Here is a 144,179-nt window from a genome sequence, read left to right on the forward strand (position 1 = left end):
AGGGAGAGAGACTGAGAGAAAGAGAAACAGAGACAGAGAGAAACAAAGAGAAAGAGATTGAGACAGAAAGAGAAACAGGGAGAAAGAGAGAGACTGAGAGACAGAGACAAAGAGAGAGAGAAAGGAAAGGAGGAAGGGAGATAGACAGATAGAAACAGAGACAGAGAAGGAGAAACAGAGAAACAGAAAAGGAAAGACAGAGAGAGATCAAGGGAAACGCAGAGAGAAAAACAGATTCAAAGAGAGAGAGAGAGAGATTGAAAGAGACAGAGAGCGAGCATGAGCTTGCATATATTTAGTACTTACTATATGATGTGCCAAGCAGATTTTTAAGCACTAGAAGATGCAAGACAGCCCCCATGTTTTAGAACATATAACAGGGGAAGACAGTGTATAAAGAGGTGGCAGAAAAACGGGGAGCAACTATGGCAAGGAGGCTCCAGTTAGCAGTGTGGTGGACTTGTTTCTAAAAAGATAAGGCTGACCTATGAAGTTTCCAGAGTAATTCATTCTCTTCAGCAAACAGTGTAGTTTTAAATAATGGTAAAAATTTAAAATGGAGTTTGTTTTTAATCAGGTTATCTGAGCATAGTTGTAGGCAAAGAGGAAAGAGAAACTGAAAATGAGGGAGGGGAATTGTTGGAAAATAGCAGTGTTAGGATCTAGAAATCCAGGTCCCCCAAATATCTCAGTAAAGATCTAAAAAGTCACCACAAGATAGAATGACAAAGAAAATCAAAATCAAATCAACTCCAAAGATGATCATCCAGTCCAGGGCTTCTGAATAAAGACTGGTAGAATCCTGCAGAAGCTCTGAGGGAAAACAAAGCAGACTGGGTAGAAGGCAAAGCGTGCAAGCATCAGGAACCCAGAGCCGGAGACAGACCCAGACCAGTGCCCAGCACAGGAGACAAGGCCAGATCATACAAAGCTAGACTGGGGCCTGGGCAGTCCTCAGGAAGCCCAGCCAGAGCTTTAGGAGAAGACAGGGCTGGAGCAGCTCCAGGGGGCACAGGGAGCTCCTAGACATTGTGGCACCCACAAAGCCCAAAGCCAAGTCACAGCAAGAGCTATAGCAGGAGAAGGAGCAAGACAGCACTTGGGAAGCCAAGCCTCTGAGTGCTTTTAGGAGGCCTTCCATCTCCATCACCAGCAACAACTGGAAAGGGTCTGTCAGGCTCACAGCAAAGAAAGCAATAGAAAAGGGCTCAAGGTCAAAGGCCAAGAAGAGCCAGGAAGAAAATGAGCCCAAACCCAGGAATTCCTGGAGGAAGTGGGGTCTAGCCATTCCACCTGGGACCAAGCCAAGCCTGCCTACCCCATCCAGGAGTATAGAAAACAGTAGCATCTGACCCCCAAACCAAATGCCAATCCAGAAACCAAAGCTGGGGAGATGAGAGAACAAATAATGCTGAACAAAAGAGAGAAATACTCTAGATTTAGAAAAGCCTTGAGGGAAATCCCAGAAGAAAGAAAGTACAAATAGAGCCTCAGAGGAAACAACGTCCTGGCCACAAAGATGAGAGTAACCCAAATTGTCAATCTCTTCTTATCCACTGGCTCCTTCCCTTCCACTTAAAAACATGCTCATCTCCCCCATCCTAAAACACACAAAAACAAAAACCTAGTTCCTATAATCCCCAGTAGTTACTGTCCTAGATCTCTCTTCCCATTCTCAGACACAATCCTAGAAAAAGCCTTCTACAGCTGATGCTGATGCTGACTCTCCTAAATCCTATGCATTCCAACTTCTAGCATAACTAAAAGTGTTCCCTCTACAATTACCCATGATCCATTGACTGCCAAACATACTGGCTTATTCTCAGTCCTCATCCCTGGACCTTTCTGTAGCCTTTGATATTATTGTCTACATTCTCTTCCATTATCCTGTTTACTGCCTGGGTTTCATGACCCTTGTCTTCCTGCTCCTTCCTCTCCTTTGCTCCTTTATCATCTACATGTTCACTAACTGTGGAGTTACCCCAAGGCTCTGTCCTGGGACCTCCTCTCTTCTTACTCTATACTCTCTACTTTGTTGACCTCCTCAGCTCCCATGGATTCAAATATCATCTTTATACTGATGACTACCAGATCTAAATATACAGTCCTAAACTATGATCCCACATTTCAAACCAGATGTTCCATAGACAGATCTAAGTCAACATAAGCAAAACAGAACCTGGTATGCCCTCCCCTCAGAAAAAGAAAAAAGGAAAGGAAAGGAAAGGAAAGGAAAGGAAAGGAAAGGAAAGGAAAGGAAAGGAAAGGAAAGGAAAGGAAAGGAAAGGAAAGGAAAGGAAAGGAAAGGAAAGGAAAGGAAAGGAAAGGAAAGGAAAGGAAAGGAAAGGAAAGGAAAGGAAAGGAAAGGAAAGGAAAGGAAAGGAAAGGAAAGGAAAGGAAAGGAAAGGAAAGGAAAGGAAAGGAAAGGAAAGGAAAGGAAAGGAAAGGAAAGGAGGGAGGAAAGAAAACAGAAAGTTAGAAAGAAAGACAGAAAGAGAGAGAGAGAGAGAAAGAAAGAAAGAAAGAAAGAAAGAAAGAAAGAAAGAAAGAAAGAAAGAAAGAAAGAAAGAAAGAAAGAAAGAAAGGAAGGAAGGAAGGAAGGAAGGAAGGAAGGAAGAAAGGAAGAAAGAAAGAAAAGGAAAGATTCCTTTCCCAAACTACCCTATTACTGTTCAGGCCATTTCTAATCAGTGTCAAGATCTTCTCCTTTCCATCTCCATGACATCTCTCATCTCTGTCCCCTTCTCTGTACTCACATAATTACCACTGTAGTTTAGACCCTTACAACTTCTCTTTTGGTCTATTGAAATATCCTCCTATTTGGATTCCCAACCTATCCCTTTTCTTTTCTTTCCTTTTTTAGATAAGCTAACTGATTTATTTATCTACACACAATTAGTAAGTAATAAAGAAGGAGTTTGAAGAAAGTATTTCAAATGCTAAATCTGGGCCTCTACTCACTTCCTATGATGCCTCTTTTTTCCATAAGAGTATTTTATTATTTTCCAGTTACATGTAGAGACAGTTTTCAACATTTGTTTTTATAAGATTTGTAGTTTCAATTTTTTCTCCCTCCCTCCCCTCCCTTCCCTCCCTCCCCCCTCCCCAAGACAGCAAGTAATCTGATATAGGTTATATATGTACAATCATATTAAACATATTTCTGCATTAATCATGCTGTGAAAGAAGAATCAGAGCAAAAAGGAAAAACCACAAAAAAGAAAAACAACAAAAACAAAAACAATAGAAATAGTATGGTTCAATATACATCTAGATTCCACAGTTCTTTTTTTTCTGCATTTGGGGAGCATTTTCTATCATGAGTCCATTGGAACTATCTTGGACCACTGTATTGCTGAGAAGAATCAAGTCTATCACAGTTGATCAACACATAATGTTGTTGATACTGTGTACACTGTTCTCCTGTTTCTGATCATCTCACTCAGCATCAATTCATCTAAGTCTTTCCAGATTTCTCTGAAACCTTCCTGCATATTGTTTCTTACTGCACAATAGTATTCCATTGCATTCACATACCACAATTTGTTTAGCCATTCCCCAATAGAAGAGCAACCCCTCACTTTCTAATTCCTTGCCACCACAAAAAGAGCAGCTATAAATATTTTTCTACATATGGGTCATTTTCCATTTTTTATGATCTCTTTGGGAAAAAGACCTAATAGTGATATTGTGGGGTCAAAGGGTATGTACAGCTTTATATCCCTTTGGGCATAATTCCAAATTGCTCTCCATAATGGTTGGCTCAGTTCACAGCTCCACCAACAATGCATTAGTGTTCCAATTTTTCCACGGCTTCTCCAACATTTATTGTTTTCCTTTTTTGTCATATTAGCCAATCTGATAACTGTCAGGTGGTACCTCAGACCAACCTATCCCTTTTCAAAACTATTATCCATATAGCTATAGATCTTCCAGTGAGATTTTCCTCCATCTCCCCCTGAAATAATAATAAACTCCAATGGCTCATTATTATTCCTAGGACAAAATATAAAGTTCTTTGTCATTTAAATCACTTTGTGACCTTCTACGTTTCTGGTCTTTTTACACATTTTTCCCTGCTACTTATTCGAAGATCTAGATATAGTGTACTTCTTGACTGTCCATACAAAACACCCCATCTCCTGTCTCCATGCCTTCAAAATGACTACCCTCCCATGCCTGCAATGCATTGCTTCCTCATTTGCACCTGTCAAAATGCCTTGTTTTCTTCAAGACGAAGATGAAGAAAAACTTTCTACAGGAAGCCTTTCCTGATCCTCCCTACTGCTCAAACCACTTAGAATTTATTCTGTATGTTATTCCCTTTTCAGCAATTTTCACTTGTTGAAAGAGCAAGCACAAAAACAAATATGAGACTCACATATATAAAGATAGTATATTTATTCAGAGCCAAAAAAAAAAATCCTCATTGTCTTGTTTGCAAAATGTTCATTTGCATAAAAGCAATAGAACAACTTTAAAGTTAAAAGCTAATGAGTTTAGAGCAACTTTGTGGTTTGGGAGTCAGAGAGAGGGGGAAGAATCCATTGCCTGGTTATGGCCCAGCTAGCAAAGATGAGGAATTGGTGAGTATACTAGGTAATTATCATAAGTTTGTCATTGAAGGGAACCAGCCCTCAAACAGGAAAGTTTAGTTAAAGAAAAGACCTCAGAGCCCAGTATAAAAAAATGCCATATTTCTCTTTACTATATTATTTGTTTTCTGGAAGAGTTGGTTGGCAGAAAAAGACTTTATGCTTCTCTGAATTCCTACTTTCTGCCCAGGAAACACAAACCCCTTGGAGCCAAAGAAAGGGAATAGAAGTGGAAAAACTTCAGTAATAAGGGTCTTTACTATTTCTGAAATATTATAGCACTATTTTTTCTTTGTAGCTTCATTCTCCAACAGCAAAGCAGTCTAGCAATGGAGCTGCTCAGTGTAAAGTAGCATAGTTGATCCTTATAATAGAACAGCAGAGTCACCCAATCAATACAGACACCCCATTGGTCAGCAAGATTTGTGAAGACAGTCCCTGAGAGAGAGAAATGACTGTAGCTCCATGAGTGTATTCCCCTACACATTTGCTTCAATACCACAGTTCTCTAACCTTGTGCTTACTTTCTCTACAGATGCCTGTCTGTACAGTAAGTCCTAAAAGTCTTATCAAAGCTTTAAGCTCCAATAGCTTTTTAAACTATCAATGAAGCTTAAAACTCTACTAAGACTTTTGGGATACCTAGCATTTGAGGGAGAATATATTCTAGACTTATAGGAAGAATATTGTGTAATTACTGTTCTTTCTTTGGTCTTAGAATAAGAGAGTTTGCCTTCATTAAGAATTAATGGGATCTGTGGAGACAAGACTGCAGATTAAGGGCAGCCACCCAACTGAACTCTCCCAACATTCCTCACCAAACAACTTTAAAAATAATGCCTCAAATGAAATTTTGGAGCAGCAGAGACAACAAAAGCTAAGGGTGAGACATTTTTTTCCAGCCTAAGAAAACTTAAGAGGTCAGCACAAGTCTGTGATCCCAGGGTGAAGGTCCATCCTGAGCCCACACACAATGGCAATAACAGCAGCTGTAATAGCACCAGCGGCTTCAGGAGCTCTGAGCCCAGAGATAGTAAAGGTGTCAGACAACTGCTCAGAAAGAAATTACAAGAGACCTTTTGCTCACATTGGGTCCAGCTGGTTATGATTGGCAACCCTGTTGACCATACACAATTCTGGGTCACAGTTCCAGGGCAGAGAGGAGTGCTGGGGGTCAGTCACATGGAAGCAAGAGGCCTGGTCACACTTCCAGGACCAAAAGGAACACTGGCACTTGCTCTGAAAGTGAACAAGGGCCCTTCCTGAGAAAATACCACAGCAGAGACCAGAATAGCTGTGATCATACATCTCCCAGAATCAAATCACCTTAGAAGCAACAAAAAATTGCAGACTCCCAGAACTAGCTCTGAAAATAGTAGCATGAAAAAGAGCCTGAAGCTTGGGAGAATGTCCCCCTACTTCCAGGTGAGCTGAGCCCAACTTTAACATAAAGTTCAAATTCAAGAAAGAGGCTTTGGAAATGAGCAAACAAAAAAAATGACCATAAAAAGTTACTACAGTGGCAGAAATGATCAAGACATCATCTCAGAAGAAGATAACAGTGTGAAAACACCTACCCAAAAAAGCCTCAAAGAAAAATGCTAATTGGACCCAAACTCAACAAGAATTCCTGGGAGATTCAAAGAAAGAGATGAGTGGTAGAAGAAGAACTGAGAAAAGATGCAAGAAAATTAGAAAAAGGGAATTAACAGTTTGTTTAAAAAGAGGCAAAGAAAATTGAAGAAAATAACACCTTAAAAACAGAATAGATGAAATATTAAAAGACACACAAAAATCCATTGAAGAGAACTCCTTAGAAAGTAGAATAGGTTGGGGGCAGCTAGGTGGCGCAGTGGATAAAGCACCGGCCCTAGATTCAGGAGGACGTGCGTTCAAATATGGCCTTAGACAGTTGACACTTACTAGCTGTGTGACCCTGGGAAAGTCACTTATCCCTCATTGCCCTGCAAAAAAAAAAAAGAAAGAAAGAAAGAAAGGAAGAGAGAAAGGAAGAGAGAAAGAAAGAAAGAAAGAAAGAAAGAAAGAAAGAAAGAAAGAAAGAAAGAAAGAAAGAAAGAAAGAAAGAAAGAAAGAAAGAAAAAAAGAAAGAAAGAAAGGAAGGAAGGAAGGAAGAGAGAAAGGAAGAGAGAAAGAAAGAAAGAAAGAAAGAAAGAAAGAAAGAAAGAAAGAAAGAAAGAAAGGAAAGAAGGAAGGAAGGAAGGAAGGAAGGAAGGAAGGAAGGAAGGAAGGAAGGAAGGAAGGAAGGAAGGAAGAAAGAAAGAAAGGAAGAAAGAAAGAAAGAAAGAAGAAAAAGAAAAAGAAAAAATAAAGTAGAATTGGTCAAATGGGAAAAGTGGTTCAAAAGCTTACTGAAGAAAATAATTCCTTAAAAATTAGAATTGAGCAAGTGGAAGCTAATGATTCCATGAAATATCAAGAAACAGCAAAACAAAGTCAAAATAATGGAGAAAAATAGAAAATGTATACCTCATTGAAAAATAATTGACCTGGAAAGGTAAAGATCAAGGAAAGATCATTTTAAAATTATTGGACTACCTGAAATCTATGATCCAGGAAAGGCTCTAGACATCATCTTTCAAGAAATGATCAAAGGAAACTACCCTGATATTGTAGAAACAGAGGAACAAATTGAAATTGAAAGAATTCACTGATCACCTCCTGAAAGAGATCCCAAAATTAAAATTCTAAGAAATATGATTGTCAAAGAGCTCCCAAGTGAAAGAGAAAATACTATTGTGCTATAACAAATGATGATCAGGATGCTTCAAGAACAACCTATGAAGACTTATATGAACTGATTCAAAGTGAAGTGAGAAGAACCAGGAGATCATTGTGCATAATAGCAGCAATGCTGTAATGATGATCAACTTTGAAAGACTTGGCCACTCTAACCAAGACAGTGAACCAAGAGAATTCTAAAGGACTCATGATAAAAAATGCTATCCACTTCCACTGAGAAAACTGATGAATTCTGAGTGCAAATTGAATTATAATTTTCTCACTTTCTCTCTTCCTTCCTTCCTTTATTTCTTTCTTTTTACTATATGGCTAATATAGAAATATGTTTTGTATGACTTCACATGTATAATTGATATTATATTGTTTGCCTTCTCAGTGGGTAGGTGAGGCTATGGGAGGAAGAGAGAGAGAATGTGGAATTCAATATTAAAAAGAAAAGATTGCTAAAAATAAATAAATAATGAGTTAAAAAGAAAACACCAGCTGTGTGATCCTGGGATAGTCAACCTCTATTTGCCTAAGTTTTTTCATTTGTAAAATGGGAATAATAATAGCACCTATCCCCTAGGGTTATGAAAATCAAATTATACAATATTGTAAAGCAAGTTGTAAACCTTAAACTTTAAAGGGAATGCATTTGGGACTCAAAATTTAAAAAGAATGTTTGTGGCCTTTGGGAAAGAAGAAGGAAGGGGTTTGTTAAGTGGATCTTTGTTCATAGAAGTGGAAGATGTATACAAATTTTGTCATAATGAATCTAGCATTTCATTATCTAATCTAGCAAAACACTTTATAGATATTGTCTCATCTGATCCTCATCATAACCTTGTGACATGAATACTATTATTATCATCCTGATTTACTGATGAAGAAACTGATGCCAGGAGAGGTTATGTGGCTTACCCAGCATCGTACAGCTAGTAAATAAGTGGGGCAGGTCTTCCTGATTCCAAGATCTGCAGTTTCTCTCCACTGTGCCACCTAGCTATGCCTTGTCATCCCAGTACCCTCAAAAATGTATGATTAGAAAGAGGAACAGTTTCCATTGTGTCTGCTTCTAAACTGATCTCCTTTTGGAAAAACATAGATCATTGTAATAGAAATGCATTATCTTGGGAAGAAAATGGGTAAATTTCATTGTAATATTCTCTGTGTAGAAATTTATCCTCTTAGAACCAAAAAAAAATATCCATCATGTATTTTTCAGGAAATTAATAACTCCCATCAATCTTTTTCTTCTCAAGTTACAGGCTTTATTTCTCCACTGGAATAAAATTTATGTTCATCCTACTGTCCACTTTAGAAACTAAAAACAGAATTTTAAATAAAATTAATATAATAAAGCTTTAAAGAGTGAGCAGTCTGTTAATTATCCCCAGTTAAAGTGGTCTCTTCAGTATTAACACACCCAGATGTTTTGACAATGACACCAGAAGTTTGTATCCATTTAAAAAATGAAAAATGGGATTTTTGATGGAAAAAAAGAGGCCCTTAGACTTTATTTTCTGAATGAAAAACTCCGGTAAAATGCAAAACATGCTGATAAAAGGACTGTGAGCTAACCTAACATTGCAAAAATTCATCCATATAGGTTTCTAGTAGGTCCCCACTTTCTATTGACCAAGGGCTGTTCACTTTAGCCTAACACTCAACCTGCTCCACAATTTTGCCCTAGGGTTAGTTTCTGGTCCTATCTCCTATTACTCACTTTTACAAACTCTAATACTCCACAGAATTTCAGAATTTGAGTTGGAAAGGAATTCAATAGTTCCTTAGCCCAATCCAGATCCAAAAGAAATTTCTACAATTAACACATGAGAAAAATGGTCATCTAGTCACCATGTGAAGTTTCAATGAGGGGGACTCTTCACCATCCAAAACAGCCCATTAGTGGTGCCATGGAGAGAGCACTGGGCTTGGAATCATCTTCCTGAGTTCAAATCCAGCCCCAGACATTTACTAGCTGTGTGACCTGAGGCTAACTAGCTGTGTAACCCTGTTTGCCTCCATTTCCTCCTCTATAAAATAAGGTGGAGAAGGAAATAGCAAACCACTCCAGAATTCTTACCAATAAAACCCCAAATGGGATCATGGATATTTGGATACTACTGAAATGACAGATTGATGATCAGATAAGAATTTTTTTTTTTTACATCAAGACCAAATTGTTCTCTTTGCAATCGCAGCTGGTTATTTTTGATCCTGCCCTTCAGGGACAAAGAGAACAAGAATAAACTTAATCCCTCCTCCACATGACAACCCTTTAAATACTTGAAGATATCTCCTATGATGCCCTCCTCCCTTACTCAGTCTTCTCTTCTCCAGACTAATCACATCCATTTGCATGACATTGAATCAAGGTCCTTCACCAATCTCTTTGCCATCCCTTAAAAACTCTTCCATTTATCAATGTTCATGCTTCTTAAACCCTGATGTCCAGGACTAAACATATTACTCCAAATGTCCGACCAGCACAGAGTACAGGGGGACCATAACCTCCAAATTCCCAGAAGATAGGCTTCTCTTAATGTAGTCTAAGATCATATAAGTCTCTGGTCTTGCTTCTGCAAAACCTGTTCCCCATGCCTGAAACACATGCACACCCTCTTCATTTCCACCTCTTGGATTCTTTAGCTCTTTTCCAGGCTCTCTTCATTTTTCTGATCCCCTCTGGGTCTCAACACACTCTATCTCCTTTTACCCTGAAATGACTCTCCATTTACTTTGATCATAATTTGTATTTGCTTCCCTCCCTTTATGAGTGAATGAATAAAGCATTTATCAAATGCAAAACATTGGGCTAGAGCACTGGAGATACAAATAGAAAAGGAAGACAGTCCCTGCTCTCAAGGAATCTATATTCAAATCGGGGAGATACCACACAAGGAAGGTTTCAGTTGCAAATCAGATCAAAAGGGTCCACGATTCTTAGATTCAACAGCAAAGCCAATGGTCATACCTCTTCCTTGATGGAATTTCCAGTGATTAAAAAATTCTATCAGTTTCTGATGTTGAACCAGTTGAAAATGCCCAAGAAATTAGGGGAAAGAATTTTGTTTTCTGGGTCTCTAGCAGCTATAACTCTGACATTTGGCACTTGTCTCTCACCTCTCCCTCAGGATGCCTTGGCTCATCAGTTAGAGTGACTTGTCTGCCCTGTGTGTGGCCATTGGTGAGGTTAGCTGGCCCCTTCTCTACAGGAGTTGCTTCTCCTAGTGATATCTATGAGGGCTGGTCTGGAAGCAAGGGCTGATGGTCCAGGAAGATGCTGTCAACTCCTAGAGCTCTTATACATCTCTATCTGCCTGTGGTAGTAGTTGGTCAGTAGTTGTTTTTGATAGTGATGAGCAAGGTAAGTCCCTTCTTTGCAATGATTTCTCCCTCAGTTATGGCTCTGGGCAGTTGGACTGGAAGCAGGTCTGCTGTTAGGTGTTGTTGGTTTTTTTATTTTGTTGGTTAGTTTTTTGTTTTTCTTTTTGCTACTCCCAAGACTCTGGAGTTCAGGGTTCTGGACTATCCCTGTCATGTTCTGAGGGGAGATGATGTTCAAGGGGATGGTGGTGGTGGTTTGATTTGCTTGACCCACACTGCCTTCTTTCTCTCCCTCAGAATGTCTTGCTATTTCAGTTATTTTAAAGTAAATTCAATAGAATGTGCATTTCCTAAGGATGGGTTCTGTTTCATTTTGGGGGGCTGTATCCAAAGTGCCTAGCACAGTACGAATCACAAAATGGGTACTTACCAAGTGTTCACTGAATTGAACTGTTCTTTAATGAACAAAATCATAGATTAATAATGATTTTTTCATTGCCCAAGAGATGATCTGCAGATGCTTGACAACTATTAAAAAATGTTCCTACCTAAGATTCCCAATTCATGGTGCTTCAATCTCTAGAGGATTTATAGTGAATAATTAAATACCCACTTGTCTAAAGTGAAACTGGAATGTTACTTTTTCTTAAATTAAGAAATGGTTTCAGGGGCGGCTAGGTGGCACAGTGGATAGAGCACCGGCCCTGGAGTCAGGAGTACCTGAGATCAAATCTGGCCTCAGACACTTAACACTTACTAGGTGTGTGACCCTGAGCAAGTCACTTAACCCCAATTGCCTCACTAAAAAAAAAAAAAGGAAAAGAAAAAAGAAATGGTTTCATAAATGTGACCATAGGCTTTGTTGGTTGGCATAGAGTACAGCATTCATTCATTATTTCATTCCTTTCTAGCAGGGATTGAGGGTACTAAGCCCATTCCCTGTTCTTACTTCTAGGCATACATTTTGAACCACATTAAGTCCTGAAAATTTGGGCCTCTAAAGAGATTGGGGATCTTTTTTCTCACTCTTTGGCTCATTAAGTCCACCATAATGCCTGAGGGATGTTTTTTGGTTTTTTTGGTTTTTTTAGTGAGGCAAGTGGGGTTAAGTAACTTGCCCAGGGTCACACAGCTAGTAAGTGTTAAGTGTCTGAGGCCAGATTTGATCTCAGGTACTCCTGACTCCAGGGCCGGTGCTCTATCCACTGTGCCACCTAGCCACCCCTGAGGGATGTTTTTAATCATAGTAAATGTGACTATGGTTCGAGCTTAAGGGTTCCCCAAAAGTAGGGAAGCAAAAGAGCCACTCAATGCACAATAAACAGGTATGGGAGAGGTAATTTTTTTCCCTATACACAAAGAAATGCTAACCATAGATGAATCAAGCACATTTTAACAAAACAATGAACAAACACTGCTAGCTGTTTCCTGGTCTCAACCAGGAATCTCACCTTTATGCATTTGGGCAATCCATCTCACAGGCATAGAAGGCATTACTTCCTTATCTCCCCCTTATTAAAAATTATTTTTTTTTCCTTCAAGGTCCTAGTTAATGTCTCCTCCTCCACTGAGACTTCCCTGATTCCTCTGCACATATCCCAGATGAAAGTGGAGCATCTCAGTTCAAGGAAATCTCGTTTCTCTCTCATTTGATCCATCTTGAATAACCTCATCACTGTACATGTCATTTGTCTACTCAAATACCCCAGATAGACAGACATTAAGCAACCTGGGGCTAGAAATCATGTCTTGCCCACTTGTGGATCCTCAGTTTATGGTACAATGTATTCTACACAGTAAACACCTGATAAATGTTTAATGAATGGAATTAGGAGGAGCCGGATCAGTGCTGTGCTTTTAGGAAGGTCAGTCTGGCAAAATAGTGAAAAGTATGTAAGGGTGAAAAAGACTAGGGATGAGTAGGCCAGTTGGGAGAGTAATACAGGTATTAGTGGTTCAATTGTTCATTCTAAAAACATTGATTAAACACTTACCATTTGCCAGAGATTTCATAGGTTCCAGGAATATAAGGACAAGAACAAAATGTGTAATCTCAAGGAACTTTCATTCTATCACAGAAAAGAAAAACATGTAGGCATACAAGTAAATGCAAAATATAGACAACATAAATACAGGGTAATTTTTAAGAGGGTAGGCACTGGCAACTGGGAAAATCATAGGATCTTAGAGCTAGAAAGGACCTTGGAGCACCTAAGCCAACTCCCTCATTTTACTGATGAGTAAACTGAGTCACAGAAAGGTTAAATGACTTGTCCAAGGTCACACAGGTTCAGAAACATTTTGGAACCAGGATATATGGATGTGACAGAAGGAAAATGGTTAGGACTAGATACTAAACACTTAGAATACTCTATATACTTATATCAATACCACAAAGATCCATGGCAATGGTGTGCTGGCAAATGTCTAACAACTGGCTCTGTGTGGGGTAGGATTTTAAACAGAAAATCCTTTTAAGTTAAATATGCATTAACATTTTTTTCCATTTCTTATTTAAATCAAGAGAATCAAAAAAAAACAATAGACCAAAACCTGATTTGTAATGTTTGATGATTTCCAAGGTATAAAGGCTCACATTAGAAGTTTAACAATCAGTTTTCATGAGCTGTTTCAGCCAGGTGTCTGCACACCCTTAACTATTACTATTTCCACCAATATATGTTACAACACTGCTATTTTTACCACATAACATCATAGTATCATAGATTCAAAGCTATAAGGGACCTTAGAAGCCAGCTGGTCCAGCCAAAATAAGTAATTCAGACCTCGAAAGGCTAAAGGATCATGTCACAACTGTTTTTTAAGAGAGAACTTAGAGATTATCTGGTTCAACCTTCATTTTATAAAAAAGAAATGGGTCACAGAGAAGTGAATAAACAAACAATAAAATAAATGAACAAATGAATAAAATACAAAGTAAATAGCAGAGCCTGACTTTGAACCGAGGTCCCCTGACTCCACATCTCACATTTCTACCATGGGCTATTCATATAATCTTAGAGCATTATTGGGAGCTGTAAAATTCATCACCCTTAAGCCATCCTCATGTTGAGTCTTTTTGACTTGAGACTGACTGGCAACTTATGAGGGTGATAGTCGGATAGGACCTACTAGAAACTGTGTTTTACTGTCAAAGCCTTCATGAATACAAGGTCACCTCTGTGCCACAATGATGTCTTCTTCCCTGTTCAGACAGTCCCTATCAGAGATGTTGTGCTAAGTATTCAGTATCTCCTTTTAGGAAAGACGTTGACAAGCTAGAGTAAATCCATGGTAGGATAAAGAGAGTGGTGAAAGGTATGAGGACCATCCCATATGAGGATTGGCTGGTTGATGAAACATTGCATATTCAACCTGGAAAAGGTTGACTTATGTAGTCATTCATTTAACACTCTATTCCAAAAAAATTATGAAGGGACTGCTGTGTGCAGATCATTGTAGTAGGCACTGAAATAGGAGTTAAATGACATGGTCCCTGCCTTCATGGAGCTTACAATCAATCAGTCTATTAACAAACATTTATCAAGTAGCTACTATGTTCCAGACACTGAATTAAGTGCTGGGGATACAAAGAGGCAAAAAGCCCCTACCCTTAAGGAGTTTACAATCCAATATATGCATGTTTTCAACTATTTAAAGAGATATAATGTGAAAGGATAGGATTTACACTGCATACTCCCCAAAGCAGAAACAGAGACAATGACTAGAAGCTAAATTTCAACTTATAGGGAAGGATTTCCTGACAAGTTGTACTGATGGTAGAATGAGTTTCCTTGAGAGGTTACCCTAACATTGGGAACATTCAAGCAGAGACTTGATGATTACTTGTAAGAAAAGCTATAAAGGGGATTCCAGCACTATGTTTAAATTGGACTATATGTTCATACACAGTGGCCACACCCTGGTAAAACCATCTAGCAGATGGGCTAAACTAGGTTGAAGGTAACTGACAGTCCTCACACCCATTGCTGAGTTATCAGGGTGTCTACCTCAAGCATGTGAGGACTTTCCCTGGTGGAATGAATAGATGAGAATAATTTATTCTAGCATCCATGAAGGCTGCTGAAGCAGATTATGTGGAGTACTTAGAGTATAATCAAACATTGGACATGCCAAAGTCATACAGTGCATCCCTGACCATTGCCAGTCATCCTGACTTTTGTCTTGCCACTGCACTTTCATGGCTGGAAGAGAGAATGAGGTTGACAACTTTTGTGCAACTCTGCTTCACTTAAATCTAATTAATGAGAAAGTCAAGACATCACCCCAGGATGTCATTGGTCCTCTTCAAAAATGAAAGATAAACAACAACTGATGTCCACTGAAGTCCTATTCCATCTCCAAGATTCTATAATCCTCTTAAAAGGGATAAACTGATTTAAACCAGAGTTCACAAACCTAGAAAAGACCTACAGTAAATTATCTAACCTCCATCTAAATTCTGACTCTATCAATTCTACTTCTCCTTTGAATTTACTCAGTTGTATATATGCTGTTTTCTCCAGTAGATGGTAAGCTCCTTGAGAGTAGGCACTATCTTTTCTGTTGTTTTATCCTTAGTGCTGATCATAGTACCTGGTACCAGGCATTTAATAAATACGTGTCCATTTTTTTTAATTGGCAGAAGCATCTGAGGTGGGCATTGGTGAAGGACTCTGAAGATAGTAAAAAGTAAAATTAATATCCCAGAATTATTTTAAAGCTATAAAGGACATTTGAGAGCAACAAGTCCAAATGGCTCATTTTGGATACAAGTAAACAGATCCAGAGAGTCTAAATAATTTGCCTGGGGCTTAGTAACAGCAAGTGTTAGAGCTTAGGTCTCCAGACACCTAATCTTGAGGGTTTTTTCCACTGCATCAAGCTGTATCTTTTATTGAATGGCTCATGAATTGTAGCTTTGATCAATGTTCCTGCTGAATATGAGAATTATATGCATTGATAAATATTTTAAAAGAATTCTGTGAATTCCAATTTCAAGTAATGGGGAAGTGTACTCATTGACAAAAAGTAAATTTGAACAAATACACATATTTTATTTAGTATTCTATTTCCTGGACTCCACATAAAAGATTGTGATATTTCCAAAACTATTTCTTCAAATAAGGCTTTTAAAAATATGTGTCATTCTTATCTTTCTTGCAATGATATCATTCGGCATATTGTATGTTCTAAATTACTTACTAAAAATTAATCTCTATTGTCCATTTCTTTTCTCTCACCAGTACATAAATGAAGATATTAGCATTGAGATAATAAACATCTTATCTCATTTTTCTTGGGATTTGATCAAATTATACTACCAATTATTTATTCACTTGATCAAGATGATCTTAAAAGCAAAATAAAAAGGGGGAAGGTTAAAAAAAAAAACCTTTGACAAGATATTCTAATATCAGTTATTTGTGGGTATTAGAGCCAGCTCAAACTGGCTCACAAGAGCTGATTTCTCTAAAATTTTCAGTCTGCAAACCACATGAGTAAGGGCTTGACGTATTGTTTTGTTGATTGTCTAGACATAAGAAAGTAATGGGGAAAAGTATTAATAATACAGTTTCAACTTAAAAGCATGTTATGAACATTTTCCCCCCCGAGAGTCAGTTGTAAAGCATTTACCTACTGGTAAATACCCCTGGAAAGCACCCTTAGAAAACATCTTCGTGTTAGCAAATCACAAAAGTGACCCAAATGGGGGCATGAAGAGTCAGATACAACTGAGCAACAAACAAAACAAAAATCACAGAAGCACAGGATTCAAGAATTGGAAGGAACCTTCTTGTCCATCAAGGAGCCCAAGGACTGATAATGAAGCACGCCACTTCTTATTGAGGAGTGGTGTATATAAGTGTAGAACATGGCATTTCTTTCTAGACTTGGCTAATGTGTTTGATGTATGAAGGTCTGGATTGTGTGTATAGGGCAGGAAGGTGTAGAGGAATCATTGAGAAGTGACAGTGATACAAAAAAGAAAACATTAAAATATTTCAAAAGAAGAAAAAGAAAATGTGTTGTTATACTTTGTTTACATGCTATATATTACCTCATTTGATCCTCACCATATTGTGCTAACTGTGCTATCCCCATGCTGTTTTACAGATAAGGAAACTGAGGTTCAGAATTAGGGTTTGAAGCAGGATTTGACACAGTGGAGAGAACACTGGAACTCGAGTCAGGAACAGCCAAGTTCAAGTCTGACCTGAGGTATCTGCTAACAAAATGCCCCTGTGAAAGTCACTTAACCTCTGTCTGCCTCAATTTTCTCCACTCTGCTGGCAAGGCTTGTGGTAAAGATCAAAAGAGATAATATGTGTAAAGATCTTAGTACAGCACTTGGCTCATCGTAAGCACTTAATAAAAGCTCATTCTCTTTCCTTCCCCCCCACCCCTACCCCATGCCTCCCTCCATTAAGGACCTCCATCCACTTTGCCAGGCTTTTCCAATGACGATCCTTCCTTTTCTTCTGAACAAACCTGATTCCCTTAAGTTCCCAATCATGGGGAATGAGGAGGGAGGGGATGGGAGCTGAGAATCTCCTTCAGGATAAGTAGGAGGTAGTGGTGGTGTTGTTGTTTTTTATAAAGTTTTAACAAAAAAAGGGCTTGGCCTCCAAGATGGCAGCGACAGCTTGATGAAAGTCAGCACTCTCCCAGAAAATTAGAAAAGAAAACGCCATGCCCCTTGCTGCCTAGAGACATACCAGCCTAGATAGATTGATTCCCACAATATTTAGCTCCCAGGGTTGTGGTAAGGATTGCATGAGATAATGTATGTAAAGTGTTAGGAAGTGTCAATTATTATTATGCTGATTGACAGCTTCTCATCAGCTGACTATGATCTTTCAAATTCTCTCTGCCCTAAGTTTAAATGTCTATGCAATTATATTGGCAGATGGTTTAAATATTTTATAAGGATGAGATAGAAGACAAGGGGGAAAAAAGTGACAGTATCCTGTCACTGGGATGAATTTTTGACAATTTAATCCTGTGTCACATATCTATTCATCTGTGTCAAGTGGATTGGGTTCTTGTAAACAGAAGTTGCCATGGAGAACTGTGTTCTTAATTGTTCTGAGTCAGGCTGGTCCAGGATTGAAACAAAAGCAGTCACTCATACATATGCCAGCTGACCATGAATGAAAGAGGCTTTTACTTCACTCTAGCCTGGAAGGGATATTGAGTGAGAAAACAGTGCTGGTTTAGATAAACATGGTTCCCCTTCTCTCCACCTGTATGGTCAGTGGGTGTGTTCTTGACTCACATGACAGTGAGTTTGTCTAGTCCAAAGGACATTGGCTTCTCTTGGGTTGGCCATATTCTATGAAGAAGTCATGGCAACCACTCCAGCCTCCTTAAGCCAATCAAGTCTAAGGGTTACCTCCCTGGACTTTGGAGGGGAAACTAACATAACTGAGGTATAGGGCTTCGTGAGAAATCTCTCCTACCACATAAATATGAGAAATTTATTTCAGTAAAAAATGGAAACTGCTTAAAGGAAGGAAGTCCACTTTCAGGTTTCAAACTATTTCCCCTGATAACACCAAAGCCTATTTTGACTTACATTCTCACAGCATTTTTTGTTTTGTTTTGTTTTAAACTGGATATGTGATTTCCTGGGTATAGGAAGCTCCTACTGAGGAATTTCCCATTCCAGTGTAGAGCAGCACCTTTTCTGCAACTTATCATCCTGGAAAGTTGTATGAGGCCATAAAGAAGTGAATAATTGGTTTTTCTGGGGTTACACAGGCAATATGGTATAGAGGAAGAATTTTTACACAGCTCTTCCTGATGCCCCAGCCAGCTCTCTGTGTGTGGTGCCACACTCCTTGAGATATTGTTCTCTGAACATAAAATAAGGGGAGAGTTCCATTTTAGAAAAATCATTAATATTATGATTGTGACCTCAAAAGTCATTTACAAACATTTCTTCCTCCTTTCCTTTCCTTTCCTTTCCTTTCCTTTCCTTTCCTTTCCTTTCCTTTCCTTTCCTTTCCTTTCCTTTCCTTTCCTTTCCTTTCCTTTCCTTTCCTTTCCTTTCCTTTCCTTTCCTTTCCTTTCCTTTCCTTTCCTTTCCTTTCCTTCCCTTCCTTTCACTTCCCTTCCCTCTCTCCTCCTCCTCTCTATACATTTATTTTCCTTCCTCATTCCCTCTTTTTTCTCCCTTCTTTCCTTCCTTTATACCTGCTACTACTTCCCTTGTCTTCTTTCTTCCCTCTTCTTCTCCCTCCCTTCCTTCTTTCCTCCTTCTTTCCTCCAGCTCCCCTTCCCTCTCTCTCTCCCCCTTTCTTCCCTATTTATATAGTAACCATCCCTCCATTGCTCCCTACTTCCTTCCTTCCTTCCTTCCTTCCTTCCTTCCTTCCTTCCTTCCTTCCTGCCTTCCTTCCTTCCTTCCTTCCTTCCTTCCTTCCTCCCTCTCTCCCTTCTTCCCTTGCCTCCTTTTTTTCAAATTCAATTGAACAGTCATGTATTAGTCCCCTATCCGATTCCAGGTACTGTGCTGGCATATAAAGATAAAAACAAAGCGGCTCCAATTCTTAGGAACTTTACATTCTAGTGGGGAGTGGGGGGGGGGGTTGCAGCATGTAGACACATAAATCAATACAAAATATAATGATAGGACTAATATGCCATTGGGAAGGGAATGTAGGTTGGCACCTTCTCTACATCATACCATATTTCCTAGAGCACTGAGAGATTAAGTGATTTGTTCATACAGCCAGTATATAACAGGCACAGAACACAAATCCAAGTAAACTTGGCTTCAAGGCAGATCATTATCCACTCCAGCATCAAGCCTCTAGCATGATCCAATGATTCTACTCTGCAAAAAAAAAAAAAAAAAAAGCATAAGATTTGGAGCCAGGGTCTTCCTGGCTGTAAAAGAAATTAGTTCTCCATCTATTATACTACATAATCTATAAAACATATACTGAAGAAATACAAAGCAATCAGGGAGTGATGGGCCCAGCAGGATTCACTACCAACTGAGGGATACAGAAAAGGCATCATGTAGGAGACAGCTCTGAAGCTGAAACTTGAAAGGCCTTATTTATTGTTAAATTGTTTCAGGCATGTCTGACTTCTATGATCCATTGGACAACCATCCAAGGTGTTTTCTTGGCAAAAATAATGGATTAGTTTGCCATTTCCTTCTCTACCTCATTTGACTGATAAAGAACTGAGGCAAACAGAGATTAAGTGACTTGAGCAAAATTACACAACTAGGAAGTTTCTAAGGCTGGATTTAACCTCAGGTCTTCCTTACTCCAAGACCAGTGCTCTATCCACTGTGCCACCTAGCTGCTCAACCTGAAGAACCTAAAAAGCATGCATGAGGAAGGAGAGTATTTCAGGCATGTGATACAAGGAGGAAGGAAGTGGAATACCATGTATGGAAAACAGCAAATAGGTCAGGTTGGTGAAACTCATCTGGAACATTTAAAACCAGAGCTCTGACTTCAAATTAAGTGCCTTGGGAGGTGGTGGGGTGGGGGATGTGAGGGAAGATTTCCTTTCTGATGTGATTTAAGTAAATAATACCTACTCTTCTCTTCACTGACATTTGGGGCACACTACTACTCAATTTTTCCCATCTGAAAGACTTTAAAGTTGTCACCACATTTCAGAAATATTAATACAGAAGAAAGCATAGTGGATTGTGTGTCCAGAGCACAAAGGCAAGAAAGGTCCCAAGGACATCTGCATGTTTGTAATCAGCAAGCTGGTCAATTACTATTAAACTTCATCTGCTCAGTTTTTTCGTTCCTATATCTGAGTTTATTTGAATATATTTTATCTGTTTTACAAATTCAAACAACATTGTATACAAGAATCAAGGACTTCTTTTCTTTAACTCTGTAGAATAGACATTGTAGCCTCTTCCAAGGCTTCCCCCAGGGAGAACCCTGTGTCTTCTTGCAGAACAAAAGGGCAATTCTAGGGAAAGAAAGCAATTCTTGTTGTCTTTGGGCATACGTTGGAAGTTGGGAATGGGAATGAATAGATGGAGAGATCTTAGAACCAAGATAGTTCATTCATACTCAAACAGATATAAGAAAACTACTTTAAAAAACAAAAATGCACCCAAATATCATTTTCTATGAAGAGGAAAAATAAAATGAAGACAATTTGATATTCAGTCATGGCCTATTCTGAATCCTGCTGTCTTTTTCATTTACTCTATCCAGTGATATACGGTGTTTGTATTTATTTGTTTTGGGGGCAGACTATTATGGGATAGGACTATCCCATGGAATCCTCTGATGGCACAGTGGTTTAAATCTCATTGAATTTAAATAAGATCATATTTTAAGCCATTCAGTTCCAACTAGGGTTTTTAAATAAGAATATTGATTTAGACATTGCTTCTTATCACATGGTTTATGTGCCATCTAAATTGATGCATGTAGAATTAATTTAACATGTAGAATTGGAATAAAAGAGCATATGTTTGATTGAACATGTAGGATCATATGTTTAGAGCTGGAAAAGATGTGTGTGACTTTGGGCAAGGTCCACACCATTTTCACTGAAGCATTTTCAACAGGTGGGACATTGGCATTTCTGATTTGTTTCAAGGTGTCTTTCCTTTTTGTGTTATCAGAACGCTTGTCTTCCATGTTAAATTGATTATCATAAGGCTTAGAGACAGCTAGATGCTGCAGTGTATCAGGAGGACTAAGTTCTATGAGTTCAAATCTGGTCTCAGAAATTTACTAGCTGTGTGCCCCTGGTCAAGTCACTTAACCACCTTCCCCCCCCCATCCCCCACACCCATCACAATGACCAATGAACCAGCCATAAACTTCTGCCTGAATGTGTCCTTGGGTCTACAGTCTTCCAACACAGGAAGTTGAGCCTTGGCTTCATGCTTAGGGGAAATGTCTTTTCCTTTTACACATAAAACTGACTCTCCTTTCTCATTTGCCAAGCTTTGACTGATCATTAAATTTCATCTGTTTTAAGCTGTTCCTCCTCCTCAGACAGTGGCCTGCAGAATAATTCTCAGGTACTATATTCTACTACCAGAGTTTCAGGATTTTTTTGAATGATCAAATGGATCTGAAAATTCATGAAGCACTTTCCTGATTGGTTTCCCCTTTCTTAACCTTGCAATCAATCACTTTGCAGTTCTCCAAAATTTCATATCTTTTTCAATGTTCATGTATAAATATGTCTACATGGTACATATATGCACCAAGGAAAGGATGCATATACATGTATTATTTCTAAGGATAGACTATATGTACATGTCCATGTATAGATATACATATAGAGAGAGATATATAGAGAGAGACAGAGACAGAGACAGACAGAATTAGCTTTTGAGACACTCTTTGTATATTCTAAGGATAGTATATACATAAACTATATACATATACTATTCATAGTCTTTCACTCTGTGTCTCTTTCTAATACCAGGAGGCCCTTATAGGTCTCCATATACATAAAACAACATGCTGCAATCAAGTCTGCTCCCATTTTTCAAGAGATTACTCTATGATGACCAGTAATGTTAGCAGAAACCCTAAGCATTCAATATTATGCAAAAATAACATAACGAAGCAATGTTATATACCATGAAAGCTCCTAATCTAAACAATAAAGAAGATAGGTCAAGTAGTGGTGATGCGACAGTTAAAAATCATTGCATTCATATGCTAGCAAATGGTGAATATCTAGGCAACAGCATACAATAAATCAAAATCAATTGCACATGCACATAATCTCATCAAAACATGCATAATGTGTTAGTCGCATCAACAAAAAAGCATTCTGCATTCACAATTGCTCCATGACTGCAACAGATTGATTATAGAAGAAAGACTTGTCACTAGCAGAATAAAACATAACAAGACCAAATAAATTTAAAAGGCAGAATTTTTTTCAGATTGGGAACATAAAAAATTTCTATGAATAAATTTTTTTTAATGAAAAAGCCTTTCAAAAGAAAGCAATACTAAGCAAGATAGACTAATATTCTGTTCAAAATAGAGAAAATAGATTAAAATTTTAAAGGAGGGGCATTGAAATATTTCAGTAAAATGTTTTTAATCTCCATAAGAGACAGAAAATGACTTTTACAAAGCAATTCAGAAAATGAACTTTTATATATATATATATATGTGTGTGTATGTATGTGTATGTGTGTATGTATGTATATATGTATATACATACATACAAATATAAATATATGTATACATGTATGCATATATATACATATGTATATAATTCATCTACCATCAAAGACAGATGCCAACATACCCATACAACTGAGGTTATGTTACACTAGACCCATCATTATATATATATATATATATATATCTGCCTTTGATGCTAGATGAATTCTAACATCAAGTAAGACTTGTAGCAGTTTCAAACTAATTGACTGAGCGCAGCAATAAGAAAGCCCCACAACCTTGATAACCCCAGTAGCTGTGACATCAATACTGCATCCTTCACATGGAATGGGCTTTTCTTCACTTCACTTTTACTTATGGGTCTCTCTGAATAGTCTAAGGGATAATGCAGATTTATACGTAGTCTTTCTGTGTATCTCTGTGTTTCTGTGTCTCTCAGTGTGTCTCTGTTTCTCTGTCTCTCTGTTTCTCTCTGTCTCTCCATTTCTCTCCCTCTCTCTCTCTCTCTCTCTCTCTCTCTCTCCCCCAGGACCTGTCACTTCTCCCCTAGCTTTCTCTAAAAGGGGAAACATTTCTTGTCTCTGAGGGGGAAAAAAAAGGTTCTCCATTTCCCAGACTTAACACCATACCCAAAATAACCACATTAGCTTGTATAGAAGGCTACCCGATTTATCCCAAAATTAAAATACCATTGAAATGGAAAGGTTGGCAGGAAAACAAAAGCTTAGACATTGTTAAGTTTTGACCAGAAGCAGAGAATGGACAATAATTGGTTTGTCTTTTCTTTACCCATTCTCACATTGGACAGGAGAACCAAAAAATAATTCACCTGACAATTTGGGGCTAAGTTCCCTTTAAATACAAAAGGGAAAACAAAAAGCCTCAACTATGCCCAGCAGTCCAGTCTCACTGTAAAGGAATAGTCCATTTGCTGAATGAAAATGTTATAACATTTATATCGCTTTTATTGGCTATTCTAAAGCTGTGACTCAGTTCTTCATTCATGGGTTATTCACATAATGAAAATAAAATAAAATAGATCCAAGTGTCATGAGAGCATAAGTATTTTGTGTTCATATTAGACATACCTATACATACAACTCTTCACTATATAAATCATGTCACTAAGATAATAATGTCAAAAATAATTTAAATAAGTGGCATCCTTCAAGGAGACATTTGATGTTCCTATGACTCTGCCTAATCTTAAACCTATCTCCTAAACAGAAGAGAATATCACTTCCAAGGTAAAGAGGGAGCTCTATGGAAACATCTTATTAATCACTTTATGTGAATGGATGATTTCAGCTTACATGGCTCCACTAGAAAATATGCTGATTAGCTTATCCATTTAGAGAATACTCCTCTATTGATATCAAAATATCTTTTGGATACAATAAGTATAAAATTATTTACATAAGTATATGCACACATATGTACACATATGCATTGTAGATATGTATGTATGTGGGGTATGGAAGTGGATATGGATATGAATGTAGATGTAGATAGATATAGAGATAGAGATAGAGATAGAGATAGAGATAGAGATAGAGATAGAGATAGAGATAGAGATAGAGATAGAGATAGAGATAGAGATAGAGATAGAGATAGAGATAGAGAAAAATATACTGAAGGCTCCAAGTTTGCAACTAAAAATCAAATCAAACTACTGGACTTGGGGCTATAAATGCAAATAAATTCCTTGGTTTCTTCTTTTCCTAGAAGACCCATCTGGTTAAGTCTTTACTTGCCTTTATTGCCTTTCTCTTCATTCATAGATTTCTGAAGTCCTTCTTCCTCCAAGGTAACTTCCTTAACTATACTCATTCATGACTTCTGAATTCCTGTTACAATTGCATGTACTACTCATTTGGCACTTAGCATATGCTATGTTGTGCTGATAGTCATCTTTTTCATATATGTATTTTTGGGGCAAGTCACTTCCCCTTTCTGAACTTCTTTTCTCTCTAAAATGAAGGAGTTGAACAAGACAGCCTCTGGGTTTCCACCAACTTCTAAATCTATGATCCCATGATTCTCACACTTTACATTTCCTCACCTATTCTCTGTCACCAAGATTTAAGTGGTGAAATATTATAGAAAAATCATAAGTATGCAAGACATGCAATCCTGAGTCAGATCCATGGTCAGAACCCAGACAATTCAACCAGTCTAACCTTTACTAACAACAGCACAAAAGGGCATTTTGTAAGATTACATGATAGTTGGTCTTCTGTGATGTTCAGTTCAGTTTAAATAAATCCAATTTTTCCAAACAGCATTGATTAAGTACATATTCTATGCCTGGCACTGTGCTCATCACTGGGGATTCAGACAAAACAAAAAATAATCCCTGTACTCAAAGAGCTCCTATTCTACTGACTTAAAAAAGAGTATAGATGCATCTTTTCTTTAACTCATTAATCTATGTATTTTGAACTACTTCTTGGGTATACATTCATATGATTTTTCTTGTCCAATATTTCTATTTTATTCCAGTTATTTATGAATTCAAAATAAACCTTCATGGTATTAGATGTTATAATTTATTATTTATTTTAAATTTTTTTTGATGTTATAATTTTTTAAGTTCTTGTTGTGAGTTTGCTCTTGTACTGAAATTATTACAATGGTTACATAGGACAAAACTTTGGTGTTTTAGGAAACCATTTTATTTTTGTAGCCTTTATTGGTATTAGGGGCTAAAGAGAAGAATAGTTAGTTTTGGTTTTGTTTTGTTTCATTTTGTTTTGTTTTGTTTTTTCCCCAAAAAAGTAAGAAAAGTCTGAAATATTAGTGTATGCATGTGTTTCTCCTCTCATAATCCTTAGTCTCTCAGTTATGGAAAAGCAAAAATAAAAATATTTTATTTCCCATCAACCCTAACTACCAATTGTACCAATGGCTACATTTCCATGGAAATTTATTAATGTTCTACTTTTGAGAATGCATTTTAAATGAAAAAGTAAGTTTATTCTCCTGCTATACTTTCCAAATTTAAATTTTATTAGTACTCTTATTTTCTTGACCACATGAGCCATCATAGGATCTCCCAGGTGAAGAGAAACAAGTTAAACAGAACCATTTGTTTTTAAGATTAAATGCAGAACAAAGAAATGTTCTGTAGTTATCAGATGGTTACAAACAGAAGCTATCTAGAATTCAAAGCCCATATTACCGAGATAAATATGTTTCTAATTTATAGACTTCCCCTTCCCCTACCATGAGTTAAGTTTGAATTCTCATTTCTTAGGAAGCAGAATGCTTCAGCCAAATGTTTCCACATTGGAAACATGATACAGATGTATAGTTAAGCCAAGTCTGGAAACCACTTCTTAGCTAAAGACTAATGTAGTATTGTATCCATTGGGAACATGGAGAAAGGTTTAAACATTTGGCCAGGATTGATTACTAATTTACTTTGGTCATTCTACTCCCTCCAATTGAAACCAAAACAATCCAACGAGCATTTGTCCTGCCCACTAGGTGCAAGGAATTATGCTCAGCACCGGAGATATGGAGATAAAATTAAAGCAAGGCCTGCTTTCAAGGAGCTTACACTTAGCTTTTAACATTCAATCTTTATCTCATCTCCCCAACTTTTTATCTGATGGGGAGAAAAAGTATGACATAAAAAATAAAGTTCTGTTATGCTTTCCCGCAATATGTCTCAACTGACTCAGAAGAGAGAAGCCAAGAAAAGTTGGGCTTAGCATTCCCAGAACACTGCCAAATTTCTAATTCACTTTAGTCATATTCATTAGGTAAATGGAAGCCTGATGTAGTGAATAAAGGGTTGGTCTTACAGTCAGGAAGATAGGGGTTTAAGTTTTGCCTCTATCATATACTGACTACATGACCATGGGCGAGGCATTCAAGACCCTGAGACCTTAATTGGCTGAACAGTTTTGGTAGAAGGTTTTTCCCCACCAGAAGTTCCCCATATAAAGGAAATCAAAGATCAAAAATTTTATTTGGTTTCTCCTTCAGAAGTTTTGTGATTTAGGCTCTTATTGTACAATCTTCCTGCTGGTTCTGGTATTCTCAGAGAAGATATTGAGGAAATCACCTCCTAAAGTGTAAGCATCACCTGGACCCAAGGACTCCTGACCTCTTGAAGCCACGAGTTTGCCACCAAAGCTAAAAACATCCATCTCTCACTATTGCTGTACATGACTCTGCACATGTAGGTGGCACAATGGTTAGAACACTGGCCCTGGAGTCAGGGGGACCCTGGGCATTTATTTAACCCCAATTTCCTCAAAACATACAGGGCCATCTCCACTGGACACAGATGGCTCTGGGTGGAGAATGAGGCTGGTAACTTTGCATAGTCCTCTCTCACTTAAATCCAATTCACTGTAAGTCATGACATCACCCTGATGGCATAGTCATCTTCGAGAACAACAATAACAACATGGCCTGGGTAAGGAAACACAGAAGAGGTAGCCAGGACTTGGAAGTTCAATCTAAGGCTCACATAGGCAAGTACTTGTTCTATATGCAGTAGCCTGAGTGCAGATGTCATGGGCTTTGCCCTGTTACATATACACATACACATATACACACATACATATATACATATGTGTGTGCATACACACGTATAGTTAGATATTTGTTGACCTAATTCTGTTTTCCTCACTTCTCATCACTTAGTGTATACTAGAAGATACATTTTCTTGTCCTTAGCATAGATTTTCTTCTTGAACATTTTGGTTTTTTTCCTTTTCTCTTACACCATAACCAGGAGTATATTCTTTACATACAAAGTCATCATTTCACTCATTGCTTGTTCTTTTGAGATTAATTGTCTCATTACTCCAGAGTGTTTTGTCTTTGCATCTCAGCACTTAATATAACACCTGGCACATAGTGGGTGGCTAATAAATACCTGTTGAAGTAAATGAAAAAGAATAGAATGGAAATGTTTAGTGGAGCTTTTTTAAAAGCTTTACCATGTGTCATATTGTTCTTACACAGTAATCCCAACTGCCTTCTTGGGGCTGTCTTTGCAAAGGCAGGCTTGCCTGGCAAGTAATGGAAAAATTACAAGTGAACAAAAGAAGGTGTGGTTCTAAGAGAAGCACAGAGCCTGAAGACAACTACCTGAAAACACCTTTCTCTCATTCTTGGGACATAATCAATTTAATGATTTATATGCATTGAATCACAGGCTTAATTTATCTGTTGTTTTACCGACTCTGGGGCTTATACAAAGAATGCAAGGTAGGCAGAATTTAGTTAGGGATGTTCACCCTGACAAATGACATTTAACATTAGTTGCAAATTATTATCACATTTACTATAATTATATATAATTATTGTTATTATCACCCATGACTGTCCAGGGCTAGAGACAGAGCTGCCATATCTTCCTAAGAATCTGAACTATGTTCAGATATTTCAGACCCAGTTTCAAGGAATAAATTTGCCATGAAAGGGGGTCTAATGGAAGGGTGGGGTGCAAGGTTGGTTCCTTTGAGTATATTATTCCTCTGGAGAATGCAAAGAAGCTAGTAGATGTCTGGATATCTTTAGAGTCTTAAGCACTATGCCTGGTAATATTCTTAAAGGCAAGAAAGTCTCAAAGGTTCCTAAAATTAAAGGTGCTCTAGCACAATCCTCTCATTTTACAGAGAAGTAAATTGAGATCCGTGGAGCTGAAGTGACTTACCTAAATCATAGAAGTAGCAAAATTAAAATCAAAGTCTGGCTCTTAATCCAACATTCATTCCACCTCAATATGTGTCCTTCCACATAGGGTAGGTTCTGAATTCGACAAGTTGCTATAGATTTTATTTAGGTATACTTGAGTGCTACTGTATCTCTGAGATAAATCCAACATGGTCAAAGTATACAATTTTGGGAACATATAAATGTTTTCTTTCTGCTCTGTTTCCAAATTTCAAATTTTTATATTTTTATTCATTAGTGATGTTGGCCTATAGTTATCTTTCTTTGCTTTAACTCCCTTGTTTAGGATCATGACAGTTTCATAAAAGAGGCTTGATGAGTTATTATAGTCCCCAATGTTTGAGAATAATTTGTTTATGACAGGTATTAATTATCTTTTAAATGCTTGATGGAATTCACCTGTGAATCTGTCTAGTTCATAACCTCCGTAGTTCCCATTAGCAATGCCTTTATGGCCTGTTCAGTTTCATTTTCTGAGATAGCATTGTCAAAGATCATTATTTCAAGTTCTATTAATTTGGGTATTTTCTATTTTTTAGCTAATACTTCATTTAAGACATGCACTGAATAAGCATATAATTGTTGCTATCAGGTTCTGGTCATTCTTTTTATTTTTATTCTTTCATCTGTTTTTTGTCTTTTTTGGGGGGTGGTGATTTAAAATTTCTCTCCTTTTTGATCATTTTAGCTAAAGGTTCATCAATTTTGTTAGCACTTTTAGAGAACTAGCCTCTAAATCTTTTTTTAATACCCCTATCTTAACATTTAAAAAATCTATTTCTCTTTTAATTTTAAAGATTTCTTTTATATTTCTTTTGGTTGGTTTTCTGATTTTCTAATTCTGTGCATTGAATAGCTAGTATCACAATCCTTTCACTTTCTATTTTGTTAATGCATGTATTCAGTGATATGTTGGGTTTTTTTTCCTCCTCTGAGGACTATTTTAGCTGCTTCTCAGAAATTTGGATATATTATCTCATCATTATTATTATTTTAGTCATTTTTTTATATTTTGTTCTTTCACATCATCATTCAGGACATCATGATTAATTCTTCATTTTTTTGGTTCCTCATTTGTTTTGCTTGTATTTCCTGTATTCTTGACAATTTTCATTGTGTTATTGTCTAAAAAGAATGTCCAGTGGTTTTTTTCATAAATATTTATTCATAATGTCTGTATACTCTAGTACACAGTCTACTTTTGCAAAGGTATCTTATGATATCAAGAAATATACTTTAATGTTCCTATTCAGAAGATACCATAAGTTGTTCAACTTTAACATTGTTTAGTGCTATATTTTCCTTTTAATTTTCTCGAACAGTGAGAAAAGAACATTAAAATCTCCTACAATTTTTATGTTGCTATCTATTTTGTTCCAATTCTGTTAATTTTTACTCAAAGAATTTAGATTAAAGAATGTACATATATCTTAACTCTACATAGTACCTTTCTCCTGTTAGGAGAAGGGGTGAAGGTGAGTCACTGGCGCCTTAAAAACAGTCGTTTCGGGCAGGTGGGGCTCGTCAGCCTTGGTAGGCAACTCGCCTAGGGGAAGGAAAACCCTCATTTTAAACCTCCGCTGCCTTGCAGCTATACCTATATATTGGAAAAGCTTTGGGAGTTAACCCCGAGGAAAAATCAGGAGTTGGAGTCCCTTAGGCAGTTGGATGTTGGACATCACATCCCTCTGGCAACTCCTGCGGTGGCACTGGTGCCAAACTGTACTGGCTCTGCCTTTCTTTTGGATCCACCAATGTCTCGGAGAGTGAAAACCTGCTGCATGGGCAACAGCTTGTTTTCCATATTTATCTGCCCAGGCCAGTGCCCTGGAGAGGACACTCCAGCTACTCCTCATAGGGTAGATATAACACACAGCCACACTGTGGTCTGTGGCTCTTCAGCGGACTGATCCATGTTCGTCAGAGACTGGTGGAAGCCTACTATTACTACTACATAGTACCTTTATAAATAAAGACCATGTTTTAGAAAACAGCTAAAGTATAAATAAATATAATGCCGATTTTAAATATTGTCAAAAGATATGTGTGTAGTCACTCTGATATATTTTGAAATTGTTCTTGTCCTTTTTATACTGAATTGTAGTTGTTCAAAGGAATGTATCTGGGCTTTTCCATTGTCATCTTGACAAGAAACCTAGGTGGCATGGCAATACATATCTCTAATTACATGTATGTTATTTTTCTTGGGGTGTTTGATGCATTTATTATTGGATTATGGTGTTGCTCATGAGAAAGTGTTGGCATATGCAATCTTTTGGGGGTAAAGGTTTTTGGAGGTGTTTTTGTTTGCATTGGTAGCACTTGCCAAATAAGCACTTCACAGTGAAATATTTGTATTTTTCCAATACTTGCGTCTGGAACTCTATAAATATTTTTCAATATATTACATATCTCTTCTTATATATATTTTTACAAATACATATTTTATTATTCCTCTACCGTGTTTCATGAATTTGGGGATCTAGCCAATGTTGAACAAGGAATATGAATTTTTCAAATGGACATGAGTTTTTATTTGAAAGTTCCCTCCATTGATTCATTTCACAAACAATTCATGCCTGCTCATCCTGTACAGCTCCTTTCTTCTCACTTATAATGACATCCTGAGTCACAAAGCGAATCCCTACTTACTACTTTTACATTAGTCACTCTCTTCCCCTAAGGATCCCAAAGCCAGATAACCCTACCTCTACTTCCATTTTTCCTCTATCACTTTGGATGCTGGCTCCCCTTAGGAACTTTTTTTTTTTTCCTTCTGGAAGGTATAACCCTTTCTTAGAAGAGCTGATTTCCTAATGTGCAAATTCCCCCCAGACAAAATTAAGAAATCCTTGTCTCTCACCAAGGACATCTACCTCACCCTACCCATGAGAATAAATATTCTTTAGTAGTACTCTTTCCTTACTCCTAGGGTAAGAACCCTCTTTTACTTCCTTCTCACTCCTGTTTTTCACCTCTTCTACTATAGCTGCCATTCTTGTCTAGAGATTTGCAAAACTACTCTGTCCACCTTTGGATTGGGCAGGAGAAAATCTCAAGTTCCTCTTTGTCTATTCTTTTTCCTCCCCCCATCCCCACATCTTTTTACTGTTACCCCTCTCAGTGATATAATGATTCATTCATAGGGGATCACAAGGTTTAGTTCATGTAGTATTAATTCACCTTCCATCTTCCCTCTTCCTGATTCTATAGTCATAAATCTTCAGTCCTTTAAGTAGTTTTTTGTGCTCTTATGAACTCTCTTTGTTTTTTTTTCTTTTACCCTTAGTTCGCTTTCTCTAAAACATCAGCATAAAGCCTATAAAGAAGAGAAAATTGATTATATTATTTAGTCTTTTCTTGACAATTACACTTACTTGCTTTTCTCATTTCTATATCTTGGGGGATATTTTCAAATTGAATATTCTGCTTACCTCATTTTTTTTTCCAGGAATTTCTCAATGCCTCTCTTTCACTGAAGGTCTATCAAGTTGAAGGTTAACAATGAGGGGAAAATAACTCCTGTTAGTCTCTCTGGAAGAAGAAAGAAAACAAGAGAATGTGTGTAGAGATAAAGGGAGGGATTGAAGCCGGGAAAAGAAAAGGGAAAAATCTTGTTTCACTGGTCGGTGGGGGAGTCCCACAAATGAATGCTAGCATTGGGGAGGTGAGATCATTTATAGTGGGAGATGGGAACTTTACAATGGATGCAAACTGCAGGGATTTGTATTTAAAAATACCAATCATCTTACCTCAAAAGAGGGGGAATTGGAGGTCCTGGAGAGAGCTAAAACCCAGAACAGTAGAAGCAGATGGGCCCAGGGAGGAGACTTCATGGCAAACAGTAAAATGAAATTTTAAAAATGCTAAATTAGTAAGGAATCTGTCATATCATTTTAATAGAATATGAACAATAGAAGTAATAACAAAAAAGTAGGCAGGTAGGTATCACAGTGGATAGAGTGCCTGGCCTGTAGTCAGGAAGACTCATCTTCCTGAGTTCAAATTCAGCCTCAGACACTTACTAGCTGTGTGACCATGGGCAAGTCACTTAACCTTGTTTGCCTTAGTTTCTTCATCTGTAAAATGAGCTAGAGAAGCAAATGGCAAACCGCTCCGGTATCTCTGCCCAAAAAAGGGGTCGGACATGATTGAAATGACCCAATAAAAACAATAAATTAACATTTATCTAGAACTTGAACATTTGGACTATAAAGCTGCATGATGAAATAAACATTATGTTCATTTTCTTGGTGGCAGCATGGTGTGGTGGAACTGTGTTGAATCTCAAGTCAGAGGATACTAGGTCACTTTCTGTCTCTGCTACTTCCTACCTCTACAACCTTGAGTGAGTCACCTAAGGTTTTTGTGTCTTAGTTTCCTCATCTGTAAGACGAAAGGATTGAATTAGATGATCTCAATTGCCCCTGATAGCTCTAAAACATAGGAATCACAGTCAGATGTGGGGTTTTTTTCCCCACCTCGCTTTATCCCTCTATTCCTCCTTTCCCTTTAAATCCCTGATCCCATTTGAAAACCAAAGGATTTCAAATGGGTTTAACATTATTATTATTATTATTTTACTCTTATCACCTAGGGTTGACCTAAGGGCTCAGAGCTTGAAGGGGAAAGTTCTTAGTTGCAACACTTTTTATCTTAAAGTCAACAACATCAAACACTACGGATAGGTCAGTAATAAACAATATGGAAGAAGAGCAGCAATCTCGGGGATTATTGATCCTTGCGGTCACTGTGATCTTTGTACCTTTCAGTGATTAGGACCCTGGGAAAAGGGCTTGCCTCCCCTTTCATCTCTCAGAGGTGAGAAGGGGTAACAAACACAGAATTAGGTTTTTCTAGTCTTCTTCACAGAATGTCATGTTTTGGTTTTGAATAATTAAAAGATCTCTTGTAGGTGAGAGCACGTTTTTGTTTCTAGTTCCTTTCAGCTGCTTTCTGAGCAGAGAGGATTTGAAAAGGTAAACGTGTGTTCCATGAAGATAAGCTGGAAAAACTTGTTTGAAAATGACCATGTGATTTCAGTGGACTGTTAGAAGCTCAGTATGAGTCAGCTGCAGTCAAGAAAGCTAATGAGATCTTGGCGGGCAGGACTGCTGGAAATCATCCTTATTCAAGAAATTCCAGTGGCACTCTCTTGCCCCTAGGATAAAATACAAACCCCAATGTTCAAAGCCCTTAAAGGTGGGCTCAGGACATTTGCTATCACAAGCTCTGAACTCCAGGACAATTCCCACTGTTCCCTATATATATAATGGGTCTTGGGTAAGATCTCAGGTACGGGACACCTTAGGTAAGTCCCTAAACCTCGTCTTCAGCTAAAAAATGAGGGGCTGCGTTAAATGACCTTAAAACGTCTTCCAGCTCTGATTTTTGGGCTGTATGACCTTGGGCAATTCACTTCCCATTTTGGGGACTGTTTTCTCATGCCCCAAAGAGATTGAATTCAATTATCTATAAGGTTCCTTCCAGTATGATATTTTGTGATTTTTTTTTTTTTTTTTGCAGGGCAATGAGGGTTAAGTGACTTGCCCGGGTCACACAGCTAGTAAGTGTCAAGTGTCTGAGGTCAAATTTGAACTCAGGTCCTCCTGAATCCAGGGCCAGTGCCTTATCTATCCACTGTGCCACCCAGCTGCCCCTTTTTTGTGATTCTGAATGTAATAAGGTGTTGTTGTTGTCTTTTTTTGATCAGGGTTAAGTGACTTGCCGAGGGTCACACTGCTAGCACCTGTCTGAAGATGCATTTGAATTCAGGTCTTCCTGACTACAGGGCGGGTGCTCTGTAAAAAAATAAGAATCACAAAATATCATACTGGAAGGAACCTTATATATAATTGAATTCAATCTCTTTGGGGCATGAGAAAACCGTCCCCAAAATGGGAAGTGAAGTGCTCAAGGTCAACAGGTAGCTGCCCCTGAATATAATAAGTTTTAAATCTTTATGGGATGTTACTGAGGGCGTCTAGATAATTCCCTCAATTTACAGAGGAGGAAACTGCTTCTTTTCTCAGAATCCAAGCCCTGCAGTCACCATTACTCCATTGCACTGGTGTGGCTTAATAATGGAAAGAGCTCTAAATTCAGAGTCAGAGGATCTGGGTTCAAAATACGACCTTGCCACCTGCCCTCTCATATGTCAATTTCCTCGTTTGTAAAAGGGGGTTAGACTCTTTATCTCTCTAAGTTTCCTCTCAGTTCTTGTTCCTGTGAATCAGCCTCCCTTATTGAGGTCCTTGACAAGTGGGATCTGGGATTGTGCAGCACAGACATTTGAGTACCTACTTCACTTGTCACTAATGTATGGACTGTGGACTCCCCTCTCTTATCCTTTGAATCTCTTCTCAGTGCCCTTGCAAGCTGGCTACTGACTGACTCTACCACTGAATCTCATGGCCTTGTCTCAGTTCTCATCCTTGAATTCTCCTCATTTGTCCTTCATCCTGGGAGAGGACCGATGACATCAAGGGTGATACCTTGACTTGCTTGGGTGTGAATGTGACTTGGATTAATCGAGGAGGAGCTGAGCCAAGTGGTCAGCCTCACTCTTCTTCCAGCATAGTGGAAGTCCATCGGCAGGACAAAAGTCAAGATGACTGGCGGCTCTGATGATGCTGAACCCCGCCTTCTACCAGGTACTTTCTCCTCCCTGGGCTTTTCTAATAATATTCTTTCCTGGGTCTCCTTCTGTATGTCTGACTGCCCCTTTCTAGGCTCCTCTGCTGGTTCATCATTCGCATTCTGTACTTTATCCATGGATGGTTGTACGCTGGAGCCAACCCAGGTCCCCTCTTCCCCCCTCTCTTTACACTCTCTTCAGTTATCTCATTGGCTTCTATGAGTTTGGTCTGTAATCATCTCTCCAGTCCTCATCTCTGATGAGTTCAAGTTTGATTCACCAACTACTTTCTGAACTTATTCAACCGGAGACCCCATGGACATTTTGAGCACATTCAAAACAGACTCATTTTCTCCATCCCTTGGCACCTTCCCCCAGGTTCCCTAACTTTCTTACCTACACCCTCAACAACAGACATCTATCCCTCCAAATTCAATGAATTAATGGAGCAACAAACATTTATAGAGGGCTTACTGACTTGTGACAGACACTGGAAAACACAGAGGGGGCAAGAACACCAATAAAGACAGACTTAGGTTTGGACTGGACATCAGAGGTGAGCTCGTCAGATGACTTCATTTTACAGTCTACACTGTCTCTCCCACTCCAAGTCATCCTTTCTACTTCCTGCAAAGTGATTTTGACCAGGTGGGAGAATTGCCCTCTCTTCACTGGATAAACCCCAGTGTCTCTCTCCTAAGCTTTAGGATTAAATAGGAACTCTTTTTAAAGCTCTTCACTGTCTGGCCTCTTTCCAGCTTTCCATTCTTCTTCTGTAGATCTCCCTTCCTGTTACTCTGAAGTCCAGCCACAGTAGCCTCCTTATTGTGGACAGAGGATGTTCTCTTTTCCCTGTCTTCCATTTAGGAATGCACTTCCTCACTGAGGCTTCTTGGGATCTCTGATTTCCTTCAAAACTCAGCTGGGGGGGGGGGCAGCTAGGTGGCACAGTGGATAAAGCACTGGCCCTGGATTCAGGAGGAACTGGGTTCAAATCCAGCCTCAGACACTTGACACTTACTAGCTTGTGTGACCATGGGCAAGTCACTTAACCCTATTTCCCCCACAAAACAAACAAACAAAAGTCAACTCCAACATCACCCTCTACAGGAGACCTTTCCTGCCCCTGCCCCCCTCTCCCTACAGAAGCTGGTGAGCCTCTTCCCAAACTACCTCAGATTCTTGTATTTTTCGGTATCTATCATACACAAATACATACACATATACATATATATGTGTGTGTGTAAATACATACATACATACGTCATGTATAAGTGTATATGTATATGCGTCTCCTTGCTAGAAAGTTACCTACTTACATAGCTATAGATGAACATAGGTACATAAATGTGTATATATTGGAATATGTGAATGTTATATAACATATGTTATATGTTATATTATACATTACAGTATTATACACAGAAATCTTGTCACACCATGCCTGCTGCATATCTGGTGCTTAATAAATACTTGGTGATTGATGAGGTAACAGCCTTGAAAGCTTGCCCAAGGTCACACAGGGTGAGCAGAGCTGGGATTCTGACCCAACCTCTCTGACCTTAGTCTTTAGAACATCTTGGGGATTGGGGAAGGCGGGCGGTCTGGAGAGGCTCTGGAGGGGCGCTGGGGGGAGCCACGGTTGGGGGGAATCTAGAGAGACACTGGGGGGAGCCACTGTTGGAGGGGTTTGGAAGGGTCCTGGGGCATCTTTCCTGGGAGCAGCTGGGGGGCTCTCTCCTCCCCTTCCCCAGCCCTTCCTAGGCCAATGGAACAAAGAGGGGCCTGCGGGCCACGGCCCAGAGTAAAGCCTCCGAGCTCCAGAGGAGCGGTTGGGGGGGCCGCCCCAACTGGGTGGGGGCAGACTAGACAGGGGAAGGTGGGAAGCCCAGAAGGGGAGGGGCTGGAAAAGGGTCTGGGTGGAAGAAAGGATCCTCGGGGCGGGAGGGGCTAGCTGAGGGCGGGGCTCCCAGAAAGGGGGCGGGGTTTGGAGCGAGAGGGGAGGGGAAAGCAGAGTGGGCGTAGGGGGCGGGACTCCGGAGAAGGGGAGAGGGGTGGGGCTTGGGGGGCATGGGAGGAGCCCAGGGGAAGGAGGCGGCGACGACAAGGTGGGATTCGACGGGGGTCGCAGAGAGGGTAGGAGAGGCGGGGCCGGGCTGCGCACCCGGAGGGGGAGGTTGCAGAGAGGTGGGGGGAGGAGGAGGAGGAAGAGGAGAAGGGCTCCGCTTCGGCGGAGACGGGAGAAGGGGAGGGGCGCGAGGGGAGTTGAGGAGACCCGGTGGGCCGGGCCCGGCTCTCTCGGAGGGGGGAGGCCTGGCTGAGGAGAGGCGCGGAGGGGCGGGGCGGGGGCGGGGCCCGTCCGCGTGGGACGCGCGGGGGGCGGGGCCTGGCGCGGCGGCGCGCGGGGGCGGGGCCGGGCTCGCGCTCCGGGGTGGCCGGAGGCTGGCAGTCGGAGCCCGGGCGGCGGCGGCGGGACGAGGGCGAGCCGGGCCGGCGGAGCCGGGGCAGGCGCGCGCTGCGCTCGGGGGCCGGGCGGGTTGGGACGCGGGCAGAGGCATGGTGGTGGTGGCGGCGGCGGCGGCGGCGGCGGCCGGGAGCTCGGAAGAGGGGCGGCGGCAAGGAGGCCGCGGTGTCCGGGCGTGCGCCGACTGAAGCGGCGGCGGAGGTAACCGCGGGCGGAGGCCTCCCTCTCCTCCCTCCCCGCGGGCCTGCCTGGGCCGGGCCCGGACCCCCCCCCTCCGCGCGCCCCGCTTTGTCTCCTCCGGCCAGAGCCGGGCGGGGGCCCCGCGCCCCGGAGTCCTGGTCCGGAGCCTGCCAACTCCACAAAGACGGCCGCGGGCCGGGCACCCGGCTGGGCAGCCGGGCAGGCCTCCCGCCCGCCCGCCGGGGCCCGGCTCCCAACTTCGGACGGAGCGGCGGCCGCCGGTGCTCCCGGAGCCGGTGCCGGGGGCCCCCCGACCCCCGCGGAGCCCCGACCCGGGCCGGCCCCTTCGTCCCGGCTCCCTCCGGGCTGACGCTTGTTGTCGTCTCTTTGTTTTCTTCCAGGCTCTCGTGGAAGATGTGAACTCTGCAGACCCGGGACCCCCGCGCGCACGTTCCGGGAGAATCCTCTGCCCCTGCCCGAGCAGGGCCGCCCTCGGAACCAGCCTCCTGGCACCGCCCCGGCCCGAGGGGGCGCGTCCCGACGCGTCCGGCGCCCAGCACGACCCTGCCGGCCCGGGAAGCCGGTCCCGATGCGCTCCCCGGGCGCGGGACCGACCCTGCTAGTCAAGAGGCAGCGCGTAGCCCCCGAAGGCCCGGGCCGCCCCCTCTGGTTGTTCCAGACGTAGGGTCCCAGCTCGGCCCCAGTCGCGATAAATGGCAGATGTAGCCATGGAGTTGGGTGACTTAGGCGGCCACCCGACGAGTCCTCCGGAGCGCCGGGACCGGCGCCGCGATTAAGCCGATCTGTGATCTGCCCCTCCAGACAAAGGGCAAACTAAAGGAAGCCCCCGCCAGGGGCTCGCGGGCTGCCCGGCTAGCAGCCACCCCGCTTTGAACTTCCTCGGCCAGGTGTGGGACCCAGAGGGTTGGCAGGGCGGCCTTCATGTGCCCTCCGTGCTGAAGGAGGCCGGGCAGGCTGCTATGGCCAGCCCTTGGGAAGAAGAGCGAGCCTGCAAAATGGCTCAGACCAGTCTGCTGCAGGGGAAGCCCTTTTACTGTAGAGAGTGGGTTTTCCACAAGCTTCAGCATTGCCTCCAGGAGAAGAAGAACTGTTGTAACAGTGCTGCCAACAACCCATCCCTCGGGAATCCCGGGAATAATGCTGCTGGCGTCTCGGGGAAAGGAGCAGCCTGGGGGGTGTTGTTGGTAGGGGGGCCCGGCAGCGGAAAGACGGCCCTCTGCACCGAGCTCTTGTGGCCAAGTTCACCTGCAAGTGTGCAGAGAGGTTTACACCGGCAAGCCCTGGCCTTTCACTTCTGCAAAGCCCAGGACTCGGACACCCTGTGCGTCGGAGGCTTTGTTCGAGGTCTGGTGGCCCAGATCTGCCACAGTGGACTGATCCAAGGCTATGAGGACAAGCTGAGGGATCCAGCCGTCCAAAGCCTCTTACAGCCTGGGGAATGCGAGAGGAACCCAGCGGAGGCGTTTAAAAGGTAATGCTAAAGGTGGTGGACAGATTTTTCAGGCTTTTCATTCAGAAAAGACAAGTGTGCCTTTGCCTAAGTACGAGAAGGTAACTGATGATGAACGCTATTTTAGTTGATGCCTGTTATTTTAAAAAAGTAATTAAGATGATGAATGAAACTTAAGCTTTCTGTCTTCACTTGTCAAAACAGCGTATTGGCGACGAAGTGCACAGTGGACTTCATTTTAGTTGTAGTTGATTTAATATAAGATCCTGAAGCCAAAGAGAAACTTAAGAAAGGGAATTGTTTGGATTTATGATTTTTCCTGACAACCTTTGCTTAGAAAGGGCAGGGTTCTGCTGTGGAGAAGAAAGCGGCTGGATGGAAATGGGTTTTCTGGGAGAGTAAATTTATCGTTTGTGTTTTAACAGTCATCCTTTTAAGGAATTGATTTCTCTTTAATGAGAATGTTGACTGTTCAGAGTCTGAAGGGTATTTGTGTATTTGGAGTTCTTCGCCAGTGCTTAAATGGTAAAGTAAGACATTTGAAGTGTTTGCTCATTTTATTTTCCAGCTGGTGTAAGTGAAGGGGCATTTGGGATTGCCTTGTAGTGAAAGCAAAGACAACTTTTGATCTGACTGTAGTTGAATCCCAAATAGTGAAAGTTGACATTGTACTTTGCCTAGTTAAACTGATCAAACAAGCAAGTTTCTTTTCAGGTGTTTAAAAGCAACTTCAGATATGTAGCAAAAGGAAAATAAAAACCCACCTAAAGAAGTCTGCTCTCCCCGTTTTTACTTAACTGAGGAGGAGAAAATGCCTCTTTTGGTTGGTTTAACTTGAGATTGGTTTTATTTGCTTCCATTGTTAATTCAGCAAGGAAACATTTATTCATCATCTGTTCTGTGGAGATACAAAGACAAAACCTCCCAAACCCAGTCCTTGCCTTCAAGGAGCTTACTTTTTATATATGTAGATAGATAGATATAGTATAGGGACTGAGTTTCTGTGATGTAAGGAAACTCCTACTATACTCAGACACGTTGGCATCTTCTTTGCAGCTTAGAATCTTAACCAAACTCTACCTAAGGATCTTGACAGGCTGCATAGTGACTGAATTTTAAAATGTAATTTTATCTCTACTTGACTGTATTTTTATTTATTGTCTTAAACATCTCCCAAGTACAGATTCTTCTGGTTTGGGCCATCTGGGGGAGCGTTGAGACCGGCATGTTTGCCACTTTGTGCTTGGAGGACTGAGAGATTGGGCAGTTGGCCCAGGGTCACATAGGTCACCAGGTTGCCCTGGCTCTAAGGCCGGCTCTCTCTCTCTCTCTCTCCACTGTAGGTAAATGCCGTGGTGGGGTGACAGCATGGTGTCAGCATAGCCTTCCTGGAAAAGAGATAGCACCTGATTTTGCCAAGTCTTCCTTTCTTGATAAAACAAGGATTCTATGAAGTATGAGTGAATGAATGGAAAAGCATTTTTTAGTACTTCTCTAATGCCATTTCTACTGTTAAAATGCTGTTAGTGTGTGATGTTTGTTGAAGCATTTGATAGTGTCAAGACCTTTGGTGGTCAGATCCTTCCTTTCTGCCTCTCCAATAGCTGTGGCTGCAGCCCCTGCAGGGGCAGGGGACCAGCTGCATCTCCCAGGGGGATGGCTGTCAGAATCCAGCTGGGAGCATTGCTGTTCCCAAGGCCTGGGGTTCAGAGCTGTCCCCTCAGAGTCTGAGGAGATATGGTGGTGTTACTGGTGGTGGTCTGACTCGCCTGGCACATGCTGCCTCCTGACTCTCCCCCAGGTGGCCATGCTGCTTCAGCACTGCTGGCCTTGCCCACCCTGGGAGTGGCCATTGGCTGGCCGTTGGTGAAGATGGCTGGCCCATTCTTCACAGGAGTTACCCAGAAGACTGGGAAAGCTGCCCTGGAAGCAAGGCTGGGGACCTGGGGTCAGCCCCTCCCAGGGCACTTATTGGTAGCAGTTTTCAGCTGTTGGTGGTGGGGATGAGGCAGGTGAGTCATTTCTACCCTAGATGATGGCTGTGGCTGGCTGGGCTGGAAGGTGGTTTGGGGGTCACAGCTCTTTACCCAAGGCTTTTTTGTTCAGGGTCTTGATGGCAGCAATGGTGGCGATGTTGAGTGAGAGAGGGGACAACATTCCAGGCATAGGGGGATAACTTTTGGAAAGTTATGCAAATGAGACACAATACAGCCCATAAGCAGCTGAAGATAGGGCATTGTGAAGGAGCTTAGGTAATAAGGAGCTTCGATAATGAGTTTAGAAAGATTGGCTTAATCGAGATTGTGAAGGGATTAAATGTCAAATGGTATTTTGTATTTTATCGTAAGAAAGCAATTGGACAGTAGGGAGCCAGTGGAGCTTCTTGAGCAGGAGAGTGACAGGGCAGTGCTTTGGGAATAAGATTTGGCAGCTGTGTGGAGAATAGATTAAAAAGACTTCAAGCAATAGTCCAGGGGAGAGGTGATAGAGACTCTGAACTAGGTTTTTTGTCTTATGAATAGAGAAAAGGTGATAAATGCAAGATCTATTGAGCATTTAGCATTTAAATATTTGCTTGTTAACTAGAATTGATTAGAGTTAGTGACTGAGCCTTTGGGAGCCTGGTTGACTGGAAAGAAGGTGGTACCTTCAGCAGAAACAGATAGGAAGAAGATGAGGGTTGTGGGTTCAAAGATGAGATCTCTTTGGACATTTGTTGCATTTGAATTGCCTACAGTCCAGCTAGTGGGAGATGTCAAAGAACAGTTGCTGATGTGACACTGGAATTCAGCAGAGAGGCTGAGATGTTTAGATCCAGAAGTTGACAAAAGTTGAAACCATGAAAGCTGGTAACTCCCCAAGAAAGTGTGTAGAGAGACCGGAGGAAAGGGCCTAGGACAGTCTTGGGATATATCTGCACATGTCCTGGGGGTGAATAATGATCTGGCAAAGGGACCAACAAGGCAGGTAAGAGGAAAACTCCTTCAAGGGAGGTGAGAAGGTCTGCCTGGTGGGAGGCCCTTGGATTTGTCAGCTCAGAGTCCATTGGTCATTTTGTAGAGAGCAGTTAGGGAGCAATGAGGTCGGAAGCCAGATTACAAGTGAATGAGGGAAGAGGAAGCATTGAGGCAAGCCACCTTTTTCTAGATTAGCTATAAAAGGGGGGAAAGCTCTACAGGATAATAACCTACTCAAGTGAAGGGTTTTGTTTAAGGAGGGAATATCTGCACATATTTGTCACTGGTAGGGAAGGAGCCATAGCTAAGCAAAGATTGAACATTAGAGAGCAAGAGGAATGTTAGACACTATTGGCTCTTTACCAGTGTGGGCTGCTGGACAGAGTGGGCTTCCTCACATGTCCTAGAAATCATCTTCTACTAATACTACTAATGCTGGTTATTGTCACTGTCATCTTTATTTCTCTAAGAGGACCGTGACATCAGGTCATGACTTGCTGTGAATTGGAAATTGCATTTAAGTGAGGGAGGGCTGTGCGAGTTCAGCCTCACTCACTTCTCCAGAGCCATCTAGGTCCAGTGGCAAGAAATACATCAGGATGACTGGAGATGGCCTTAGTTGGCAGTTGGGGTTAAGTGATTTACCCAGGGTCACACAGCTAGTAAGTGTGTGCCTGAGGTGATATTTGAACTCAGGTCCTCCTAACTTCAGGGCCACCTAGCTGCCCCACTAGTAATGGTAAGGAGAACAATAGGCATTTATAACAATGCTTTAAGTTGTGCAAAAGGCTTTAGAAATACTGCATTTGATCCTCACAGCAGTCCTGTGGGGTGACTTCTAATTTGTTCCTTCCCCTCAACCCGCTCTTTATTTTAGATTAGCAAACCAGGCTATTGAACACAGTTAGCAAGCTTAGGATACAGGTTTTCAAAGCCAGCTCTCCATGCTCCAAATCCAGCATTCTTCTTACTACCCCAAGAAAATTAAGGTTTTGAAAAAGGCTGTATGAACTTTTTCTCATTGCTCTGCATTTTTGTCATCAGTACATAAACTATACAAGGAAATATCTTCTTATATATGCATATACATGTTTGTGTAACCTTTGAAGCTATAGTATACATATTGCTAGGGAGAGGAGTATGTGTACTATAAAAGTGTAGGGAATAGTGTACTGATAGTTCATGGGTGAGAAGGACCCCCAGGTAAGAAAGGAAGGGGGAAGGGATTCTGGAGAGCTCTGGAGAAGGGACTAGGCTAGTTTATGATGGAGTTGTCTTGGAAATAGTAGAGAACTTGTCTTCTGGAATGAAAAATTTATGAGATGACTAAGGTTTACTAGGGTTTAGTTGAAGTTGGGTTGTGGGCCATTCATTGGGATAGTATAAAGAGGGTGTGTGTGTGTGTGTGTGTGTGTGTGTGTGTGTGTGTGTGTGTGTGTGTGTGTGTGACAGACAGACAGACAGACAGACAGATACTGAGGGACACAGAGGAAGAGGAGAGAGACACAGACACTTCTAGGTGCCCTTCTAAGTGCAAGTATATATAAGTACCTGCATAGAGGCAGTTTGGTGTAGTATAGGACTTCTTAAACTTTTTCCCCTCTGTGACCCCGCCCCCCCTTTTTTTCTTTCCCTAGGCAATGAGGGTTAAGTGACTTGCCCAGGGTCACCCAGCTAGTAAGTGTCAAGTGTTTTTGAGGCCGGATTTGAACTCAGGTCCTCCTGAATCCAGGGCTGGTGCTTTATCCACTGTGCCACCTAGCTGCCCCCTGGATTAATTTTGTTACTCAGAATAACTGAGGAAGTTAATGTACTCTGCTCTATTGGATTTGTGACCCCTTTTTGACTGTGAAATTTTTAGGTGACCCTGGGTATATAGGTATATAAAATAGCTATACATAACCTTTTACTGTTGCCAATATTTTCATGACCCCCCCCATGTTCAGTTACTCGACCCCATATGGGGTTTTGACCCATAGTTTAAGAAGGTAGGGTGTGATGGATAGAGTGCTGTGCTGGAATTGGAGTCAGAAAGACCTGTATCTAAACCCTACCTCAGACACATCCTACCTGTAAGTCATTAACCTCTTCTAGTGTCAATTTCTTCATTGGTAAAACTTACCTCACAGGGTTGTTATGAAGTTCACATGAGATAACACGTGTAAAGTACTCTGCAAACCTTAAAGCAACTTTATAAACATTAGCTATTGTTTAAATCAATTTAATATGATATTATGGCCCTAAATTTGCAAGATTTGAAACTTGTTATTTTAGGCTTTTCATCTGAAGAGCAGAATAATAAAAGTCCAGGTGAAATTGCTGGCATTACTTGACCAATAGCCAAACTCAAGGTTAAAATTGTAATCTGGTTCTAAAAATAGTGAAGAAAATCTATAAAGGAAAGCATAAGCCAGAAATAAAGAGTTTAATTTTGATTTAAAAAACAATTTGAATAAGATATTGACATGGCCAACTGTTCCCTGTTCAGTATTCTCTAAAATTAAAATTTAATTTTTCAAGTGAGTTATTTTTTGTGTGAACTATTTTTGAAGTTTCCTTTGTCTTTGAACTTCCTCTGAAGCTATTGAAGTAACTAAGTTTATGTCATTGGAATCTGGTCTGGCAAGTAGTAAGCACTTAATGCTTATTGACTGATTGAATCTAAAGACAGTCTAGGAAAAACATAAGGAACTTAGTGCAGTTATACAAATATTCAGTTCCTTTTGGTTATGTTTTCTTAGTGTTGATTTCTTGGGTTTCAAAGCATCTGTAACATCATCGTACAGATATTTTGATCACTAATGCCTACTTAATCATTTATTGAGATTGCCATTCAGAGGTTCTATTTTGTATTTTTTTCTATATGATTTGTAGTTGCTAGCTACTGTCAGAAATTAAGATGAATATTATTTATTGCGTGTGAAATTAGTATCGGTGCTGCATCCTGGTTGACAGAGGGAGCTAATCACTTCAGAGTCTCTTTCTTCACTTTTCTAGTCAGAGAAAGCCTAGTTTTTGTTCCTGGACAACTTTGGTTTTCTACCACTAATGTGGTAGAAATGTTAATGAATCACAAGATCAACCTAGAACCCTACCATTGTTTCTCATTTAATCAAATTAATATTAAAATAGGACATGAATTAAAGGGATTTTATTTTCTCTTGTGTGTACTACAAAGAGTTAACCGATTCTATGTTTATATAATTTGATGTCATCTTGCATCTATGTCCCCAGTTTAGATTTTGGTTTGTGGTTTTGCTTATATTGGTATTTCTTCTTCCATTATTCTTGCAAAGTGTTAATAATTTTCTCTCCCCCAAGTATTACACTTTATTAGGATCATAGAGCCAGAACTGAGCGGGACCTTGGAGATCATCTGGTCCAGACCCCAAGATTTTACATATAAGGAAACTAGGGACCCCAGAAGTGGCAAGACTTACTCAAGGTCACACAGGTCAAGTGTCACAGCCAGTATCTGACCCCACTACTGCCAATGCTGGATCCAGGGATATTTCCATCATACCACACCTGAAAGCAGCCTAATAATGCCAGTTAAAAGTGATAGTGAATCTTGAATCTGTGTATCCAGCATTTGTCTCCCTGTTGTGTCCAGGATCAAATAGAAACTTTTCTCTCGGTATTCAGAGCTCTTTATCACTTGTCCACAATCTACCTTTCCAGCCTTAGTGTACATGATACCCTTTTTCATACTCTATAGTCCAGCTATACCCACTTTATTCTTTTACTCACAAGATGCAAGGGAATCATAGTCTTTGACCCAGTAAGTCCATTGTTGGGCATATACTTTTAAAGTGTTATCAACAAGAAAAAAATGTTAAATATTTATCACAGGATTTTTTCAAGTTGTAAAAAGCCACAAAAAACCCCACAAAAATCTGGAAACGACCTAAATAACTAGCAGTAGAGGAGTATATTAAGTAAATCGTGATGCTTTAATTTAATTAAATATAATACAATTAGTATGGACAAATACTAGAAATATAATGAAATTTGGAAGTAAGCTTATGAAATAATGCAAGGTAAAATACCTACTAAAATCATAAAAGTTTAGGTGACTTGCACATAGAGCTAGTAGCCATCAAAAGCAGGATTCACATTGATTCCAAGTTTGTTGCTATTTGTACCACAACACATGGAACAATTAACCATGTTGCTCAAAATATCCTCCACTAATCTGTGAAACTCATTTATAACTCTATATAAACTTTGAAGTTCTTTATATTTTGTGGTCAGCACTTCTACTTATTCTCCATAAATTTGCCTTCATTACACTTTAAGAGATTTTACCTAGTTCTGGCATAGGAAGATTTCTGGATAAGCGATTGTTCCTTCCGGATAGTTTTATAGAATAGCATTGTGTTTTTTGTTGAATTTTTTTGGCCACATATTTAATTGTCTTTTAAGTTTTAGTTTTTTCAAAGAATATGTTTATATATTATTGGTATTGATATCTTTTTTTGAATGTTAACCCCTCCTTTTGAATATATTTTCCTATCTTCCCCACAGCAGACTATCACTGTAAGAGAGAAATAAGAAAGAGCACTGCGGTAAAGCCAACTAGCTTATCCACAATAGCTGATATTGTATGGATTATTCCATACCTGGAGGTCTCCACCTATGGAGGGAAGGGAAAGAATCCATTTTGTCCCCAACCCTCCAGAACCAAGCAGTGGTTGCTACAGTTGCAGAGTGTTCAGTTTTGGTTTTTTGTTCTCTCCATTTACATGGCCATAGTCATTGTGTGTATTGTTTTACTGGTTTTGCTAATTTCACTTTGCATCAAGTCCTATAAATATAACCATGTGTTTCTTAAAGCACAGTAATATTCCAGTATTCATATACCACATAGGCATTCCTCAGTCAGTGGGTACCTCTTTTTCTCTGTTAGCTCCTTGCTAACACAAAAAGTGTTGCTGTGAATATTTTGACACATAAGGACTTTTTTGTCATTGATCTCCTTGAAGTATATGCCCAATATAGGTCAGACGCAGGGTCTGGCAACAGTTTTAATATATTTTGAACATAAATCCCATTCATTTCTGTAATATTTGGACAGATTCATAGCTCTTCCAATAGTGTATTATTGTTCCAGTCTTCCCATAACTTCTCCAACATGTACTATTTCCATCTTTTGTCATCTTTGACAATTTTCTCAGTGTGAGGTGGAATATCAGAACATCATAGTTTTGATTTACATTTATCTTATTATTGATTTGGATCAGTCTTTTATATGATTATTAATACTTTGTAGTTATTCTTTGGTATATTTAATACCAAGATTTTTTATCCCAAAAAACAATTTCCTTTTTTTATTCTGGCTGCATTGATTATGCAAAAAAGCTTTTCAACTATCTGTTTTATCCCTTGTGATCCCATATCTCTTTCATATGGTTATATTTTTTTTCTTATATGGGTAAAAGAAAATTTTTAGTTGTGAAAGGATCTAATCTAATTAACTTTTTGGGGGGCAGAGGTAGAAAGGATTGAAGGAAAAGGTTTGTTTTGTGGTATGACTTTTTATATTCATTTTTTTAACCTATCCGGAAGTAGGAAGCATGTTTCATTATTAGTCCTCTGGAATCTTGGTTGATCTTAATGCTGATAATGATAGTATGATAGTTATTCCATCATATTTCTATGCCACAACTTGTTCAGCTAGTCCTTAATTTGGGGGCACTCCCTCAGATTCCCGTCCTTTACCACCTCAAGAAGAGCTACACCCTTAAGAGTTTGTTTTGCTTAGGACCAATCCAGACCTTAATCTGCACTTTTAATATCTACCTTTCTTTTTACCTATTGAGTGAAATGTATGTCTGTCCCTAAGTGTGTGTATGCATGTGTGTGTTCTTTGATTTGACCAGTTTAGATGAGAGGGAGGTTCAAGTGTCAGTCTCTTCCCCAATCTCATCCTTCTTGATTCTATAGATATCAATTTGTGCACCCTGATTTTGAGAATTTCCCTTTAACCTTTTCTCTCACCCCAACCTGGTGTATCCCGATTCGCCCCTCCCCCTTTCTGTTCTTAAGATGAAAATATAACAGAAACACTCCCTGGCCTTGTCTTAATGGATACCCTCTGTGAACCCTGATGTGATAGGGTTTGGGGGACACATGTATCATATTTGTACAAAAACAGTTTATCCTTGTTTGGTCTTGTATTATTGTCCATTATTGTTTACCTTTTTATGTTTCCCTTTACTCTTGTATTTGAACCTCAAAGTTTTCTCTGAAGCTCTGTTCTTTTCATCAGGATGTTTGAAAGTAGTCCTCTATTTCATTAAAAGTTCATTTTTCCCTTGCAGGATTATCCTCAGTTTTGCTGGCTAAGTTATTTTTGGCTGTAGGCGAAGAATATGTCCTTTGCCTTCTAGAATATCTTATTCCAGGTTTTTTGCTCCGTTATAGTGGTGAGTGCTAAATCATATTTGATCATGACTAGCTTTCTTTCTGTCTGTTTGCAGTATTTTTTTGTCTAATTAATACCATGGATTTTTGGCTGTGATGTTCTTTGGCATTTTTATTTAGAGTGTCTTTTAGGAGGTGATTGGTAGATTCTTTTTCTACATTGCTTCTGGTTTTAAGAGATCTGGGAATTTTCTTTAAGATATCTTGAAATATGATGTCTTTTTTTGTTGCTGTTATAGTGTTCAGATGGTCTTAAACATTTAAATATTTTTCTCCTTGAACAGTTGCCAGGTCAGTTTTTTGTTGTTATTATTATTTGCTATGAGATACTTTACATTTCTTCATTTTTTTCAGACTTTTGACTTTATTTTATTATTTCATGTTGCTTATAGAGTCATTGGCTTCTTTTTGGTTCATTCTGATTTTCAGGGAGTTTGTTGCTTGGGCAAGGTTTTGTACCTATTGCGACAATTCCTTTCTAATTCTTTCCTTTTTTGGGGGGAGGGGAGGAGCAGGACATTATTTTAAACTGTTATTTGTTTCTTACATCACTATAGTATCCCCTCCCATTCCTCCTCCCAGAGAGCCATCTCATATAACAGTATATTTTGGAGAGGAAAAAAGAAGTAAAAAAAGTCAGCGTAGTCAATCTGTTTATTGAGAAAGTCTGTGTAACGATTGGAATAATGCCACCTGCTGGATACTTACTGTAGAAGAGTTCTGCCCATGAAGGGAAGGTCTTTGAGGGCAAGACCAGGAGTCTTTTCTTCAGGATTCAGGAAGTGACGCGGACTAGTGGGAGGAGGAAGGAAGAGACTGGCGCTCAGTCTCGGCCTCTTTCCTCTGGACTCTGGCGGAGAAGGGAGCTAGAAATGTGCTCTCCCTTTAATAGATAGGAATCTAGGCCTTTTTCTCTCTCTTTACCAAATTCTTATTCTCCTTAATAAATGCTTAAAAGTCTAACTCTTGCTAAAGCTTGTAATTTATTGGCGACCACTCATTAGATATTTTAGACAGTTTAGCTAGAATTTTAGCCCTTAACATCTGACAATGTGTATAACATGTAATGCCTGTGGACCTTTCACCTCCAGGAAGGGGTAGGGTGGGGATGTCTTCTCATATCTCTTCATTTAAATGCCACTTAATCTTTATAATCTTGTCACATTTATCTTTGATTTTTTTGACATCATGCTTTCCATTGACATTGTTGTAGTCACCATGTATGTTGTTTTCTGGCTCTGTTGTTGTCTGTCTGCATCAGCTCATAGAGATCTTTCCAGGCTTCTAGGTATTCATCGCACACATCATTTCTTATGGCACAGTAATATCCCCTTATGTTCACATACCACAGTTTGTTTAGCCATTCCCCAATTGATGAATATCTACTTAGTTTCCAATTGTTAGCTCTCACAAAAAGTGCTTCTGTAAATAGTTTGATTTCTTTGGGGACTTTTTTCTAGTGGTTTCCTTAGGGCATAAGCCCAGGTAGAGTCTTCAATTCAAAGGATGTGGACATTTCATTTACTTTATTTGTATAATTCCAAATTTCCTTCCAAAATTATTTTACCATTTCACAGTTTTGCCAGCAGTGTATAATGTACCTATCTTTTCACTATTCCTCCAACATTGACTGTTTCCCTTTGTTTTCATTTTTACCAATTTGCAGGGAGTAAGTAAGGTGAATCCACTAGGTTCTTTAGATTTGCATTTCTCATATTAGTGATTTGGAATATTTCTTTTAATGTGGTTTGAATACTTGTAGTTCTTCTTTTGAGAACTGCTGTTCATAGCCTTTGACCATTTATCTATTGGAGAATGACTAATAGTCATATATGTTTGTTAGTTGTTTTTATATCTTGCATGCAAACTCTTAGCAGAGAAATTTGATAAAAGGATTTTTTCCCCATTCAACCATTTACCTTCTTATTTTAGGTGCATTAATATTGTCTGTGCAGAGCCTTTCAGTTTAAGTTTACTTTTTCTTATGTTCCTTCAGTTACTTAAATCTTTTTTTAAGGTGACTCTGTTCACTCTTCCAGGATTTCTTCCTTACTTTGGTTCCCTTCTTCTGATTTGATATTCCCCTTTCCTCTCCTCCCCTCTGGTAGTGTTACTGGAACAGGGAGGAGAGTAGTGTTTAATAAGACTGGACATGGGGCAGGTTGGGATGGATCTTTGGGGTGTGTGTATGAGCGGAATGAGTATTTGTGTGGCTGAATTGCACTTGAGATGACCCCTGGACAACTCTTTGACATTATTATCAACATTGGTGATGGGGGATGAGAACTTAAAATTATGAGAGCTTTTAAGTCTCTGAGGGAGGGAGTGTAGAGAGAAGAAAAAAGGGTGTCCAGGACAGAGCCTTGAGGTACACTCACATCTACAGTTAGGAGTTGGGACAAAGGTGATAATAGTTCAGAAAGGAACCTGAAAAGGCATGGGCAGACCGGAGAACTGCAAGAGTCTCAGTATTACAGAAACCCAGAACAGGGAAATAGGCAGTGTCAAGTGCTTTTGAGAGATCACAGCAGATTAGGATTGAGAAAAGCTATGAGATTTGTGATGATCACTGGCAATTTTAGAGAGAGTAGTTACAATGGAGTGAACTGATTTGTTAATGGTGAAAGGAGCCATATTTAGAGAAAGATTATTGGGGTAAATTTTAAGAAACCTATTTTCTACTTTATTCTCTAGTATTGATTCTTGTCATTTATTTCCTTGTAGTGTGGTTATTTGGACATAGGAGACATGATTCTGATACTCACTATTTCTATGGAAATGGACCGTTCTATATATGTACGTGTAAATATATTTATATTTCATATATATATATATATATATATGTAAACATTTTTCTTTATTTTACATCGGGATGGTGCTACCTACTTAAAGTAATTTTTGTAATAACGGGAGAATTTCTTGATCTTAATGTTTAAGAAGGGAAATATTAGGCTGGTATCTCTCACTTTTACATTCAGACCAGACTTAATATGGTGATGGTTATTAATTTATTAAGCATCTTATTAACTTTTTAAGCATGATGAATATGGTTTTAATCCAGATCATTTGTAGTGACCATAGGTCTGTTTCCTCTTGGAACTTTCTTCCCCCACCCCCCCCCCCCAAAAAAAATCGAAGAAGCTAAAAATAGAATGAATCTGGAAAATGTAGTATGATGTTGCCCATGGTTGTGATTTCTTTTAGGACAGCTTCCCACCTTGCATTATTCTATTATGCACAAGTTGTATACTTATGATTGCTTTCTGCAATTGCTTTTACTTGAACATTTTTATAAGCAAAATTACCTTTTTATTGCTGCTGATCAGAGTCTTCAGTCACTTAACTGTTCTCACTTCTTTTAGCCAGTTCCTTACTTCTGGCTACAAAAGGCTTACTTTCCCCTCCACTCCACCTCATGGTTATCTTCATTGTGACTATTATCAGGACTCTCAAATCTAGAATCGTCCTGCCCTTTTGCTAATTTTTTCCCATAGTTTTAGAGTCTTCAGTTGTAAGGACCTTAGAAATTATGTAGGCCAGCCTTCTCATTTTATGCTTTTTTGATCCTTTTCTTTGCTTTGCTAGCTACTCTTCCTACTTCCATGCACCATGAGAAATTCAATAATCGCTAATAATAATAATGAAAACTATCATTTACATAGCACCTACTATGTGCCAGGCAGTGTTAAGCATTATAAATATCTCATCCAGTCCTCATAACCCTGGGAGGTAAGTGGTATTATTATCCTCATTTGATAGTTGAGGAAACCGAAGCAAACAGAGGCTAAGTAATTTGCCCAGAGTCACACGACTACCAAGTGTCATGGCCTGATTTAAACTCAGGTTTTCTTGACTCCAGGCCCAGTGCTCTTTCCACTGTGCTCTAACACCTTCACCCTTATGCCGTCTTTTGTAGGACATAATTTTTTGAGACATATTTGAATAATAAAAAAGAGAACAGTAAAGTAATATGAGTGCTGTGTGAGGGAGAAATTATTTTTGCTAAATTATTTTTCTCTTTACTTTTCTGACCATTGAGTTCAGTTTATCAGGTGGTTGGCCCTGTTAGGGGTAAAGAGAAGTACCCTGCCATGCTAGCCCTCAGGGACCATATGTTTTGGTGAGGAATATTAGACATGTGGTACTTAATAATGAACTCTAGTATAAGAATGTATAAAAGTAAGTGGCATATAGGTAATATTTTTTTCAAGTGCTATAAAATTTTGAGGAAATACAGAAATTGCTTAATGCCTCATAGAGGTGGTACCATCCATCTAGGGTCAACCTGGTTCTTGAATGAATGAATGAATGGATGGATAGATGAAAAAGAATATTAAGTTGTCCTGTACTCTAAGAACTGGGAATATAAAAATGAAACAACCAGTGCCCTTATAAATCGTACACTTTAATGGGGGAATATAACGCCTATTATAGTATTGTATTGTGGTCAGGACAGGGAGTTTTCTTGCAGGGAAACATAGGGATGGTAAATGAGTCAATAGCAAAATAAATCGATGCACTTTTTCCAGAAGAAATCGTACTATTGTTATTATAAAGCCTTGGGAAGCAGGAACTTTTGTCTTTGTATCTCCATTGTGCAGCATAGCTGGGGCATACAATAAGCACTTAATAAATACCTCTGGACTGATTGATTCTCAGTATTTGATTGATTGTTAATTGATTGATAGTGATTAACTTGGGTGGATAGCTGTGGTTTTCAGTTCTGATTCTACCTTCTACTTGTAACGATTGGAATGATGCCACCTGCTGGAGACTTACTGAAGAAAAGCTCCACCATGAGGAGAAGGCCAAGCCATGCGGTCAAGGTCCTTGGTGTCAGGAAGCGACGTTCGCTCATGGGTACTGTCTATCAAGGCTACCAGCCACTCAACTTGAGGAGCCTCCCATTTCTGGGAGGGGACATGAAGGAGGAAGCAGAGGCTGGTGGGACTGGGCTTCCTCTTTGGCTTCGAGACACTGGCATGGTGGCAGGGAACTTCAGAAGTGGGAGATTAGGAAGGCTAGGATTGCCTGGTTATAAGAAGTCTCTTCTCAATCTTTCTTTTACTGTCTTTCAATAAACCCTTAAAAAAATTCTAAACTCGTTTATCAGTGATTTTAGTCAGTTTCCCCCCCAAACTGGGAGGAAACAGATTAGAACCCACATTTAGAATTTTAAATTATACATACTTATAAGCCCATTCAGCTCTACTAGGATGTGAGGTTCAATCAAACAAACTTGAGTTTATTTTAAAATGGAAAATTTGTTTTTATTGGTGATGTCCCCTTGCTCTTTTTAAAGTATTTTAAAATAATGCTTTCTGTGCTGGCACAACAAAATAAGGTAACATAGTAACGTCACTTGTTTTTGTCATTGTTCTTATATTATCAGGACAGTAATAGAGGCTGGTTTAATTTGGAAGGACAGAGGAGGATAGAAGGCCATCTCCTTTGTTTGTTAGGTACCTCTTAGTCATAAATGCTTTAGTGAATCTGTGATCTTGTTGGTTTACAAGTTTCCTTCCACAGTGCAAATCACAACTTGTCCTTTTCTACTCATCATATTCTCCCAGAAAATTTGATACAGGAGGTCTACCCAGTGTGTCAGAGGCCTTCCTTGATTGCTCTTGACATCTTGAGGATACTGTCACACTCTAGCTGTCCACCTGCCATCCCTCCCTCTTGCCTTCTGACCAGCCATCTTCTTTTCCTGTCATAAAATTCCTTGATAACATCCTGTCCTCCTGTCCTTCAGTGTTCCTTGTGTTAGAAATGAAGCTAACAGCTCAAGTGTGTAACGATTGGAATGATGCCACCTGCTGGAGACTTACTGTAGGAAAGCTCCAACATGAGGAGAGGGCCTCTGAGGGCAGGACCATGTGTCTTTTCTTTGGTGTCAGGAAGTGATGTTTGCTTGTGGGAGGAAGAAGGGGGAGGCTGGGGCTCTGACTCATGCTCTTTCGTGTGGACTCTGGCGGAGAGCGGAGCTAGGAATGCTCTCTCCCTTTAATAGATAGAGGAATCTAGGCCTTTCTCTGTATCAAATTCTTATTCTCCTTAACAAATGCTTAAAAGTCTAACTCTTGCTAAAGCTTTTAATTTATTGGCGACCACTCATTAGATATTTTAGACAGACTAGCTAGAATTTTAGCCCCTTACAAGTGTTAGCAGCTCAGGTGTTGCTAGCAGCTTGCAGCTCAAGGAATCTAAGCAGGCAGCAGTCGGTGGGTGAAGGCTTTATGCATCTTCACAAAGATGGGCACTCTTCTGAATGTGCCAGAGAGTGTACTGAAGTTATTGATTTATACCCACCAAGGGTCCCTCTCTATCAATCACATTACAATTCCTATTTACATACAGCATTACAGAAACAATCAATCACAGCATGTAGTACCAACCTCCTATATATGGTAATTGTATCAGATTGTAGCAGTCGACCAATCAGATTGCAACACTAGGCCTTAACCTTATTGTGGGCAAGAATATCCATTCCTCACTAGAACAGTGTTGTGTGAACATATATAAACATATATAACTTGTCAAGAAACAAAACTTAAGTAGGGGTTTGAACGTCAGGGTGATGTGGGAATCACCTCAGGCACCTCAAGGTGAACTTCTAGCTTAGCTCGGCTCCCACAGAGTGCAGGCCCCATTCCAGTCCCAGGGACCTTGGCTCCACAGAACCTTGTGTGCCCGGCGGCCCCCTTCTGGGAAATTCAGACAACAAAGGTGTGGGGCTTGAAACTAGACTCACTCTCTGTATTTAGGGCTTCGAGAAGAGTCCAAATATGGTCTTTTCTCTCATTAGTGAAGGTATTTGTAGGGGCCAAAGAAGCTTTTATAAGCCATATTTAACAATGGATCACATCTTTACCAAGTCACATAAACTGAAAGCTATAGAGAATATAAAATGTCATTGTCCTTATTGTTTGTCGATTATGAAAAATTTTTTGTTTTCTTTCAATTATATATAAAGATAGTTTTCAGCTTTCATTTTTGTAAGATTTTGTGTTCCAAATTTTTCTTTCTCCTTCCCTTCCCGCCAACCTCCTGAAGCCAGCAAGCAATCTGATATAAGTTTTGTATTACAATCATGTTAAACATTTCCACATTAGTCATGTTCCGAGAGAAGAATCAGAACAAAAGGAAAAAAAACACAAAGAAGAAACAAAATACAACAGCAAAAGTGAAAATAGTATGCTTCAGTCTGCATTCAGACTCCAAAGTTCTTTTTCTGAATGTGGAGAGCATTTTCCATCATCAGACTTTTCGAATTGTCTTGGAGCATTGTATTGCTGAGAAGAGTTAAGTCTATCACAGTTGATCATCACACAGTGTTGTTACAGTGTACAGTGTTCTCTTGGTTCTGCTCATTTCACTCAGCATCAATTCATGTAGGTCTTACCAGGTTTTTCTGAAATCTGCCTGCTTATCATTTCTTTTTTTGTGGGGTGATCAGTGTTAAGTGACTTGCCCCAGTTTACACAGCTAGTAAGTTTCAAGTGTCTGAGGTCAGATTTGAACTCAGGTCCTCCTGAATCCAGGGCCGGTGCTTTATCCACTGTGCCACCTTGAAGCCCCCCTGCTCATCATTTCTTACACAGCACAATAGTATTCCATTACATTCTTATACCACAACTTGTTCAGCCATTCCCCAATTGATGGGCATCCCCTCAATTTCCAGTTCTTTGCCACCACAAAAAGAGCTGCTATAAATATTTTTGTACATGTAGGTCCTCTTCCCTTTTTTATGATCTCTTTGGAATATAGACCCAGTAGTGGTATTGCTGGGTCAAAGGATTATGGAAAACTATTTGATGTGGTAGAACAAAGTGCTGCTGTATAAGTCTTTTTTACAGTAAGGCATCAAACTATTTTAAATACATATTTCATGGGCTATCATCTTATATACAAGTAAAATGTATTAGTCATTTCTCTCAAGAAAGATATTTAAGTCTATGTACATTTGTGTGTGTAAATGTAAGTTATCTTTAAATGGAAGTGATAGGTGTTATGGCATATGAATTGTCACTTATTATTAATTTCCTTTTGTTTTTTTTTCTGAATGGTATATTTAAGCCTGTGAATGCACTTGATTTATATATATATACATATATATATATAATTTTACCTGTTTCACATATTTTCATGAAATGAAAAGTTAGCTTTTATTATGTAGTTCTTAATTTATAGCCTCTAGTTATTTTTATTAGTTACTAGTATTTATCTAGTTAGTAGTTATTAGAATTTTGGTATTTGTTTTTTACCAGTATGGCATTTAACAGCTATACTTATACCCTTGCTCATTTGCTTTAATCAATAAGTTTTTTTATATCTCTATATATGTACATATTTTCACACATGTATATGCATACCACCTTGTGGAATAATGGGCTTTTTGTGATTTTTTTACCCCATCTTTTCTTCTTTACCCTCAAAATCACTCTGTATGTATATGTATGTTTTGTTTTGTTTTGTTTTTTTGCAAGGCAGTGGGGGTTAAGTGACTTGCCCAGGGTCACACAGCTTGTGTCAAGTGTCCAAGGCCGGATTTGAACTCAGGTTCTCCTGAATCCAGGGCTGGTGCTTTATACACTGTGCCACCTAGCTGCCCCATGTATATGTAAAGGAAGAGAGTAGGTTGTAAAAGATAAAAGAGATACTTTTGGTTATATGGAATTGGAAAACAATTGGGGCAGCTAGGTGGTGCAGTGGACGGAGCACTGGCCCTGGAGTCAGGAGTACCCAAGTTCAAATCCGGCCTCAGACACTTAACACTTACTAGCTGTGTGACCCTGGGCAAGTCACTTAACCCCAATTGCCTCAGTAAAAAAAAAAAAAAAAAAGGAAAAAGGAAAAAATTGCACAAGCAAACTCATTAAATCCAGGATAAGAAGGGATAAAGAAATGACCTTTAGGAGTCAGAAGAACCTGGGTTCAAGTTCTACACAAACTGACTGTATGGTCCTGGGAACAACAATTAACCCCTCAGTTCCCAGAATGCTTTCTGACAATATACTAGGGGCTGAAGGTACAGATCGGCATCAACATTAGTAGAGGAAGTGGCTTACCAAGGACTGAAAACACTATTGAGATCCCAGGTCTGTTTTTTTAAAAAATCGTCTTATCCCTTATTAGATTTCAATGTCCTTGAGGGCAAACTTTTGTGTCTCCAGCACATTGCCTAGCAGATAGTTGGTGTTTGATAAGTGCTTCTTGAATTGTGTGGAATTGAATCGAATGTTGAAATATATGGGGATCTCTGTGAAGGAAAGAGTGAGGAAAGACCTGTGGACCTAGTCAGGAAAGGCCAAGGTCACATCCTGCCTCTGGCTACTAGTTTTGTGGTTGTGGACAAGTCATGTCACCTCTTACCTCATTTTCTCATTTGTAACACGGTAAAAATGATATGTGTAGAATGTATTTCACAGGATTGTCATGAGGTCCAGATGGCCTAATGTATATGTAATGTGTTTGGCTAACTGTACAGTGCCAACCGAATACAAAGTACCAATGCTGCACTTAATAATTTTTGTTATTTCATAACCTTTTGTTTTTGATCCATACATTTCCCAATATTTTTAAATGAGTTGACTTCTAATCCGGAAAAAAAGATACTGTCAGGCTAGGATTATGGGTTGGATCCGATAAGATGAAATTTAATAGAGGTAAATGTGCTTGAGTCAAAAGAAATCAAGGTCACAGATACAAGAAGGGGAGGTCTGGGTAGGCAGCACTTTTTCTGAAAAAAGATTTGGGAATTTTATTGAACTGCAAGTGTAATGTGAGTAAACAGCTCAGTAAACTCTTTAACAGGTTATCCTTAGGCAGTCACTGGGGGGGGGGGCAGTGTTACTGGAGAGTCTGGGAGAGGGACTGAGGAAGGGCCTTCTCTTCCATTAATCTCCTTTTTCATCTGAAACTTGACATTGTACATGTATGGAGTCATACCTTTAGATTAGACTTGCTTCTTTCTCTTAGGTCCTGGGAGGATCGATATTTACAACTCATTTACACTGAAGTTTGGTAACCTAATAATAGTGCTTTTTTAGGGGGTAGTAGATGTGGGGTTAGAGTGAAGAAGAATGAATGGGGCTCCCTGAAAGGGAGGACGAAATGGATTCTAGGCCTGGAGTGGAACAGATCTCAGAGATCATCTTGTACAGCTCCCTCATTGTACAGGTGAAGAAACTCAGGCCCACTTTGATTAAATATAATGCCCAACAGCATCAGGCAGGTAAGTAAGAAGTAGAGCTAGGATTTGAATGCAGCAGCATTACTCCAGATCCAATCTTCCCATGCCACACATTGCCATGCCTTTCAAGGAAAGGAGAGCTGGCTTGGCTAGTTCACACTTTTGTCGAGGCCTTGCCTCATTTTTAATGCCAGTTGGAATCATTGAAATTTTCCAAGTGAGTTAAGTGGGTTATATTTGGCCAGAGACTAACATTTGTGGATATTTCTTGTATTTTGCATTATTAATGAAGAGGTAATTTCTTTTTGGAAGTTTTTGCTTATTCTTTGCTTCCCTACTTTTCACACCTCAAAATATGACCTACCTTTTAAAAAAAGATGCTTGTTTGGATGTTTCAGGTACGATTAAAAGATTGACAGGTAAGATTCATTCAGTTATCAATTCTTCAATTTCAAGTACAATTTGATATTGTTTAGAATTAACCTTTTGCCAAAGTTTAAAAAAATAGTTAATTTTGCCATTAAATTTGACAGATACTGGAGAAAGTGTAGGTTCCTAAAGCCAAAGTAAATCATCTGGACCTGGAAAATTGTAGTGTAGAGTAGAATATAAATAAATCAGTTGATCAAATATCAAAATATGGAACTTAATTGAACACTGTTAAGTGAGCAGATAGTTCTTGCCAAGACTTATGAACTCTTGATGGCTCAGGGCAACAATGGTTAACCAAAATATTATAGTGGAACACATGGGAACAATCTTTGCATATTCAATAGGGTATAACTACCATCTCTTAGGAAATACTCAGCAGATCCTTTGTGGACCACCTTGGTGATTATTAGTGAACTGGACCTGGGGACTAAAATGACTAACTCTTTAAAATAGCTAGCCAAAATAGTTATGTAGTGAAATTTCAGAAAATACAGGCGGCTAATTTTCCAAATCCTGCACTGAGGCAAGTCTTTTTTTTTGGGGGGGGGGCAGGGCAATGAGGGTTAAGTGACTTTCCCAGGGTCACACAGCTAGTTAAGTGTCAAGTGTCTGAGGCCAGATTTAATTTAGGTACTCCTGAATCCAGGGCCGGTGCTTTATCCACTACACCACCTAGCTGCCCCCGAACTGAGGCAAGTCTAACAGCAATTTGCTTGTTTAGTAGTACTAGCAACTATAAATTTCAGTTATTTTTGTTTGAAAAAACAATGAAAATTTTGTAAATAATAACTTTGTCACTTGTATGAAGAATGATTCTAACTAGTCTTGCCATCTATTTTTGCATTCCTTCACTAATCTAATTTAATCAAATTGCACTAATAATATTCTTGTTTAAAACTGGACACCAAGCCTTCTATGTACTTTTTCCCCCATTTTAATACTAAAACATTGTGTCTTAAGGATAGAATTGGTTCCTGGCATTGGGCATTAGAAGGAGCACTGTATTTGGAGTTAGGGAACTTGGGTTCAAGTTTGTCTTTGCCTCCCCCTAGACAAGTTACTTCACTTTCTGGGTTTCATTTGCAAAATGAAGGGGTAGGATTAAAATAATTTTAAGATTCTTTATAGCTCTGAATCAATAATCCTTAGACAGAACTGAATGGCACATTTCAAATACACGTTGAATTTTAAAAACAAACTTTAATTATGTGCCACAAGCTGATATTAAGGAAACTTTTTTAAGAAAACCTATTTCACATGGCATGATCTACCTGTTTCCCAGACATATTTCAGTAGCAGTGTAGTTTTTGTCTTAGACGAGTAAAGAGAACATTTAAGCATGTTTTTGAGGTAGGAGGAGTTGAAAATAATGATTTGACAGCACTTTGGAGGATGGGGAATTTTTCATATGTTCTGGTTTCAAATACTTGGGCATCTGCGATTTTGACTTAATTTTTCCCCTTTCTTTGGACTCCTAACCCTATCCCAAACCCCCTACCCTATTTCCCCACAACATTTTTTAATGACCCAATTTCCTGCTCCAGTTACCCTCCCAGGTATTTCTTTTGGTGGGGAAAAAGAGTGTGAAGAACAATGATAACTATTTATTGTTTCATTATTTAGAATGAGGTAGTCAGTCTTTGACTTTAAGAGCCAACGATTAGCAGTGTTGCTTGGATCACTGTTCTTGTGTGTCAAGGTACTGTGGCTATCTCATTCTGAATAGAGCCTCTGATGGATTAAAGATTAGAACAGTGTAAAAGAGTTGTGAACTGTCACAACTAGCTTTGAACACTGTCTAATTAGTTTTTCAAAAGCTCATAAGAACATAAATTTAGAGCTAAAAATGACTTCAGGGATCACCTAGTTGAACCTTCTCTTTTTTCAAATGAGGAACCTGAGGCTCATAGAGGTTAAATGATTTGGCATTCAGTTCATAAGTGGTGCAATGCTTCAGGGACCTCACCTAGCAACCTTTTAATGCTGCTTTAGTTTCTGTATTGTGTGGGAAAGGTGGCAAACTAGGTAACCGCAGGGATGTTCAGTGTCTGGTTTTTGTTAGTTGAGCCAGTAGTATATACTGACAACTAACTTTGACAAACTTATTTTGTTGGTTTGTAATTACACTAGTTTGCAAGAAACTTATTTTTTCATGAACTAGAATTTAAAATTATTCTTTCCGATTCTTGATACATGAGCCTTTAATCCAATTTTATTAGTCTCTTTAAATATACTAGATATATAAATTAAATGTGAAGGTAAAAGATACAAAAATACTATGAGAAATTAAAACATGTCATTAAGATACAAAATTATGATTATTGTTGTTAAGCTGCCTTTATTCTATGAGTAATGTACCACACTAAAGATTGAAAAGTGGAAGACTTGGCACCTACTGTCTAGAATGACTAGAAGGTGGGGAATTTTTGACTAACAAGCTAATCTGGGGAGATTTTTCACAACCATCTTTATAGTTTCTAACCAGAACAAAAATTTGCATACTCTTAAGGTTTATGGCACTTTGAAAGGGAAATTGACTTCCTAAGCAAGAGGCATTAAGTAAACTTATTATGTTTAAAACAACAACAACAACAGTGGATGGCTTTCATTTTACAATTACTCTAATAGGCTTGCAGCTGTCTTTCTGCCTGCTAACCAAAGGGCCAGCTGCACTGGGAGGATATTGGCAGTATTCTTATATTTAAGAGGATTTTGAACAAAGGAGAAAGAAAGAGGGAGGTGTATTTCTCTGGGATCCAGACCCATGCTTTTAATGAATATAATAAGAAACATTAGAATGAAGTATACAATTGTTGCTTAAAAAAAAGAAATTAACAAAGAAAACAAATGTAAGATACTTTTGCATATGGATATATAAAATAAGACACTTCTGCATGCTGCTTCTGGTTTTGTTCATGGTGATAATAACTTTTGTCTAATCTTTACTAGTGATATATTTTTAACACTGTTGCATCAGTAGTATGTCAAAGTTCTCAAATATTACCTTTTGTGATATTCATTCTGTTGTGGGGAAATAGGGTAGGAGGTTTAGGGTTTGGGATAGGGGTTCTTAGGAATTCCTCTTTAAAGAATTACACCCTCTTGCATACAAATCCAATAGAATAAGATAATAGTTTATTTTGGGGCTGGGGAAGGGAAACCAAGAGAGAAATCCTTGGACTTCTCATCGGGAGAAGGAATGGCACAGAGTGTGGCTCTTAGATACCCATCTCCTTGAGCAGGAGACAGGCAGGTACTTTTATAGAGGTCTGATGGTGGTCCGATGAGGTGATCGTCTGACTGTGGAAAGTTCCCCTATTGAGGGAGGACCATCCCCGACTGGTGGTGGCTGGAGGAGTTGGGTGAGGGGGGACTTCGGATCTCTCAAGCCATCTCGTTGCTCCTCAGGCCACAAAGACAGCAGCCACATCTAATCTTATCTCCCTAGGAGTGAGGGACACTAGAATGAAGGGTCTGGGTCCCAGAGCTAACTCAGCCGTGATCCTGTTCAACTTCTCTCTTTAGGTGTGTCTGTCCTTTGGTTTAGTTTCTCAAGGAGAAGGCTCTTTGATGTGCCCCAGAGAACTTCTGGGGTGCTAAGCCCTGTAACAATTCTTTGCTCTATTTATACAAATGATTCTTCATATACAAAAAAAGACAACGTACCTGGTTTTTTTAAGGACAGGAGCTTCAAATCTAGACGTGCTGACAAAGGTTAGGATTTTGAAAACTAGACAATATTTTCCCGAATGTCTAGCAAGTGGTCAACTTCCTCTGTCCCTGTCTACAATCAAGTCAATCAAAAAGTGTTTATTATAGGATTACTAAATAGGTACTTGGAGTAAGAGAGTGTGTGTGTGTGTGTGTGTGTGTGTGTGTGTGTGTGTGTGAATAAGAAGAATATATATATATATATATATATATATATAGTTAGTTAGTTAGTTAGTTAGTTGTAAATCTTTGCATTATTATCTCCACAGCCTCTCTTAGATCTATCTGGACCTCATCTCCTCTCTGACTGTTGTACTCTGTACTTGCCTTCTCTTTGGTCTCCCTGCCTCAAGTCTTTTTCCATTCTCAATCCATCCTCCTCCACAAGGCTGCCAACCATGACTCTCCTACTCAATAAACTTCATTGGTTTCCTGTGGCCATTAGTATAAATATTGACATCTCCTTGGCTTTTAAGGACCTTTACAACCTGGCCCAAACATACATTTCCAGGCTTAATCACACACTGTATGCTATTCAAACTGGCCTCCTTGTTGTTCCTCCAAACATCTCCCATCTCTTTGTCTTTGCACAAATTGTCTCCCCTGTTTGGAATGCATTCATTCCTCCCCTCAATCTTGGAGAATCCTTTGTTTCTCTGAGACAGCTCAAGCACCCCACCTTCTCACTGGATGAATTTCAGATTCCCCATCTGCTAGTGGGAGTTCCCCCTTCCAGTAACCTTGTATTAATTATATATATTGTGCCTACTTTTGTACATACATTTAGTCTTCTATTGAATATAAGCTCTCTGAAAGCAAAGGATTGTTTCCTTTTTTTGTCTTCTGTATTCTCTTTGGGGATATGCAGTAGTACCTGGCATATATAAAAAATGCACGGTGATTAATGAAGTCTTGGGTACAATCCTGTATTCAGGAACAAAATCCCTTTGGGGGAATTTAGATGTGCAATGGAAAGCCAGAGTTGTCAAACTTCTCCTGACTTGTGGACGTTTAGTTTTAAGAGTTATATTACACCATATAAAAGCAATTTATGAATTTAGGGATTTATTTATTGCCCTCTGTAGTCTTTGTTTAGAGAGCACTGCTGATTTGTAGGGAAATCAACAAAAACCTGTCATTTTTGTCCCGAGTATTCTCTAGCATACGCTTTTACTTTCCAATTCACAATTTTATTCTCACTTAAACAATTATGTGTGACCCACTTAAACGTGAAATACTTGGAAATTACTTTATTTGTAGTCCAAGATAAATTCGTTCTTTTTTTCTTCCCCACAATTTGTAGCCATGCACTGAATCCCAAAGATTGTTCACTTCTGCAAACTTTCTGTTCTGTTCTTGCTGGTACCGTACTAGGACCTCATCACTACCTCTTTGATTCTGAAAGGAGGAGAGAGCTAGGTGGTACAGTGGATTAGAGCACTGGCCCTGAAGTTGGGAGGATCTGAGTTCAAGTCTCACCTCAGCTCCTTACTAGCTGTGTGACCCTGGGCAAGTCACTTAATTCCAATTGCCTTAAACATCAGGGACTATCTCCAGTTGTCCTGATGTATATCTTGCCACTGGACCCAGATGGCTCTGGAGAAGAGTGAGGTTGGTGACTTTGCACTGCCTTGGCTCACTTAAATCCAGTTGAGTGCAAGTCATGACATCACCCTGATGTCATGGTCCTCTTTGAGAACAAAGGACAAACAACAACAGCAGGACATTGTTAGCCTGTTAACCAGAAAGGGATAAGTAAGGTGTATGCCATATTCAGGACAGTGAATAGACTGGTCTGTGTAGGAAGGTGGGTTTGTATTCAGAGAGATAATAGATAAGTTGTATAAACAGACTTATCAAACTATAGAAAACTTTGAATTGCTAAAAATAATGTCTTGATGTTCTAAGTGCAGTGTTGGGACTTTTAACACCAGTTGTGAGTTGTGTCATTCTGTGATGGGAAGAGAAGATTGTGCATGTCTTTTGACTCTGCAGCATTGGTAGTCAGTGTGGTATACTGGTGAAAAGACTGGACTTTTAGTCAAAAAGAACTGAGTTCAGATCTTTCCTCTAATATTTGCTATTTGTGTGACCACTTGTCTTCCCCAAGCCTCAGTTTCCTTATCTGTAAAATGAGAGTGTTCTCCTTAGTGACTGGCAGATGTCTTTCCATTCTAATTCTGTGTATGACCCTAAGCAAAAACAGGATCTAGGAGAGATTATGACAATCTAATTATTTTTCTTACCTCATCACACCAGGCTTGCACTGGTGCCTATGAAATAGTAAAGAACACCAGGGAAAACCTCCGGTATTTTATATAGAACATCTTTGGAGAGTCTCAAGGAAGATACTAAACAGAAATTACATTGAAGTACAAAACAAAGTTATAAGCATGACGTCTGAAGGGAGAATGATACTAGTGGTGAGGTCAAGGAATGCTTCAAAGAGACAGTGGCATTTGAACTGGACAATTTCTGCAGGGTTGGGGATGAGATAGAATGGAGGAGTAAAATGTTTGCTCAGTAGGAGAGGTAAGGTAAGAAAAAGAAGAAAATGGAGAAACCAGAGTTTCAAATCTCAGAAATTGTTGAACGGTGATACCATAGATTGAAAATGTGAGGTCAGAAGGTAGAGCACATTTGGAGAAAAGATAAACTTGATTGGGGAAATGGAAGTTTCCAGAGTGATGTAGATGGCATAAAGGAAATGGAATGAATGAAAAATCATTCATTATGATATGGTGGGAAAATGGGGTATGGGTTGGGGTTGGGGTTCTTGGGAATTCCTCTTTAAAGAATTACACCCTCTTGCACACAAAACGTAGTTAGAATAAGGTGATAGTTTATTTAGGAGCAAGGGAAGGGAAGGGTGGGGGGAGGGAGACCATGAAAGAAATCCTTGGACTTTTCATGGGGAGATTTGGCATAAAGCACATGGCTCAGAAGTACCAAATCTCCTCGAACAGGAGACTGGAAGGTACTTTTATAGAGGCCTGATGGGGGTGGACCATCTGCCTGTGGAAAGTTCCTTTAGTGAAGGTGGACCATGCCCCACTGGTAGTGACTAAAGGAATTGGGTGGGGGGTGGCTACAGATCCCTCTTCAGAACACAAAGGCCGAAGCCACACCCAAATTTATCTCCCCAGGGTAAGGGGGACCAGAATGAAGGGTAGGAATCCCAAGCTAGCTCAGTCAGATTTGGTTCATTTTATCTCTCTAGGCATTATCTGTCCTCTGGTTTAGTTTCTCAAGGAGAAGACTCCTCGGTGTGCCCCAGAGAAATTCTGGGGTGCTCTGCGCCCCATGACAATTATCTACTTTATCATATAATAAATCATGTATCATATAATAAATTTGGACCGAAGATCCAAATTTAGGAGTGAGACAGCCTCAGCTCTCAAGGAGGAAGCTCTACTGGGGAAGAGGACACATATAGGAAGGTTCAGTTTTAGAAAGGATGGAAGGACTTGGAAGTCAGAGTGCCTTGGCACGCCATCTGGAAGTTCCCTGGGGAAATGGAGAGTTTGGAAAGAGCAGAGTGGAGTGGTGGTGTTGGTGGTGATGATGGATGCTCATCAGCATAATAGTCAGCCAGCATTTACATAGCACTCTAAGGATGTTGTCTCATTTGGCCCTCACCACTCTGTGAGGTAGGTGCTATTATTTTTACAGGTGAGGAAAATGAGGCTGAGGAATGTTAAGTGACTTTCCCAGTCACAGAGACAGTAAATATCTGTGGCTCCCAAGCCCAACCTCTCTATTGTGTCACTTAGCTGCCTTACGGATCCTTCACTTCATTGGAAGGATTGTATTTGGTATTCTCTGCTCATCTAAGCAGTGTGAGCATCTGTAACCACTCTGCAGTCTGCCAGCCTGAAGGGGAACAACCTACCACCCCTGGGAAGAGGGCCAGTGGGTCAAAGTGGAATAGAGATTGAGGGAAGGAGAGTGTCTGTGGCCAGGCAGCAAGGGTCAAGCGGAAAGTGGACATTGGCAGGAACGTGGGAGGAGAAGGGGAGAAGAAAGTGCTCAATAGTAAGCGGAAAATTGGCAATTTATATATTTCTGCCTTTCCAATCATTGTCTATTTTCTATTTGTAAAATTCTTTACTTTCTGAAATTTACTACTCTGCATTTATTGAATTTGATTCCATTTGTTTTAGGTCTTTTTCAATTCAATTTGAATTTTAATATTATATCCAACATGTTCTAGCATCTATTGAAACTTAATTTTGTCTCTCAGCTTCATTTTTTTAGTTCCAGAGAGCAGTCTCAGAAAGCCAAACAGGTGGCTTGAGTGGTTTGCATAAAGACTCTCCTGAATTTCCCCTCCCCTGAATTATTTCGCGAAGCTTCCTAATTGATATCTCCCCTGCAATCCAGCCTTCACACAGCTACCGAAGCCATCTTCCTTCATCTTACACAAGTGTTCGTCCTTGATTCTGAGTCTTCGGGGGCTTCCCCTTGCCTCAACCTAGTATGCAAAGCTCCCCAGTCTAGCTCTCCTTCACTCGGTCCACCAAGTGCCATCTCTATTCTCTGAATTGGGCATTCTGGCTTTCTACTTGTACCTGGGTCTTATTCTCTATTCTCTGATGAGAGTTGGTTTTTCCTACCTTCTTTTCCTCCATAATGGTTCAGTTTAAAATCCCGCACATAAATTTTACCATGATTATGGGGAGTCTCTGTCAGTGCACTGGCACTAGTGTAGGCTCCCCTCACAGCATCTCCTTTCTGGAATTGACATTCCCTAGACTCTCCTCCTATTGTCTTAGGCTCCGTCCTGATTTTCTTACAGTTGCTATCTTTTTCTGAAGTTTTATGAAATTCCTCAATTGCCTCAGGCATATCCCACTTGAAACCTTTGGCTTTCAACCTCTCTTCTCTGCACCCAGCTATCCATTCTTATTGTCCCCACCATGTGAAAGCTAAATGTCCTCTTTCTTATGCTGCTTCTTCCCCAGCACCCAGCCTAGTGTTTTATGATCTCCTCAGGGCTTCTTTTTAGGGAGCACGTGACACCTCTTGGATTTTCTGCCCTTACCTTCCGCATCACAGAGACCCTTTACTCAAACCACCTGGTTTGGCTTTCCGAGATAGCTCTCTCCAACTAAAATGATATCTAAGTTTGGAGCTTCAATAGATGCCAGAATATAATGGATAGCATCTTAAAATTCAAGTTGAAAAAGACCCAAAACAAATGGAATCAACTCAATAAATGCAGAGTGGTGAATTTTAGATAACAAAGAATCGCACAGCTACAGGTAGAGAATTATTGGATAGGAACAGATATATCGTTTTCCTGTTTCCATTGACTACTGATAAAACCTTGGAGGCACAATTAAAGTGATTTGTAAAAGAAAACCTGGAAAGGCTTCTGAGAGGGGCTCTTTAAGTGATTGAGGGGCTGGAAAGTATTTAAGATAAACTTCAAAAAAACAGAGATTGATCATCACAAAGGAGAGGATGCTGAAGGGCAACTTTGTAATCATCTTTAAAAATACTGGGGATGAGGTGTACTTGTGATACAAAAGCTAGTTGGGGGAGGGGCAGCTAGGTGGCGCAGTGGATAAAACACCAGCCCTGGATTCAGGAGGACCTGAGTTCAAATTCGGCCTCAGACACTTGACACATACTAGCTGTGTGACCCTGGGCAAGTCACTTAACCCCATTGCCCCGCAAAAAAAAAAAAAAAAAAAAAAGCTAGTTGGGCACATGAGTGGATGGAATTGCAAATACAAACTGCCCTTTCAAAGCTTAATTGTGAAGTAAGGTGAGAAATGGCTCTGCAGGATCTGGAGAAGACTTTTTTGTTAAGTTAGATCTAAAGAAGGAACCAGCAAAGAGGGAAAGATGGAAAGTGCTACAAAGAAGGGGTTAAAGAGGCATGATCTCAGAAGAGGCAACTGGTAATGGGATGAATGAAGGAAGAAGCATACATTGAGCTAAGTGCCCAGTGCTAGCACTAGAGGGATATTAGTAGAAAGGCAAGAAAGTCACAAGCAGATGAAAGCATTAATCTTAGCTAGAAGGAGAATGACATCCTTCTCCAAAAATGGGAGGAAAGTCAAGTCAAAGACTTTTTTATTTGGTAAGGGAGGGGAGTTAAATGACTTTATACAGATGTGAAACACCTAGTTCACACAGATGTGAAACATCCAATTCACACAAAGATGAAACATCCAATACTAATTTGGTTAGGACCTATTGTAGTGGACCCTCTGGAACAGCTAGAAGTTCTCACATATGATCTAAGAAGACTGATGAAAGGGCCCTCCTAAGTAGGCTCATTTCTTCCTCAAAGCAATGAAATGGCCCTCCACTGTTGATGTAACTTCCTGGATGCCCAAGTTGTAAAAGTTAAGGATGTGAGCAGCCTGGGGTCCTTAGTTTTGATAGAATTCCTTGTTGTAAGCACCAGCCCTGGATTCAGGAGGACCTGAGTTCAAATTCAACCTCAGACACATGACACTTACTAGCTGTGTGACCCTGGGCTAGTCATTTAACCCTCATTGTCCCGAGCGTTTCCCCCCCCCCCCAAATAATAATTCCTTGTTGTAGAAATAAATATGTTTCTTGACCAAGTGTGCTGTCATGGTAAATGTGAAGGCAGTGCTGCTCTGCCCAACCCACTAGGTTGTGTCATGGTTGAGAAAGCTTGCTTGCTTTCTTTTCTGTCTTTCTGTCTTTCTTTCTTTTCTTTCTTTCTTTCTTTCTTTCTTTCTTTCTTTCTTTCTTTCTTTCTCTTTCTCTTTCTTTCTTTCTTTCTTTCTCTTTCTTTCTTTCTTTCTTTCTCTCTCTCTCTCTTTCTTTCTTTCTTTCTTTCTTCTTTCTTTCTTTCTTTCTTTCTTTCTTTCTTTCTTTCTTTCTTTCTTTCTTTCTTTCTTTCTTTCTTTCTTTCTCTTTCTTTCTTTCTCTCTCTCTCTCTCTCTCTCTCTCTTTCTTTCTTTCTTTCTTTCTTTCTTTCTCTTTCTTTCTCTCTCTCTCTCTCTCTTTCTTTCTTTCTTTCTCTCTCTCTCTCTCTCTCTCTCTCTCTCTTTCTTTCTGTCTGTCTGTCTGTCTGTCTTTCTGTCTTTTTCCCCCTTTAACAAGATTATATGATCTCAGAATGTTCTTTTTTGTTCTAGTCTTGAGCCTTAACTACTGTATTGCCGTGGGGTCTGGCCCAGGATTTTTGGCCTGGGTGGCAGGATTTGTTTGGAATGACCTCATGCCTGATCTAGTTGAAATGGGGAAAGGTGTGTACTAAGGGAAGGGAGCCAGTATGGATTGGGTGGCCTGATAATAGGAACCTGGAGCCCTCTGACCACTGGAGTTTCTGGCGATATGGGGTATATATGGGAGTTTCTGGCAATGTGGGAGGAACCTTCCACTGATCCATGGAATTAGCTTGCTTAGGTGGTTAAGGAGGTTGACAAACAATTTATGAACTTAGTAATTACACAAATAAAGGAACAATACTGATAGGGGCATGATTAGCCCTTGGGGTTCAACCTTCAATCCAGAGGCCTCCCTGGAAAAGGGGGTGAAATCTTTTGCTATTAGTACTATTAGGCAAGAGAATAGAAGCTAGAGTGAGTATGAGAAATGGGAACTCAACTGGGTGGTAAGAAAGCCTGGGTTTACTTTTTTTTACTTACCCCTAGGGTTCAGTAAAGTCCACAAGCATTTGCTGAGCACTGGGGAGCCAAAGAAAGGAAAGCAAAAGGAAGAACAGCCCTTGCTTACCAGGAGTTCACCTTCTAATGGGAAGATAACATGCAAAAAAAAAAGTGTATCAAGAAGGTGTACCCTAGATAAATGGGGACAACAACAGGACGATTTCCTTTACGGAGGGTGGAAAGGGTGGGGCTGCTTTCTGGAGGTGGTGGGCTTCCTGAAGAAGGATGGTTTGAGCAGAAACTGCCAAGAAGCCAGAAGGCAAAAGGTGAGGAGGCAGCCTTGTAGGCTTGGAAATCAGCTAGGGAAGAGGAATGGTATCAGGAGGATGAGATGTCCTCCTGTGTGTGCGGAGCAGGAAGAAAGCCAGCCTCACTGGATCATATAGTATGTGGAAAGGGATAAAGTAGAAGAACACTGGAAAGGTTGGAAGGGCTTTAACTGTCCAACAGCATTGTAGATTTGATTCTACAAGTAACAGGGAGCCCCTGGAGTTTACTGAGTAGGAGGAGTGATATAGTGGATTGTATTGGAGCAGGGAGAAACTTGAGGCTGGGAGACCAATTAAGAGAGTATTGTCATAGTCTAGCTAGGAGATGATGATAACTTGTGCCATTGTGGTGGCTGTGTGAGGAGATAGCATGAGGGTAGAAACAAGAGTTGACAACAATTAGGAAATGTGAAGTGAGTGTGAGCAGAATCAAATAAATACAATACTAAAGTTGGGAAACTCTGACTGGAAGAATGATGGTGTTCTTGACAATAATAGGGAAATTTGGAATGAGGGTGGGTTTGGGGTATAGAATAAAGAGTTCTGTTTTTGACATGTTGAGTTGAAATGCCTATGAGTCAACTACTTTGAGATGTCCAAAAGGCAGTTTGGTGATGTGAGGCTGTAGTTCAGGAGAGAGGTTAGATTTGTGAATCATATACATAATTAAACCCATAGGAGCTGATGAAATCAGAGACAGAGATTGTATAGAGGGAGAAGAAAAGAGGGCCTAGAATAGAGCCTTGGGGGATACCCACAGTTAGTGTACTTGGCCAAGATGAAGATCCAGCAAAATTGACTGAAAAGCTAGGTCTGGTGATTTGGCTTTATACGACTTTCTCCTCTCCCCAACCCCAAATGGTTTATCTATACCCTATGACCAGCCTTATTCACCTTTTATCATTAGGCTTTAGCCATGGGCTTCCCCCATCACATCACCAAAAGGACCTATTTGTATAGAAATATTTGTAGCAGCTCTTTTTGGGGCGGTAAAGAATTGGAAATTGAGGGTATGACCATTAATTGGAGAATGGCTGAACGAGTTTTGGTGTGTGATTGTGATGGAATACTATTGTGCTATAAGAATTGATGAACAAGTTGGTTCCAGACCAACCTTTAAACATGTGAACTTATACAAAGTGAAGTGAGCAAAACCAGGAGCACATTGTGTAAATAACAGCAGTATTGTAAGGATGATCAACTGTGAAAGACTCATCTACTCAGATCAAAACAATGACCCAAGACAGTTCCAAAGAACCCATGATGAAAAATGCTATCCTCTCCAGAGAGAGAAATGATGTGTTAAGGCTAAAATTCTAGCTAGTCTGTCTAAAATATCTAATGAGTGGTCGCCAATAAATTATAAGCTTTAGCAAGAGTTAGACTTTTAAGCATTTATTAAGGAGAATAAGAATTTGGTAAAGAGAGAGAAAGGCCTAGATTCCTATCTATTAAAGGGAGAGCACATTTCTAGCTCCCTTCTCCGCCAGCGTCCCCAGGAAAGAGAGCGAGACTGAGCGCCAGTCTCTTCCTTCCTCCTCCCACTAGCCCGCGTCACTTCCTGACTCCTGGTCTTGCCCTCAAAGACCTTCCCTTCATGGGCAGAACTCTTCCACAGTAAGTATCCAGCAGGTGGCGTCATTCCAATCGTTACAGATGAACTCCCAATGCAGATTGAAACATACTTTTTTAACTTACTTTTTAAAAGTTTTTTTGGTCTGTTTTCTTTCACAACACAGCCAATATGGAAATAGGTTTTGCATGACATCACATGTATAATGAATATCAAATTGCTTGCCTTTTCAAAGGAAGTGCTGAGGTGAGAGGAAGAAATCTGGAACTCAAAACTTAAAAAAAAAATTTATATGTAATTATTTAACCAAGTAAACACAAATATATTTTAAATAAGGACTTAAGTAGTCCAAGAGACTAAGACTCTGTTGAAATAACTTCTTAAGTCATAAAAATCAAATGCATGAGCAGTCGGAGCTTCACCTTTAATCCACTTCCCATTGCTTTCTGACCAAGTAAGCCATTAAGTCAAATATGGAGGTGCTGTGCCCAAATGAACTGATGCTGTATCTTGACTGAGTATCTTTTCCATGCTATTCTTGAGCAAACTTTTCTACATTTAAGATTTTATGGTTTCTGAGTCCAAGCTTTTACCACCAGACTTATCTGAGCCAGGCCTGGCACAGAACTCTTTGATCTTGACAGCTACCTTATGTATTTCTGTTCTTGTGTGAGGTGTTATTTATACATACATACATACATACATACATACATGCAATTACTGATGTAATTTCAAATTAACATATTTCATTAAAGCAGGTCCTCAAAGAGTCTCTGCTAAGCACTACTTTTAGTAGTAAAAATTCACATCTAATATAGCGCTTTAAAATTTCCAAAATACTTCCCTATCAGCAATTTTGTTGCTATTGCAAGTATCATTGTTCCCCTTTTACAGTTGGAGAAAATGAGGCTCTGGAAGATGACTTGAATTTTTCAAAGTCAATAGCAACTAACAAGTATCTGAGACAGGATGAACTAGTTCATCTAGTTTTGTACTTGACATTTCTTGAACTTAGTTTAAATTGCAGTGTGTATTTAAACATACTAAAACTGCATTTCTTTTTAAAATGATTCTCCAATTCAAGCTCTTCAAATATAGAATCTTAGAATATTGGTATTGGAAGGGGATATAGTGGTCATTTTATCTGTTACATATTGTTCTGCACTGATGGTCCTCATTTTGAATTAGTCGAATTTTGTTGTTGAAAAGATTGTTTTTCAAAATATGAAATAATCATTTTAGCTAGAACATTTATTTCATGATAATAATTATGTAGTATTAATTTTGCATTAATTGAATAAGTACTAACCAACAAAGCTGATGAGCATATGTCGTGTCTTTTATAGGTGTGTTCTCCTTCCTCTTTTGGGAATGAAGCCGCCCCAGCAGAGTCTGTATCTGCTTGTTGATTCTGTGGATGAAGGTTGTAATATTGCTGAAGGCGAACAGACTTCAGGCTTATCTGGGACCGTGGCAGAGTTGTTAGCTGGTCACCATGAATTCTTCCCACCTTGGCTGCTACTTCTCTGCTCTGCTCGCAAACAGAGTAAGGCTGTTACCAAAATGTTTACAGGTGAGTAAATGTATTTTGATTTTTAGTTGTCATATATGTGTTATACTTTCTTAATAATTTGAATTCAAAGTATTAACACTAATTTATTATATATTCTATTGATACCAAAATTATCCTCTGGTGCCTCACTTGGCATGTAGGGGTGGCTCTGGACTCCTGAAGACTATATGAGTAGAGTGAAAACTTTGCTGGATCTTACCAAAGTGGCGGAGCTTCAGGTACCCATCTTGGGTGACAGGCACTATGCCCAATGCTGTACAAAGAAAATTTAATAATGTTCTGCTATTCCCAAGGAAAGCTCTAACTATTCTTTGACATGGGAGATCAATCATAGGACTGATTTGAATGGACCTTAGAAATCATCCAACCCAACCTCCTCCTTAGGAAAGGAAACTCAGAATGTGAAGTAGAAGTGACTTGGCCAATGTCGTACATCATAGAGTCCGTGTTGTAACACTGGGCTTCTGATCCCAAGTTCAGTGATGTTTTCATCCAGGAAGAGCTCTTTGATAAAGTCACTATCTTTGTTTCAAAAACAAAAACACCATTAGAAAGCATAGGAATGAATGGAGGTTTCCTTAATATGAAAAGTAATATCTATCTAAGACAAATGCCAGCACTACCAGAAAGGTCAGGAGTAAAATCAAGGATGTTCATTTTCACTCTTACCATTCAGTATAGTGCTAGCAATGGTATATATACCAATAAAAGAAGAGAAGGAAATTTATGGAATAAGCATAGGAAAAGAGGAAATAAATTGATCAACTTTGTACAAATCATATGATAGTTTACTTAAGACAACCTAAAAATCTAATTGAAGTAGTTAATGTCTTGAGCAAAGATGCATACAGTAAAATAAACCTACAAAAATCATTAGCATTTCTGCATGTTAACAATAAAATCCAGTAGAAAGAGTAAGAAAAGTTCCATTTAAAATAGTAGCAAATACTATTGGAGGCCTCCTGCCAAGTCACACACAGGAAATATATGAAGACAATAATAAAACTGTACGTAAATAATATCTAAATAACTGGAGAAATATTAATTGCTCATGGCTAGGCTAAACCAACATAATAAAAATGATGGTAACTTCTAAATTACTTATTTAGTGTTTTGCCAATCAAATTACCAAAGGATTATTTTATAGAGCTAGAAAAAAATAACAGAATTCATTTTGAAGGAACAAAATATAAAGGTCAAAAATATCAAGAGATTTAATGTAAAAAAAGTGGGATGGAAGTGGTTTCACAGGACCAGATTTCAAACTATAGTACAGATCCATAATCATCAAAACAATTTGGTAGTGAATAAAAAATAGAGAAGTTGATCAATGGAATAGATGATTTACACTATATACAGAAGCAAACAGACATTGAAGCTTTGTGTAATACCTCAGCTTTTGGAGTATGAACTCATTTTTCAACAAAAATATTCAGTCTGGGAGAAATAAGGTACACACCAACATCTAACACCATGTACCAAGGCATGCTCCAAACATGTACATTATTTAGATGTAAAGGGTGACATCATAAAATAGATGATAAAGAGCACTGAAGAAATTATCAGATCTGTGGACAGGGGAAGTATTTGTGACCAAGCAAGATAGAGAGGTTCATAGGAAGTAAAGTGAACAATTCTGATTACATAAAATTAAAAAGTTTGCAGACAATACCATTTTATGTAAAATTAGAATAAGGAAATTTGGAGGGGGGGAATCTTTGCACCAAGTTTTTCTAATAAATGTATTTTTTCTAAGATTATATAAGGAATTGATTCAAATGTATAAGAATAAGAGGTAGTATTCCACAATTGATAAATGGTCATGGCATAGCATGAATAGCAATTTTTATAGGTAGAAATTCAAACTACCAACAGCCATATGAAAAAATGTTTCGTGTCACTAACAATTAATGAAATGGAAGTTGACAGTTCTGAGGTTTCTCTTCACACCCATCAGATTATCAAAGATGATAAAAAGGAAAATGACAAGTGCTAGAGGGGCTCTGCTCCCTTAACTTGGGAGGAGAGGTACTCTCAACTAACTATAGGTTACAATGGGTACATTAGTGCACTGTTAGTGGAACTGTGAACTGGTTCAGCTAATCTGGAAAGGATTTGTAATTATGCCCCAAAACTTATTAAACTCTGCATACCCTTAGACTCAGCATTACTGCTACTGGGTCTGTACCACAGAGAGATCAAAGAAAGAGGTAGCAAAGAATTGGAAACTGAAGGTATGCCCATCATCAATTGGGGAGTGGCTGAACAAGTTATGGTGTATGAATGTGATGGAATATTGTTGTGAGGGAAGAAATGATGAAAGGGATGGATTCAAAGAAGCCTGACAAGACTTGTATGAACAGAGTGAAATGAACAGAATAAGGAGAATAATTTTTCCAATGATGACAATATTGTAAAGACAAACAACTTTGAAAGACTTAGGAACTCAGATCAACATAATGACCGACCACAGTTCCAGAGGCCTTATGATGAAACATGCTCTCCACCTCCAGATAGAGAGCTGATAAACTCAAGAATGCAGTTTGAAGATTGTTTTGTTTGGGTTTCGTTTTTTTGTTTTGTTTTGTTTTTTGGCATGGCCAATGTGGAAATTTTTACGTGTTTGTAACTGGTTTTGTTTCTTATTGGAGTGGAGATGGGAAGGAATTTGAAACTGAAAGTACAATAAAATTGAATTAGGAAAAAAAAGGAAATTACTATTTGAGTGGCACCTATTCAATCCTAAGCTCACCTTCCCCCCTACCCGCACAAACGCATACTAAGAGTTTGTCTAGGAGAGCTCATATACCAAGGGGCATAAAGTCTATTCTAGACCAAGGATTCCTGGCCCTGGAGTCTGGTGCCAGTGATTATTCCCTTTTTAGGTCCATTTTACCTTTTCAAGCGATACTGTACAAAGATGTTTGGAGGGATATAGTAAACAGAAAGGGCTGGTGCGTTATCCCATATCCATTTGCTTCTGACAAACAATAGTACTACTAGTAAGTGCTTTTATTTGTTCATCTTTCTAAGAGTGAGAATAAGCCTTGAATAGGATTCGTATTCTCTTAATCACTGAAACCACAGTGTTATCATCATACAATTTATACTTGGATAACAAAATTAGCAGTAGTGTTCTCAGGTCTAGGTATTCTCTGATTAGATATGAGAATAATATTTCATTATACTCCTCCAGAACTATGTCATTGTATCTTTTTTTCTGGGATTTTGCCTTATAGTTGGTGAAGTGGAAAAAGTCTTATCCTGTAATCTGACCAGGAGCCTGAATTCAAATCCCATTTATGCTACTTGCTATTTGTATGCTAAGACATTTAACCTCTCTGGACTTGGTTTTGCTCATCATTGGTCTTTGATCACTTAACAAGGGTTTTTAAGTGCCTGCTATCTGTTTACCAGGCACAGTACAAGATGACTCTGAGTGTACCAAGAACAAAATAAAATGGTCCTTGGGGGGAAAGGCACTAGCTGCAGGGAATCATGAAGGAGGTGTGGTTTCAGCTGGACTTTAAAGGAAATGAGGAGTTCAACGGGGGGGCGGAAGAGAGGGGTGTGGGTGAGTAAGGAAGTGTGTTTGCCTTTCCACAGTCTGCGGAGGAATAGAAATAGGAGATAGGGTGCTGTGTATGAGGAACAGCAAGAAGACAAGTTTGGCTGAGTTGTTGACCATGTGGAAGAGAGTAATTTGTAATAAGCCCGGAAAGGTAGGTTGGAGCCAGATTGTGAAGAGACGATTGTATTTGACCGCAGAGCTATTAAGTAGGGGGCCACTGGAATCTTTTGAGCAGGGAAGTGAGTCAGATCTGTATTTCCAAAATGTTAACTGGACAGGGAGACAAATTAGGAAACTGTTTTAGTAGTCTTTGTGAGAGGTGATATGGATGTAGTTGTGTGAAGGAAGAGAAGGGGAAGGATATTAGAGACGTGGGTCAAGAGACTTGATGATTGATAATAAGCATGTGGTGGGTGAAAGTGCAGACTTGGGTGTTACTGAGCTTGAGAATCTCTGCCTCCAGGATCTCTATTTTTAAACGTCCAGTAGGCAGGTGATGATGAAGGATTGGTGTTCAGTAAAGATTGGCTGGGTGCATAGAACTATGAGCCATCTGCGTGGAGATGATTGAATCCCAGGGAACTGATGAGCTCCCTGAAAGCTTGTTTAGAGACCCCAAGGTAGAGCTGCATGCACAATTAGGGGGCAGGCTATGGAGGATGGTGCTGGTAGTCGTCTTGGTGCTGCTGCTGCCGCTGCTCCTGATGGTGGTGATGTCAGAGAAGATAACAACTGAAAAGCAGTGGTCAGATAGGACTCAAGTAGGAAAAGACTTGAGCCAAGAAGACCAACCAGCAAGCTCTTGGCAGTAGTCCCAAGCATGAGGTGTTGAGGGCATTCACTAGGGTGTTGGCAGTGTTAGAGGAGAAAAGATGGAATGTGTAAGAGATTTTATGAAGATAAAATCGACAAGACTTCTCCATTGATATAGAGAGTGAGAGAGAAGAAGGAGCCAAAGATGACACCTGGATTGTGAGGCTGTGTGACTGGAAAAATGGTGATATTCTCAACAATAATTTTTGTTGTTGTTGTTGTTGTTTGTTCTTCATTCTTGAAGAGGACCAAGACATTCAGGGTGATGCATGACTTGCAGGGAATTAGATTTAAGTGAGGGAGGGCTGTGCAAGATCACTAGCCTTACTTTTTCCTCCAGAGCCATCTGAGTCCAGTGGCAAGCTGTGTATCAGGACGATTGGAGATGGCCCTGGGTGGTTTGAAGGCAATTGGGGTTAAGCAACTTGCCCAAAGTCACAGCTAGTAAGTATATGAGGTGAGATTTGAACTCAGGTCCTTCTGACTCCAGCATCAGTGCTCTATCTTCTGTGCCACCTGGCTGCTTCTCAATGATAATAAGGAAGTTAGGAAGAGGGGAAGGTTTCTGGGGAATGAGAATGATTTCTACTTTGGACATGTTGAGTTTAAGATGTCTAATAAGCAATTGAAGATGCAAGACTGGAGGCCAGCAGAGAGGTTAGGAATGCTTAAGTAGAATTGAGAGTCATTAGCTTAGAGATGAACATTGATTCATGAGGCCTGATGAGATTGCCAAGTGAAATAGTCTAAAGGGAGAAGAGGGGAAGGGAGAGGAAAGGGAAGAAAAGGGAGAACATGGAGCCCATCTTTAGTAGGCATGGCTTGGGACTGAGAAGTAGTCATAGGGGGAAGAGGAGAACCAGGATATGAAAATCCGTCGAGAAGAGAATATCAAAGAATTCAGCTCATCAGATCCTGGAGGTGACTGTGGCACCAAAGAACATGAACATGGGAGAAACATCGGGGCCAAACAAATACAGCAAAAGTTTATAGTGGAAATGACCATTTTGAAGGCATTGAAGAATTGATTTTTTTCAAATTTTTGATAGAGACAAGATACTAAATGATTGGAATTAAAAAAGAAAATCACAGAGGGTATCCTTTCCCAAAAGGACAATCAAGAATATCAGAATATTAGTAATTACTAACTTTTATGATTACTTTTTCATCTTTGTAAATATTTTTTTCCTTTTTACTTTTGTTAAATTTACCACAAATTTAATAGGAAAGAAACATTCATATAGGCTAAGGTAAGTAACTGTTTTCTTTTAAATGTTTCATTGCAATATATATATATATACATATATATATATATATATATATATATATGCATGCTACAAAGCTGATAGTGAGATGAAGAAAGTGCTTTCTAAAAAGTAAAGCACTGTATAGGTGTAAGCTAATGGTCAATAACTAGAGTTCTTTTTCAAATGATCCAAGAAGTTTAGGGGATAGAAGAAACTGCATTTGGGATGGATTTGTTCATTGGGCTCCTAGATAATTTCCGTTAGGAAGAAAAATATCTGTCAATTAAAAAAACAACAACCAATGCACTTAGTCACCAAGCGTTAGAGTGTGAGCTTCTTAAGAACAGGGATTGTCTTGCTTTTTGCTTTTACTTAACAAGAACTTAATATAGTGCTTGGCATCCAGTAAGAGCTTAATAAGTGCATTTTCATTTAGTTAGTCAGTCATTCATTCCATGTATTTATATTGATTGACAATCATGGTTTCCTTGGGCATACAGGCTGATGGTATCCCTTTGTATAATATCTGATTCTCCAGGTATGCCTTATCACTTCCAGTGTGAACTTTCCTACCCACAGGCTCAGTGCTTATACAAAGCTCATAAAGCTCTTTAAGAACTCAAGAGATTGATTGTTCCTGTGTGTCCATCCACATAATGGATATTTCACATGTTTTATCTACTACCATCTTTCCTTTTGGCTTTTTCCTTTCTGCTATGACATAGTAAAGCGTTATTCAGGTAGTAAAACCTGTCTGGTGCAATTTTGATATTAATTTCTACTTTTCACAGCAGCAATTACTGAAACTGGATTTCACCCAATTCTACTTAAAAAGTTTTGATTCTAGCCATACCTAGTGAGAACTATAAAGTAATATTTTTAAAAATGGATTATAAGGGGGCAGCTAGGTGGCACAATGGATAGAGCACCGGCCCTGGAGTCAGGAGTACCTGAGTTCAAATCTGGCCTCAGACACTTACTAGCTGTGTGCCCCTGGACAAGTCACTTAACCCCAATTGCCTCACTAAAAGAAGAAAGAAAAATGGATTATAAGACCCTTTCACTTCACACCTCTCAATGGATCAGTTTTCCTTATTAATTCCACTGCTGTCCCTCAAGCAACTCACTTGACTTGCTGGGTCTTATGTATACATTTTACCTAGTAGACATTTTATATAGTAGACAGTGTAAAATCATTATTAATTCACTTTACTTGATTACAGAAAAAAAATTATGTAGTATTATTAACAAAGAGAGGGAGAGATACTGCAGGAGAAAATATAAGAAATGGAATAGTGTGGCTGGGGCTGGGATTCGTGGTACTCACCTGGAAGCTATCCCTTAAGGTGAGGCGTTCTGAGCTACAATAGGTCTAAAAACCTATCAGGTGTCTGCACTATATCTAGCACAAATATGGTGAGCCTCTGGGAGTAGAGGACCACAAAACTGCCCAAGGGATGATTAGCCTGCCTCAGTCAGTAGAACAGGGCAGCTTCCTAAAGCTTCCGTGCTGATCAGCTTTGAGCCTGTGAGTGGCCATTGAACTTCTATTGCTGTTTGGTTGTTTCAGTCAAGTCTGACTTTTCGTGACCCAATTTGGGGTTTTCTTGGTAAAGATACTGGAGTGGTTTGCCATTTCCTTCTCCAGCCCATTTGACAAATGAAGTAAACTGAGGTAAACAGGGTTAAGTGACTTGCCCAGGGTCATACAGCTAGTAAGTGTCTGGGGCCAGCTTCGAACTCAGGAAAAGGAGTCTTCCTGATTGCAAGTCCAGTGTTCTATGCACTGCACCACCCAGCTGCCTTATTACACTAGACTAGAAGTCTGGGTGAAATGGAGACATCCAGTTCGTGTTAGGGTTGTATATGTGCTTACTTTGAATATACACAACACTATACATGTTCTACATGTTTTCTCTCTCTATAGAATATAAGGTTATTGATGGATCTTTATATAGATGATCCTTACAAAAGGTACGTGTCCCGCAGGGACTCTGGAAGTGGCACTGAAGAACAAGAAGTGTTCTAACTCTCCCGCCTTGACCAATGAGTTGAGGGGAATGAGTGAAGGTACAGTAAAGACGAAATGATCAACAGAAGAAAGGTACTAGAATTGAAGGAGACTGGGAAAGGTTTCTTGTAGAAGGGGAGATTTTAGCTGGGATTGAGGGAAGTCACTAGAGCAAGGAGGTAGAGATGAGGAAGAAGAGCATTGGGGGTGGGGGTGGGGGTGGGGGACACAGCCTGGGGCAATAGCCTGAGCTGAGAGATGAAGGGTCTTGTTTGTGGAACAGCCAGGAGGCCGGGGTCACTGAATGGAAGAGCATGTTGGGGAGAGTAAGATAGAAAAAGACTGGAAAGGTGGGAAGGGGCCAGGTTGTAAAAGGCTTTGCATACCACATAGAGAAGTGCTAGGGAGCCACTGGAGTTTATTGAGGAGGGTGGGGTGACATGGTCAGATCTGCACTTTAGGAAGATCTCTTTCATAACTGAGTGGAACAGACTGGAGTGGGAAAGGACTTGAGGCAGGAAGACCAAACAGCAGACTCTTGGAGCAGTTCAGGCATGAGGTGATGAGGGCTTGTGTTCCCCTGCAATTGACTTCATGAAATCAGCAACAATTATATTAACTTTTAAAATTCTAGTGCCTAATAACATGGATATTTAAAAAAAAAACATAACACATAGTTGAGCTGGCTATAAGAAACACAATTTTTCTTTTCTTTGGTATATCTAAAGTTTTTAAAAGTTCCAGACTTAACTAATGCTAAATAAAATGGACATTCCCATCTACATAGTAGAATAGACAAAGGGTCATTTGTGAAACTGCAAATCCCTATTATGTAAAGTTACTTTTCTTTTAAATTTCAAACATTTAACATGTCACTTTCAAATCTGTTTGTGATTCTTTCTAGGTTTCTTTTCTTTTCAATGTATTTTTAATGCAATAATAAGCCTCCCTCCCTCCTTCTTCCCCCTCTCTCCCTCCCTTTTCTCTTTCCCTTCTTATTTTATCCCTATATCTCCCCTCCCTTCACATTTAAGTAGAAAAATGAAACCCTTGTAACAGACATGCAAATATTTCACATGGGAGAAACACAAGAAAGGTCCATAAGTAGAGTTAAAAAGAAAAAACTAAACAATGAACTCAATTCCTTCAATAGTACAGGGAAAGGTAAGGTTTTTTCCTTAAAAGAGGGGAAAAAAATTTAGATGGGTTAATAGCAAACATATCTGAGAGAAAAAGTAATATATGGGGCTAGAGAAGAAGTGTGTGTGTGTGTGTGTGAGAGAGAGAGAGAGTGTGTGTAGTAAAGGATTGGGTGAGAAGAAGAAAGAACAACAGATAGGAAGAAATCATAGAAGCAGTTCTGCTTAGCCTGACTGAGAGGAGAGGGGAAAGTGGCCTTTTCTCTCTCTGGGGGGAAATGGAATGGTACAGGAAGAACACAGGAGGGAAGGTATATGACAGAAAATAGTAGGAGGAATGTCTCATCGTAGGTTGTGGGGGGTGGGGGGGATAGGACATGAAAGCACTTTCATAACTATTTTGTGGTGGGGCAGGCCCTTACAAGCACCGAAGCAGATGTGAGCCATAGGAACTTGGTAAAATTTTACTTACTTGTCGAATTTATTTAATTATGTGTTTGGAGGTGAGTGTAATCTTCAGGCCCACCTGCTCAGGAATCTCTGTGCTCTTATGAAAACCCACTAATTTGGAGTATCTTACGAACAATTGCTAATGTTTAAAATCTCATCGATTTCATGAACTCCACAGTCATCCTAATGAGTTTAGGAGCAGCACCTGCATTTGGGACCCCCTCTCCACCTTAGGGAACACAGAATACGCCTTGGATTGGAGATGCCTCTAAAAGGACGAATCTGAATTCAGGTGAATTGACTTCAGGATCTAGAAAAAGGAGCTCTTAATACTTTTCCTTTCCCTATTTACCTTCTGGAATTCAGTAAGGGGTTCCTGGAATGGACTGCTCTCCATCCCCCTCCCACCGCAGGAACTGGAATGTCAGCTTGTGGCAGAAACACATGGCAGAGATAGGCATGTGCTTACATGTAGTCTGAGAGTCGTTCCCAACCCTGACTTACTATGGAGAGGAGGAAGGGACTCTGAATTCCCCAGGCAGTGTCAGCCTGTTCTAACTGAAAATGGAGATTTCCTGAGCATCACCTCCTTATGGGAAACAACCAGTCTCAAGATTTCCCAAGATGGAGAATTTGGGGATGAAAGCTTAGAGAAAGAGAAAGGGTTTTCCCAAGTCACCAACTTCCTTGAAGAAAGACTTGGATAGTACACATACAGTTCCTTCATTTCTTCCTGTGTGGAGAACAAAGCCCTTTACTTACTTGAAAAGTATAGGTCTGATTGGAAAGAGGGCATAGCTTGTCCAGCAGGCCCTATGATATGCTGGCTTGCTTTGTGGGTTTGGTGGGAAGACCACAGAGTGGGGACTCTCAAAGAGGGGCTCATAGGAGTGTCAGAGGGCTTCTCTGATAATGTCTCCATTTCCTCCTTTCCTGGGAACTCTGGGTCCATTCAGATACGTTTTATACTTTCTCTGTTTATTGGTTGCTGACTCCTTTGCATTTAGCATTTTCTGTAGGGTGAAATAAAAGCTGTTCTGTGCCCAATACGTTTGTGCTCTCTTGTGTGCTTCATATATAAAGATAGAGAAATATAGAAAGGGGCCTCCTATACCCATATTTGGTATAAATACAACCTCTATCCTGCGTATGTTGGGTATTTCTAGAGTAACTCCAGGTAGGAACAACAAGCCAAAGAGAGCTGACCCCCCCCTTCCCCACCCCCACCCGAAGGAGCGTAGTTCTGCCCAGGAGTGCCCTGGGTCATAGGCTATATTTGTATTTACCACATGCAGGTTATTTCCCAATAGAACATAAACCTCCTGCGGGCAGGGAGTGTTTCATTTTTTTCTTTCTGTCTCCAGAACCTGGCACTTAATGCTTAATAGATGCTTAATAGGGAGAATGATGAGGGGCTCAAGATTTTGCTTAGGTAGGTGTCTCAGGAAACCTTTAACCCATCCCAGAGGGAACCAGCATCCATAGTGGATAATGAGTCACAAGTCCAGAATTAACATGTATTGTTCCTGGCATAGATAAACACTGAATATAAGGGCATGGAATTCAATCAGGGCCTCATGACTCTGGAGGGAGAGTCATCTATCAGCATGCCACACTGAGTCCTCCCTAAATTTGATTTGAGAGAATGAGACATCACATAAAGACCCCTGACAAAAATGGTAAGAAAGGTGGAGTGGTTGTCATTTATGATTGTGCTAATAATGAGACAAGAGAACTGAGCTTTTTTATTTTTTTTAAATCCCCAGAAAGCCTTATTTCATATGAGCAATGTAGAAAGACATAGGGCAAAAAATAAGTGAAGAGCCCAAGGATGGTGATATCAGAATTAATAGAAAGAAAAAGAAGTAAGGAAGGAGGTGAAGTATATTATCATTTCATGAAAGATGCTCTGGTGAAATTTGAGAGGGTAGATGGGGTTTGGGGACATGGAGTGTTGAGTATTGTATTCTCTTCTGAGAAAGGAGCATGTGATTCAAGCTCTATTAAGTGTTGGGAAGACTAGAAGTAGCAGAGGTGGGGAGTGGTAATGTGAGTGAATACTTATTCAGATTAGCAAACCAAGAGCTGGCTTAAACTGAGAGGACAAACCTAACAGGAATAACATATGGGATGAATGAGGAGCTGTAACGATTCATGTGTCAGGTGATTCCAGTGTTTTAACCACTATTTCAGACAAGGCAAAAATAAAATTGGACAGTTAAGGGGACACTGTTGACAGTATATGGCTTAAAAGCATCATAGATAGCTAGAGGATTCTGTTACTCCAGTAGTTCTGTTAGCTTGTTGAGGTACATTAATGAATGAAGTATTTATTAAGCGAAAGAGGAAAGTAAGACTTCAATGAGGAGCTTACATTCTAGGGCCATCTCTGTGTTGATTTCTCCGGTTTATTATCCTGTATGTAAGTGTTTGTACAGACTTATTTGTGTATTGTCTCTCCCGTTCGATCTGAGAACAAGAGAAAGGACTATCTTTCACCTTTCTTATCCTTCAGCCCTTAGCACAGTGCTTAGCACACAGTGACTGGCCCTTAATAAATGTTTCTTGGCTGACTGGCTTTCTCCTGGTGGAGACAACACATCTAAGTTTCTGGTACAAGTCAGAAAGGTCTTATGGCACTTAAGGTGATGCAGCAGAGCAACCAGTAAAAAGCCGTTTTCTTTCATTTCATTTCTGCCAGTGAAATCCTGCCAGGTTCTGATGCTGAACCATCTGACAGCTACTTTTCTGGCTCTTCAGTATCTGTGGCAGCAGCCCCTGCAGGGGCACATTTCCTCAGGGGCTGCACAGCGCTGGAAGCCTGGCTATTGTTCCCAAGGCTCTTGGGTTCAGGGTCCTGGGCTGTGTCTGTTGGGTGTGAGAGGATGTGGTGGTCATGGAGAGGTGGCTAGTGGTGCTTCAGCTTGCCTGCCTCATGGACCCTTTAGGTGTTTTGCTGTTGGTTGGCATGATGAAGCCCTTCTCCAGAGAGCTGCCTCCCCAGGTGATGACTGAGGGGGCTTTCGTGCCTATCTGCCTTGTGGTAGCAATTGGTACACACTGGTGGTAGCAAGAAACATGGACTCCTCCAGAAGAATTTCTCCCTTCAATCGAAGCACATCTGGTGTTTAGGGGACCACTGGTCTTCCAATAGTTCTTGGGTTCAGGGCCCTGGGCTATCTCCATCAGGTCTGAGAGGAGACAGTGGTCATGGTGAATGATGGTAATTTGACTAGTTGCAAAAAGGCAGAAATATTAAATATAAGCTTTATAGCCCACAGGAACAACATGTTGAATAGTGAATCCAGAAACAAATCAGAAAAGTGGCAGCTATGTAAAGGAGGAATAATAATAATGAGACAGTCATTAAAAGATGTTGAGATGAAACTAAAGCATTCTTCAAGGGGAAAAAATTAGTCCTCTGAAAACATAAAAGTAGGAAAAGAAGGGCAACTAGGTGGTGCAGTGGATAAAGCACCAGCCCTGGATTCAGGAGAACCTTAGTTCAAATCCAGCCTCAGACACTTGACACTTACTAGCTGTGTGACCTTGAGCAAGTCACAACCCTCATTGTCCACCCCGCAAAAAAATAGGAAAAGAAACTTCATTAACTCTGCGTGAAATTTGAAAAACTAAAGTAAAAAAACAAGAAATTTTGAACATTAGAGGGAAAATAGATAAAATTATGTACAAGAAGACTAGAGAAATGGTAAAAAAAAAACCCTACATTTTTAAAAATTAAAAAAAACCTAATAAGTCATTAACTAATTGGTAAAAAAGAAAAACTAAAATTGCCTAAATAAATGAAAAGTGTGTATAACAACAGAGAATAAATAAAAATAATTATCAGAAATTATATAATATCTGGAATCTTAAAGGTGATAGGTGATTACCTATCAAAATAAAATACCCAAATGAACAAAACAGATATCTTAATTCAGACTTAGAATGAAAAGTAGAGAAAATCATGTAGTTACTACCAGATAAAGAATTAGGAGAGGTGTGTGTGGAAGGGGGGGAAGGATAACTCTTTGTTTAGAAAGTATTTCATAATCTATAAAATCTATTAAAATCTATCACAATCTACAAAAACTATCAATTTTAATTAAAATTTTAATTATCTAAATATAATCTTTAAAAATCTCTAAAATTTAGCAATTAATACCTTTGCAAAAAATGTATTCTCTGTAATTAAGAATGTAATCTGCCATGTTTTTATGAAACTATTCAATAATCATTACAAAAATGGAAGATTTCTTGCACCACAATCCATGTTGAGCTCTGAATATGTATGTAAATATGAAGAATCGCGTAGAAAAAATAGAGGGGAACAGAAGCAGCTGTTTTTCATAACTTTGGCTCAGGGAAAATTCATAAGCCAATGATAAACATCACAAAAGATAAAATAGAATATCTTGATTATGAAAAAGTTCAATCAAAATCATCGCAGCTAAAATAGAAAGGGAAGCAAGAAATAATTTTTGCTGTGAATGATTCTGATATGCACCATAAGTTCAAGGTATATAGGCTATAGACGCAAACAGATTAAATCACAAACTATTACTTATAAGTAATCGGGATATGAACAAGCCATTTGCAAAAGAAGAATTAAATTATGCTCATATGAAAGATTGCTTTGAATCACTAGTAAGAGGGCCAATGCAAATTAAAACAATTCCTTTCACACTTCTAAAAATAATGTTTGTAGAAATAGAAAACTTTCTAAGCTGTCTTCTTTGACTCCAAAATTCTACTATTGGAAAAATTCCTTCAAGGAGCTAATTTTTATAAGAGAAGGAATTAGCCCAGTCTATATCAAAACATTTTTAATAGCTATAAACTTTTTATTTATTTGTTTGTCTAATTACTTACCTATTTATCATTAACACTGGTTTTAAAAAGTTTGGGCTTCCAAATTCTCTCTCCCCCCTCTACCCACTAAGAAATCAAGCAATATGATATCAGTTATACTTGTGAAGTCATGCAAAATTAGCCATGGGTAATTATAAACTTGGAACAAAATTGGGGGATAGCTATAGAAATTGTGATATGTGAATGGAATAAAATATTATTATTATGCTTTAAGAAGTTACAGAATGAGGTAAGAAGAACCAGGATAATCATACACGCAATTACTATAATATTGTGAGGAAAAAATGACACTACAGGGAAGTAAAATGCCGATAATGAAATAAACATACCTCCTTCCTCTCAGTTGAGAAGTGGGAGATTATGTATTTTGTGACATTGGTTTTTGATTAAATATTTTGGGATTTTTCTTAAACAGTTTTTACTTAAATTTCTTTGTCACAAGGAAGCTTTATTGGGCAGTAATTAAGGGAAAATTGACTGTGCTCTACAACAAAAGACAACAATAAACCATAAAAAGAAAAATCAGTTTATAATAATATGAAAACACTATTATATACAGTGAATACTGGGAAAACATTGCTGATTTTAAGTATAGAATGCCAGCTTTTTTTTCTTTATAGAACATATTATATGATAATTTTATTATGTCATGTCTGTTATTTACCATTGTTTTGCCCTTAGGGGAAAAGTATTTGAGAGAAAAGACTATATTTGGACTCTTCTCAGAGTCCTAAAGGCAGAGAGTGAGTCTGGTTTCAGGCCCCACACCTTTGATGTCCAAATCTCCCAGCAGGGGGCTGCCCAGAACAAAAGGCTCTGAGGAGCCGAAGGTTCTGTGTTTTGTGGGAGCTGGGCTAAGCTGGGAGTTCACCTTGAGGTGCCCAAAGTGATCCCCATGTGACCCTGATGTTCAAACCCCAACTAAAGTTTTGTTTTTTGACAAGTTATGTATTATGTGTGTTAATACAGCCCTGTTCTAGTGAGGAATGGGGACATTCTTGCCCAGAATAAGGTCAAGGCCTAGTGTTGCAATCTGATTGGTCAACTGCTACAATCTGATTGGTTCTTACAGTTACCACATATGGGAGGTTGTTACTATATTCTGGTATTGGTTGTTTTTGTAATGCTGCATGCAAATGGAAACTGTAATGTGATTGGTCCAGAGGGACCCTTGAGGAGTATAAATAGAGGGGAGGGCACATTCAGAAGAGTGCCCATCTTCGAGAAGACGAATAAAGAAGCCTTCACCCACCTACTGCTGCCTACTTGGATTCTTTGAGCAGCAACCTATTAGCAACACTAGAGCTATACAACACTATTTGAATGGTTAGCTGTGTTTCTAACAGTATTGAATTTTTTTTTTATAGAATGTTTAGAAAAAGAGGGATTGGAAATGATATATTTTAAGTTTGTTGATTCATAATTTAATAAGGCATACTTATTTTAGAATTCTCATGGAGCTGTGCTTTCATTAGTGGGCATACTTTTCTATCAGTTTAGAGTTAGTAATAAATGTGGAAATTATGTTAATGTAATTAGAGTAAGTTAGATCTTACATGGTTAATTTTGCTGTCTGAAAGTTGGGGATTTTGATTTGCTTGTCCAATTAAATATGGTTAATTTAAAGACAATTAAAGTTGATGCACTGGGTGGATGAGAAATAATCTCAGAAATATTTTCGAATTACTGATATCCAAAATTGTCCTTAAACATAATATAGTTCATTAGTATAGAAATACATAGTGTATGGACATATTCTATTGGCTTCTCCAAAATTTTACCTAAAAACTGGAACTTTAGAAAGTCTAGACTTTTTTGCTGTTCTAATTCTGATGTATGCCTCTTATTCTGTAAACTACGTTGTATAATACAGAGAGTAGATACTATGCCAAGATCAGGAACCTATTCCATACTGATAAGACAGACTTGCTTAGATAATACATTGTAAAATAAATGCAAATATTTCAACTGGAGTTAGTGATTACTCACCAAAAGCAAATAACTGTAGGACCAGTTTCCATATTTATAAGAATACATTCATACTCCTCATTTGCAGCTTTTGTCTTGGGTGAAGTTTAGAACTTTCTAATTTGTTTTTCTTCATTGAAATAGTTAATTTGCTTTTGTATAGAGTTTATATCCCATTACCAATACTTCTCTGACACCATGATGATTTTTCAAACTTGAAAAAGTACTCTTTGACATGTCTCTCTCTCTTTTCTTTAGGCTTTCGAAAAATAAGTCTCGATGATCTTCGGAAGGCTTATATTGTCAAGGATGTTCAACAGTACATTCTCCATCGTCTAGATCAAGAAGAAGCCTTGAGACAGCACCTCACAAAGGAAACTGCAGAAATGTTGAATCAGCTTCATATCAAAAGCAGCGGATGTTTTCTTTATCTAGAACGAGTTCTTGATGGAGTTGTGGAAAATTTTATTATGTTAAGAGAAATCCGTGATATCCCTGGAACTCTCAACGGGCTATACCTCTGGCTCTGTCAAAGACTTTTTGTGAGGAAACAATTTGCAAAAGTCCAACCTATTCTGAATGTAATTCTTGCAGCATGTCGACCACTAACCATAACAGAATTATATCATGCAGTATGGACCAAAAATATGTCATTGACCATAGAAGACTTCCAGCGCAAATTAGATGTACTCTCAAAACTTCTTGTTGATGGACTAGGAAATACTAAAATATTGTTTCATTATAGTTTTGCAGAATGGCTACTGGATGTCAAACATTGCACACAAAAGTATTTATGTAATGCAGCAGAGGGACACAGAATGCTCGCAATGAGTTATACCTGTCAAGCAAAAAATTTAACTCCTTTAGAAGCTCAAGAATTTGCATTACATTTGATTAATTCCAACTTACAGTTAGAGACTTCTGAGTTAGCTCTGTGGATGATATGGAATGGTACACCTGTCAGAGATTCTTTGTCTACTCTAATCCCCAAAGAACAAGAAGTCCTGCAGTTGTTGGTTAAAGCAGGTGCCCATGTCCACAGTGAAGATGATCGTACGTCTTGTATTGTCCGCCAAGCCTTAGAGAGGGAAGATTCTATCCGAACCTTATTAGATAATGGAGCCTCTGTAAATCAGTGTGATTCAAATGGGAGAACTTTGTTGGCTAATGCTGCGTATAGCGGCAATCTCGATGTTGTTAATTTACTTATTTCCAGGGGAGCAGATTTAGAGATTGAAGATGCTCACGGACAGACAGCACTGACTCTAGCTGCTCGACAAGGACACACCAAGGTGGTTAACTGTTTGATTGGCTGTGGAGCAAATATTAATCACAACGATCATGATGGCTGGACAGCATTACGCTCTGCTGCTTGGGGAGGTCACACCGAGGTCGTTTCTGCTCTTCTTTATGCTGGAGTCAAAGTTGACTGTGCAGACGCCGATAGTCGGACGGCCTTGAGAGCAGCGGCCTGGGGAGGACATGAAGATATTGTTCTGAATTTACTTCAACATGGTGCTGAAGTTAACAAAGCCGATAATGAAGGTAGAACTGCTTTGATAGCTGCAGCCTACATGGGGCACAGAGAGATTGTGGAGCACTTGCTGGACCACGGGGCAGAAGTGAATCATGAGGATGTGGATGGGCGGACTGCACTGTCGGTGGCTGCACTCTGTGTCCCTGCCAGTAAAGGCCATGCATCAGTAGTTAGTCTTTTAATTGATCGTGGCGCTGAAGTAGATCACTGTGATAAAGATGGTATGACCCCCTTGTTGGTAGCTGCCTATGAAGGACATGTGGACGTTGTTGACTTGCTTTTAGAAGGGGGAGCAGATGTGGATCATACAGATAACAATGGCCGAACACCCCTTTTAGCAGCAGCTTCTATGGGGCATGCTTCAGTGGTAAATACTCTTTTATTCTGGGGTGCCGCTATTGATAGCATTGATAGTGAGGGTAGGACAGTTCTCAGCATAGCTTCAGCACAAGGAAATGTCGAGGTGGTACGAACTCTGCTGGACAGAGGGTTAGATGAGAATCACCGAGATGATGCAGGGTGGACACCATTGCACATGGCAGCTTTTGAAGGTCACAGGTTAATATGTGAAGCGCTTATTGAGCAAGGAGCCAGAACAAATGAAATAGATAATGATGGCCGCATACCTTTCATTTTAGCTTCCCAAGAGGGACATTATGATTGTGTACAGATATTATTGGAAAATAAATCTAACATTGATCAAAGAGGATATGATGGAAGGAATTCCTTGCGGGTTGCTGCTTTAGAAGGTCACCGGGACATCGTTGAATTACTTTTCAGCCACGGAGCTGATGTTGACTACAAAGATGCTGACGGCCGACCCACACTTTACATCTTGGCTCTTGAAAACCAGCTTACAATGGCTGAGTACTTTTTAGAAAACGGTGCAAATGTGGAAGCAAGTGATGCTGAAGGGAGGACAGCACTTCATGTTTCCTGCTGGCAGGGCCATTTGGAAATGGTGCGACTTCTGATGACATACCATGCCGACATCAATGCCGCGGACAATGAAAAGCGCTCTGCTTTGCAGTCGGCAGCCTGGCAGGGCCACGTGAAGGTGGTGCAGGTTTTGATTGAACATGGGGCTGTAGTTGACCACACGTGTAACCAAGGTGCGACTGCCCTCTGCATTGCTGCTCAAGAAGGACACATTGATGCTGTGCAGATATTGCTAGAACACGGTGCTGACCCAAACCATGCAGATCAATTTGGACGTACTGCTATGCGGGTTGCTGCCAAAAATGGACATTCTCAGATAATTAAATTATTGGAAAAATACGGTGCATCTAGTTTAAATGGTTGCTCCCCATCTCCTGTGCATACAATGGAGCAAAAGCCCCTGCAGTCAGTATCTTCAAAAATGCAGTCTTTAACAATAAAATCAAATAGTTCTGGGAGTACTGGTGGAGGAGATATGCAGCCTACACTGCGTAGCTTATCTAATGGGCCAACTCATGCATTCAGCTCTCCTTCAGAATCTCCAGATTCCACAGTTGATAGGCAGAAATCATCACTGTCAAATAATTCCCTTAAAAGCTCCAAAAATTCTTCTCTAAGAACTACTTCCTCTACAGCAACTGCTCAGACAGTCCCTATTGATAGCTTCCACAATATGTCTTTTACAGAGCAGATACAGCAACATTCATTGCCCCGAAGCCGAAGTAGACAGTCAATTGTTTCCCCATCTTCTACAACACAATCCTTAGGACAGAGTCATAACTCACCAAGTAGTGAGTTTGAGTGGAGTCAAGTAAAGCCTAGTTTGAAATCAACTAAAGCAAATAAGGGAGGGAAATCAGAAAATTCTAGCAAATCTAGTTCTGCTGGGAAAAAACCTAAATCTAGCAATTCTTCACAGCCAAAAGTTTTAGAGTATGAAATGACTCAGTTTGATAAAAGGGTACCTGTTGCCAAATCTGGGACTTGTACACCACTTAAGCAGATGCCAACAGAATCACAGTGTAAAATTATGATTCCCCCAGCTCAGCAGGAAGTTGGGCGATCTCAGCAGCAGTTCCTAATTCATCAACAAAGTGGTGAACAGAAGAAGAGAAATGGAATAATGACAAATCCAAATTACCACCTACAAAACAATCAGGTTTTCCTTGGTAGGGTTTCAGTCCCACGAACAATACAGGACAGAGGGCATCAGGAAGTTCTAGAAGGCTATCCTCCTGCAGAGACAGAGTTAAGCCTTAAACAAGCCCTGAAGCTTCAGATTGATGGTTCTGATCCAAGTTTCAACTACAAAAAGGAAACCCCCTTATAAAAGGTAAATTTTGATTAGTACCAGTATGGTTCTAAATGAAGAGGGTCTTTGCAAACATTCAGGGAGACCTGTTCAGATCCTGATGCTAAGAGAATACCTAATGTGTTGTAATAGGGTTTATACTTTGACATTTTTGGTTTGAACTGTAACATAGTTAAATAGCTGTTGGCTTAATGGGGTCATCTATAAGTAGGCTATGAAACATAAAGTTATTTTTAAAGATTGAAAAAAGTATATTTTGTCTTTCACATGCAGTCATTACTGCATGTTCAGATATTTATAAGCCTAAGCATTGGGGAAGGCTCAGTGGATATGAGGATGTGGTTTTTATCAGTATAGAGAGTGCACAGTGAGATATTCTATCTCCCAAGGCACACCAATCCACATCTGTTCTGAATCTTACAGAATCTTAGGCATGTTCTTGGGGTATTGAGAAGTTAAGTGATTACCCATAGACTTGTATTTTTTTTATACTATTTAATCATAATCTCTGATCTGTTAGCTTCAGTTTTTTTTTAAATTTTGTTTTTTTTCTGTGTGTGGGGCAGTGAGGGTTAAGTGACTTGCTCAGGGTCACACAGCTAGTAAGTGTCAAGTGTGTGAGGCCAGATTTGAACTCAGGTCCTCTTGAATCCACGGCTGGTGCTTTATCCACTGCGCCACCTAGCTGCCCCTAGCTTCAGTCTTAAATATAAGTAATACCTCTACTAAAATCTTACCATGATGCCTCACTATGACATAGATGTGACTCTGGGTTTTCATAGGTTATACCAACATTAGCATAAACTCAGGAAAATTATGCAAAGCTAGATAGTCCTGGTGATGAACTATGTGCCTCTTGTCCAAAGGACCAAGTAAGCAAAGTTCAGAAGGGCTCATTGGCATGACAGCTAAAGGTCATGAAGTTTTTGGCCATGGTAAAAAAAATGGAATCCATCTACTAAGTCACAAAGACCTTTCAACCTGCTTTAATGAAACAAGTATAATATACACATAGATGAAATGAAAGATTCTTCATATTGTAACGATTGGAATGGCGCCACCTGCTGGAGACTTACTGTAGAAGAGTTCCGCCCATGAAGCGAAGGTTTTTGAGGGCAAGACCAGGAGTCTTTTCTTTGGCATCAGGAAGTGACGCGGGCTAGTGGGAGGAGGAAGGAAGAGACTGGCGCTCAGTCTCAGGCTCTTTCCTTTGGACTCTGGTGGAGAGCGGAGCTAGAAATGTGCTCTCCCTTTAATAGATAGGAATCTAGGCCTTTCTCTCTTTATCAAATTCTTATTCTCCTTAACAAATGCTTAAAAGTCTAACTCTTGCTAAAGCTTATAATTTATTGGTGACCACTCATTGGATATTTTAGACAGTTTAGCTAGAATTTTAGCCCTTCACAATATGATAATAAGTAAAATGTTCATAATGATTTTCAAGTTTTTTTTTTTAATTTAAAGTTTTCTACAAAAATATTATGGTTATCTTCATTTCTCTGGGTTTACTCTGTCTTTGTAGAGGTGCTTAGTTATCAAATACCTCAAAAAAATGTTCATATGTTCTAGTATGGACATTTCATTTTTAAAAGATAAGAACTTATATTCCAGTAAGGCTTTAAAAAGCTACATAATATGATACTGTGTATTGTCTAACCAATTTATTAGTCGTCTTATGTACAACTGTGCTTTAAGGAAACATTGCATTCCAAAGAAAAATATTTTGGCTTTTTAGATTCAACAAAATTCCCCAATTTTAAAAGGCTTTTGGAGGTTATGAAAAACAAAAAATTTAAAGAATAAAATAGCTTATATGACTGAATTCTTAAAAGAATACTCTGGGGAGTCTTGGAAGCAAAACCTTTATGAAATTAATGAAATATTTTAAGCCAGTTTTTCTTACCTAATTACTATTTTATATTGATGAAAATTAATTTGTATTGTTAAAGCTTGATTTATCTATATATCTTTGGTGGAGTTGCAGAGCTACAACATTAATGTGGAAAAGTAGAATTTTTCAGGGATCATTGTATTCTTGTTTCTGAGACACTGGTTTTTACACATAAACATTAATTGCAAGGGTTTTTTTTCCCCCTCTTACATTTTAAATTTTTTCTATCTCCTGAAAATAAAGGGTATTAATGGCATCTTGAAAGAATTATCCTTAATCTTGCAGACACTGAGTAGAATCATGGGAAAATATTGGATCTAGTATCCATAGACCCACTTTGGACAATTTAGTTTCTCTGTGTCTCAGTTTTACCATTTATTAAATTAGAGGCTTTGACTGGATGATATCTCATGTCTTTCTTGATCTCCATATTTTTGATCCTTTAAAAGTAAATATATGTTAACCACAATTCAAAGAAACATTCAGTATCACTGTGATATATATAGTTAGGGTGACATTTTATCTCCTACATCTGTGATGAGCAAGGATATTTTTCTAATGCATAGTTCCTAGGATGTGAGTCAAGAGATTAAATAAAAATGGCATGTTCTTATTCATTTTCTCATAAAAATAGAATACTCTGTAGATAAAGAGTGGTTTCCACAAAAGCACAGAGGCTGAGAATCAGTGGACAGATGATAAGAGATGGCGAATTGTGTGTACCATAAGGCTTGAAAGGTTGTGAGGCATCAGGACCACCTTGAATTTCAGGGGAAGGTGCTACATAATTGGCAGTAAGGAATAGTCAAAGAATTTTCTGTGGAGAATTGACATGATCAGATTTCTACGTATGGCGGGCCACTGCAAAACTATGTAGGATGAAATATAGAGGAAAGAAACTAGAAACAGGCCATGTAAGGCTGTTGCACTTTATAGCATATGGGTCTTTGTTTAAAATATATCGTAGTCTAGATGTGCTTACCATGAATCTTTCCATTGTACTTTAGGTCAGGTACAACATTGATTTATTGGAGACTGTAGCATTCCTAGATTCACAATCATGTCATTAATAGCTAGCTAGCATGACTTTGAGAATGTGTTAAAAATATGTCTGTGTCTATGTGTGTGGATCATTAGAAGTACTATCAGTCATTCTCTTCCTGGGCCTCCCTCATTGTTCATCTGCAGTTACTGTCCCAGATGTATGTAAGTAGATGTACAAGGATACCATTGTTTGGATAATATATACTTTTCATCCAGATGCTACATTTATCGAGATTATTCAGCCAATTCCTTTTGAATCATGGATCTTATGAAATGAGGGCATTTATTATGAAGGCCCTGTAATGTTTTGAGACTTAATGAAATCTCCTTATCTGACTCTCTGGTGAACAAGACACTCCATCTCTCATCTTCGGGCATTCTCTCTGGCTGTCCCCTGTGACTGAAATGTTCTTCCTTCCCAATTCTGCTGACCTCCCTGGCTTCCTTTAAGTGCCAGCTAAAATCCCACATTCTAAAGGAAGCTTTCCCACCCCTTCTTAATGCCAGTATTTTCCCTATTTTAATTATTTCCAGTTTATCCTGTATATCGTTTGCTTTGTGTATATTTGTTGAATGTTTTCTCCCCCATTAGATTGTAAGCTCTTTGAGGGAAGGGACTATCTTTTGCCTCTTTTTGTATACCCAGTGCTTAGTACAGTCCCTGGCACATAGTAGGTGCTTAATAAAGGTGAATGAATGAATGAATAGAATCTGGAAGACTTTACCATCTTTAAATTATTTTTTTCTATCAGTGTCTTGTCTAAGACATAATTGCCTTTTTTAATCTAAGACATCCTATCAGTGGCAAACATCTTTCACAAAATAAATATCCCTGATTTTTTGTCTCAGGGTTAAAAACTAGAGGGTATTTGAATAATTTTTTCTCTAATTTGTCAAAGACTACTATATATTCTTATGTATCAACTCTATGCATCTATTTCCCAGATGTACAGATTCTGCCCCAGCTCTCCCTGGAGCTTCATTCTCACATCATTAGTTGCCTATTGGACATTTCAGATTGGATGTCCCAGAGACCCAGTATGTTCAGCACAATGAACACCAAACTTATCCTTTACGAATCTACCAGAATTCCCTATTTCTGCTGAAGGAATTTCTATTCTCCCAGGATTACACTATGACATTATTCTCAACCACTCCTTCTACATATCCAGTCAGTGGCCAGATCTTACCATTTATATCTCTGAAAGTCTCACATCCACCCCCTTTCCTCTCCTTATACAGATGCTGCATTTATTCATATGGTTATCACTTTTCCTCTAGATTATTGCCTCAGCCTCCTGATTGGGGTCTCTGCTTCCCATTGTAACGATTGGAATGACGCCACCTGCTGGAGACTTACTGTAGAAGAGTTCTGCCCATGAAGCGAAGGTCTTTGAGGGCAAGACCAGGAGTCTTTTCTTTGGCATCAGGAAGTGACGCGGGCTAGTGGGAGGAGGAAGGAAGAGACTGGTGCTCAGTCTCGTGCTTTTTCCTTTGGACTCTGGTGGAGAGCGGAGCTAGAAATGCTCTCTCCCTTTAATAGATAGGAATCTAGGCCTTTCTCTCTCTTTACCAAAATTCTTATTCTCCTTAATAAATGCTTAAAACTCTAACTCTTGCTAAAGCTTATAATTTATTGGCGACCACTCATTAGATATTTTAGACAGTTTAGCTAGAATTTTAGCCCTTAACACCATCCATCCTCCATACTCTGCCAAAGTGATTTTTCATTAAGTTCACATTTGACCATGTTGCTCCCCTACTCAATTGATCAATGCTTTCTTATTGCCTCTAGGATCAAATAAAAACACTTCTGTTGAGCTTTTATAGCCGTACCACCCGGCCCATACTCTGCAAGAAGCCCAGCAGAGTTGGCCTCTGTTTTTCACAGACATTCCAACTTTCATCTTCCTGCCTTTGTACGGGCCATCCCCGATACCTTGAATGTGCTTTTTTCTCCCCTCTGCCTCACAGACAATGAAGCTTAAGTGCTACCCTTGAATATGGACCTTTTCCTGGTCCCTCTAACTGGTAGGGCCCTACCTTTCAAACTACCTTTGTTTTGTGTTGATTTGTATTGATCTTATTATACTGATTCTATGTATTCTCCTTTTAGAATGCAAATTCCTTGAGAGGTAGGATTCTTTGTACCCCTCTGGTCTAGCACAGCTAGCACAGTGCAGATATTTGATAAATAATTATTAGTTGTATGATTGGTCCTTTTGTTATTCTTTCCTCCCTGTGATATTTTGATAAACATTGCTTTAACTCTTCCAAGACGGATTTTCCCCTTCAGTGTTGGTTCTGGTCTAGCCACTTGATCATATTGAAATACACTATTTCAGTTTCCTTAGTAGAACAGCAGATAGTAAATATGTTCTGTGGAGTTACAGGACCTGGGTTCAAAGCTCACCTTTGATACGCCCTATCTGATCTTGACTAGTCACTTAAGTTTCCCCAGCCCAACTCTTCTCAGTTGTATAGGGACGGGTTGGACTAGACAGCCTCTAATAAATAATCCTTTTGGCCCATGGTCCTATGAGACCCATTGAAACCCAAGTAGTATTAGGATCCAGATGTGGAGATTTATTGTTATTGATAATGAAATCAGATCATGATTGAACACAGTTGTTTCATTTTTCTGGCTGTTGGTTGGCCTCCTGCCAGTTTGGGGTTTGAATGCCCTTGAGATAATGTAGCTTAGTTAGGTCTCCTGTCAAGCCTTTTTTCATGCTTGCTTTCTTTTTTTTGGCTTCCGTTACTTTTCTTGTAATCCTATGAGATATTATTCAATCTTCCACTATCCTCCTCCATAACATTTTGCCAATTTGCTTGTATTCTTATATGGTGTTGCTGTTGGCTGCCATTGCTGTTTATTTGGTATGGAAATCAATTATTTACTGGCTAAAGCATCTTCCGGGTTCTCCTGGCAACTCATTCTGAATTTTTCATAGAAGTGTTGATAATGTCAGCCATTTTGCCTTCTTGAAATTGTTGAAGGATCATTTTACAACAATATTTCATGAGAGAAAAGCAGTGAAAATGTCTTCTTTGTGGGTTCATTATCTGTCTTCTGCCTTTCTATGTGTCAGTGTCGCACAGTGCTCTGTCCTGAGCTTTCGTTCTTGATCTCTGTAACTCCTGTATGCTCAGCCATTATTTCTATGCAGATGAGTCCCAGACCACATCCATCCCTCATCTTACTCCTCATCTCTGGCCCCCTTATCTCCAGCTGCCTCTATAGCGCTCTACATGGGTGTCTAATAGGAACCTCAACTTCAACATATCAGGAACAGAACTCATTCTCTTTCCCCAAAATCACCCAAATTTCCCTTTTTCTGTCTAGGACATCACCATTTTTCAATCATCCAGGTTTGCAGCATAAAAGTCATCCTCAATTCTTCTACTTGCCCTGTCTCCCTCCCCCACTTCCCATTCAACCAATTGCTAAACACTGTCAGTTCTGCCTCTACATTTCTTGCATGCTTCCACTTCATCCTTTCACATCATAGCCATCTTATTTCAGCCTTTTTCATCACCTCTCCCAGGCTATTGAAGCAGCCACCCCATTGGTTTTTCTCCTTTTAGTTGAGCAAACAGATAGGGAGAGTTTTAAAGTGACTTGTACAAAGCCAAATAGCAAATAAGTGTTAGATTTAAGAGTCAAACTTTGGTCCACTTGGTGAAAGAGTGAGCAGAGCTGGTCCTGGGCCCCTCCTTGAAATGAAAGTGCTAAGAACTGACCAGTCAGAGGAGGGGACTTTGCTATGTGTTGTATCTCCCTTCTACCATTTCCTCCCAAACAGTAAAATGTAAATTTTATATATATGTATAACTTGAAGGCATGAACTGTTTCATTTGGGCCTTATATATCCCCAGGGCTTCATGTAGTGCTAACTAGGCCTGAGTTGTCTAAGAAATGTTTGTTGAATTAAATTGAAACTCACCAGAAGACAAGCATGTTCTTCAGAGAACCTAAGCCTATTATATAGTTAATGCTTCTTAGGCATTCCTTCAATTTAATTTTATTCTTAAAATTTATAGTTTTCAGAATAAATGGCAGAGTAGAGCTGGAAGGGATATTAGAGATCATGTAATTCAACCTTCTTATACATTAAAAGAAAAAAAAACCTAGCAGCTGCAATTCCAGTCAGATAGAAAAACAATTGTGCATGTATGTATATGTGTGTGTATATATGTATCTCTGTGTGTTTATTCTCTCCCCCGTCCCATCCCCAATGGATATCTGTGAGCATCCAGGGATAAGAGAGAACACACACAAAAAAAAAAAGATTTAGAAAGGAAATTGCCTTTAGTTTCTAGTTAACTTAGGTAGATGATGGAAAAGTAAGTGCCATTAAACAACATCTGTGAGTGGCAGGAAAAACTAATGCTGAGGAGCAAAATTTGTGGTGGCTGAGGGCATAGGAAGATGTATGGACTGGCAAAGGGGAGAAATTCAGGAATCAATAGTTGTATTAAAAAGTATGCATAAAGTAAATCAATCTACCAAATATAAAAACCTTTTTTCTCTACATGAATGTTTACTATTGTAATTGGAGGGCAAAATATTCTCAACATAGTTTTGCATTAAGAACAAGAGACTAGTGTATAGGGTTTTTTTTGTTGTTGTTGTTGTTGTTGTTTTTTGGTGGGGCAATGGGGGTGAAGTGACTTGCCCAGGGTCACAAAGCTAGTGTCAAGTGTCTGAGGCCGGATTTGAACTTAGGCACGCCTGAATCCAGGGCCGGTGCTTTATTCACTGCGCCACCTAGCTGTCCCCTAGTGTATAGTTCTTTAAAAATCTGCTTTTAACAAGGATATTTTGTTCCCATAACTTTTTTATTCTTTTCCCTCTCTGATTACATCTCACTTTTTACTTGGTCTTGAATGCTGAAGCCCTCCATGCTATCACTGGAATTCTTGCTCCTCAGGGGGTAGGTTGTTATAACTGGGTGTTCACTACTTCCAGCAGTAGATAGTCCTCTCTCATACTTTGGTGCAGTGTTAAGGAATGTTTAACAAAGCTTTTAACAGAGTTGAACTCCAGTGACAAATTCTTACCACTATTCAGAGAATCCTTTGCAAATGTAGCCAGTGTTTCAAGATGCAGAATATTTATGAACTGAACTGCGTAACTAATTTAAGTTTCTGCAAAAGGTCAGTTGGCTCATTTATAGCCAGTTCAGCAATTGTACCTGTTTAACCCTATTTAGGCTTTCATTATATTAAAAATAGTATGCTTCTATGATGTTAAAATATTAATATATTTTTAAATAGCAAAATTAATGATCTCTATTTTTTTTAAATGTTTGCACCAGTTCCCATTTCTGTGAAACAGACATTTGTCACTAGCGTGGTTCATCAGCTGCGTGGGACAAAAGCATTTAATGCCTGCTGAATGGCTGGAGAAATGAAGACTGTGATCTCTGCAGTACCGTTACCTTCATTACTGTAACGTGCCTACATTTTCAGGCTGCCTTCTCAGTGTAATCCTCTGTGCTTCAGAATTTTATTTTGTGTACCTTGTATTCACTACACAGAATAAGCACTTTTTTTTTCTTACGTGCAGATACATATTGACTGCATTTCCCTGGCACAAGCTGAAAAAAAATTTGAGTAAGCAATTTTAAGTTAATAGTTCAAGAAGGTTTGATATATGTGCATGTGCCACAGTCAAGTGTTCCTTGTATTTATTTTTCTTTTTGTGGCAAAAGAGACTAGACATACGGATCAAATAACATTTGCATTGTTGGAGTGTATGGTTTATTTCTCGTGTCATTAATTTTTTTTTCAAGAAAAGCAAATTTTACATTATTTGATAAGCCACCTCATGTTCTCTATACTTTATTGCTCATTGAATAAAAAAGCAAGATTACACTTAAATGCCACAGGGTAGGTAAAGGAAAAAAAAAGGAAAACTTCATTGATAGGTAGTTATTTCATTATCCTTAAGCAATCAAAGGAACTGTTTTAACTAATTAACTCTGAATTTGCCCTGACAGTTTCTCTCATCTATATTTAAGGGCTTCAGAAAACAAAAAAAGCAGATCAGGGTGCTGTTTCATTCATTGGGCCTCACTTTACCCATCCACTGGTCCTTCTCCCCCCCCACCCCCCATGACATACCATTCTTCTTAAGGCATGAAAATTCTCAGGGCCAAATCCATGCTTCAGGTGTCTGTATGTAGTACGGAAGGCTTCTATATAATTGAAAATAACTTCTTGCTTGAACAGACAGTTCATTGACCACTACCTTATTTATTTCCAAATTCAATAATCTTTCCCCACAATGTTAATTCTAAAGTCATGCATCTCAGCTTTTTCTATCCGATAATTCAGCATACAACCAAATAGCTTCATAAAAACATGTTTTGCAATTTACTTTTAATTGTTTGGTTGAGTGACTATTCTTGAAATCACAGCATCATATATTTAGAGCTGGGAGGGACCTTACCATTCATTAAGTTCAACCCCTCATCTTCCAGATGAGGAACCGGGGGCCAATAGAGGGTAAGTGACTTGCTTTAGGTCACACAGGGAGTTAGGGGTTGGAGGCAGAATTAGAACCTAGGCTGCAGACTGACTGACATGAAGGTTCTGTGGCAGTTCTTTGGCTATTAGTGATGATACGTTTCCGTGCACTCTTCCTACTTCTCTGTGCATTGCTGAGGCAGCTGCCAAGATCACTGTGTGATCATGAAACAAAGGAAAGGGCATCAGACCCTGTGAGTTGAAAACCTACAACCATGGCTTATTGAGTACCGGTACCTTAAGCCAATGGAGCTAACTGATGTGTGTTTGTGTATTTTTCTTGGTGACATTTAGCTTAACTAGTTAGAACATGGTCATGGTTAAAGCCAGGTGCATGATTTTGACTCTGGTAGGGGCTACTTAGCCTTGCAAGAAGAAGTACTTTTGTGACCACTGGCTTCTGCTTCTGGCTTTCCATTTGTCAAGATCTGTGCTGTTTGTTGACCACTGAGCAGACAAGCAAGAGTATGGATGAGCTAGCACAAATCCATCACCACTACCAGGAAAACAAAGTCCATTTTATTTATAGGAGATCAGCAGGGTCATCTTCACACATGTACATGTGACATGGTGAATATTCAAGGCCATGGAAAGGTTTAATTGGTTACTATTTCCATTTGAATCTTACTTTAAAATTCATTTTAAAATCAGTGCAGCTCATTTTGTTTAACTTATGACATCAATTATAAATCTTAATAAAAATGTAGGAGAAGTTTTAAAATTTGTTAAGGTGACATAGCAATATTGATAACTCTAATGTGAATGTTTCAAGTACTGAATATCTTGTCCCTATGGGACATTTATAAAATAAACAAAAACTCTTGCAAAATAGCCTTAAGAGTGTTAATGGTTCTTTAAGTAAATATGAAGACATTCTAGTATTAGCACAGACTTGACCAATTCCTCAAGCTTAGCACATTTACAATATTTTAGAAGATGGAGCTCTACTTATTAGGTGTATTTTTCTTTAGAAAGAGAACCCTAAAAGCTGCCAGTTTTCTATTAACCTTGAGTTGTTTGGATTCTATTTATTTAATTTTATTATATTTGTTACAAAAAAAAAAAAAACGCACCTTGTGGCCAAAGGGCAAAGAATATGATTAATTTCACAAAGGCTTGTTTTTCAGAGTTGAATGTTTTCATATCCATACTATTTACACTTGAAACTGTTGGTAGGAACTTCACAAAGTCAGTAACCTAAAAACAACCAAAAAAGGCCTGTTGAAAGGTATGATTTTCCAAAAGTAAGTTTTCCTACACACGTTTTGTGTAAATCCTTCTTTTTCTTTTTCTTTTTATCTTTTTTCTTTCTTTCTTTCTTTCTTTCTTTCTTTTTTTTTTTTTTTTTTTTTGCAGTACTAGGTGAACTGCTCTGTTAAGGGTATATCGGGAGATGTCCTGCTTTGCATGTATGTTTGTGTGACTGAATGGCATGGCCACTGTGGCCTCTAATCCACCTTACAAAACAAACTAATTGTTCCAGAGTGTTCTGATGTTCTTGAAATTTGAATATTTCAAGCCTTATCTCTGCATTGCTTCTCCATCATCCCACCTGTTTGTTTATCATTCCATTGTCCTTAAAAGGTGATAATGGGGGAATCTGTAAAGGTCTATTGAAAACGTTTAACATTTGTATGTACACAGAGAAAGGTTTGGGAGGAAAACATATCAAAACAAAAAGGGTAGCAAAGGACAATAATGAAGCCTTTAGTCTTCTCTCTCCCGAGTTCTTACTAGAAGTATTATTGTTAACTCAAAAGATCAAGCTATTATTTTTCTCAATATTGTTTCTGCTATGCAAATGTTGTTTGTTTATGTTTAAGGTCCTCCACTCACACTTTTAAGCAAACTTAGTTTGCGAACTATTGTTTTTAATTTCTTTAATCCCTGGCTTTGGGTTGTAAATAGCCTATAATGTACATTGAATTTCACATTGTAAAATTTTTATTTTATTCCTTGTATTATATTAAGCAAAAATCCTTATGTATATGAAAGTGCATAATAAATATATTTGCTTTTCAGTGAACATCTTATTGTTTTTATTTCACATCTTAGGCCAATTTAAGAATAACATATAAGGTTCTCTACAGTGTATGCTTAAATTATTCTGCATTTTAAATTCCAAAATAACTGTGATTTTGAAACATTGTACCAATAGGAAAATGGAGATAGAGAAATAGACATTGTAAAGGCAATTGAAGCAGGGTTCCTGCCTTCTAATAATTTCTTAAAGAGCTCTATTGTTCATTCTAGGCTTTCATCCATATTGCTATTTCATAATTGCAGGGATTCAAATAATTCAAAAAAATAAAGTACATATGGTTTTCTCATAGACAAAGAGGTATGGTATGGTCACTGTAAATCCAGGACTTGTATGATTGCTGCCAAGCCATGATAATATCTCTTCTACATAGTATTTTTGTCTTTTTTCCATTCAATAATTGTTGGAACCCTTTTTATCATTTCTTGTACTTCCTCCCCCTTACCCCTCATAACATACCAAGCAATACATAACATTATTTTTCAAAAGGCACTTATCTGTATGAGACCAGCAAGGTGTTTCCTTTAAGATGTATAATTATGGATTTCCTCAATGTAAATTGCTAAAGAATTATTCCATAGTTTTTTTTTTAATCTCAGCTTCTTAAAGACCTGTAGCCTCATAAATAAGATCATAATATTTTGAACTAGAATGGATTTTATAGGTCATTTAGTTCAAACTATTCGTTTTATTTTTAAGTTTTTGCTTTTGTTCCTATATTTCATTTTTATATCACCTGCATTTTCAAATGTATGCCCTTCTTCATTTCAGAAAAGCATCCCTTGTTAGGAAAAGAATTTTAAAAACAATGGAGAAAAAAAAGTTCAGCAAAATTAACCAGCACATCAAAAAAGGCTAAAATATGCAGCGTTCAATATTAGTAGTAATCACTCACCTTTTCAAAAAAATGTAGGGGAATTACCTTTTGATATTCTTTTTTGAAGTGGGGAGGGAGCCAAGATAGAGTAGAGGAAGCACTAAACAGATCCCAACATTCTTTTCCAAACTTTAAAATAATGACTCAGATCAAATTCTGGAGTGGCCAAGGTCAGGGCGAGACATTTTCTAGCCCGAGACAATTTTTAGGAGGTTTGGAATGGGAGATCTGTGATACAGGAATGGAGAATAGCCGAGAGCCCATGTGGACAAAACACAAAAGATGGGATGAGGTGTTAGCAAGAGGAACAGAAACAGCTTTGAGAATTATAAAGCTAGAGTTAGTATGGGCACTTGGCAACTGGTCAGAAAGAGATTACAAGTAACCCTGTGCTGATAGGACAAAGGACTAGACACTTTGGCAACTCCATTGCCACTTCTGGGTCACAGTTCAAGGGTCACAGCGGCCCCTGAGGAACATTATCACTTCTAGTATCACAAAGGATCAGGGACCTTGAGAAGTATCACTTGAGGAGAAGTCCTACGGGAGCATGGGCTCTTAAGAGTAGTATCCCTTTCAATCTCAAGAGATCAGGGGCCCTTCCTGGGGAAGGACCTGGACGGAGCAGGAGGGCAGTGACTATACTTCTCCACAGCTCACACCACCTTGGAAGCAATGAAAATTTCCAAACTCTCAGAACTAACTCTCAAAACAAGGATGAAAAAAGCCTGAGGCTTGGGGCACTGTCCCTTCACTTCCCATGCCAAGAACAGGGTCCAACATTAACATAAAGTTAAAAATCAAGAATTGGGGGAGGGGATAAGCAAACCAAGAACCTTACCATTAATAAAACAACAACACTCAGAAAATAGTAAAGTCGAAACAGCTACAAGTAAAGCCTCAAAGGGGGGAAAATGTAATAGGATACAAACCCAACAAAAATTCCTGGAAGAGCTAAAAAATTACATTCAAAATCAGAGTGGTAGAGGAAAAAAATAGGTAAAGGAGTATTGGTGAAGGAAGAAAAGACAACAGTTTATAAAAGAGGTACAAGGGCAGCTAGGTGGCACAGTGGATAAAGCACCGGCCCTGGATTCTGGAGGATCTGAGTTCAAATCCGGCCTCAGACACTCGACGCTAGCTGTGTGACCCTGGGCAAGTCACTTAACCCTCATTGCCCTGCCAAAAAAAAAAAAAGTACAAAAATATTGAAGAAAATAATGCCTTAAAAAAACAGAATTAGATAAATGGAAAAAGATAAAAAACTTAATTGATGAAAATAACTCCTAGGGCAGCTAGGTGGCACAGTGGATAAAGCACCTACAATGTAATCATGAGGACCTGAGTTCAAATCCAGCCTCAAACACTTGACACTAGCTGTGTGACCCTGGACAAGTCACTTAACCATCATTGCCCCACTTAAAAAAGAAAAAGAAATAACTCCTTAAAAAGCAGAAATGGTCAAATGGAAAAAGAAGTACAAAAGTTCACTAAACAAAATTATTCCTTGAAAATTAGAATTGAGCAAGTGGCTGCTAATGACTCCATAAGACATCACAAAACAAAACAATAAAACAAAGTCACAAGACTGAAAATAGAAGAAAATATTAAATATCTCATCAGGAAAAGGAACTGATCTTGAAAACAGAGGAGAGATCATTTCAGATTTATTGAACCACCAGAAAGCAATAATTTTTTTTAAACTATAAACATATATAAAGAAATTATAAAGGAAAACCACCTTGATATCTTAGACCTACAGGGTAAAATAGAAATTGAAAGAATCCACTGATCACCACCTGAAAGAGATCCCAAAATGAACACTTCCAGGAATATTATAGCCAAATTCCAGAGCTCCCAAGTCAAAGAGAAAATATTTCAAACAACCAGAAAAAAAACATTCAAATACAGTGAAACCACAATCAGTATCACACAAGATTTAGCGGCTACCATGTTAAGGGAGTGGGGAGCTTAGACCATGATATTCCAGAAGGCAAAAAAGTTGGAATTACAACCAAGAATAACCTACCCACCAAAACAGGATAATTCTTCAAGGGGAAAATGGATATATAATGAAATAGAGCACTTTCAGGTATTCCTGATGAAAAAGACAAGAGCTGAATAGAAATTTAGACTTTCAAATACAAGACCCAAGAGAAGCATAAAAAGATATTTGGGAGTCAATAATGTTAGCCTGTTGATATGGGAAGATGTTATGTGTATCTTCTAAGAACTTTGTCATTGTTAGGGTTATCACATAGAAGGTGTAAGGTGAATCAATTATGTTGGGATGATATGAAAAAATATGGATAGGTGAAAAAGAAAGATGCCTTGGGAGAAGGGGGGAGTGAGAAAAATAGGGGAATGGTTTCATATAAGAGTCACACAAAGAACTCTTGTAGGAGAGGGGAAAATGGTGGGAGGAGACAGGCAGTGCTTGAACATCACATCTAGATTAGTTCAAAGAGGAGGAAATACACACACACACACACACACACACAATTGGTAATATATAACTATCCTAAGCAGCAAGAGAGTAAGAGGGGAAGAGAAAGGGGCAGGGGGAGTGATAAAAGGGAAGGCAGATAAAAGAAGGCAGTGGTCAGAAGGAAAACAGACTCTAGAGGACAGTATAAACAGAAGAAAATAGAATGGAGGGAAATGCAGTTAGTAATCATAACTGAATGTGAATGGAATGAACTCACCAATAAAATGGAAGTCAATAGCAGAATAAATTAGAAACCAGAATCCAACAACATGTTGTTTATAAGAAACATACTCAAAACAGAGAGACACATACAGAGTTAAAATAAATGGATGGAGCAGAATCTATTATGCTTAAGCTGAAGTAAAAAAGACAAAGGTAGCAATCATCTCAGACAAAGCAAAAGCAAAAATAAACCTAATTAAAAGGGAGAAGCAGGGAAACTAAATCTGGCTAAAAGGAACCATTGATGATGAAGTAATAGCAATAGTAAACACAAGCATCCAAATTTTTAAAGGAAAAGTTAAATGAATTACATGAGCAAACAGTAAAACCATACTAGTGGGGAACTTCAACTTTTCCTTCTCAGAGCTAGAATAAATAAAAGGAAGTTAAAGAGATGAACAGAATCTTAGAAATGATCAATATGATAGACCTCCAGGGAAAACTGAATGGGAATAGAAAGGAGTATACCTTTATTCTCAGCTTATATGGCACCTTCATAAAAATTGACCATGTATCAGGGCATAAAATCCTCATAGCAAAATGCAAAAAAAAAGCAAAAATATTAAATGTGCTTTTTCTAGACCAAAAGGCAATAAGATTATGTTTAATAAAAGGCAGTGGAAGCATAGACTAAATATTCGAAACTAAATATTCCTAGAGAATGAGTGACTCAGAGAACAAAAAGAAACAATCAATACATTTATTAATACAAAACACAAAAATGTGTAGGATGCAACCAAAGCAATATTTAGGGGAAAATATATCTCTAAATTCATACATCAATAAAAGAGGAAACAGCAGGGCAATGAATTGGGCATGCAACTTTAAAAAACTAGAAAAAGAACAAATTACAAATTCCCAATTAAAGACCAAAATAGAAATCCCAAAAATCAAAGGAGAAATTAATAAAAATGAAAATTAAAAAAATTGAGCTAATAAATAACACAAGGAGCTTGTTTTATGGGAAAAGAAATCAAATAGATTAACCATTGGTTAATTTGATAAAAAAAAAAGAAAAAAATTACCAATAACAAAATAAAAAGGCTAAATACATCATCAATGAAGATGAAATTTAAGCAATTAGTAGTTATTTTACCCAGTTATATACCATTAAAACTAACAGTCTAAATGAAATGGATGTATATTTTTGCTTTTTGTTTTTTCGGGGGTGGGGGACGGTTTCCCGTTTAGTGAGACATTTGGTTTTAAGTGACTTGCCCAGGATCACACAGCTAGTAAGTGTTAAGTGTCTGAGGTTGGATTTGAACTCAGGTCCTCCTGAATCCAGGGCCAGTGCTCTATCCACTGTGCCACCTAGCTTCCCCAAAATGGATGAACATTTTTTGAAAAAAATAGAAATTGCCCATGTTAACAGAAGAAATAGAGTACTTAAATGACCCAATCTTATTTTTTTTTTAAATTGACCAAGCCAAAAATGAACTCCCTAAGGAAAAATCCTGAGGACCAGATGGATTTATAAGAGAATTCTACCAAACATTTAAGAAACATTTAATCTCAATACAATGTAAACTATTTGAAAAAATGTATAAAGGAGTTCAACCAAATTCCTTTTATGACAAAAATATAATTTGATACCTAAATTAGGGAGAGCAAAAACAGAAAAAGAAAATTATATATTAATTTTCTTAATGTCAAAGCAAAATTGTTAAATAAAATACTAATAAGGAGATTACAGCAATATATCACAAAGATCACATACTATGAGTAGTAGGTGGGTTGTTGCTGTTTGTCCTTCATTCTTGAAGAGGACCATTATAGATGTCATGACTTGCAATAATTTGGATTCAAGTGAAGAAGGGCTATTTATAGTCACCAGCCTCAATCTTTTCCAGAGCCAGCTGGGTCCACTGGCAAGAAATATCGGGACAACTGGAGATGGCCCTGGATACAGTGGGAGACCTTGGCCTTTTTAAGTTAAGGCCTTGTGAAGGTCTCTGTTTCCCTGAAGCAAAACCCATTCAGTGATATATACCAGGAATGTAGAATGGGTTCAATATTAGGAAAACTGTCAGCATAATTGACCATATCAGTAACAAAAACAACAAAAGTCATAAGATTATATAAAGATACAGAAAAATCTTGACAATATACAACTCCATTCATATTAAAAGCACTAGAAAACATAGGAATCAATGGAGCCTTTCTTAAAATAATTATTATCTATATGAAACCGGAAGCAAGCATGTGTAACTGAAATAAACTTGAAACCTTCCTAAAAAGATCAGGAGCAAAGCACGGATGTTCATTATATCCACTATTATTCAATAGTGTTCTAAAAATGATAACTATATCAATAAGAAAATAGAAAGAAACTGGAGGAATAAAATATAGGTAATGAGAAAACAAAAGTATCACTCTTTGCAGACTATAGTATTGTATACTTGGAAAACACAGAATAAAATAAAAAGCTTGTTGAAATAATGAACAACTTGAGCAGCAGAACCCACAAAAGGATGGGGCGCGATTATTTTCCAGCCAAAGTTGGCTTAGAAGGTGGACAGGAGGGGTCTGCTGTGCTGGGACCATAGTGGAACCCAACCCCGAGGTTGAGCCCACATAGATCTAGCTGCAGGCAGGCTGCGCCAGAGAAAGAGATCTCTGGAGCCTCTAAATTGGCTGCAGCACCAGCATCTTCTTGAACTAAGCTCCCAGTCTTCTGAGAGGGCTGAGTGGTTGTCTGGGGGAAGATTACAGAGGTCTCTATTAACTCTGAGGCATAACTCAGTTGGTTTACCCATGTTGGGAACCAGGAAGCAATCTTGAGTGGCAGCAGCCCAGGCAGGAGAGGGGTGCAGGCTCGCTGGAGCTATCAACCCAGCAAAACAAAAATTTTGTTTTCTGGTTGAACAGCAAGTAAGCTTGGGGTTACTTTTCAGACCAGAGCACAGGCCAAGCTAGGGTGGAACATGATTCTTCTTAAACTGTACTACCTGGGACCCTCTGAAGCCTGGGACAGTACAGCCTGGAAGTAGTGCCCCACTTTAAGAGGGAGTAAAGTCAAGTAAAAGATGGGCAAGATGAGCAGACAGAGAAAGATGTGGACCATAGAAAGTTTCTTTAGTGACAAGGAAGGTTGAGGTGCACCCTTAGAAGAGGATAGCAACATCAGGGTTCCTATATCCAAAGCTTTCAAGAAAAATATGAATTGGTCTCAGGCCATAAAGACACTCAAAAAGGACTTTGAAGATAAAGTAAGAGAGGTAGAGGAAAACATGTAAAGAGAAATGAGAATGATGTAGGAGAGTTATGAAAAAAAAAAGTCAACAGCTTGAAAAGCCAAATGGAAAAACTCTCTGAAGAAAATAATTGCCTAAGAATTAGGATTGAACAAATGAAAGCTAATGGCTTTATGAGAAACCAAGACAAAATAAAGCAAATCCAAATGAATGAAAAAAATAGAGAGAAATGTGAAATATCTTCTTGGAAAAATAGCTGACCTGGAAAATAGATCCAAGATAGATAATTTGAAAATTATTGGACTATCTGAAAACTCTAATGATGCCACCTGCTGGAGACTTACTGTAGGAAAATTCCAATACGAGGAGAGGGCCTCTGAGGGCAGGACCATGCGTCTTTTCTTTGGCGTCAGGAAGTGACATTTGTTTGTGGGAAGAAGAAGGGGGACACTGGCGCACTGGCTCTCTCTCTTTCTTCCACACGTAAACGTCACTTCCTGACACCAAAGAACAGACGCATGGTCCTGCCCTCAGAGGCCCTCTCCTCATATTGGAACTTTCCTACAGTAAGTCTCCAGCAGGTGGCATCATTCAAATCATTACAAAACCACGATCAAAACAAGAGCTTAGACATCATCTTCCAAGAGATTGTCAAGGAAAATTGCCCTGATAGTCTAGAAACAGAAGGTAAAATAGAAATTGAAAGAATCCACAGATCACCCCCTGAAAGAAATACCAAAATGAACCATACCAAAATGAAAACCATCATACCATAAGCAAATTAAGAGAGTATGGAATAGTTTATCTGTCACATTTATGGATAGGGGAAAAATTTAGGGCCAAAGAATACATAGAGATCATTATAAAATGTAAACTCGATAATTTTGATTATATGAAATTTAAAAACTTTTGCACAAACAAAATTAATGCAACCAAAATTATAAGGAAAGCAGAAAACTGGGAAAGATTTATTGCAACAAGTATCTCTGATAAAGGCCTAATTTCTCAAATATAGAGAGAACTGAGTCAAATTTATAAAAAATACTGGTAATTCCCAAATTGATAATGGTCAAAGGATGTTATAAAAAGGCAGTTTTTAGACAAAGAAATCAATGCTATCTATAGTCATATAAAAATGCTCTAAATCACTTCTAATCAGAGAAATGCAAATTAAAACAACTCTTAGGTACCACCTCACATCTATCAGAGTGGCTAATATGATTTTAAAAAAGAGAAAAAAGGTGGATGTTCAAAGGAATGTGGGAAAACTGGGGTGCTAATCCACTATTGGTGGAGTTGTGAACTGATACAACCATTCTGGAGAGCAATATGGAACTATGCCCAAAGGGCTATAGAACTGTGCATACCCTTTGATCCAGCAATAGCACTGTTAGGTTTATATCTTCAAAGGCATCAAAAAAAAAGGGGGAAAGAACCTATTTGTACTGAAATATTCATAGCAGCTCTTTTTGTGGTGTCTAAGAATTGGAGATCAAAGAGATACCCATCAATTGGAAAATGGCTAAATATCCTGTGGTATATGATGGTGATGGAATATTATTGTGCTATATGAAATGTCAAGTAGGATCATTTCAGAAAGTCCTGGAAAGACATGTATGAATTGATGTATAGTGAAGTGAGCAGATAAAGTGGAGAGTTTGATGAAGAACTGTGAATGACTTGACTATTCTCAGCAATACAATGATCCAAGACAATCCCAAAGGATTCACCATGAAGCATACTATCCAATTCCAGAGAAAGAACTGATATTGATTGAATACAAACTGAAGCATGTTATTTTTCACTTTCATTTTTTTTCTTTAGTTTGAGTCTTCTTATACAAAGTGACTAAAATGGAAATGTTTTAGTTTAGTTGCACATGTATAACCTATATCTGATTGCTTACCACCTCAGAGTAGGGAGGGATAGAATTTGGAACTCAAAACCTTAAATAAAAATGTTTATTATCAAAAAAAGATGGGGCAGCTAGGTGGCACAGTGGATAAAGCACCAACCCTGGATTCAGGAGGATCTGAGTTCAAATCCAGCCTCAAACACTTGACACTTACTAGCCATGTGACCCTGGGCAAGTCCCTTAACCCCAATTGCCTCACACACAAAAAAAGATGAATGTTTTTAAAAATTTACATGTAATTAGGAAATATTTAACAAAGTAAATAAAATATATTGTAAAAAACTATTCTTTTTTTTGACACATAGCTTAGTTATATCAATTTCCCAGAATACAACTTTGATTGCTTAATCGTTCTTTCCATTTTCATGGCTATGTTCATTGTGTACATTGTTTTCCTGGTTCTTTTTCATATTAGTTTATATACCGTATCTCCCCATGTTTCTCTGAATTTATCATATCCATTGTTTTTTTATTTTGCTTTGGTTTGGTTTGGTTTTTTGGGGTGAGGCTATGAGGGTTAAGTGACTTGCCCAGGGTCACACAACTAATAAGAATCAAGCGTCTGAGGTGGATTTGAACTCAGGTCTTCCTGATTCCGTGGTTGGTGCTCTATCCACTGCACCCCCATAGTCAGTGTTTCTTACAAAATAATAATATTCCTATAGCTTATTTAGCTACTCTTAAAGTACCACCATAAATATTTTGGCATATACGATGCTTTTCTTTTTATCATTGACCTGCTGGGTTGGTGTGGAGGACAGGTTTGGGAGGACAGGGAGGAAAGAGGAGGCCTGCTATAGATGTTTTAGTCACTTTCTTCTCCTCATAATTCTAAATTTTTTTTCCAGAATGGTTGAATCATTTTATAGCTCCACCATAGTGCACTGATGTTGTCTGTCCTTCAACACCTTTTGTAACAATAACAGTTCTCATTTTTTATAATCTTTCTCAGTTTTCTAGGTGCAAAGTGAAACAAATCTCAGAGACAGTTTTCATTTACATTTATTTTAGCAGTGATTTAGGTTCTTTTCCTTTTTCCTTGATCATCTTTGGAAATAAACCTAGTAGTGGTATTGGTGGGTCAAAGGGTATAGGTAGTTTAATAACTCTTTGGGCATAATTCTAAATTACTCTCCAAAATGGTTGGATCATTTCACAGTTCCACCAATAATGAATGTGTTCCAATTTGTCCACAACCTCCATCAATGTTTTTTTTTGTTTTCTCCTTCAATCAATTTAACCAATTTAATAGATATAAAATATCTCAATGTTGTTTTAATTCGATTTGTAACACTTTTAAAATTGCATCCTGCTTGTTTTTCAGATGAGGAAACTGAAGTCCAGGTAGGTTGAATTCCTTGTGTGAATGTCAGCCATTTACATCAACACTTAGCAACTGACAGGTTTGAGGTCTGATACAAAGTCTTCTGTCTCCAAATCCAGTGTCCTTCCACTGTATCATGCTACTTTTCAGTAGCACACACATATATACATATATACATACATATATTTAATACATTTATGTGTAATATACATATAATATGTATAAATAATATATTATAGTAATAATACTGTAAATATAATATAATGAATCTATTTATGTGTTATATATACTTATAAAATATTTAAGTTATTATTATTATATAATTTTTATAATTGGCATTACACGGCAGAATTTCAAAATTAATGCAGCTTACCTAAATAAATTGATACAGGACTTACCAGCAATAGGTATGCCTGAGAATAGATATCAGTGGGAACTTGGCAGTGGTTAATAGTTTAACTCCTTTGCATTGATAATTGGAAGAGATCCAATTGCTAGCAATAGGATATATATTGGGAAAAAAAGACTCCTATGTCAAGTGTTTCATCGAGGTGCACCCAACCTTTCAGCATGTATGTATGTGAGTTTCTTCATTTAACACCCAAGTCTTCTTAAGGAATTAGGTGCTGACCTGCCATTAAGTGAATACATTTAAATCACAAAACATAAAACTGAAGCCAATTTGGTAACTTCTGAATATAGTAAGCTTTTATTCCTACTGACATATCATCAATGTGAAATTAGAAAAACTGAACTAACTGCCAAATTCTGGAGGCCAGTAGCCTCAGTGGAATATATTTCTGGGAATCATAAAGACGATGTGCTTAATTTACAAAATTTAGGTAGCAAGAAGGTTGGCACCTTTCTAGACATCGGTAGGACTGTCAGTTTGAACACTGATCCTGCCCAATAAATGCATTTGTCAAATACATTTTGTGAATTTGATTGACATTTGCACCTGTGCAAATGAAATTTAAATGAAGCTTAAGTGAAAATTGTGAACCTCAGAATTATTGATACTTTTAGTATCTTATCCTGGATTTTCCACAATAGAAAGAAAGTGAATATAATTCAAGCTTTTCCATTTGTGGATCACAGTGAACAATTAAAATACTTGGAATAAAAGCCATTTCTGTAAAAGACACCCTAAATGGGATGGATTTCTAAGGAATTCTCTGTTCCCAAGGTAGGCAACAGGTCTTCAGAATTAGCTCCAACTTTAGTCTTGAGAAAAAAGAATTCCTTCTGTTGACCTATCAAAGAAAATAATCCCAGTGTTGGAGGAAAAAGGGTCAAGATCAAAATAACAGAAGAATCCAAAAGTATATGTTAACCACAACAATATTCTGATTTTTCTAAAGTACATTAAAATTCACATAGTGGTTTTCCAGCAACTCTGTGAAGGGGGGAGGGCAAGTGCATCAGCTGATTTCATAAACAAGGAAACTGAGGTGCAGAAAAATTAAGTGGTCTGAAGAACACAAAGGGCCAGTATTTGAGCCCAAGTTTCTTAACTTCAGATCCAGCACTTTCCAGATAATGTTACATAGGGCTGGTCAGAAGAGGAGGAGTTTAAAGTCAGCCAGTAATAGAATTAAAGAAGTGTGACCAGAGCATCTGAGAGCTTATAGTAGTTGCTTAGGTCTGGATCCTTGATTAAATTACAGAAAGATCCTTGAGATCCAAGGCATGGAAGACAGGGGAGGGAGGGAGGGAGAGGAGCTGAGGAGAGGGAAGTGTGAGTAATCAGAAACAATTCCAAGTTTCTGTGCTTGGGGCAATGGTAATGCCTCCTTCAGTGTTTAGGCAGCTGAATGTGGGGAAATTTTAAAGATGAAGATGAGTTCAGATTTGATTTGAAATGGTGATGAAACAAGTCTACAGAGACTGAGAACAAGGTCAACATTTTTCTATTCATCACTATTCTAACCTTAACTTTGGACTTCTTGGGCAGTTTTCTTTCAACATTAGCTTGTAGTCATTACTGCCCTTTGATTTTTCATCTGTGAAATTGCATAATTCTACTCAGTTCCCATAGTTATTAGAATTGAGAATCTAGCCCCATTGTTTCAAAATGTTAAAATCAACAGTTCACTACAGGCTCAGTTCTTTAAGGAGTGCTATTGGTGGTAGGGACAAGCAGACATAGTCTCCATTTCTCCAAGGGAAATAAATCCCCCTACACAAGTAAAAGGAATAGTGTCTATGACCATGAAAAATTCCTATCCTGGTCTTTGAACTATAGATCCAGGGCTCAATTGCTTTGAGTCTTAGATGTGCAATCAGGGAGTCATAGTCCATGTTCCAGTGCACCATCATTCTAATAAACTTCCTTGCTGTGATCCTGGGCAAGTCATTTGATCTTTGTACACCTCAATTTCCACATCTGTAAAATGGTGCATGAAGACAGTGTTTTACAAATTATAATATGCACTCTTAACTGTGAAATCATCCTGGTGAAAACACAAGGCACCTGGACTTTAGGGGCTAGGAAGAGGTGGACTTGGGAAAAGAATTATGCAGTAGAGTTATCCTTTCCACCTCATGATTTTCCCTATTGTGGTTTTGAAATATTACAGATTGGCATAAGAACTTAAATGGAAATTTGGGGGGAGTTTTGTGGAAGCCACAGATAACACACAAAGGTTAGCAGATGATGCAGAGCTTATAACTGAATGCTAAACCCATACTTTAAACACATCATAAAAAAAGGAAAAAATCAGACTGCTTTTCTATGAAGGGAGGGTTAAAATATTTTACAAGGAATTTTAAAAACACAGGGGCATGGACCCCTAACCCCCAAGATGTGGAAGGGATAACTGTACAATGAACTGGAATACCTTCAATATCTCTGGCCTGTTGTATATGGATAGTTCCTGATGAATGGTAGCCAATTAAGAGGTACTTGTCAGAATCTGCTCTTATGTTTCTATATTCTAGTCTGGTGCAACAACTTCCTTGCTTCCCCTACAGATACTAGGAAAAATCAAATCTTTGGGATTATTCTCCACTGTGATATGTAATGTATATGAAGCTTAAGTCAAGGAGAAGAGTTGTCTTCACATTTGGGGACGTGGACATTGGTACCTAAAGTGGATTTGCTTCCCCATATGGCTTTTTCCCTTGGTTCCTTCCTTTTTATCCTAGTCTGTCCCTATGGCCATCTGCTTGCTTACCTTGCATTTTTGCTGCTTATCTACCTGCCTGTTTTTATTTTTTATTATTATTTATTTCCCTAATTTTTGACTGTGTGTATGTATATGTATGTATGCATATGTATGCAGGTATGTGTGCATGCATGCGTGTGTGCATGTATGTACTCCTAGAATCTGGGTAAGTCCTGATGCCTGCTTGGCCACCTGTTTGATTTCTAAATCACTGCTTTTCCCTAATCTATCATGTTGAGGGTGTTTCTCAATCATACAATGAGCTCCCCAGAGAATGACTAAACTTGGGTGAAGGGGTGGGGAAGACACTATTACAAGGCAATTTCTGATTCCACTCTGTGTCTGTTGGTGAAATGGAGAATCATGAGGTATTTGAAAATTCAGTAATCACCTCTCCAGAGCTGGTCTGAGCCAGGGTCCGTCACATTCCTCGGTGCAAGGAGATATGCACTGATGAAAGGAATACTTACATGAAAGAAGGGAAGAAGGAAGGAAGGAAGGAAGGAAGGAAGGAAGGAAGGAAGGAAGGAAGGAAGGAAGGAAGGAAGGAAGGAAGGAAGGAAGGAAGGAAGGAAGGAAGGAAGGAAGGAAGGAAGGAAGGAAGGAAGGAAGGAAGGAAGGAAGGAAGGAAGGAAGGAAAATGGGAGAGAAGGAAGGGAGAGAGGGAAGGAAGAAGGGAGGAAGGAAGGAAGTGACATGGGGCTTAGGATAAATCAGAAGTTTATCCTTTGAGAAGCTAAACCAAAGATGACCAGATAACAGGACAGACATATCTAGGAATCAAGGGACTATTAAAGTTTAGATTGTCCAATTAGATATCAGGACAGACACACCTAAGAAGTAAGGGGAGATAAAATTCTATAGCAGGAAGTCAATTAACTGTGGCTACAGGACCATTATTTCTAAAAATGCCCCTTGACTCCCAGGAATATGACAAGCATCCAGGCTTTCCCCACCCAACCCCAAAAAGGAACTTTCCATTTTCAAGTGGATGCCCCATCTATCCTCTATAAATGCTTTTGCTTTCCTTCTGTTCTGGGAAGAGAAGATTTCTAAACTCCCCTCCCCTTGAGGTGAAGTCTTCAACTTCCCTCTAGGTAACCTACCCTATTGTCAAATTAAAAAAAAATTCTAATTGCATTGTATGGAAGAGTGTAATTATTTATCGAGTAATACCTAAATACCCCCACCTTTTCCCCCATGACAGAAGGAAGGAAAAAAGGAAGGGAGGAGAAGAAAATAAGCATTTATTAAGTACCTGCTATGTCCCAGACAAGCACCTTAAAACTATTTTCCTCCTTTGATCCTCACAACAACCCCAGAAATTGGGTGGTATTCCTACCCTAGTTTTACAGTCAAAGCAACAGGAAAACAGAGTTTAAAAGACTTGTCCATTCTCTCATATGTAGGAAATTTCTGTGGCTACATTTGAACTCTGGACTTCCTGACTCCAAGTCCAATGCTTGATCTCCTGGGCTACCTAGCTAACAAATCTATTGAAGCAAAAAGATCTATGCCCTTTAGTAAAATGTTCCTCATAGTCTGCATAGGTACTCAGATTTCCCTTGGGACCTAAGTGTGTGTCCTGCTGAAGCATTGGAGATTCAACTTCATATTATCACCATTGACTATACTACACAAGTCTCTGTAGACTTGTTTTATCACCATTTCAAATCGAATCTGAACTCATCTTCATCTGAAGGGCAACTCCTTGACATGTAGGTTATCAGCTGGTAAATGTGCATCTATCTCTTTCCTCCCATCTCCTCAGTGTTCTGTCCTACTCCCTCTCCTCTCCTTCCACCTTCATTTGCAATTTTGGATTCCATCCCCAGGCTTCACAGCTCTGATAGTGGAGCTTTTATTTTATCTTGGCTAGAACCAGGCAACATGTCAATTCCTACCAGCTCAACAGCATGCCATACCCTTCCTCTACCCCTTTCCAGCTCCCCTTTATGCATTATCTCCCCCTCCCCCGTTAGAATTTAAGCTTTTCAAGGGCAGTGATGATCTTGTTTGCTTGAATTTATATCCCTAGTGCTTACTTTGTTCAATCTATCTAAAGCAATGCTTATTTCCCTCCCTCCCTTCCCTCCTTCTTTCCTTCCTTCATCTATCTATCCATCCATTCATCTATCCATCTATCCATCTATCCATCTATCTATCTATCTATCTATCTATCTATCTATCTATCTATCTATCTATCTATCTATCTATCTATCTATCTATCTATCTATCTATCATCCATAGCTCTCTATCCATCATCAATCTATAACTCTATCATCTATTTCTGTTAGTCTATATCTATCTTCTGTCACTATCCTCTATCTACAAATAATCTATTATTGATTTGTATCTATTAATTTACAGTACAAATGAACAAGTCAGGGCCAGAATGTGTGTATGTATGTATACACACATGTATACACGTTTATATAGTTATACCTATACTCATATATACTTACATATATGTGCATTTGTGTATATACATACATATAACACATATATTCTATAGTTTGCCCATCTGAATGGATGTCATAATGACATAATTTGGGCAATAGATATCATTTATTACCTTCTTTCTCCCTGTGTGGATGGCCAGGCTAAATTCTTTAGAGTGGTTACAGATTCCCTTCAAAGGCTTGGTTAGAGGGCTTGATGTAATCTGTATAATGTCTTCTACAAGAAGGGCATCTGGAGGATCTTACCATTTAACTGCACTGGACTTCTTCCATGACAGCAGCAACATCTTTGGCAAGGACATTTTCCCCTGTTGCTGTTGTTTTATCTTGCTTAATATATACCAGAGTCATTGGGCAATGTTATCTCTGTTACGTCTTTCAAGGAATCTTGAATAATATTAATATGTAGAGAGGGTATACCATGTTAGAAAAGAGTCTCTAACGGGGCATTTTGCTGTACAGGATGAAGTGTGTGTGTGTGTGTGTGTGTGTGTGTGTGTGTGTGTGTGTGTGTGTGTGTGTGTGTGTGTGTGTATTTTAATTACCAAGCACAGTGGGATCTTGTATTTGTTACTTATTTCAGCCAACTGTGGGTCATTAAAGATAGGGTTTATGGTGGAATATTGCTTGTGACTGCATGCCTATCCCCTATGAATAAATACCTTTGATGTATATGTAGATGATTCTTATCAAATTTTATATCGATGGGAAAGTAGGCATGTGATTGAGTTATTGATGTTATCTTAATTGCCTTTGTGAGTATTAATAAACTCTGAAATTTTGTTCTCTTTTCCTCCTTCAGATACCCTGGGAATGATTCCTCATTGCTCTCATAATTGCCTCCAGCACAAATCTGTATTCATATTTGGTCTAATCCAGTTACTTTTCTTGTCTTTATTTTTTTTAGTTCTAGTCTTATCCCCTTTGTAAACAAATTTGGTACTGCAATGTCAGGATCCAAGTGTAGTGGTTCCACTGTCCTTGTTGAAGAAAAAAAAAGTTTGCTATTAAAATTTTCATACATCTTTTTTTATTCTGCTGCTTATTGGCCTTTGTTCTATTTCATTTCATTTTTATATTGCTCAGGTTGAATTTGCTTACTTATTTGGCTTTCTTTAAATAGTCTTATCCTTCATCTCTCTCTCTCTCTCTCTCTCTGTTGATAGGGCTCATAATTTTCCACTGTCTTTCAGTTGTATATTTTGATTTAATTTGAAGAATGTTATCAATTTTGGTAGGATTGTTCTTCATCTTCATCCCCTACAGCAGGTACTGTTGCATTATCTGTAATTATTTTCATGATTTTTCTTCTTTTGCAAATAGTTATCACGAACAATGCAACAAAAGATCACCAAACTCCTCATGAAATATGTCTTGTTGCCTTTGGGTACACAATAAAAGCAACTTAAGCAATTTCTTTATTTCCTATCCAAGGAGAAACTAGGAGACATCTTTTCATTATCTTTCAGCTTCCTTCTTTCTTTTGTTTTTGTTTATAGCAAGAATGTCATGATTGATAATTTTTCCCCCTCTAGTAGTATGTCTACCTACTGGTCATCAAAGAAGCATCTTACATTTAGAGAGCCAATATAAAAATTAAATTGATAGTCTAAAAACTGTGGGAATCTTGGTACCCTTTGTGTGTACCCCCTCACACATAATTGTGCTATTAGGAGTGGGCTACATAGGATTGCTGGGATTTTGCATTTTTTCTTTATTGTGTGTGTTTCCATGGCTCAAGAAACCATCACCAAGTGACCATGGTGATGAGTCTCCCTATAGTTAGCTAGACTGGTCCTTGGAAAGTAGATTCAGTCTGTTGCCAGGATTCTAGAGAAGTCTTCCAAGGATAATATAACCTCCCAAAGAATATGCTTCAATGAGAAAACCTTCAAGAGCCCATGGTTACCTCCATGACACATCTGAGTAGGACTTTGTGGAGATGAATACTTCAAGATCAGGAGTTCTTAACCTGAGGTCTGTGAACTTGTTTTCTAAAAATGTTTTGATCATTGCATTTCAATATAATTTGCTTCCTTCTTTTGTAAATATAAACATTTTATCTTATACATTTAAAAACATGATTCTAAGAAAGGGCCCATAGACTTTGGCGTAGACTGCCAAAGAGGTCCAGTACACACAAAAGGTTAAAAACCCTTGCTCTAGATAGAGTCAGAAAATGGAATACATGTGCACAGATACTTACCAAGACAGATGGCCAATAATCCCTTCAAATGCATGTGTTCAATATAAAATCCACATCTCCAATATAAAGAAATATGAACACTGGTTCTAATTTTATGAGACAAAAAAAGCCAAAACAAACTACATAAAGGGGCATTTTGAAGAGCTGAATCTTCCTTCTACAAAGGAAGCAGGACCTTGGTCCAGCTTTGGGAAATCCTAGAAATAGACTACCACCCCTCTATAATCAGCATGTGCTATGTTCCAACTTGGGAAATGAAATAGGTTGCAACTACAGAGTTGCCAAGTCAAGAACAGTTTTGATCATTTCATTCTCTTTTGTTGGCTTTTAAGGCTTATTTTGAGGAAGTCATTTCCATGCTCGCTTGCCTCTCAGACAGATAGATTTTCAGGACAAAGTATATACTGTCTTTAGCATGCTGCTGGTCTCTGCTTTTCTCTCTCTCTCTCTCTCTCTCTCTCTCTCTCTCTCTCTCTCTCTCTCTCTCTCTCTCTCTCTCTCTCATCTGTCTTTCCCTCTGAGCTATTTATCTTGGTGGAATTTCTCCCCTGTGATTACAGAGCTTAGGAAAGACTAGAACAATGCATCTACTCATTTTGTATCCAAGTTTAATCCTTGAACTTCTGTTCAAAGTCATGTTGCTTGTGAAGGCTGAGATGGCTTTAAAGAGAAAGAAAATGCAGTTTTATGATCCTAGATGTGTGAGGAACATCATTAATAATTTGGAGGCTGGGGAAAAACAGGATGAGGGGTAGGTGGAGCAAATGTGGAGGGACAAAAAGCCAAAACTATAATTAACTCCACATTGGAAAGGTATTTCATGCATTACAAATATCTAAATGATTTTAAGCTATTTTCAGTTTGTAGGAATCCAGAGCACTGCATCACTGGCAGTCTTTGTGTCCTATAGAATGGCTCCCCTTCTCCCAGCTGATTGCCTGGTTATTGATTTATCTAGCATTTGGCCACTAAGGATTATTTGCCCTGCCAGCCCCTGGACTGTTTTGTCTTGTTCTTACATTCTATATTGGATCCAGATAAGATCTCCTTCTCTTTCCACCCCCATCTCAAAGCAGATGATGTCTGTTATGCCCCGGTGTGCTTTTAACATGACTCTAAGGGCACATTCTCATTTGAGACACCTACCCTCTTAGAAACTCCTCTAATGCTTGTCTATGATTAGAACACTGTCCTTTTTGCTTAGGACTGGATTATTTGGTAGTGCTAAAAGTCAATTGGCTCAGTACTACTGACTTTTGCTGAATCATGGTACTAGGAACCATATAAAACCTTGAATATTCAGCTCCACCCGGACCTTGTATTATCTCACCTTGGACAGCAGTCTAATAGGAGACTGGTGCATGGGCAGAATCACTTTGCTAATCTTCTATTCCAAGTTACGTCAGGTCTAGAGACTAATTACCCATGATGCTGGACTCTAGTCTAAACTGTAAATGGGTGTTGTCTTTCACAAACTGAGGCCTGGGAAAGACCTTCATTTAGAAAGGCAAAGGTCATCCATTTCACACTGGGCCATGACATTTGCATTGCCATTGGACTTCAGTGACTGGAGAAAAGAGTGAGGCTGATGACTCTGAGCAGCTATGACTTAAATCCAGTTCACACGCAAGTGAAGACATCACCTTTGTGATGTCATTGGTCCTCTTCAAGACTGAAAGATAGACAATAAAACAGAAGAGAAAACTGTAAAGTCATCATGAGCTTCAATACTGTAGACTAATGCTGAATTCAGAAAGACTCATTCCCAGTTTGGCTATTGGGTAATGGTTTTGTTTTTAACCATCCAACTCATGGAAGACCATCTAAGGTTTAGACAGGTTGCAGACTGTGTGTGTGTGTGTGTGTGTGTGTGTATAGGGAAGATCTACCCTGATAAACTCACAAATCTTGAATATTGATAAATGTTAATTAGGCTATACACAGATGACAATTTTTTAAATAATTAGAACACACAAGAATATAATAATAGCATTTATATAGCTCTTTATGATTTGCAAAACACTTGGCATATAGTATCATTTGATTTTCACAACAACCTTGGAAGGTAGGTGTTATTACAAGTGAGAAAACTGAAGCAGAGAGAATTTAAGTGACTTACCCAAAGATCACACAGCTAGTAACTGTCTGGAGCAGATTAGAACTCAGGTCTTCCTTCCTTTACATGTCATAATATATGTATATATCTTTTACCTATATTACATACACAAAATCTATACATTTATACATGCATTATATACATATAATGTATATGGATGGATGCGTGTATATATTTATCCATACATACACATATATACATATACACATATACATAAAAAAGAACATATTCTCTAAGCACCTTGCAAAATTGATAAAGAAAGCTTTATAGTAAAATGAACAGGGAAGGAAACTTTTCCTGAGGCCCAAAGAAATAAACATAGTTTAAAGCTTTCTTTATCAATTTTTCAAGGCACCCATAGAATATATTCTTGTCTTTTTTTTTTTTTTGGTGAGGAAATTGGGGTTAAGTGACTTGCCCAGGGTCACATAGCTAGTAAGTGTTAAGTGTCTGAGGTCAGATTTGAACTCACGTCCTCCTGAATCCAGGGCCAGTGCTCATAGAATATATTCTTAACAGCTTTTGTTAGGTATACTCCATCTCTGGCAAGGAGTCTATCATCTCTGTATTTTAAACTATGGAATAGAATCCCAATCCCCTTCTTCTTAGTTATTCACTTCCAAAGTGAACTAGCTTTCTTTTTTACTCCTTTGCCTTCATTAGGTAATGGTCAAGAAAACGTAGCTTGTATTTCTAAGGTCTGTGTTGCTTGCCCAAGATGTCATAATTGTTGGCAATACTCTGTAGGTTCCTTTGGCAAGAATTATTTGTGCCCATGTGAATCACCACAACTAAAGAGTTATCAGTGCATTTAGATAAGTCTTGGGAGTTTCCCTCTTATGTCTTAGATAAGTGCCCCAGGAAGACAATAGACTATTATTGCCATTAGGTATATAAATAACTCTTTTGGTAGCCCGAAGCAGGGAATCACTAGCTACAAAAGTCCTACTTTATGCAAGAAGCCCTTCCTAGTCTTCCTTAATTTTATTCCTCTGGGACTACCCCCAAACTGTCCCGTCTACATCTTGTTTATACGTAATTATTTCTTTGTTGCCTCCCCCACTAGACTACAAGCTTCTTGACAACAGGGACTGTTTTATTTATTTATTTTTCCTCCTCCTTTCTTTGTATCTCCAGTGCATAGGATAGCACACTTTCGGGCACATAGTTGGCACTTAATAAATACTAGTTGACTGACTGATGAACTACCACCATTTTCTTCTTTTTTTTTTCTGACTTTTACAGGCTGATCTTTTACCTGAGAACTTTTGTACATTATTCGTTGAAGGAAAAGCAGCCTTCTTTCTCAGAACCTCCAGTTTTCTCCTTTTGAGGAAGAGCTTTAAGTCTCTTTTTAAGCCCTAATGATGCAGTTGTCCTTTTGCTTCCTTCATCTTCTGAGTGAAACTCTCACTTTTTAAATCCTAACAAAGGTTGTATCCCTTTCTACAGCTCAGAGTCTCCTTTCCCCAAAGTCCCATTGAAGCTTTAATTCTGTTTATTGCAGCAGCAGTGGTAGTAGTAGTTGTTGTAGTGATTATAGTCTTAGTAGTAGTACTTGTAGTGGTTGTAGTGTCAGTAATGGTAATAGTGGTGGTAGTAGTAGTAGTGGTTTTAGTGGTTGTAGTGATGGTTGTTGTAGTAAAAATAGTAGTAGAAGCAGCAAGAAAAGCAGTAGTAATAGTGGTAGTAGTGGTAGTAGTGGTTGTTGTAGTGGTTATAGTAGTAGTAGTAGTAGTAGTGGTTTTAGTAGTTGTAGTGATGGTTGTTGTAGTAATAATAGTAGTAGAAGCAGCAAGAAAAGCAGTAGTAATAGTGGTAGTAGTGGTAGTAGTGGTTGTTGTAGTGGTTATAGTAGTAGCAGTTGTAGTGGTTGCAGTAGTAATAATAGCAGTAATTGTGGTTGTAGTGGTAGTAGTAGTTCCTGTTGTTGTTGCTGCTATTGTTCTTAGGGATGTGTCATTTTATCTCACAACCTGGAGTGAGGAGAGACCTTCTCTGTGCCCCTTCATCTTCTTCAGGAGGGCAATGAGACCTGAATTTGGGTCATCTGTAAAATGAGGGGTTGGACGAGATGACCTCTAAAGCCCATTCCAACTCTAAAGCTCTGTCCTATAGTCCGGTGATACAGATTCCAATAGTTTATGAAGCATTATTGTGGTTCTACCCTGGTTGTAGTTATTCCTCCTCTTCTGCTAAGAATACAGTAGCTGTTTCTGGCATCTATTGTCTCTGCATGTCCAGCATCTCTATCTTAGTAGAATGTAGGTGTTCTAGATGTTCTAGATCCAATGTCCTAGACACTGATAGCTAATAGACACTAATAGTTCTAGACAGTAATAGCCCTATGTAGTATAAAGTTGGACTCATTCTTTTGTGTCTTATCTTTTACTGGCATTCCTTATTTAGTCTTAGGGTTTGATTCAGTGGAATTTCTCAGCAAAAAACTTAAGTTAATTTTTGGTTTATACATACAGAATGGTTAGATATTGTGATTTGTTGTCCTGTCATTTCAATCACTGGTTAATTAACTGGTGAGAGGCAGCATGATATAGTGGATAGGACATTAGACTTGGAATCACAAAGACCTGGATTCAAATCCTGCCTCAGAATGGGTCCCTTCCAAATTTAAATATTTAATTCTACAATGGAATAGTGGCTTATATTTAAGAATATGCCCATTCAAACAGGTGCACGATATGTTTAGAAACAGATGTGGACACAAATTATACAGTGTGAGAAGGCATATAAGGACTAACATCTGCTCTTGTAGAGTGGATGTTCTCATTAATGAGATTATATGCTCATTAAAGTAAAAATGGGGGGATATAAGCTTCCCCTGATAATCTTCAGAAGTTGTGATCCAGCTAATTTTATCAGAGCCCAATCTGTTTCTTTAATACCATCAGTATAGACAATAATCAAGGTATTCATAGAAACGTTTTGCATGAGTGATAAAGGAGAGCACGTACTCTAGAGCTAAGGGGAGAAGAAAGATAAACCTTGGCATGATAGGTCAGCTTGTTTTCAAGATTATAAAACATCCTGTAAGGTATTCTTGCATTGTTTCTGTAAAGCAACTCCTTCTCTGGATAGCTGTGATTCACTGGAAATTCCCAATAAGATGATGCAAAGAGCAAGCGGTAACTGGTGATATGTACGCCACAGAGATGAAAGGTGAGATTTACTGATAAAACTTGGGGGCTGGGAACACCTGAAAAATTGACAGCACCATTGGCCTCCACAAAGCACTCTTCAGCTGAAGCCTCCCTCCCAAGCATGACTTGGAAGAAACATCACTGCTTCTTTATAAACAGGCTTATAATGTTTTCTCATCTGTAAAATGGGGGTAATAACAGCACCTAACTCCCAGGGTTGTTGTGAGGATAAGATAAGATCATATTGGCGAAATCCTTCACAATTCTTAAAACATTACCTAAATTAGCACGTATGGATGCAGGAATTTGTACATTTGATATATATATATATATATCAAATTTTATATTTGATTTTATTGATATTATATATATATCACTATAGTGCCAAAGGTACTCACTCTCTCCTTAGCTCTTGCCTTTTGAAAATTATTTTAACAACAGCAAAGGAAATGTGATGATAACAATAATTAGTCTTTTTAGGTTTGCAAAATGCTTTACAATCATTGTGTCATCTGATCCTCACAATAACCATGGGAAATGGGCGTCATTATTATCCCCATTTCACAGATGAGGAAACTGATGCGGGGCATTTACATGGGGCTTTTCCTGTTTCCCCAGCCCCAACCACAACCCCAACCCAATTAATGTTTTCTCTCTCTTTAAATTACTTTTCATTTTCCTATTTATAGATATGATATATTCCCTAAGTAGAAAGTAAGCCCTGTACTTTACACTAAGAAAGATCTTTTTTGGGGGAGGGGCAGGAGGGGCAATGAGGCTTAAGTGTGGTAAGTGTCAAGTGTTTGGGGCCGGATTTGAACTCAGGTCCTTCTGAATCCAGAGCCGGTGTCTTATCCACTGTGCCACCTAGCTGCCACCAGAAAGATCTAAATAAGTTCTTTTTAATTCATTCATTCACTCATTCATTCATTAATTCAGGCATAAGACTCATTTTTTCATATACCCAGTGTCTAACATAGTGCCTAGTAGGTACTTAATAAATACTTATTATATTGATAGTTCAAGGAATGTCAGGAGTTTAATCCCACACCTGATCTCTTTGATTTCTTCTCTCCTATTCTTCCTTGATCTTTCTATTCTTGGTAAGGTTCTTTTTCTAAGATACCATTCAGACCATACTAAATGTCAGCTAGGTATCCCAGTGGATGGAGTGCTGGACCTGGAGTCAGGAAGACTGGAGTTCAAATTTGGCCTCAGACACTTTGGGCAAGTTACTTTGCCTCAGTTTCCTCATCTGTGAAATGGGAATAATAACAGCACCCACTTCCCATGCTTATTGTGTGAATCAAATGATACAAAGATTGTAAAGCATTTTGCAAACCTTAAAACCCTGGTCATTGTTGTCATGAGGTTTCCTGTGCTGCTGTTAAAATAATTTTCAGGGTGGCAGCTAGGTGGTGCTGCAGTGGATAAAGCACTGGCCCTGGATTCAGGAGACTTGAGTTCAAATCCAGCATCAGACCCTTGACACTTACTATCTATCTGTGTGACCCTGGGCAAATCACTTAACTCTCATTGCCCCCAAAAATATAATAATAAAACAAAATAAAATAAAATAATTTTCAGATGACAAAAGCCCTTTCCTTCAGTTTTTAGATTTGTCTCCAAAGTTTCAGTGTTCATTGGTGGGAAGTGTTCCTTTGCTCAGCATATTTAGTTCCCATTAACATTTTATAGAGGACATAGACATTGACAGAGGATGAATTAATTATATATGCCAAATTTTGCACGCAAAGGTCATTAGAAAGAGGAGAGAGATCTGGCAAGAAATTGTGTTCTGGATAGCACAGTGAATGAGGAGTAACCCAGGCTAGGGTTTTCTTTAAATTCCATCTCCCTCCCTGGAGGGAAGCAGCCACACCGGGCATTTAAACGAAATCCGAACTGGCACTGATCAGTTTTTCCACCCATAACAGGGCTCGGTATTTCTCCCCTTCTTGTTAGTGTTTCCAGATTTTAATCTTCCTTCCCAGAAAGAGGTCTTTTTTTTCTCTCTCCCCAGAAAAAAAGAATGAGCTCTCCTTGGAGTTTGCGAAGAAAACTCAGCTGGAGATGGCACAATTCCGTCTCCCAGCCATGGGCTTGGTTAACCCTGTCAGGCCTGTCAGGCCTTCAGCCATCTGTTTTTCCAGCTCATTACTCTTTCATTGTTGGAAACAACACATTTGCTGAACGGTTAAGAATAGAAACCCATGAGGAGATTAACATTCATTCTGCTGCCCCGCGGGTTTGCATCCTTAGCTTGCCCTCAATTTAGAGAAGTGCACCATTGCTGCTGGCAGCTGGGAAATGAGGAGAACAGACAGGGCTGGCTCTCTGGCACGAAGCACCAAGGGGGTGAGCCGGCGACAAAGTGGCATGCTGATGATAGAGGCTAGGAGGCAGGGTCATAAACTGTGACAGGCCTTGCAAGCACTGACCCGGGGCTCAGCTGAGAGAATGAGTAGGACTATAATTAGCTTAGTGAGTTTAAAGAGAAAGTTCTTTGCCATCTTCCAGAATGAGCTGGGATCAGGTCACTTAGAACTGGTAGCAACCTTCCTTTCACACCTCACTGTGATGCACTTTTCTGTGGCAGGCGTTTTGTAGCTCTTTGTGCAGGAGTCTTATCTTCCTGTTAGATAAGAAGTGCAGTGATGTCAGGGACTGTCACCCAGCCTCCAGCTGAGTGACTTTCATTTAGGAGGTGATGAGTAAACACTTATTGGGCTGTAAAATGGTGTGGGGATGTGTGAAGAGAATGACTCTGAAAGATATTTTTATATTGGGGGGTGGGAGGAAAATACAAAAAATAATCATTTTGTCTCCTTGTCCTCCACACTAATCCTCAAATATCCACTGGGTCTGAATGATCACAATGATGTTGCTGTTATTTCCAGTGAGGCAGATTGTAACTAAAACATGCCCATCTTTTACCTCTTGTTCATATGCTTCCCTGCAACAATTCCCTAAAAGGGGGTCCATCTAACATGCCTAGGGAGGGGGCTTTCTTCTTTTCTCTTAACATCAAGATGGTAGCAGTGAAGACCAATAAGCTTTCCCTTTTCCCCTATCCCAGGCCACTCAGAGGTTTGCCTCCAGAGTGTCCCGGTTCCAGTTGGTACCAAGAAGGACATTATCTTCCTAGCATGGCTTCTCCAGTCGACCTAAAACCTTCTGCCATTTCTAGATTCCGTTTTTTATCCTGGCTAGTCATTGATGGTCCAACCCTAATTATCCCTTGGGTTCACTGGGACCAATCCATTTTCTTTTTTCATTTATATATTTCTTTGACAATATCCTTTACTCTAGGGTTTTTTTTTAAAGAAATAATTCCTTATTTGTAATGTGTCAGTTTGCTTACACTAATGATATAGCTTCCCATTACCCTTCAGGTGAAAAACCAACTTGTCAGGCAGAAATCAGCTCTTCTCTCAGACATTACTCTAGATATTTGGTGGGTTGGAGGTGTCTGCCCATGGGCAGGCAGGTCTGACCCAAGGTTACCCAGATTGTCATAGGCTTTAATCCTAAAAGACTCTCAGAGGAGCAGAGACCATGAGATCCTGAGGGAAGGTCAGGATGGAGCCTCTTTGGGTCTCCATGCTGAACTATCCATAGGGAAGCCGATGTTGGCCCATGGTTATGACTAACCTAATGGCTATCAAGAAAGGTCAGTGAAAATGATCAGACCACAACTGGAGGAGTCACTGATAAAGGACAAGCAAGAGATGAATGACCTCCAACTAGTGGGAAGAGCAGAGTAGAACCAGTGGAAACAGCAAATGATAGTTTGTGAGACTCCTATTTTCCCTTCCACAGCCCCTTCACTATCCCCCTCCATCCCTTGAGAAGAAATCCTTTGCCACCTGAATGTAGAGGGTAGAAGAACTAAGAAAGAACTTTACCCTTTCATCCTTCACCATGGGCACGTCTTCCTCAACCAAGCTGAGGTGGGGTAGAGACAATGAAAATGAGCATGTTCATTATTCTTAATCACTGACCTGCATATTTATGTATTCAGATCATATCTCTGGACCTTTTCCTTTTTAACTCTGATAGACTACTAAGCAAAATTACCTGAAAAACCTGGTCCTTGTTTGTGTGTTTCTTCTTGTCTTTCACTTAGGGCATCTTGGGACTGAATCAATGGAAGTTTGCTTTTTCTGCTAAAGTTGAGGTCCCTCGGCACTGGTGGGGACCCTTGGATGCACAAGCAAACACACATGCTCATAATGTCTTGTGGGTTCAACCACACTCGAATTCCCCCTCCCTAGTGTGTCCCAGTTCTTGAGAACATTCAGTGGTCCATAACTTGCAACTATGTAACTTTAGTAAATATTAGTATTAAAAAGGTGGGTCTTACCTCAGGGAGAAGTTTGCTGTCTTTAACCAGTTTTGTAATTTCCCCAAAGCCAGACAGCATATTTTTCTTTTTGTGTTCAATTCTGAGCACAACTTATTATACATTTGTAGTGTCTGTCCAATGTGAAATCTACAGATTGCCCATCTAACTGCATATCAGAATTCAGGCAATAGTTGTTCTTCATCCCCTTAGTTTTTATTGTGTGAATGGTTAGACCAAGCTCTTTTGATTGATTGTGAATCCCATCGAATTAATTCTGCAGGATTCTGGCCTCAATATCTGCCTTTCAGTTTCAACCATGAACACAAGGACAACAGCAATCATCTGATAGAATGAAATGTCTATGTCTCTGTGTTTGTGTGCCTCAATCTCCCTCTCTCTTTCCAATTTTTTTTGAACTACTAGATCCTTTCTTATTGCCATCAAATCTACCCAAGCCTCCCCATCCTTAGAAAAATCTTCACTAGACTCTACCATTCCCTCAACCTATTGTTCTATAGCTCTCCCTCTTGCACAAACTCCTTGAAAAAGCTATTGACTCAGTTTCCTCTCCTCTCACTCACTTTTCAACATTTTGCAGTCAACCTTCACCTAAAACTACTGTCTTCGATGTTATCAACAATCTTGAAATTGCCAAATCTAAAGGTCTTTTCTCTATTCTCATCTTTGGCCTACTCATGGTTTTCTTCCTTCCTTATAACTACTCTCTTCTCTGCTGGCTCATCATTTATATCACGGTCCCTGAATCCCCCCACCCCGACCCACACCCTACACACAAAAGTTCTGTCTTAGACCCTGTTCTCTTTTCCTTATGCACTCTCTCGGTAAGCATATGAACTCCATGAGTATAACTAGCATCTCCATGCAGATGACTTCCAGATCTATATATTGAGTTTTTTAATCATAAAAGTATTTTATTATTTTTCTAGTTAGATGTAGAAAGTTTTCAACATTTGTTTTTATAAAATTTCTAGTTCCAAATTTTTCTCCCTCCCTTCCCTCCCCCTCCCTAATATTGCCAGCAATCTGATATAGGTTATATATGTACAATCACATTAAACACATTTCTGTATTAGTTGTTTTGTGAAAGAAGATTCAGAATAAAAGGGAAAAACCTCAAAAAAGAAAAAAAAAAGAAAAAACAAAAGTAGAAACAGTATGGTTCAATCTGCATCTAGATTCCAAAGTTGTATTTTTTCTGGATGTGGAAAACATTTTCTATCATGAATTGTTGGAATTATCTTGGATCATTATATTGCTGAACAGAGCTAAGTCCATCACAGTTGCAGATCTATATATTTAGCCACAGTCCCTCTCCTGAGTTTCAGCATCACCTTTGGGCACCTCAATGATCTCCAACATCTTAGAATCTTAGTGCTGAAAGGGACCATTTGTAGCCATCTGTCCAATTCAGTGAAGTGTAGTGGAAAAATCAATGCATTTGAGTCTGATTTTTTGGTTTTCTCCCTCATTTTACTGGAGAGGAAATTAAAGCTCAAAGAAAGGGATACAAGGTCATACAAGAAGTACATGGTAGAGGTAGGACTTCAACTTAGTTCTCTCTGACTCTTTTTCTAGGACTTTTTCCACAATAGTGAAAGTGTTCTAGGGATCAAATAAATGGAAAAGTCTAGAGAAGCAAGAATCAGAAACAATGGAATTCAGAAACTGTGTTTAAAAAACCAGAAAATATAAACTACTTAGGAACAAATTCCCTATATGATAAAAATAGCTATATCACTTGGAAAACACTGCCAAAAATTAGGCTTAGAACAACATCTTACAGCATATTCAAAAATAAGTTCAAAACAGATACATGACCTTAATATTTAAGATTATATCATAAAAAATAGAAGAGAAGTAGTTCATATATCTTGTACAGCTATGGCTAGAAAATATATTATTGATGAGCAGAGCCAATTACAAAAAATAAAATAGACAGCTGATTATATGAAACAAAAGCTTCTGTATAATAAAAATTGATGCATCTAGGATAAAAAGGGAAATAGAGGGTAAAATGTATCAAATTTCTTTGATGATGTCTTGATATCCAAGATATAAAAAAATTAACACATATGTAATATATATGTGTGAGTGTTAGATGAAGAATATTTCTCAATAGATAAAGGGGCAACAGATATGAACAAACAGTTCTCAAAGGAAGAATTAGAAACTATTAGCAATCATAGGAAAGAATGCTCCCAATTACTAATTATATAAAAAAATATAGCTAGATGGCACAGTAGATGGAGTGCTGGGTCTGGGGTCAGAAAGACCCAAGTTAAAATCTGGCCTCATACATTTACCAGCTGTGTGACCCTTGGAATGTCACCCCCCCCACACATTTGCCTTAGTTTCTTATCTGTAAAATAGGCTGGAGAAGGAAATGGCAAACCACTCCAGTATCTTCATCATCAAAATCACAAATGGGGTCACAAAGAATAAGACATGACTGAAACTACTGAGCAACATCAAATTAGCAAAGATGACAAATGATGGCAAGAATAAATGTTGGAGGGAGAGTGAGAAGATAGGCATGCTGGTTCATTGTTGGTGGTGCTGTGAATCAGTACAATAATTCTGAAAAGCAACTTGGAATTATATGAATAGCCCATACTCTTTGATCCAAAGATTCCTCTACTAGGCTTATATTCAAGGATGCCATTGAAAAGAACAAAGACCTCATATATATATATATATATACCAGGTGTTTATAAAAGCATTGTGTGTGTGTGTGTGTGTGTGTGTGACAGAGAAGGATTAAAAACAAAGTAGATGTCTGTCAATTGGGGAATAGATAAACAAATTGTGGTATGTGAATATGATGGAATACCACTATCATAAGTAATATCACATCATAAGAAATTATGAATATAATAAATACAGAGAAGCATGGAAATATTTATACAATCTGATGTAGCATGGAGTAAACAGAGCTGAGAAAACAAGATACACAATGATTACAACAATGTAAATGGAAAAAACAACCACAAAACCCCCAAAATGGATGCTTCCAGATTACAAACAACAATCATGGCTCCAAAGAAGTGATATGAAACCTCCCCTTCCCGCTTCTTTGCAGAGATCTATGGGTATAGTGAATTGTGTATATTTTCAGTTTTTCAACTTTTTGCTTGAGTTTGCCAATGTTTTCCTCTTTTTTTCTTTAGAAGTATTATTTGGGGGGCAGCTAGGTGGCACAGTGGATAGACACCGGCCCTGGAGTCAGGAGTACCTGAGTTCAAATCCGACCTCAGACACTTAACACTTATTAGCTGTGTGACCCTGGGCAAGTCACTTAACCCCAATTGCCTCACTAAAAAAAAAAAAGAAGAAGAAGAAGAAGTATTATTTGTTATATTGGATGACTTTGTGGGCTGGGGGAGAGAGAGGGATGCTGAAATAAATTTTAGTGATTAGGAAAAGCAAAAAGGAAAAGTTCTAGAAGATAAGAATCTACCTACTTGCCAATATGTTTTTGGATACTTTTGGAGGGGATGAAGGGCAGGAAGCCTAAGCAGTTACCTTTTATTGAAATCTAATACAATGAACAGATTTAGAATAAACAAATATAGGAACAAATCCTGGCTAGAAGCACGGCACCCTTAGAAACAAGAATTTTGTTTTTATCAGTTTTCAATAATTAGAGTCAATGAGCATTTTTTAAAAGGGCCTACTATGTGGTAGGCCCTGTAGGTAGACACTGTAGAAAGGCAAAAATAGTCTCTCCTCTCAAGGAACTCACAGTCTAATAGGAGAGACAGTATGCAAGCAAATGCATTTTGTGTAGAAAAAGATTCAGACTCTGAACATTTGTATTTTAAAATATTATTCTGAGAAGGGCTCCATGGGCATTATTTTGTTGTTTTCTTTTTTGTGGGGCAATGGGGGTTAAGTGACTTGCCCAGGGTTATACAGCTAGTAAGTGTGAGGCTGGATTTGAACTCAGGTACTCCTGAATGCAAGGCCGGTGCTTTATCCACTGTGCCACCTAGCTGCCCCCATCCATGGGCATTATTAAACTACCTAAGTAGTCCATGACACAAAAAAGGTTAAGAACCCCTGTACTTCAGGGTAGCTAGATGGTACAGTGGATAGAGCACTGGCCCTGGAGTCAGAAGGACCTGAGTTCAGATTTGACCTCTGGGCAAGTCACTTGACCCCATTGCCTTCCAAAAAACCAAAGAATCCCTCAAACAAACAAAAAAACAAAACCCTGCACCAGGGAGTTGTCTGAGGATGCTGTGCTATTAAGTTCTTTTCAGCAGGTGGAAGAATCCTTGTCAGAGGGGGCTGTGAATCCAGATCTGACTGAACTCTGGCTTTCCACCCCTTTCTGTCTCTGGGACTCAGCTTTTACATCAGTAGGAGGAGGGGGCTGAGATAGACAATTGGTCAAGTCCCTTCCATCTCTAAGCTCTTATGATTCTAGATCTTAGCCCCGCTTTCTGGACCAGTCCTGACTTTAAGCCTCAACCTCATGAGTAGGAGTATAACCAGGAATTCTTGTGCCTAGAGAAGCACAAACTGTGTGCAGACAATCATGACCCCAAGTCACCTTAGTAAGCCTTTTCCTGGCCCTCGTGGGCAGAAGGCATGTTATGGAGGCCTTGGTGTGGGTGGGAAGAGAAATCTAGCTTCCTATTTTAGTTAAGTCTTGCTATTTGGGGGATAAGTTCTATTGTTACTGTGCTTCTGGCAATATGCTGTAAATCAGGGGTCCTGGACAAAGGCCTAGTGACCATGTCCTAGGTTTGGGCTTTCACACTGTCCAATCGCACCAAGAAAGTTGGCTGCTGTTGGAATTGTTAGAGACTCAGATCCCACCAGAAAAATGATTTTATCTGTAAAATTTAGCACAGTGAAAACCAAATTTATCCCTTGGATTTCCAAAGACAATTTGGATTTAAAAATTAAAAAAAAAAAGTAAATGAGAGAGGCATCATTAGAAGAAGTTGGAAGCCCTTCCTCATTTAAGGAAGAATGTTTTACCCAACTCAAAGACAATGAATGGTACTCCCTCCACCCTCTAGTACTTCCATTGACCTGAGGCAAGGTTGTGATTGGAGCCAAGAGGCCCCAGAGATCAGAGGCTGGAGGGGTGTGTGTGCATTTAGGGCTGCCACTGCTTCCCAGGGCATAATGTAGGAGGTTGCGTAGAACAGATCAGGTTGTCCTAGAGGGGTTGCCCCATGTGTGTATTCTTCCATGAGTTTGAGGTTCTGCTTTAAGGGAACACAGAATACAAAACGTCTTCTAAGCACGTACAGGACTTTAGTTCCCTGCTGAAGATTTGATCAACAATGACGATTACTACCACCACCACCTCTGCCGCCGCTGCTGCCGCCATTACAATAATAATACTTTGGTTGTTCAGTGGTTTTCAGTTGTGTCCCACTCTCTGTGACCCCATTTCAGATATTCTTGTCCAAGACACTGGAGTGGTTTGCCATTTCCTTTTCCAGATGATTTGGTAGATGAGGAAACTGAGGCAAACATAGTTAAATGACTTGTCCAGGGTCATACAGCTAGGAAGTATCTAAGGCTGGATTTGAATTCATCTTCCTGACTCCTGGCCCATGCCCAGAGATGCTACTGATGTTGCTGATAAAAATAATAATCACTACTCTCTATAGAGCACATTAAAATCTACCAAGCACTAAGTATGCTTAGCCCTATTTAGATAGACAAAGATTTGGGGAGTGATTCATGGTACCTTTCCTGGAAATTCTCCCTTGTACAAAAATCATTGAGTAAGTGCCAGTCTATGCCAGCCAAGCTGATGATAAGTGTTTAAACAGGTATGAACATTACTATACTATCCCACTTGGAGGTAACTAGGTAGCTTAGTGGATAAAGTACTGTACCTGGCATCAGGAAGACCTGAGTTCAATTCTAATTTCAGATACTCTCTAGCTGTGTGACCTTGGTCAAGTCATTTAACCCTGTTTGCCTTAATCTACTGGAGAAGAAAATAGCAAACCACTCCAGTATCTTTGCCAAGAAACCCGCAATGACAGCATTGGCTTGCTATGGTCCATGGGGTCACAGAGTTAGACAAGACTGAAGAACTGAACAATAATATCCCACCCAACCAATAGAGAAATTGAAATTGTAGAAGAATATGAAAATAAGTCCAAATAAAATTGATTCAGTATAAGCTAAAATAAGGCACACTATTTCAGCAGAATCTCACGTAAATGAGAATTAAAGCAAATAACTCATTTTACCAGAAAAACAGACTTGTTTTTTTTCTCTAAAAAATATACAGCAGAATTTTGTCTTTTGTATTAAAATTTGTTCAAATTGAAACACACTCATATTGCACAACATTTTCATAAATTTGATCACAAAAATAGTTTAAAACATTCATCTTTTCATAAGGAGTAGTGTGATTTAAAACACCAAACTGGACAAAGCCAAAATTACCATATAAATATGGTTACTATTGTAGTCCATGGGACCACTAGAGTTACAATTCCTGGTAGCATGTATGACCGTGGGAGGTAAAAAATTGAATGCCCCCATCATTGCCCAGGCTTTTGCAACAGTATTCTTCAAATAGTCCAGAAAAAAATGATTTACACACCTCACTTCTCTGCAGCCCACAGTCCTCCAATATGCCACAGAGATCCATAGCTTTATTTTCAAACAGCATTTTTCAATACCATTTGATACCTGATACCCAGAAGTTAGAATATGCCAATTATCCCATTATCACTCTCCCATAAAGTGAGATAATATGCATAAAGCAATGTGCAAATCTCAAAGTAGTATAAAGACATTATTTATTACTGTTGTTTAAGATGCTTTCCAACTCTGGAATGATTAGCTATGCATGATCAGAAAGTCAGCTATACCAACCCTCCTCCCTTCCCTCCTCCCATTCCCCAGCACTGAAATTAGAACCTTGTGTTATGTCTTGTTTTAATGGGGCTGACCTCTTCTCATCCTTGCTCCCCAGATGGTATCCGAAGGGTAAGTATTTTTGGGGATGGTTCCAATGTCAGCCAAACTCTGAAGGGACTAAAGAAGATGGGAGCCAGGCCCATTCAGATCTAAACCTGAAATCAAATGATGGCTTGACTGTGAGGGCCACTGGGACAAACAGGTCCTGCTGCAGTGAGGGTGGTCCAGGGGAGGCAGGAAGGCAAGTTTAAAGTGAGGGATGAAAGGCTTGGGTCATCAAGAGAGAGATTTCTGAAAGGAGGAGTTATAAAGCACCATCAGAACCTGCCAGATGCAGCCCTCTGGTGATTTTAAAAGAAGATAACAGCAAATCTGTCTGAGACATTTGGGTAAAGTCTGCCTGGAAAAGGGGAAATTAACTGGAGAGTCTCCAGCCATATAAGTGTCTGGGCCTCTACGGGACTTGCAAAGCTGAGACATTTTTTCCTGTTAGGGTTATTTAAAAAAAGAAGAAGAATATGTTTTGTTTTATCTTCCAATAACAGACATGAGCCTTCAAATATCTCTTTAAGAATAAAAGGAATAGATTACAAGCAAAATTATAATCAGGAAAGGAAAATAAAACTTAATCCAAAAGGCATTTTTGGGCTTCTTCTTTAAAATAATTTATTGGTATCTTTTTATTTTATAGTCACTTATTTCCAAACATTTCCCCTCTCACCCTACCTGGTGAGACACCCACAATTTAAGAAAAAAGAAAACAAGTCAACAAAATAAACAGATGAATGAATAAATTCTGCTAGTATACTTATCATTCTATCCCATCATCCCACATTTCTTCAAAGATGAGAAGGAGGCTCATTTTCTCAACTCTTGTAGAACCAAGCTCAGGCATTAGTATTACACAGCATTGTGATTTATTCTTTTGTTCTTTCCATGCATGTGATTGTAGTGGTAGCATATAGTGATTTCCTGGTTTTACTCAATTCACCCAGAATTATTTGACATAAATCTTTCCAATTCTTCTCAGAATTCTTCATATTGATCACATCTTATTGCAAAGTAATATTCCATTATCTGCATCTGCCATGATTTTTTCAGTCATTTGTCAAATGATGGGCATAAACTGTGTTTCCAGTTCATTGTTACCACAGAAAGTGTTGTTCTGAATATCTTTTATATATAAGACCTTTCTACTTTTACCTTCTTGCAGTATATGCCTAGCATTAAGATCTCTGGGTCAGCATCAAGAAGTACTTATTAAATGTCTATTTGTCAGGCATTGTTATATGGAGAGACAGAGAAAAATGCAACAATTTCTGACCTCAAGGATCTTATATTTTTCTGGGGAAGAACAACATACACAAATTACTAGGTTTTGAGGCAGACTGAATCCTTGCAATCTAACCCTAACACTCACTCCTAGGATTCTAGAGCCTAGCCACATGGATTCTTGGAATGGGTAATCAAGGCAGAAAATGTAAATCATCCTCATTCGAAGGCAAAAGGTCATGACAGGTGGGTGAAGACCTGGAAGAGAGGGAAGGGACACAGAGACAGATAAAAAATAAAAAAATAAAGCAGTTCAGTTTTCAGAGAGACAGAGGCAGAATCAGAGACAGAGATGGAGAGACAGAGACACACAACAAAGAACATGGGGAGAAAAAAAGAGACATACAGAGAGTGAGAAAGAGGGACGTACACACAGATAGGCAAATATCCTCTAGCAGGCATTTGCCTATGTGAGTCTAAGACTGGGTGTCAAGGGAGATTGAATTCTCTTCCGATTTTAAACCCCTGAAAAAGAGTTGTGGTTTGGATGAACTGAAGCTGAAATGGTGAAGTGTTTAATTCTCTCTCCCCACGTCTGTCTGCAGAGAGCAGGCAGTTTACTACTACACGACTGCTCCGTTATTTAAGCTGTTCATAATTTCTGATTCATGTCGTATTTTGAGAAGCCGGCTTACTCTTGATATAAAACTATGACTAGTCAAGAGAAATTTTGATGTGTGATTGGTGCATAGCGGAGCTGCAGTTGGTTGTCAGGGAATGGCTCCTGGTATATGGAGATAAAATGGAACTGAGATCTAAACTTACTATTTTAAAATGCTAGGGTTTGCCTCTAGATGGATGCTCTGAGCTAGGAGAAAGAACCTTATGGTTTTGATTTTATTAATAACTCATATGCTCCTTAATAGCAGAGAGAGATTTTTAAAAAAACCCATGATTCAGGACCATTTTCCTAGGCCATGCAGGACTTATGAGTAAAGAGATTTAGGTGATATAAGGAAGCTTGGTATAAGAGGATGCTCTCTTCAGGGGTTAAGTTCATTCCCCTCATTGTCTTTTTCCCCTTGGAACTGTACAGTTCCTGGTGAGGGGTTGAAATAGTGGCTGTGACCAAGAGATAGTCTCCTCTCTCCAATTTCTTGGAGTCAAGCTAAGGGAGGAGTTGGGCAACCATGTCTCCACATTCCAAGGGCAGGGGCCATCGGGAAGAGTGTAGTGTTTACCCTTTATAGCCAAGATTGCCTGATAGCATCACCAATGGGTTACTTGCTCCTAAGCAAATACATAAACAAAGTAATTTTATTTTGGTTGTGGGTTAGGTAGAGGAAGGACTAACAACCTGGAGGACCATGAAAAGCCTCATGTAGGTAGAACTCAGCTCAGGGGTAGATAGATGGCATAGCAGATAGGGCAGGAGTCAGGAGGACCTGAGTTCAAGTCTACCTACAGATAATTACTAGCTGTGTGACCCTGGGCAATCACTTAGCTCTGTTTGCCTCATTTCCTCAAATGTCAAAAGAGCTGGAGAAGGAAATGACAAACCCCTCCAGTGTCTTTGCCAAGAAAACGCCAAATGGAGCCACAGAGAGTCAGACATGACTGAAGTAATTCAACAACAACAAAGGTGGAATTCAAAGTAGGATTTAAAGGAAGCTAGGAATTGCAAGAGAAGGAGTTAAGAAGAAAGAGCATTCTGGGCATAAGGAATATCCTGCACCAGGGCACAAAAATGTCAGTTGGAATGGTTACTATTACTTAGCAATGCTTCACATTGCTCTCTCCTGTTTGCTCTTTTCTTTTTAAAACCATTTCTCGTCTAAAATAAGCCTTTGTGAAATTATTCACCATCTTCCCAGCTATTATTTTAACTTTTTACAAATGGGACAAAATGACATTTACCCAAAAAGTCAGCTCCAAATTGAATTTCTTCCTTCCTCTCAGTAGTTCAGTTTTCAGGAATTGGCAATAATTCATTTCTAACAGTTTGTGTTTGAATAAATACTAATTAATTATCATGCCAGATGCATAGACTAAGCCAGGACTTAAAAAGGGATAGCTAACTACGGGGAAAAGGCAGTTGGATCAAACCCCTCCCCACCTACCTGGCTGGCTCTTGCGTTTCCAGAATGTGTCTTAGTTAACGCGCCTGCAGAACCTGTTAACAACATTGCAGTGTGTGCAAGGACAATCAACTTCCCCAACATGGGAGCGTTAGTGTTACATGTGAAAGATAGGCATCCTTTTGAAGAGCAATGTGCTTCTCTGCTAATGTATAAATGCACGGAATTCTGCTCAGTAATTTAACACCAACCTCAGAGGTTGGAAGAGGTTTACCCAAGCCCCAAAGAAATTAGCTTGTGCCTAAGTGAGGGCCGAGACCAAACTAACAATCACTGACTTCTGTGCCCCAGGCTGTCATATCAGACCTTTCTCTGGTCAGGGTCCCTTACAGAGAGGGTCAGAGGTTTAGAAATGGAAAGTTACTTAACAGGAAACTAGTGCCAATGCTCATTTTATAGATCAGGCTACTGAGTCCCACGGTCGCACAGGCATTAAAGGACAGATGCAGGGGGTGAAACCAAATCTCCTCACTCCAAATCCAGAGCTCTTTCCAAGGGAGCCCATTGACCCATTCATTACTGAGTCATTGCTATGGATGTGAGCACATTCTGTGGGTTGATAAATTCTATTTTTTTGTATTTTATTTTTATAAATACAATAAAGTCTAATGGCTGAGCTAAATACTTGAGAAAAGTCAAGAAATTTAAGGACAGTGAAAGATTCTTCTGAGAGAGACGGAATTTTTTTTTTTGAGGCAATTGGGGTAAAGTGACTTGTCCAGGGTCATACAACTGGATTTGAACACAGGTCCTCCTGCCTCCAGGGCTGGTGCTCTATCCTCTGTGCCACCTAGCTGCCCCTGGAAATGACTTTGGAGTCAGTAGCACATTATCTGATTTACCATGGGGCTATGGCCAGGCCACCCTACATCTGTGGAGGAGGTCTTGTGTCTAAAACAGAGGGAAGATGCACCCTGTA

The 144,179-nt window shown here is 39.0% G+C and overlaps 1 protein-coding gene across 2 annotated transcripts; it reads left to right on the top strand.

Annotated features, from left to right (window-relative positions):
* The first annotated feature begins 37,705 nt into the window (after positions 1–37,705).
* ANKRD50 (ankyrin repeat domain 50) lies at positions 37,706–104,528 on the top strand. 2 transcript variants are annotated; one of them, XM_043971355.1, is made up of 5 exons: positions 37,706–37,827; positions 38,208–39,298; positions 73,848–74,074; positions 90,404–93,954; positions 102,190–104,528. In XM_043971355.1, the coding sequence occupies exons 2-4, from the start codon at positions 38,787–38,789 to the stop codon at positions 93,949–93,951; spliced, it is 4,287 nt and encodes a 1,428-aa protein (XP_043827290.1). In that variant the 5' UTR covers positions 37,706–37,827; positions 38,208–38,786; the 3' UTR covers positions 93,952–93,954; positions 102,190–104,528. The 2 variants fall into 2 exon arrangements, with proteins under 2 accessions (XP_043827290.1, XP_043827291.1); XM_043971356.1 differs by lacking the exon at positions 102,190–104,528 and adding an exon at positions 98,150–98,230.
* Positions 104,529–144,179: the final 39,651 nt, after the last annotated feature.

This window comes from Dromiciops gliroides, chromosome 6 (genome assembly GCF_019393635.1).
Source record: "Dromiciops gliroides isolate mDroGli1 chromosome 6, mDroGli1.pri, whole genome shotgun sequence".
Classification (NCBI taxonomy): Eukaryota; Metazoa; Chordata; class Mammalia; order Microbiotheria; family Microbiotheriidae; genus Dromiciops; species Dromiciops gliroides.

Excerpts from the sequence above, each read along its gene's own strand:
- ANKRD50 (XM_043971355.1), top strand. The coding sequence starts at position 38,787 with ATGGCCAGCCCTTGGGAAGAAGAGCGAGCCTGCAAAATGGCTCAGACC. Across the intron at positions 39,299-73,847 it reads CCAGCGGAGGCGTTTAAAAG|GTGTGTTCTCCTTCCTCTTT; the intron begins GTAATGCTAAAG and ends TGTCTTTTATAG. Across the intron at positions 74,075-90,403 it reads TGTTACCAAAATGTTTACAG|GCTTTCGAAAAATAAGTCTC; the intron begins GTGAGTAAATGT and ends TCTTTTCTTTAG.